The sequence below is a fragment of the Hypanus sabinus genome, chromosome 2 (assembly GCF_030144855.1).
Source record: "Hypanus sabinus isolate sHypSab1 chromosome 2, sHypSab1.hap1, whole genome shotgun sequence".
In the NCBI taxonomy this organism is placed as follows: Eukaryota; Metazoa; Chordata; class Chondrichthyes; order Myliobatiformes; family Dasyatidae; genus Hypanus; species Hypanus sabinus.
Window position 1 is genome coordinate 72,528,021 of NC_082707.1, and position 144,179 is coordinate 72,672,199.

Sequence of the window (144,179 nt, forward strand, 5' to 3'; positions counted from 1 at the left end):
TGTGCTGTAGGTTTTCTATGTTTCTATGTTCTATGTCTACAGAAGCTCATCAGAATCAAGTTTACTATTACAAGCATATGCTGTGATATTTCTTGTTTTGCAGCAGCAGTGCATGGCAATAGATAATAATAAACAATGTAAATTATAAGTACATACATATATATTGAATACATAGTGCAAAAAGAGAGGAAAATATGTGAGGTTGTGTTCACGGGCAAGATGTCCATTCAAAAATCAGATGGCAGAGGAGAAAGAGCTCTTCCTGAAACACTGAGTGTGTGTCTTCAGGCTCCTGTATCTCCTCCTTGATGGTAGCAATGACAGGAGGGCATGGCTCAGGTGATAGGGTCCATAATGGGGGATGCCACCTTTTTTGAGGCATTGCCTTTTGAATGTGCCTTCATTGCTGAGGAGGCTAGTGCCCATGTGGTAACTTCTACTTTACAAAAGAAGCACTTGTCAACTTTCTGGCCAAAATAACATCTTTTTCCGGGATGGCAAATGATATTTACAATACGGAGGCTTCCAGGTACCTCCTGTGGCATAGGTGGAGGAACTATATACAATGTACACCAGAAGTAAAACCCCGCTGATCCCGGAGCAAGCATCTTGTTACCAACAGCTTCCCGATTAGTACTAACTTACTTTTTATAATATTCACATTACAACACTTCTCCCCCTTTAAAATCCAACATTACCCAAATATAGAAGAACTGGGGAAAAAAAAAACAGTGGTATCATTAGCGACAGGTTACCAATACAAATCACCTAAAAATGTAGCAAATTTAACATTCAATCTAACAACAAAATAAAACTATCCAATCAAAGATTCAGTCTGTCAGGAGGTTTGCTAAGGCACTGCGATTTATGCACTACCCCCGCTGACCCAGTAGGCACCACTGGTGAGGATGTTTTGGGTGGATCTGGTGTTGGGGTCATGGGATGGATCTGAGTGTCCCTGTGAGAATGTCCATTCTTGACGCGTTGTACGGTATCATTACTAATGCCGCATACCAATCTGTCACAGAGCCTGTCATCCAACACGGCGCTGAAATCGCAATGCTCCAACAGCTGCCGAAGCTCGGCCACAAAGTTAGCCACAGACTGACCTGGCTTCCTGAAATGGCTGTGAAACTTGAACCGTGGGACTATCACCAAAGGTTTTGGATTGTGGTGGTTCTCCATGAGCTTGACCAGTTCGTCAAATGGAATTTCTCTGGTTTCTGCAGCGAAGCTAAGTTCCTTATCAGCTCGCAAGTCTTTGCCCCACACACACTCAGGAGAATAGAGCGCTTCTTAGCCTGCTCAGTGATTCCATTAGCACAGAAAAAGTGTCCCAACCTTTCCTCATACCCGGCCAGTCCTCAGTCCACTCCTCGAACTCAGATTGTCCCGAACACAGCCATTCGAACACGAGGCTCTTCGTCTGCTCACAGCTCCTGTTTGAAAGACACCGACTCATCCACAAAACCAGTTCACCTTGTCGCCAAAAATATGTGGTAACTTCTACTTTAAAAAAGGACCACTCGACAAGCTCATGGCCAAAAGAACATCTTTATCTAGGACAGCAAATGATATTTGCAATGCTGAGGCTTTCGGGTAACTCGTGCGGCATGGGTGGTGGAATTACATACAATACACCCCGGGAGTAAATCCCCGCCAACCCTGAAACCAGCCTCCTGTTACCAACAGCTTCCTGATTAGTATCAACTTACCTTTAATAATACTCACATTACAACACCCATGATGGAGCTGGCTGAGTTTACAGCTTTCTGCAGGTGTTTTTTGATCCTGTGCTGTGGCCCATCCATAGCAGATGGTGATGCAACAAATTAGTATACAGTCCACAATGCCTATGTAGAAATTTGCAAGTGTTTTTGGAGAGATTTCAATTCGCCTCAAATTTCTAATGAACTTTAGTCACTGTCCTGCTTTCCTTGTAATTGTATCAATAAGTTGGGCCCAAGTTCCATCCTCAGAGATGTCGACATCCAGGAACTTGAAACTGCTTACCCTTACTAATTCCAGTTAGAAATTGGAATTGATTTGTTACTGTCAAATACCAAGATACAGTGAAAAACTTGTCTTGCATACTGTTCATACTGATCAAATCATTACATAGTGAGGTAGAGCAAGGTTAAACAGTAACAGAATGCAAAATAACATGTGACATTGACAGAGAATGTGCAGTTCTACTTTGAATCTGTACTCTAGTTGCTCTTAGTCCTTCAGAGGAATTATTTTGTCCTATCTACGTCAAACTTACCTATTTGGATCTCAACAGCTAGATCTCTCCAATACTGACAGGTGTCCTTAATGCTAACACTCTTAGCAACATGTTGCCTGTATCTATTTCTTAACCTTGTGTCCTGTTACCAGCATGTTCCTATTCAATCCACAAAGTTGAATGCATATATTTCATAGCACTATGACCAGCTTACTTATCCACCCTGCAGTTTCTACTTTAACCCATGGTTGTTGCACCTGTGCAAAGTTCTGCCGAAAGGTCTCGGCCTGAAACGTCGACTATATTTTTTTCCCGTAGATGCTGCCTGCCCTGCTGTGTTCCTCCAGCGTTCTGTGTGTGCACTTGCAAATCTACCTCTGGATCCCTCGAGCTGCCCCATTGCCAGCTACAACTCCTTCTCTCTCCTGACTGACCAATACCAATATATTTTACCTAAGGGATGCATGTGGATGCTGGAACAAAGTGTTTGAGTAGATTTCTCTTCTTCCTGATGCATCTGAGTCTTGGACTCCAGTTCATCATTTCTCTGCCGAGGTTTCTTGATCTGTGATGCTCACTGCAGACGGAATCACTGTAGTGATTTCAGTCAGTTCTAATATACTGCAGTCTCATGCCCCACCATACCAGTCTAAGAATGTTTATTTAGTTTAATCATCTATATTCCATGGTATCGGTACAGACATGTCACTAATTTTAATTAACCAGTTCTAGCTGATTACCCAGTTACTAAGAAACTTTCCTAATTGTTAAAAAATTAACAGTGATTCAAAATTAAACCAAAACATTTTAACGACATGAAAAATTTAATCGGATTTTCACCTATATTTGTTAACAGTCTACACCACTGTCAGAACACACACTGCAAAAACATTGATCACATAAAGACTGACATAATACAAGTGTATTTATGGTTTGTCCAGCATCTGCAGATTTTCTCGGTTATGGTCTATATTTGACATCACCACTGGAAACTTAAAAAAAATCTTGTGTATTTAAAGTAACAACTTAATATTATTAAACAAGAAACTTCAGACTACCTGCTAATATTAAATCCTTAGCTGAGCTAACCTTAGCTGTGAGTATCTGGGGCCAGGTCATATTGATAGCTATTAGATATCAAAGTTTCTCTTGTCACTACTGCCATTAGAAAGGAGTTACAGTCCCACAACAACTGGCTCCGGAACAGTGATTGTCCTCCCCTCTTCAACCATCAGGCTGTCGAACCACAGCAGATAACTTCTCTGCCTCACTATTAAGGAGTCTATAATTTGTGTTCTCAATACTTATTGCTTATTTGTTTATTTATTTATTATTATTTTGTTGTATTTTTATACTTTCTCAGCTCAGGCTGGTAAAGTCTGAGGTACAGGCATAGACAAGCATGCTCATTTCTCAAGTGCTGGGAACTTTTGGATAATTCTAGAGGTGTTTAATAATGCCGCTTTCTGGAGATTTACATAAATATTGCCCTGAAGGCCTAATTGCTATTTTTATTTATTTTGTATTTGCACTGCTTGTTGTCTTTTGGATATAGGTTGTTTGCCCATCTCTGTTGTATGTGTTTTTTATGGATTCTATTGTGTTTCTGTTATTACCGTGAATGCCTGCAAGAAAATGGATCTTAGGGCGGGATATGGTGACATGTGTATTTTGATAATACATTTACTTTGAACTTTGAATTCTTGATTCTTTTTCGGGTGATTCTCTCCATTTACTTTTCACTGATCCCGACGTTCTGCTTCGTGAATTTATTTTGAAACAGACTTGTACTTATCACTTACAGGGTAACTGCCGGGATCAACAGACAGTGTTGCTGTTTTAGAGCTCCAGACACCCTCATTGGTGCCCTCTGTAGTAAATGACGAGTTTACCTATTCTCCCTCTGCAGCGTGGGTTTCTCCCGGTGCTCCGGTTTCGTACCACCCCCACCCCCGACCCACCCTCTGCCGTCCCAAAGACGCGAAGGTTGGAGGATTAACCGATTACTGGTAAATACTCCCTTTTTTGGAGCGAGAAAAATATATTGAAGATGAATTTGGTGAACTTTAGTGAAAGAATAAAGTGTAAAACTGCTGGGAAGGAGGGGAGAGTGCAGCTGGTGTGATTGTTGTTGGTCGATATGGAGCCAGAATTTGGACTGTGACATGAATAACTTAAAAAGATTAACAAGGATTTATACATATATGGGTTAGATACAACGGTGACAAGTTAGTTTAAATAAAAGTGGTAAAACCGGGCATTTGCTGCTGTAAAATAGTACAGCTATATTGCAGAGCAAACTAATGTGCGTGAGAGTTCCGCTGAATGCTGGTAGAGCCCAACGATGTCTCGTAGACGTCCATCTGGATTTTCAGGTCTGGGTTTTGCTTAGTTCGACGCAGTTCCTTGAAGGCATAGAAATAGTAAATCGCGTCCAGGCAACTATTGACATTGGCCAAGTACAAAGTATAATGCGCGGCGCCGCGCAGGAGTTCACAGTAACGTGCTGAGAGGAAACCATTCACAGTCAAGGTGTATAACAGTAGAACAGTGTGATGGGGTGTGAAACAGATCAGGAAAGTGAAGAGATTTGAAAGGAGGATTTTGATGCATTTATCAGTGCACTTGTCCTCGGTCTCACTGGTTCGATCCTTCAGGGTGTGGATAATGCGAAGGGCACAGAATAGCATTGTGAGCGCACAAATCAAAAACAATGCTTCCAGTGGAGCGACGAAAGAAAGGTCCCAAACTTCTGGAGATATATTGTAAAAACAGGACTCCGACTGACTTTTGTCGTAGACCTGAATGGTACATAAAGACACGACAATCCAGATGACGGCACAGATTCCAGCGATGACTCTGGGGGATGAGTTAGCTCTGGCATTGAAAGGATACACGACAGCGACGTACCGATCCACACAGATTAGAGTTATCACCAGGATACTAGAGTAAGTGTTCACGAAACTCAAAGACTCAAGAAATTGGCAGAAAGTTTTCTCCATTTTCCAGCCTCGCTTTCCCTTGACATGGAAGGCGTAGACTTTGAAAGGCAAAATGAAGAGCAGAAGGATGTCTGAGATGACGAGATTGACAACGTAGATTAAAGGTTTAGTCCGCCGTTTTATATGACAACATATCATGCACAAAGCTGCTCCATTCAACATTGACCCGATAAAGAAGGTCGGCACAGTAAACAGCAGCAAAATTAATCCATGAGCAGAGTCCGAGTAATTCCCCGAGTGATTTGTACAATTCATTGCTGGAAACTAAAATGGACAATACCACGTCAGAGCTTTGACAGCTTTTTTCCGATCAGAAATCATTTCAGCATATTGCCACTGCCTAGTAATTCGGTTCCATCCGATCCTCACCTTCCTACAAAAGGCTGATGTACACCCACTCTCACCTGTAGTCGGATCTGCCTTCTATATGCTTCAAAAGAAAACAGCAGAGTCTCGAGAAGCGCTTCAGTTGGCCCAGCTGTCTCACATGGTTTCCAGGACCCCGCTCTGAATATTTTAAGTACGAGAAAGGTTTATCTTAAGATCGTGATGTTGTTCCAATCAAAGGCGCTGCACGTACACCAAAGTCCGAGTCATCTCCGGTTCGATCTCTAAAGCTTGAAAGACACTTCATGTGAAAGCAGCTCGCGTGAACATTAGGAGTGCGAGTCGATCGCGTTGAGGTCAGCCCGCCAGAAAGCTGTCTCCACTTGGCAATTGATTGTTTAAATTTTGTCACGTTCAGATAATAATTGCTTTTCATTCCATCAAGGCTTAAAACAATTTTAATTGTCAATTTGTAATCCCGCGTCCTTTCTATTAAATAAAACAACAAATTAAATTCTATTGCCAATAAATCAATAAAATAATTATATCTTCAGAAAGTTGTGGGGACATCAGACCCAAAACTCTCAGAAAGACTATTAGAAAACCAATTTAGGTACAAGGGAATATATAGATGCTGGAAATCTTGAACACCACACACCAGATGCTGGAGGAACTCAGCAGGTCAGGCAGCATCTATGGAGGCAAAGGAACAGTCACGTTTCAGGTCCAGACCCTTTATCAGGTTTAGAAAGGAAGGGGACAGCAGCCAGAATAAAAAGGTGGAGGAAAGTGGAGGAATACAAGCTGGCAGGTGATGGGAGAGTTGAAGTGAGGGGATGAAAGGGAATGTGTGAGAAGCTAGTTGGTGATAGGTGTAAGGGGTAATGAGCAGATCATGAGAGCTGAGGAGAGGAAGGGAAGGGATGAGAAAATGACCAGTATGATGGAAAACAAATGAGGGGGAGATGGAGGGGATCGATTACGAGTGAAATGATGTTCAAGAAGTTAGGTTGGAGACTACGCAGGCGGAATATAAGGTGCCGTGGTTCTAACCTGCATTTGGCTACATCGTGGCCGTAAAGGAGGCTGTGGACAGACTTTCCGGTGTGGGAATGGGAAATGAGACTAAAATGGAAGCCCAGAGATCCTGGCTGCTGTGGCAGATGGAGTGAAGGTGCTTGATGGAGCAGCCCCACAGTCTGTGTCGGGTCTCAGTGATGTAGTGGAGGCTGTGCTGGGAGCAGCAGACGCATGTTTTGCTACAATAAGTGTATGGGACACTGGAAATATGTTGAATTTCCCCTTGGGGATGAATAAAGTATCTATCTATCTATCTATCTATCTGTCTATCTATCTATCTATCTATCTATCTAAGAAAGGACCCCGAAAGTCTGCAGGTGAAGTATTGCCTCGGCTGGAAGAACCATTTAGGGCCATGAGGGGGACGGAATGTTGGAGCAGGTCTAGCACTTGGCATGGTTACAGGTACAAGCGCCAGGAAGCAAATTGGTAGGGAGGGACAAGTGTAATCATGAACTGTGAGTAGTATGAACATGAAGCATGAGAAGCAGATATAGATTGATATATCTATATCATATATAGATATAGATTGTCAAGGATATTCATAACAACATTGAAAATACATTTGGATAGGTACCTGGAAAGGTTTAGAGCAGGGTTTCCCAACCTGGGGTCCATGGACCCCTTTGTTAATGGCACGGTTTAGAGGGATAGGTGTTAAATGCGAGAAAATAGGACTAGCTCAGAAAAGACAATTTAGGCAACACAGATGAGATGGGTCAAAGGGCCATGCTGTATGACTCTATGGCTTTACATGTTGGCCTCATTGCAAAAGGTTTTGAGTGTGGGAGCAAGAATTTTTATTACAAGTGTATAGGACTGATAAAATCACTCCTGGAGTATTGTTTACAGTTTTGATCACTGTATGGAAGAAAGAATACACACTGAAAGAATAAAGCAAGGAGTGATCAAAGAGATTCCTGTAAAGTTAGGACCATTATATGAGGAGAAATTGGATGGATTAGGCCTGTATTCATTACCGTTTAGAATAATTCCATTGAAGCTATGGAACCAAGTTGCTGATGATATTTAAGAATGAGACGGGTAGATTTCTGGACACAATAAATATTACAAAGAATAGAGAGAGGAGCAGCCATGATCATTACAAATGATGGAACATATTCAGAAAGCTAAATGGCCTAGCTTTATTTCTTCATTTCTAGGTGACAGTATCTCATTCCAAAGAGGTAGGTATAGATCAGAATAGATGGGCAGTGCTTCAAGAAAACTGGCATGTGGCTGCCCATTGTAATTGAAGAGGTGGTAATCCATGTAAAAGCACAGTGTTCCACTTACCAGAGACAAGTGGCCTCCATGGTAGTAACCTCTAGATTGCTACCTGTGCCATGTGACAGTGAGGGTAAGAATAGGATGAACAAGCAGGATAGACAGAGGAGAATTGGCTGATGTTGTGTAAATGGATTTCAGATGGCCTTTGACACTGTGCCACACATGACGCTACTTTAAGAGCCCATGGTATTTCAGGAAAGATACTGACATGGATAAAGCAGTGGCTGACTGGCAGGATGCAACAAGTGGGAATAAAGGGAGCCTTTTCTGTTTGGCTGACAGACTATTGGTGTATCACGTGTTTGTATCAGGACCGATTCTTTTTTATCCTATATGTTAATGACTTGGATGATGGGATTCAGATTCAGTTTACTGTAATTTAGAAACCACAAATGCAATGCAGTTAAAAAATGAGACAATGTTCCTCCAGAATGTTATCACAAAAACGCATGACAGAACAGACTACATCAGAAAATCTACATAACATTTGGCAATCCCCAATCCAGAGTCCGGAGAGGCTGCTGCGTATTAATATCACGCTACAATCTAGTGTGTTCCCCGGAAAGGAGCTCCAATCCCACCAAACAAGACCAAAAACTAAACTACAAGACCTGCACAAAACCACAGTTACAACACATAGTTACAACAGTGCAAATAACAGCATAATAGATTTAAAAAAAAGAGACCATGGGCACAATAAAAATAGTCCAAAGATGCCAAAAGATTATTTGTTCGAAAGAAACCACCACACAGTTTCCAGAAGTCCCCAGGTTCCCAACAGACTCGTCCTCTCACGCCACCGGCAGAAGGGAGTACCCCCACTATGGACCTCCACGGCGCTGCCCGACTCAACCTCGCAGACGCAGCACACAGTGAAAACAACCTGGTTGCAGTGGACCGTCGCAGAGTCCGTCGAGCCTCCGACCATCCCCTCCAGCACAGCTTCTCCGAGCACCATCCTCTGCCGAGCGTTTTAATATGGCCCCGCCAACGCCCATCGGCAATGCAACCCCGAGGACAGGGGACCTGTTCTTCCCAGCAGAGGCCCGGACCTCACAGCAGCAGCAGCAATGAAGAAAGTCTTCCTGAGATTTTCAGATGTTCCTCTGTGCTCCCATGTCCGTTTTTCAATTGATTACGATTGCGCACGGCACGTTGCTTCACAATAACAGATAATCAGCTCCGGAGTGGCCGCTGCAAGCTACCGTAGTGCCACCATCTTGGATATCATCTTGGAATTGAAGGGTTTGTCACAATGTTTGTGGATGGTACAAAAATAGGTGGAGTGGCAGGAAGTTTGAGTAAGTAGAGAGGCTACAGAAGGACTTACACAGATTAGGAGAATGAGCAAAGAAGTGCCAGTTAGAATACAGTGTCCGGAAGTGTATTGTCATGCGCTTTGACAATGAAGCCATCAATGTTCAGCAGAAAGTGGTTGCTCCATGCTCTCCTGAAGTCAACATTCAGAGACAGGTTGTTGGCTAGTCTGTTAGTCGCTGCACCTCCTCTCCATGCTGACTCGTCGTTCTTGCTGATGAGACCCACCATGGTTGTGTCATTGGCGAACTTGATGATGTGGTTCGAGCTGTGCGTTGCAGCACAGTCATGGGTCAGCAGAGTGGCCCATTTCTAAGTTACTGCAAGGGGCTCTTTCTTTTTTCAGTATTTTATTCAGAAGAAAAAACAAGATTTACAGAGTGCAACACATAGATACACCTCAACATTAAGTGTGTACATTCATATATAAAATTGATCAAAATGTTATAGCATATCACATAAAGGTATGCCACTCCATAATCAAAAATTTAAAGATAGGTCATACATCATAAAAGAAATTTTTTATATAAAAAAATTCAACCCCCTACTAACTACCAAAGTAAAAAGCTGATGGATGATTAGGAAAAAAACATATTCGCTAAAGAAGAGAAGATAGAAATATACATAAAAGTTTGTGCACTGTTAAGCTTTATAAATTCGAAAAGTAATTTAGGAAAGGTCCCCAGATATCATAAAAAGATTGTTTCGAATTTAAGACTGAGCAGCGGATCTTCTCTAAATTTAAATAAGACATAATATCACGTAGCCATTGAAGATGTGTAGGAGGGGTAGACTCCTTCCTCTGCTCTCCTTGCTAAAAGAGAGGTAAAAACTAAAACCTGTAGGTTAGGAGTATTTAAAGTTATATCTTCCTTTGCAATAATACCAAACAAGGCAGTAAGGGGATTTGGGTCAAATTGGACCCTAAAAAGTTGTGAGAATGTATGGAATACTTCCCGCCAAAACTTTTCAATTTTAGGACAAAACCAAAACATATGAATTAAAGAGGCATCAGCAGAGTTGCATTTATTACAAAGTGGAGAAACATTCGGATAAAAACTGGACAACTTCTGTTTAGAAATGTAAGCTCTATGAACCAGTTTAAATTGTAGAAGGGAACAACGAGCACAGAGAGATGATTTATTAACCTGTTTAAGAATTTTATTCCATCTGTCATCAGAAATCTGACAATTTAGGTCATCCTCCCAAGCTTTTTTTATTTTATCTAAAAAGTCTTGTCTAGAATCAATCAACAAGTTATAGATACCAGTAATAGAGCCATTAGCAAAAAGTTTTAAATTTAAAAATTTTGTCCAGTAAATTTTTATCAGGACCTATAGGAAAAGTAGTTAATTGGAAATGTAAGAAATCTCTAATTTGAAGGTATCTGTAAAAATATGTTTTTGGAAGTGCAAATTTAGTTGACAATTGGTCAAATGAAGCAAGAGACCCTGAGATAAACAGGTCCCAAAAACACTTAATACCTAGTTCATCCCAATCCTTAAAGACTTTGTCAGTCATGGAAGGGATAAAAAAAAAGGAAAATGGGAGATGATAATGAAAAATTTGCTAAACCAAAAAATTTTCTAAATTGAGACCAGATCCTTAAACTCTGCTTAACAATTATATTATCTGTTGTTTTATATGCTGAAAAAGAAGAGTATGATCCAAGAAATTCCTATAGAGGATTTTTTTACGGAATTAACTTCTAAGGAGACCCATGATGGGCAATCTTTACGATAAATATAATAGGACCAAAAAGTAATATTCCTTATATTGGCAGCCCAAAAGTGAAACTTAGAATTGGGCAAGGCTAATCCACCCATCTCTTTATTTCTTTGTAGGTAAACTTTACTTAAACGAGCTTGTTTATTATTCCAAATATAAGATGTTCAAATTGAATCTAAAGAATCAAAGTAGTTCTTAGGAATAAAAATAGGTAAAGCCCGAAAAAAATATAAAATTTAGGAAGAATCTTCATTTTAATCAAATTAATTTGGCTAATTAGCGATAAAGAAAGAGGAGACTATTTAGAAAGCGTCTTTTTCACAGAATTCAATAAAGGGTTTAAGTTTTCTTTAAATAAATCCTTGAAGTTTTTAGTAATTGTTACACCAAGATATGTAAATTGACTTGTAACGACTTGGAATGAAAATTTGGCATTTGATGACATTAGGTCATTTAAAGGAAATAGCTCACTTTTATGTAAGTTCAGCTTATATCCTGAAAAATAACTAAACTGGGAATTTAAAGAAAGAACCAAAGGTAAAGAAGTTTCAGTGTTAGAGATAAAAAGTAAAATATCATCAACGTATAACAGAATTTTATGAGTCATACCTTCGCTTAGTATACCAGAAACGTCCTTAGATTCTCAAAATACTATTGCTAAGGGTTATATAGCTAAAGCAAAAAGTAAAGGACTAAGAGGGCAACCTTGTCTAGTTCCCCGCTGTAATTTAAAGGGCTTAGGAATTTGAGAGTTAGTAATAACCTGAGCAGTCGGAGACAAGTAAATTAATTTAATCCAACGAATAAAATTAGGCCCAAAATTAAACTTTTCTAAGGTCTTAAAAAGATAATTCCACTCAATCCTATTGAAGGCTTTTTCTGCATCTAAGGATAATATACACTCTGATATTTTTTTGGATGGTGAATATATCACATTCAATAACCAATGTATATTAAAATATGAGTAATGATTTTTAATAAATCCTGTCTGGTCATTTGATATAATAGATGGTAAAATATTTTCAAGTCTAAGAGCTAAGATTTTTGATAAAATTTTTGCATCAACATTTAATAAAGAAATCAGTTTGTATGAAGAACTTTCAGCTGGATTTTTTTTAAGAATAAGAGAAATAAAAGCTTCATAAAAAGATTGAGGGAGTTTACCTGATTTAAAGGACTCTGATAAAACAGAGGATAAATAAGGTGTGAGTAATGTAGTGAAAGTTTTATAAAACTCCCCAGGAAAGTCATCAGGTCTGGGGGTCTTACCAGAATGTAAAGCACGTATAGCCTCAGCCACTTCTTCATTGGAAATAGGCTGAACTGTATTAGGCTATCAGCAGACAATGTAGGAATGTTGATATTACTGAAAGAAGCACTCATGTAAGTATCATCTGAAGAAGAGTCAGATTGATACAACTTAAAGTAAAAGTCTTTAAATACATTGTTGATTTCATAATGGTGGGATATCTTAGTATTATTATCTTTAAAAATTTCTGTTATTTGATGATTAACTGGAAAAGATTTTAAGCAATTGGCTAATAAACTACCTGTTCTATCCCCGTGAATGTAAAATTTGAGTTTTATCTCTCAACAGCTGTCGTTCAATTGGGTAAGTCAGCAGAAGATTATACTTGGATTGGATTTCAATCCGCTTATTATATATACTTGGATCTGGAGATAGAGCATACTTTCGATCAAGATCTTTTAATATTGCTGCTAGGTCAGACCTTTCTTTGTCAGCTTTTTTCTTTATATAGGTAGAGTAAGAGATAAGTTCTCCATGAATATAAGCTTTAAAAGTATCCCAGGCTATAGTACCAGCAGTATCTCCTTTAAAATTTTCTTTAAAGAAAAAAGTAATATGATTTTCCAAAAACTTTAGAAAATTTTTATCAGATAACAATGATAAGTTAAAACGCCAACTTCTATTTGATACAGAATAAACAGGTAATCTTAAAGCCAGAAGCACAGGTGCATGATCAGACAAAGAAATCTCCTTATAATCACAGGATCATACCAGTGGAAGCAAGTTTCTATCCATAAAAAAGTAGTCAATCTGAGAGTACATGTGATAAACCTGGGAGAAATATGAATATTCCGTTTCTTGGGGGTGCAAAAATCACCACACGTTGAGAATACCACATTGAAATAGAAAAGATTTAAAATGTAGGACTGATTTATTAGTGACAGGGGTTTTACTTGAAGAGCGATCTAATATAGGGTCAAGCCAAAAATTAAAATCTCCACCCATCACTAAGGAATACCGATTCAAATCAGGCAGAAAAGAGAAAAGACGTATAAAGAACTAGGAGTCATCTGTATTTGGAGCGTATACATTCGCAAATATGATTAGTTTATTCTCAAGACTACCCAAAACAATAACAAAATGGCCATTTGTATCAGAAATTACATTATGTTGAATAAAGGATACATTCTGATCAAACAGGATAGAGACGCCTCTCGATCTAGATTGGGAGGGTGAGTGAAAATGTATACCCTTCCATCCGTTGAAAGAATGTGAAATATCATCTTTACAAATATAGGTTTCTTGAAGAAAGATTATATGAGTTTTAAGTTTCTGGATATAAGAGAAAATCTTTTTTCGTTTAACAGGGTTATTTAGACCTTTCACATTAAAACTGAGTATATTAATAAAAGAATCCATCAAGTATCCTTTAGTAATGTATAAAAGGTTATCACAGACATGTAGATAGTGAATAAATAAAACAGTAAAAACATCCAATCAGCTTTCTGGAAGAACCCATTTCCCCCCCTCCCTCCCCCCAAAGAGAGAAATCAGCCAAGGGAGGCCGAAAACTAAATTTAACGTTCCCAACCCAAAACTCTGGTGACTCCAGAAAATATATATGTATAGCTGTGCTGAATAAACAATTGTAAATATATATATATATACAAAAACAAAATATTAAAGTAAATAAGTTCGTTATTTCCGAAAAAAAAATCCATGGGAAGATATAAGTATTAGTCTCGGTAAAAAGGGAAGACAATAAAATCAAATATTAGTAGAAGCCAATAAGGAAAACAACATATGCTTGCAGGTGCAAAAAATAAGAAATATAGAATACTGTATACTATTGAAAAACAGTAAAAGACCGAAAGGTGTATAAATAATCAAAAGATAGAAAAAATCAGAGTGAATTTAAAGTAAAGCAAAATACCCTATAGTTTCATTCATTCCTCAGGGGCTCTTAATAACAAAAGCTCTGGAAAAAAAACTAGTGTGCTGTAGTCACAAAGTGATTATAGCAGTGTGCCTCATGTTGTAGTGTGTGAAGGAAGAGAAGTGGGTGCAGTTACTGCTACAAGAGAGAAGGTGCTCAAAAAGCTGAAAGACATAAAGTATATAAGTCACCCGGACCGGAGGAACTGCACCCTAGGGTCAGGGCCGGATTAAAGTAGTGCAGGGCCTGTAGCATATGTTATAAAGGGGCCCTAAATTTTAAGTATTAAAACATAAATTATTTACTTACGTAGTAAAGTAATTCAATTTTTTCATTTGCTGTACAGCCAGATAGTATGACAACTGTCTGACACTTCAGTAATAGTATGTATTCAGTAATAAAATTACATGTAGTTATCAATTTCAAATGTCAAAAGTAACAAAACTACAATTTAAAAGTTACATTTTCTAGATGTAGCATGAGCAAATTTGTTGATGATACTGGAAATGTCTATTTCATGCAGAGGTTCATGTTCCATGCTCATTAGAGTGAGATTGTTCAATCTGATTTGACCTATGGTGCTCCTTGGTTCATTTTTAATCCTTTTCAGTTTTGAAAATGAGCGTTGTCCACTGCAGTTGGTAACCATGAGTGACAAATTGATGCGCAAGGTGCTTTCTACATTTGGAAAACATGACTCCAAAGAATTGTCAGTTATCAACGGTACAACTGTAACTCGACAAGGTCTTGTTTGGTGCCAATATGAGAAGCAAGATCAGTTTTCAACAGTTCAGTAAGCTGCACAAATTCTTCATCAAGACTTTCTTCCAGATCTTCTGGATATGATTTAATAAGAGTTGATGACCTCTTTACAATCTCTTCAGGTGTAAATGACTAACTGATGAAGGAATCCAAAAACACCACTCACCTTTAGATAAGCTTTCTGCCTTTTTGACAGGACAGAAAGCAAGCTGTCAGTAATGGCAAGAAATGTTTGACTTTTAAGCTTTTGAGAAGGCATTTGAGAATCAAGATGTGGTTCAAGAGTGCTGGAACCACTGAAATCTTCATACGTGTGATTTTGCTTGTGTTTTCTTCGAGTTTGTTGTTGATAATCTTCACACTTAGTCAGATCCTTGGCTTTTTGCTCAATGTGTTATGAATCATTATATTACAGAGTCAGTACACCCAGTGACAAGCTGGACTTGCAAACAATTTTTGTATAATGGCAGAGTAAGAATATAGTTGAGCATCATGTCACATTCAGCAATAATGCCTCAGTATTGGTTCTTTAAACATTAATTTAGATACAGCCCAATTAAAATGGAACCAGAGAGCATCATTATTATTCAGTTTGGTTACTGCACAGATGGAACTGAAGATTTCTGTAATTGTCCTTTCTCTTTCGCCTATAACTGGCTCAGAGCAGATAATTCAAGTTTGGTGATGATATGAATATAGGTGGAGGGACAAGTAGTTTTGAGGAAGTAGTGAGGCAGATTAGGAGAATGGGCAAAGAAATGGCAGGTGGAATACAGTTTCGCAAACCGTATGGTCATGCACTTTGGTAGAAGAAATGAAAGGGTTGACTATTTTCTAAAAGGAGAGAAAATACAAAAATGGAGGTGCAAAGGGACTTGGGAGTCCTTATGCAAGATTCTACAAAGGTTAACGTGCAGGACTGAGTCAAATCCAATGTTAGCATTCAGTTGTGAAGACCAGAATATAAAAGAAAGAATGTAATAGTCATAATGTAATAGACTTATAATAGTGCCGTTATAAAGCACCGGTGAGGCCTCACTGGAATATTTTGAGCAAATTTGGACCCCTTAACTAAGAAAGGATGAGTTGAAATTGGAGATCATTCAGAGAGGTTCACGAGAATGATTCAATAAAACCATAAGACATAGGAGCAGAATTAGGCCATTTGGCCCATTCAGTCTGCTCCTCCATTCAATCATTGCCGATAAAATTTTCCACTCTTCAGCTCTAGTCCTCGGTCCTCTCCCCATAACCTTTGATGCCATGTCCAATCAAAAACCTATCAAGCTCTGCCTTAAATACACCCAACAACCTGGCCTCCACAGCTGCCTGTGGTAATAAATTCCATGAATTCACCACCCTCTGGCTAAAGTAATTTCTCTGCATCTGTTTTAAATGGACGCCCCTCTATCCTGAGGCTGTGCCCTCTTTTCCTAGATTCTTCCACCATGGGAAGCATCCGTTCCACATCTACTCTGTATAGGCCTTTCAGCATTCAAAAGGTTTCGAGGAGATTCCCCCCTCATCCTTGTAAATTCTAGCAAGAATAGACCTAGAACTATCAAATGTTCCTTGTATGGTAACCCCTTTGTTCCAAGAATCATCTTTGTGAACCTCCTCTGAACCATTTCCAATGCCAGCACATCTTTTCTTGGATGAGGAGCCCCAAAATGTTCACAATACTCAAGTTGAGTCCTCACCAGTGCCTTATAAAGCCTGATTATTACATCCATTCTTATCACATTATCACATCCCTGCTCTTGTATTCAAGACCTCTTGAAATGAATGCTAACATTGCATTTGCCTTCCTTGCCAATGACTCTATCTGCAAGATAACCTTTAGGGTGTTCTGCAATGAAGAAGGGAGCAACCTCCCCATCCGAGATAAGCCCTTGCCTCAATGCAACCATCAGGGAGGAGATGCAGAAGCCTGAGCATGCACTCTTAATGTTCTAGGAACAGCTTCTGCCCCTCTGCCATCAGATTTCTGAAAGATCTATGAATTATAATTTGCTATTCCTTTTTGTGTACTATTTATTTATTGTTATTGAAACTTACCGTATTTTTTTTATATATTGTATTATACTGCTGCCCTGAATCAACAAATTTTATGACGTTTGTCAGTGATAATATACATGATTCTGATTTCTTGCATTCATAATTGGATACACTTCAATGTACTGTATTTTTAATAGCCAGAATTGTGCATCCAGCAGGAAAATTATTTCTGATTATGAAGAAAATTATCAAAAAAAGTCTAACCACCCTATGCTATGGTCTTCGATTCTTCTGACATTGCTTTTAGATGTAAGTTTAAAGGGTTCTCTGTGTTCCAGGAACATTAACATCTGAGCAAATAGAAACCTGAAGTAAAACAGAAAATTCAAAGGACTGATTTAAAGTGCATTTATTATCGAAGTATGTGTGCAGTATACAACCTGAGACTCGTCTTCTCCACAGACAGCCACAAAACAAAGAAAACCATGGAATCTGTTCAAAGAAAAAGCATCACCTCCTCCCTTCCAATGTGCAAAATAAACCAATCATGCAAATTGCAACAAGAACATCAATCCCTCCCCATGTGCAAAAAAAAATTGTGCAAAAAGCAATTGCTGGAATTATTTACCAGGACAAGCGGCATTCATGGAGAGGTAGACAGAATAATGTCTCAGCTTTATGCTGTTGCATCATAACTTTATACCCCCCCGACCTGTATATTTCCAGTATTTCCTGTTTTATGTCCAAGGAGTAATCCAGCAAGATGAGCCAATGATTAATTTAAAGAATTCTCACAGTTCACAAACAAGAAAGTATCAGGTAGTTGTGTTCTTCTGTCTTTTTTTGGTAAGAATATTGAGGCAAAATAAAGATTGTGGTATTCACATGGTGTTAAGAGAGAAACTGAATCATAATGAAATGTTTTAAAAGATTTTAAAAATCTATTATATTTTAAAATACTTACCTGAGAGATTACAATGATCATATAGAAAAAGACTCTGCTAAGTTGTAATGCAGCTTAGTTCAGTATTAAAGCTTGAACTGTTCCTTTAGTGTTATAGAGGAACATTTTGTAAGTATTTTACAGAAGAGATTTTGTTTAGATTTTAAGTTCATATCAATTGATAGCAGCAAAGACAATTAAATAGCACCCCCTGTGGGCAATCATTGGCAGCAACTACTGGATTTCTTGAACTCAAGTTCATGAACTCCAGTAGTTGCTGTCAGTACCACTGTCTTGCTAATAGCAATATCAAGTTCCATATTATACCATCATTGCAACAGGCACAGGGAGGCACTGCTACATCAAGACCATTGTAAAGTAATCATTAAAATATCTGTACTAGTGTCTGGAAATCAGCTCAAATTCTATCTGGACAGCTAGAGTATTTGAGTTACTTATTAACTCTAGAATGATAGGCCAACATCTGTACTACTGACTTCAAACAAGTCTCTGGATTCAGTAACATTCCTTAGAAAAGGTAATGTGGCATTCTTATTGAACAAATCTTTGTGTGACACACATGGTATGTTAAATCTTTCTTTCAGTTCCCAGGTGGTTTGGGATGGGCATCAGGTGCCTGGATGGCCAGCAACCTCCCCAGTCCATGAGTGCATAAATTAAAATGAGCACATATTTCAGTATCTACAATAGCAAATGGGAACTAAAGCGATCTGAACACAGTTTGCACTGGCACCAAATTGTTCTGTGATCAAAGTCTTTCCTGTCACATTTCTTCCCCATACGGATGTTTGGTCTGAACAACAACAAACCTCAGGAACATGTCTCTGTGCTTTTATGCATTGAGTTGCTACCACATAAATGGCTGTTTGGCATTGTCTTTCTATATATAAAAAGTCAGCACTGACTGAACTTTGGCAAAGTATCTAAATTCAAATTAAGAAATTTATTATATTTTCCTGAAGGTATGTACACTTAGAAGCCACTTTATTAGGTGGTCCATCTTTACACCTGCTTGTTAATGCAAATATCTATGCAGTTAATCATGTGTCAGCAACTCAACACATAAAGGCATGCAAACATGGTCAAGAGATTCAATTGTTGTTTAGACCAAACATCAGAATGGGGAAGAAATTTGACTTTGACTTATAGTTGTACCATGGAGAGCATTCCGACAGGCTGCATCACTGTCTGGTACGAAGGGGCTACTGCACAGGACTGAAAGAAACTGCAGAAGGTTGTAAATCTAGTCAATTCCATCTTGGGCACTAGCCTACAAAGTACCCAGGACATCTTTAGGGAGTGGTGTCTCAGAAAAGCAGCGTCCATTATTAAAGACCTACAGCACCCAGGGCATGCTCTTTTCTCACTGTTACCATCAGGTAGGAGGTACAGAAGCCTGAAGGCACACACTCTGATTCAGGAACAGCTTCTTCCCCTCTGCCATCCAATTCCTAAATGGATTTTGAAGCTTTGGACACAACCTCACTTTTTTAATATACAGTATTTCTGTTTTTGCACATTTTAAAATAATCTATTCAATATACGTACTTCATTTACTTGTTATTTATTAGTATTATTTTTTCTCTGCTAGATAATGTATTGCATTGAACTGCTGCTGCTAAGTTAACAAATTTCATGTCACATGCCGGTGATATTAAACCTGATTCTGGTTCTGAATGATAACTGGTGTCAATCAGGGTCATTTGACTATCTCAGAAACTGCTAATGTCATGGGATTTCCATGCAGAATAGTCTCTAGTGTTTACTGAGAATGGTAAAAAAAACAAATGGTGGGCAGCAGTTTTGTGGTGAAAAGTCAGAGCTCGGAGGAGATTACCCTGTCTGGTTCAAACTGACAGGAAGGTGACATTACACACATTACCGCAGTGGTGTGCAGAAGAGTATCTCTGAATGTACAACGTGTGGAAAATGGAAGAAAATGGTAATTGCAGCAGGAGACCACACTGGTTTCCACTCCTATGGCCAGAGTGTACGTAAAAAAAAAACTTTACTTTATGGGAAGTGATCTGCTTAGAACATAGAAATCTACAGCACATTACAGGCCCTTCGGCCCACAATGTTGTGCCAACCATACAATCTACTCTAGAAAATGCCTATAATTTTCCTATTGCATCGCCCTTTATTTCTCTCAGCTCCATGAACCTATCTAAGAGTCTCTTAAAGGATCTTATTGTATCCACCTCTACCACCATTGCTGGCAGTGCATTCCACATACCCACCACTGTGTGAAAAACTTACCTCTGACATCCCCTTGTATCTACTTCCAAGCACCTTAAAACTACACCTCTGGCTATCCACACGATCAATGCCTCACATTTTACTGGCATTGACTGCGAGGTTGCTGCACTGCTGTAATGCTGCATTGGAAATACTTAAGCTTTTTACCCCTTGGCGTTATTCAATAATGTATAGCTGCATGCAACTTTCATTTTGTAGCATTGCATGGAAGACTGAATTATACTGTCTCAGGAGCAGTCTCTCTATTCATCTTAGTATCCAGACCAGAATTTCCCCCGTGGAACAAGATCCCTACAGCCTGCATGTTTCTCCACCCATCCTAATCTTTAATCCTTTTACTCAGTCTCAGGACCCCAAAATTCCAACTCTCATCCTCCAGTTCCAGACTCCTGATTAATGCCCTGCTCTGAATCCAACTTATTTGCTTTGTTAATTCCAAATAATTCTACCTTCAACCCAGCTAGTGATATCCTCTAATTCTTCACTCTTCCTCTCTTCTCTAGCACCTACTTTTGACCCTTCTCCTTTTGCATGATTGGATCCGACTCCTAATTGTCCCTTTGCAACTCATCATTATCCTCCCACCATGATCCTTGATGGTTAAAACCACACCACGTTCCCTAAACTCCTAAAGGCCTGCAGCCCTGAGGATTGATCCCTTTCCACTTAGCTAAACAAATGCAAGGGGCCCGTCTATGCTCTTTCCCAATGGTCCTTCAGCACTAGTTGCGACCAGTCTGAGTGGATCCTGAAAAAAAAGGAAAGAGCGTTTGTTTAGTTAAGTGCTTATTTGTAGCATGCTTCGTTCTGCAGTTTTATAACTTGGGCAGATTTGATGAAGTACTCATTAAGTAAAAAGGATTAGTGAATACTTAGTATTGTAGTTCTGTGTTGTTTAGGGTAGCTTAGATAGGCATTTGTTTAGCTAAATGCCTGCTTTGGTGCTTTGCTATTCATTCAATGATAGTTAATGTGTGCACTTGCGATCTGTGTGTTCTGTTTCACTCACTGGATCCTCAAAATTGTTTCTACATTACAACAAATCACGATCATACAGTATATCCACTTCCATGCTCTAAATGGCACAAACCTCAATAATGTACAAGTCATCACATAAATGGAGACTAGGGTAGTGATCTCTGCAGAGCAGAGCACACAGAACTCATACCCACAGCTACACATACCAGCTACACATCACGAGTTAGACATGCACAAGGAGAGGCCAAAGCAATGCCATCCTAATGGCAGTACATTAATTTGCCTATGATTGGTGATTTGATGAAGGGCTTTCTTCTTGCTTGACAATAAATAAAAAACCCACATTGTAGGTTGCGCTTTTCTGCACCACATTCAATGGTAATGAAAAAATGCATGTTGAAAAAGGCAAAAGAGCGCCCCTTTCACCTCAGATGGTTGAGGAAGTTTGGTATCCTCAGAACTTTCTACAAGGGCACAATTGAGAGCATCCTGACTGGCTGTATCATTGTCTGGTATGGGAACTGTACTGGCCTCAATCACAGGTCTCTGCAGAGAGTGGTGCAGACAGCCCAGCACATCAGTAGTGTTGAGCTTCTCATGATTCAAGACATTTACAAGGACAGGTGTGTAAAAAGGGCCTGTAGGATCATTGGGAACCTAAGACATCCCAACCACAATCTACTCCAGTTGCTACCATCCGGGAAGTGGTACCACAGCATAAAAACCAGGACCAACAGGCTCCGGGACGACTTCTTCCACCAGGCTGTCAGAGTGATGAACTTGCGCTGACTTAAGTGTACTCTATATTACATTGACTGTTCTATTTATTATAAATTACTGCGATTGCACATTGCACATTTAGATGGAGATGTAAAGATTTTTACTCCTCATGCATGTGAAGGATATAAGAAATAAAGTCAATTCAATTCAATAACATCATCACACATGCTAATTATTCAGTATTTAATGGTTTTGTTAAGGTGAATTATGTTTGGAGATGTCAGTCTAATTTCCTGATGTGTGAGACTTCAACAAGAAATTGGGTGCAAAATGAAAATTCCCTCCCTCCCAAAATTTGCAAACACAGGATATCTGAAATAAAAATAGAAACTATCAGAAGAGCAGAGTGGACAGAGCCCTTGACATATCTCATTTATTTCCTGCTCTCACCCCTTCTCTTTCTAGACAGAACAAGACTAGAATTGAACTTCCATCCCACCGCCACAGCTGTTACCTGACCTGCCAAATTTTCTGCCTTTCTTTGAGATGTTAATTGAAACTTCTCTGCATTCTAAGCAATAAAATGCAAATACGTGCTCTAGGTACCTCTCTGTATAACTAAATTCATACACATAGTGATCTTATCCCTGTATATATGGCATAAGCATTAGGTGCTGTAATGCTGCTGTTAGTTGTTGCTGATGTATTTTAATGCTCTGAGCTTTTGCTGGCCTGAAGGTTTATTTATATTTTATTTTATAATAAAATATAATTATATATTATAATTATACATTATATATAATATAATTTTTAAATATAATTATTTTATAATTTAGAGACAGAGTGCTGAACTGGCTCTGTTGTGGCCCAACGAGACACATCACTAGCAACCCACCTCTAATCTAATCACAGGACAATTTACCCAATGTCCAACTAACCTACTAACTCGTATATCTTAGGACCATGGGAGGAATCCCGAGTACCCGGAGAAAACGTGTTCATGAGGAGGATGTACAAACTCCTTACGGAGGATGCCATGTTTGAATTCTGAACGTTGGTATCCCTGAGCTGTAATAGTATCATGTTACTTTCACCAGAACAATTGAAGGATTTATCCAGGATTATATTATAATTGGCAACAAGTGTCTTCTGTAAATAACCAGCAAGAAGAGCTGTTAGCAAAATCGTCATTGCAGCCCCAGATGATGACTTCCTTTGAAAGTCATGCTCTGATCCAAATTATAATCTAATGTTGTAAAGTGAACTGACAGAAATGGTCCTGCTGATTGGTCTCCTGACAGTGGAATGACTCATTTTATTTGCATGTTTGGTAAATGAGGCACCATCTGTAACTCTCAGAGATGTGAGGCAAGAGATAGGCTTTTATTAGCTGCAAGAAAGCACTGTCAGCAGCAAAAGACCATCACACAACATCCTGGAGACTGAGGGAGGAGCAGTGCCCCAATCGCCTTTATACAGGGGTCTGTGGGAGGAGCCACAGGAGCAGTCAGCAGGGGGCGTGTCCAGACAGGTATATGTAGTTCACCACAGTAACTGTACAAGGGAGAGAGAGAGCTGAAATACAGAGGGGAGCCATTTTTTCTTAAAATGGAAGCAATGGATTTTTAAGTGAAATTAAATAAAGTGCTTTCTGTTAGTCTGCAACATGGTTGGAAATGAAGATGGAAACACCAAACAGACAGGAGGATTGAATATACCATGAAACTTGGGTTTATGAGGCTGTGAGGAAGTAGCTCTACTTGCAAGGGCACCATGATGAGAACGTGCAGACACACATAATGCCACAGTAAAGGAATGAATAAAATACTTGTATTTACAGCTATCAGCTTCAAAGTGCTTTGCAACCTCACCGATTGTATTGTAGTAGTTGGAATTATCCTGTCTGAAAATATATTCCAACAATTGAAACAGTATTTTAAAGCACAGATCTGAGATAGCAGAGAATTGTAATTCTAGCACCACAGTCAGACAATGGACTGAACAGTGAGTGCTCTCTTCATTGTGCCGTAGGATATAGCGAGGCATCACAGCTTGTGGAGCTTCTCAATTCCAGACTGAAAGATAGCTTCACGGGGGACCGAAGTTTTAAATGGGTCCAGATTAAGACAATGAGATATTCACTTACTTTGGCAGTTCGGATCGCAACTTCACATTTCTGGTTCAGAATCCTGATTACATTATGAACAATTTCCAGCTTTCTCCATTTCCAACAGTGAGTGCCTCTCAAATGAAGCTGTGATTGAAAGTTCTACATCTATTTGTTGTAATTGTTAAACAAATGGTGTAATTTACAGTGCTCATGTATAGATATTAGACTATAGTATTAAAACAAGAAGACATCCTTACGTTAGATATGTCTTTTTCTTCTACCACACTGTGGATCCACTGGTCAGGGTGTCAGTTGATGCTCTTCAGCATTTCTGCTTTAGTGACAAATGTCCATGTGGAAATCAACATTATGTTCAGATGTTGAACAGCCTTTGTGCAACATGGCAAGATGCTCATACACAGTTATGGTCTCCATACACTTTGTGCCAACATAACAGAAATGCAGTTACTCTAATTATCATCCAGTCTTCTTGGCCGCTACCATAATCCAGAACATTAGCCGAACTGCAGGTTCAAGAGGTTTCTTTTTTTCTCTCTAATTTTAGATGTATAGGATAACACATCTCCTTCAGCCTACCTCTTCCAGCCTATTGCTCTGTCCATAGCCATCTGAACACATTGTAGCGGTGCGCTGCACACAGCGCTGAAATAACGACACGCAGTTGCTGAATTGCAGTTGCAAAAGAGGTTTATTCAAACTTCGCGGCTTCGCTTTTAAGCCTTCCTGTTCCCCGGGCGAGAATGCTATAGGGGCAGATATTCACAGTCCCGTCCCGTGTGCGGGCTTTTCCCCTTGCTGGTGAAGAAAGCCTGGCGCCCTTTTTGGGGCCGGCCTCAATGCCGGTGCGCGCCACTTTCTGCGCTGGGAAGCGGGTCGCCACATAACCCCCCCCCAGAACCGGCGATACGCCCCCCAATGTCCTCAGTCTGGGTCGGACTCTGTTTGGGAGGTCTGCCTCTGCGCCGCGGTGCCGGAATCTCGACCGGCTGCGCCACGTCCACATGGGCTGGTTTGAGTCGATCCACTGTGAAAACCTCCCCTTTCCCCCTAATGTCCAGCACGAGTGTGGACCTGTTGTTTCTGATTACCGTAAACGGCCCCTCGTAGGGCCGTTGTAGCGGTGTCCGGTGTCCGGTGTCCGCCCCATCATACAAAAACAAACTTCCAGTTCTGCAGGTCTTTGGGTAGCAGGTCGGGTTCTGCCCATGCTGTGAAGTGGGTATGGGGGCTAGGTTACGGAGTCTCTCGTGTAGTTTTTCCAGGACTGCTGCGGGTTCTTCCCCTTACCCCCTTGGGGCTGGTATGAATTCTCCTGAGACGACCAGGGGTGCGCCGTACACCAACTCGGCCAACGAGGTGTGCAGATCCTCTTTGGGCGCCCTGCGGATTCCGAACAGGACCCAGGGAAACTCATCCACCCAGTTAGGCCCTGTGAGGCGGGCCATGAGAGCCAACTTCAGCTGCCGGTGGAAACGCTCCACTACTCTGTTTGACTGTAGGTGGTATGCAGTTGTGTGGTGCAGCTGTGTCCCCAAAAGGCTGGCCATAGCTGACCACAGGCTGGAGGTGAACTGGGCGCCTCTGTTGGAGGTAATGTGGGCTGGTACACCAAAGTGAGATACCCAGGTTGCAATCAGTGCTCGGGCATAGGATTCGGAGGTGGTGTCGGTGAGCGGGACTGCCTCTGGCCATCTTGTGAACCGGTCCATGATAGTCAGGAGGTGCCGCGCTCCTCGCGACACTGGCAGGGGGCCCACGATATCCACATGAATGTGGTCGAAACGCCAGTGGTTGGGTGGAACTGCTGCGGCAGGGCTTTGGTGTGCCGCTGCACCTTGGCTGTTTGGCAGTGCATGCACGTTCTGGCCCATTCACTGACCTGCTTGCGGAGTCCGGACCTGTTGGCTACCATCTGGACGGTTGACCTGATGGAGGGGTGCGCTAAGTTGTGAATGGAGTCGAAAACACGTTGCTGCTGAAACGATGGGGCGAGGTTGGCTGGTGGTGACGTCACAGAGTAGGGTCCTCTCACCTACGGGGAGGTCCTGGAGCTGCAAACCGGAGACTGAAGTTCTGTAACTAGGGACCTCCTCATCTGCCTGCTGCTCCTCCGCCAGCGCTTCATAGTCTACCCCCGGGACAGGGCTTGGATGTTAGGTCTGGAGTGAACATCCACCACGACATTGTCCTTTTCTGACACATGCCGGATATCCGTCGTGTATTCAGAGATGTAGGACAGATATCGCTGCTGGCGGGACGACCAGGTGTCAGATGATTTCGTGAACACAAAGGTAAGCGGCTTGTGGTCCATGAACGTGGTGAAGGGCCTACCTTCTAAGAAATACCTGAAATGCCAAATTGCCAGGTACAGCACCAGCAGTTCCCGGTCGAAAGCACTGTATTTGAGCTTGGGTGGTCATAGGTATTTGCTGAAGAATGCCAGGGGTTGCCAGCAACCCTCGATGAGTTGTTCCAGCACTCCACCGACTGCTGTGTTGGATGCGTCCACTGTGAGGGCGGTAGGGATGTCTATTCTGGGGTGCACTAGCATCGCGGCGTTTGCCAAGGCTTCTTTGGTTTTAATGAAAGTGGCTGTGGACTCCTCATCCCAGGTAATGTCCTTGCCTGGACCCGACATCAGGGCGAACAGGGGGCGCATGATTCGGGCTGCTGAGAGGAGGAAGCGGTGGTAGAAATTCACCATACTCACGAATTCCTGCAGGCCTTTGATTGTGTTGGGTCGGGGGAAATGGCGGACTGCGTCTTCCTTAGCGGGCAGAGGGGTTGCCCCGTCTTTAGTAATCCTGTGGCCCAGGAAGTCGATGGTGTTGAGCCTGAATTGGCATTTGGCCGGGTTGATTGTCAGGCCGTATTCACTCAGTTGGGCGTAGAGTTGATGGAGGTGGGACAGATGCTCCTGACAACTACTGCTGGCTATGTGGATGTCGTCCAAATAGATGAAAGCGAAGTCTAGGTCATGTCCCACCGTGTCCATTAACCGCTGGAATGTCTGTGTGGCATTCTTTAGGCCGAACGGGGTGATGAGCGCTGTTTTGGGGATGTCGTCCGAATGCATCGGGATTTGATGGTATCTCCGGACGAGGTCTACCTTGGAGAAGATCCGTGCACCATGCAGGTTTGCTGCAAAGTCCTGAATGTGCAGCACAGGGTAGCGGTCTGGTGTTGTAGACTCGTTCAGCCTGCAGTAGTTGCCGCATGGTCTCCAGCCCCCTGTTGCCTTGGGCACCATGTGCAGGGGGGAGGCCCATGGGCTGTCGGACTAGTGCCGTATGATCCCCAATTCCTCCATCCTCTTGAACTCCTCCTTCGCCAGTCGGAGCTTGTCCGGGGGAAGCCTTCGAGCACGGGCGTGGAGGGGTGGTCCTTGTGTCGGGATGTGGTGCTTTAATCTGTGTCTGAGCAATGCTGCCGTGAACTGCGGTGCCAGAACCGATGGGAAATCCACCAGGACTCTGGTGTAGTCGTTGTCGGACAGTTTGATGAAGTCTAGGTGTGGGGCCGGCAACTGGGCTTCACCCAGGGAGAATGTTTGAAAGGTCTCGGCGTGTACCAGTCTCTTCCTGGGCAGGTCGATCAGTAGGCTGTGAGCCCGCAAAAAATCCGCTCCCAGGAGCGGTTGGGCTACGGCGGCCAGTGTGAAGTTCCACGTGAACCGGCTGGAGCTGACCTGTAGCCGCACCGTACGGGTGCTGTAGGTCCTTACTGTGCTACCGTTTGTGGCCCTCAGGGTGGGACCCGGTTCTCTGTTGGGGGTAACTCATCGGAGGTAAGACGCTGATCTCAGCTCTGGTGTCAACCAAACTGCGGCGTCCCGACTGCTTGTCACAGACATACAGGAGGCTATCCCGATGGCCAGCCGCCGTAGCCATCAGGGGCGGCTGGCCCTGGCGTTTCCCGGGTACTTGCAGGGCGGGCTACAGCGGTGGGCTTCTGCTCCCCACTGCTGGTGGTAGAAGCACCGTAGTTCATTGGTCTCCTCACACCTGCCTCCGGGGTTAGCGGGCTCTGCGGCCAGGCCTGGTCTGGTCTGTTGCTGGGAGCGTGGCCTGGTGATCTGTGCGACAGACGCCCCACTCACCTTCTTGGCATTCCACAGCACGTCTGCCCAGGCTGCCATCTTCCGAGGGTCACTGAAATCCGCGTTGGACAGCAGCAGGCGTATGTCCTCGGGCAGCTGCTCCAGGAACGCCTGCCCAAACATGAGACAGGGCTTGTGTCCGATAGCCAGGGACAGCATCTCGTTCATCAAAGCTGATGGCGGCCTGTCTCCCAAACCATCCAGGCGCAGTAAGCGGGCAGCTCGCTTGCGCCGTGAGAGTCCGAAAGTCCTTATGAGCAGGGATTTGAATTCTGTGTATTTGCCATCCACTGGAGGTGATTGTATGAACTCCTCAACCTGGGCGGCTGTCTCCTGGTCGAGGGAGCTCACCACATAGTAGTAACGTGTGGCATCTGAGGTTATCTGCCGAATGTGGAATTGGGCTTCTGCTTGCTGGAACCATAGGTGAGGTCGCAGCGTTCAGAAGCTTGGCAGTTTTAATGAAACTTCATGAACAGATGTGGCGTCGTTCATCTCGGGTCCAAATATCGTTTGGGCTGTCGGGGTCACCAGTTGTAGCGGTGTGCTACACACAGCGCTGAAATAACGACACGCAGTCAGTGAGTTGCAGTTGCAAAAGAGATTTTTTCAAACTTCGCGGCCTCGCTTTAAAGCATTCCTGTTCCCGCCCTCCCTGGGCGGGAATGCTGTAGGTGCGCATATTCACAGTCCCGTCTCATGCGCGGGCTTTTCCCCTTGCTGGTGAAGAAAGCCTGGCGCCCTTTTTGGGGCCAGCCTCAATGCCGGCGCGCGCCACTTTGTGAGCCGGTTTGAGTGCACTGGGAAGTGGGTCGCCACAACATTTTATTTAATCTGACAGCCAGACCTGATTTGTAGCATTCACTGTCCTCCTTTTCCCTTGAATTGTTTGTATTCATTCTCCAGAGTCATTTTAATGCAGTACCAATAGAACCTTTTCCTTTAATGTACAGTTTATTATTGATCTTTTCACATAAGGTGTGTCAAGCCTTCTAAAAAGATGCTTGTGTTGCTCACAAATCTGCAACAGTACGAGTACAGTCTTAGCTTGTTTTCTCTCTGTGAATCACTATTCCCATTGCTAGTGTGGGCCCAAGCTACTGATAACACCTTCGATCATCTGTGGCATCAGCTTACCTGTTTAAGCTGCTGGTGGACCACTTATCAAACCCTCGTGGTAAACACATATCAGAGTAGATCTGGCCCAGCTCCCATCAACAAGGTAAGTGGAGCAATGTTTTATTAAGGTATTTAAAGTATTTTGAATTTAAGTCTGTGTTTCTTAAAGTACTAAGATTATACATTTAAATTATCAGAGATAATTAAAGAACTTGTTAAATGATTAAACCATTAGACACAATTATCAGAGACATTCACAAAATAGTTTATGGACAGTTGGTGATGCTGAGGCACAGGATGTAAAACCGCCGAAGCTATATGTGGGTGTGGTTGCCTGGCTGTAGTGGAACAGTCTTCAATGTAGTGGGCTTCCAGAATGGCAGACTGCATCTGGGGCCATGCTGGAAGAGGTAGAATGGCCCAAGGGCAGGATGACCCAAGAGCAATAGGCCATATGCTGAAAATGACACAGAGATTGAGAACCTCAAAATCCTGAATTTGATTCTATGGATGGGAACCTTGCTGGCAGGACTGAAGAGGCTCCAAAAAGGTTTAGTGCAAAAAAAAGCTGGACCTTCATGCAGAGGAATGTACAGCAACACAATTAATAGTAACATAGACCAGCATGTCCTTCATTCTACTACTGTTTCCAAATTAGCAATGTAATGATGGCACAATGAGGAGAGCAGAAGTAGTACTTAGAGCCACATTGGATCCAGAAAGAAATGAGATATCAGCGTGGCAAAGCCACAGCATAGAACCACATGCTAACATCGCAAACATTATTTGTGGTTCTACAAATGTCACATGAGGTGCTGTGAATGCTGCTAGACAGTTAAACACCTTGTTTAGTGTGGCTCAGTACATAACTGCTAAAAATGGTGGAGACTCAAGAGACTGCAGGAACTGGAGCAACAGCCAGTCTGCTGGTGGAACTTAGCTGCTCGAGCAGCATCCATGGAAGGAAAGGAATCCTTGACGTTTTGGATTCTCATGTGGAACACTGTGGTGGCTTCAGAGACCATGAAATAAAACTAAGATTTACTGTCAGCATGATCAGCAACTAATTTACATTGTTAGCAGTTTTGGCCTGGGGCTAACAAAAGTGTTTTTTTTTGTAGATCTTCACACTTAAGGCTTGCTGGCTTCCACTTTGATTCTGTACGCTCTGCAGCCAAATCTGCAGCAAGAACCTACAATTCATGAAACAAAGTTTGATTAAGTGAAAATAAACAAGCTTGTTCTCCCAGCATGCTAGAGGCAATCAACGTGATTCTGAACATGCTGCTGAGTACCTCCAGCATATTGTGTGCATTGCTCTATGTGAGCTGAGGTTTGGGGGAGATACAAATTGCGGTAATCATGAAACAAGCAAGACAATGTCAGATTACAGGATGTGAGACAGATTGGTGAAATGAAAGGACATAAATATAACTACAACTTACAGGAAGTAGTTAAATAAATAGAGCAAAAGTGGAATAGCTGATGGTGGAGGGGAAGAAGCTGTTCCTAAACCACTAAGTATGTGTCCTGAGGCTCCTGTACTCACTCCCCAATGGTAGAAAAGAGAAGAGGGCACATCCTGGATGGTGAGTGTTCTTAATGATGGATGTTACCTTCTTGAGCAATGCCTTTGAAGATGTCCTCGATTATAGAGTTTGTGATTTGGCTGATGAGTCCATAATCCTCTGCAGCCTTTTTGGATCCAGTTGGAGCCTGCACACCAGGTGCTAATGCAACCAGTCAGAATGCTCTCCACCATATACATGTATAGATTTGAGAGTCTTGCAGACAGACCGAATCTGCTCAAACTCCAGATGAAATATAGCTGCTGACATGCTTTCTTCATGATTAGACCAATCTGCTAAGCCCAGGATAGGTCCTCTGAGATGCTGAAGTCCAGGAACTTGAAGCTGTTTGTACTCTTTACCCTCCAATAATGATTGGTGTGTGTTCTCCTGACTTTCCGTTCCTGAACTTCACAATCAATTTCTTGGTCTTGCTGATGTTAAGTGCAAGGTTGTCATTGAGGAACCACTTATCTGGTTGTTCTAGCTCATCCTGAATGCCTCCTCAATAGCATCTGAGGTTTAGCCGACAACAGTGGTATAATTGCCAAATTTACAGATGGCACTTGAGCTCTGCCTGGCCACAGAGTCAAAAGCACAGTGAGTGTCAAGCAATGGGCTTAGCACACATCCTTGAGGGACATCTGTGTTGATTATCAGCAAGGAGAAGATCTGTTGTTATTATTGATCCACACGGACTGTATGGTGTCTGTCAAGGATCCAATTGCAGAAGGAGGTACAGAGGCCCTGGTTTTGAAGCATATTGATTAGTACTAATGGGATGATGGTGTATTCAACACCGTTATAGCCACGCTATAATCAATAACCTGCAGCCTGGTGTAGGTATTGCTGTTGTTCAGGTGGTCCAAAGTTGAATGGAGAGCCAGTGTGATTGTGTCTGCTATGAACCTGTTCTGGTAGTTGGCACACTATGGAGATCCAAATCCTTGCTCAGGCCGAAGTCAATTCCGGCCATGGTTAACCTATCAAAACACTTTATCATGGTAGATATGAGTGCTACCGGGTGATAGTCATTAAGGAAGCTCACCCTACGTTTCTTGAGTAGAATCAAAATGATTCAGAATCAGGTTAAATATCATTGACATATGTTGTGAGATGTGTTGTTTTGTGGCAGCAGTACAGCACAAAACAAAACAACTATAAATTACAATTAGAAATATATAGTGCATTCCAGTTAATTGGGACATATTGGGACCAGTACATTTTGGCCCAATTAAATGGCTGCCCCATTTACCAAAGTTTCATGGAAAACAAAAAGGTACAAAAAAGACAAACAACCATTTAACTGAGGAATAAATTATGTATTTAAATGAAATACTAAACAAATTAAGACACTAACAATACTACTACAGTGCTATAAAAATGTATTAGTTCCTAATAGTTACTGATGGAGGAATTCATTTAGTGTACACTGACATGTTCTTTTGATTGATTGGAAATTGTCACAATCACGGATTTGACAGCGCAGTAGATACAGCACTTGCGCTTGTGAATGTACACGTGCCAGCTAATTATTATTTCATTGTGATAGTATTTAACTCCATGCATGTCACCATAGTGCATGTCACCATAGTGTTGAGACTTGGGCACAGCACAGCAATGCTTCGCTGCCTGTTTGCATTCAGTCTTGTCTGAGAAATTGGACTGTTGAGTCAGCTGACTCCGAAGACTAGCGGTATTCATTTAATATTTAGTTGTTCTTTTCAATTGCAGTGTAGGCTTCATTTTCTATTTGAGAGTTTTAGTTATTGACCCTGTTTGGCCTAGTGTTCATTGTTTTCTTTTACCTATAACACTGTTCGCATTAAAGTCTGTGAAATATCGACCCACTTCAGTGTCTCTCACAACGCGGTTGGGCCATATCTGAACCTGGTGACAGAAGTGAATAAAATTAGCACAGACACCAAGTGCAGATAATGGAATGCCGTCATACAATGCTATCGACAATTGTATCTTACAAATGGTCAGTTTCATTACAACATTCAAGATGATTATCAATACCTTCAAGTTCTTCATAATTCCTAACTTGTTGAAGTAGTGAAATTGTTTCATTCGTACTACTGGCCATTTCTGTCAGCTCCAAGTCTGAATGCTTGAAACTGCAGTGAACAAAATGGTTCTGAAATGTCCTACTACTTATTTCTCCCCAATTATCAGTGACAAAATCACTTCTTTTTGAACACAAACATACACAACTGATGCTACTTAAAAACTATTTGCTCTAACCACAATGTAGTGTTTAATTGCCACACAGGTGCATGCAACGTATGCTAGTCTGCTGTCCCAGGTAAGTGATCTAGTCTCCCAAATGAACAAAGGGAATTCTGGATATTTTCTTGATTTGCTTTTGTTCCTTAAGAGTTGTCCCAAATAAGTGGCTGCCCAGATGAACCGATGACCCAATTACTGTATTTATACTGTAAAATATACTGTATTTTTTTTAAAATTAAGTAAGTAGTTAAAAAGATAGCAAAATAGTGAGATAGAGTTTATGGGTTTATTTTTTGTTAAGAAATCAGATTGCAGATGGGAAGAAGCTGTTCATAAAATGTTGAATTTGTCTCTTCAGGCTCCAGTACCTACTCTCTGATAGAAGCATTGAGAAGAGGGTGTGACTTGAGTGGTGTTGGTCCTTAATGATCGAAGCCACCTTTGTGCGGCATTTGCTTTTGAGGATTGATGCCCCTTTTAAAGCAGGTGGGAACTTCCGACTGCCTACATTCTTGCATTTCTGTCACTACCAAGGACTCTGCTGCAGGCTGTGAGTGCTCTCGCAGGTGGGCTACAGAACAAGATTGGCAATTATGCTCATGAGTATGCACATTTCAGCCAATTAGTGTTTCATTGTGGTGATATTTAATTCTCTTCCTTCCATTTCACTCTTATTGAGTCTTGACAAAAAGCACAGCAACATCAACACTCTGCTTACCTTTGTCCTTTGCAAGAGATTTTAGCTAATGGCCCTGTTGGTCTTGCATTTCCTTAATTTTGCACAGTTCTTAAACGCTGGTGAACTGTTCATCCATTTCAGTGCCTCTGCTAAGACCTGACCACAAAAAAAAATGGACCTAGCAAAGAGAGAGTGCGAGAGCACCCGTCTATGCCCCTGACATTTGTTGGTCAGATAGGAGAGAAGTTACAATTAGTGGAGGCTGTTTTGGCAGAGGCGACCCATGCAGTGCAACAGTTACTCGCAGAATGACAAGCCCAGCCCAAGCTGAAGTTCATGGAGGAGAAGCTAAAATCTGTAGAGTCTGGGTTGGCAGAAGTGTTTCGCACAGTTTAACAAGTACTTTCAGAGTGGCAAGCCCAGTCCATGCAGGAAGAATAGGTGACAGCCCTCACAGTGACAGTTCAGCAACCTACCATAAACAGCTGGATTCTGGTGGAAGCAATTACTGCTCTCATGGCCGTGGTTCAGCAGTTGACTATTGACAGTCAGAATCAGGTGACACTCTTGCTGCCGCAGTTCAGCCTCCTTCAGCCAGCTCTGTTCCACTCCGCAGCATCTCCTATGTGCTCCCCTTCAACAGTCTCCCCTTCAACACTCAGCCACTAATGCCCCGACTCCCGTGACCAGACCAGAATCACGTATTCCTCCATCAGGAAGATACTGCGGTGACCCTGAAGACTGCAGGAATTTTATTCCCCAGTGTGAGTTGACTTTCCAAGCCCAACCAGGTTGGTTCAGTGATGATGTGTATAAACTGGTCTATCTGGTGAATCTCATAGATGGTCTTCATTCAGCTTGTTCAATGTCCTAAGAGAACCAGGTTCTCCTGCAGCCCAGTCATTCCCGAAATTTATAGCTGAGTTCAAGAGAGGTTTTGATCTTCCAGAATGGAGTCAGGTGGCTGCCCACAGACTATTGGACCTGTGCCAAGAGAAAGGGAAAGCAATAGAGTACACAGTAAAGTTTCACACACTTGTGGTTCAGAGATGGTGAAATGAGGAATCCCTTTTCACTGCCTTCCAGAGTGGGCTGAGCGCAGGGTCCAGCTTGAGACTGCAGTGAACAATGAGTAGAACAGCCTGGATGGTCGGATAAATCCGGTCATTCTAATTGAGAAACAGGCAATATAATTTTGCAGAGAAAGAATGGATCAAGCTTCCTTCTCTATAGATTACCGTCTGTCTTCATCCCTTTCCAGATTACATAGTACACAGTTCATGGAGGAGTCTATGCAGGTGGGGCACTTGCATCTGTCTGAGGAGGATGGTGATCAGTAAAGAACAGGCTTCTGTCTCTACACCTGCCCCTCCACCTATCTTTGCATTGTCTGAAACCTTTGCAACAAAACCATCAATTCCATCATCCAAATTATCGACATATAGCGTAAAAAGAAACAGTCCTAACACAGACCCCTGTTGAACATCACTAGTCACTGGCAGCCAAACAGAAAAGGCTTCCTTTATTCACACTCTTCGCTCCCTGCCAATCAGCCACTGCTTTATCCATGTTAGAATTTTTCCTGTAATACCATTGGCTCATAGCTTTTTAAGCAGCCTTCATGTGTGGCATCTTGTCAAAGGCGTTCTGAAAATGCAATATCAACCAATTCTCCTTTGTCTATTCTGCTTGTTCTTTCTTCAAAGAATTCCAACAGATTTGTCAGGGAAGATTTTCCCTTGAAGAAACCATGCCGACTACAGCCTATTTTGCCTCCAAGTTCCCTAAGACCTCTTCCTTAATAATCGACTTACATCTTCTCAACCACTCAGGTCAGACTAACTGACCTATTGTTTTCTTTCTTCTGCCTCTCTCCCTTCTTGAAGAGTGGAGTCACATTTGCAATTTTCCAGTCTTCTGGGACCATTCCAGAATCTGGTGATTCTTGGATGATCATTACCAATGCTTCCATGAGCTCTTTAGTCACCTCTTTCAGAACTTTGGGGTGTACACCATCTGGTTCTGTTGACTGATTTATCTTCAGACCTCTCAACTTCCCTAAAGCATTCTCTGTATATAACCATATAACAATCACAGCACGGAAACAGGCCATCTCGGCCCTCCTAGTCCGTGCTGAACTCTTAATCTCATCTAGTCCCACCTACCCGCACTCAGCCCATAACCTTCCACTCATTTCCTGTCCATATACCTATCCAATTTTACCTTAAGTGACACAACTGAACTGGCCTCTACTACTTCTACAGGAAGCTCATTCCACACAGCTATCACTCTCTGAGTAAAGAAATACCCCCTTGTGTATCCCTTAAACTTCTGCCCCCAACTCTCAAATCATGTCCTCTCGTTTGAATCTCCCCTGCTCTCAATGGAAACAGCCTATTCATGTCAACTCTATCTATCCCTCTCAAAATTTTAAATACCTCGATCAAATCCCCCCTCAATCTTCTACGCTGCAATGAATAGAGACCTAACTTGTTCAACCTTTCTCTGTAACTTAAGTGCTGAAACCCAGGTAACATCCTCGTAAATCGTCTCTGCACTCTCTCTAATTTATTGATATCTTTCCTATAATTCGGTGACCAGAACTGCACACAATATTCTAAATTTGGCCCTACCAATGCCTTGTACAATTTTAACATTACATTCCAACTTCTGTACTCAATGCTTTGATTTATAAAGGCCAGCGTTCCAAAAGCCTTCTTCACCACCCTATCTACATGAGACTCCACCTTCAGGGAACTATGCACTGTTATTCCTAGATTTCTCTGTTCCTCTGCATTCCTCAATGTCCTACCATTTACCCTGTATGTTCTATTTGGATTATTCCTGCCAAAATGTAGAACCTCATACTTCTCAGCATTAAACTCCATCTGCCAATGTTCAGCCCATTCTTCTAACCGGCATAAATCTCCCTGCAAGCTTTGAAAACCCACCTCGTTATCCACAACACCTCCTACCTTAGTATCATCAGCATACTTACTAATCCAATTTACCACCCCATCATCCAGATCATTTATGTATATTACAAACAACATTGGGCCCAAAACAGATCCCTGAGGCACCCCGCTAGTCACCGGCCTCCATCCCGATAAACAATTATCCATCACTACTCTCTGGCATCTCCCATCTAGCCACTGTTGAATCCATTTTATTACTCCAGCATTAATATCTAATGACTGAACCTTCTTAACTAACCTTCCATGTGGAACTTTGTCAAAGGCTTTGCTGAAGTCCATATAGACTACATCCACTGCCTTACCCTCGTCAACATTCCTCGCAACTTCTTCAAAAAATTCAATAAGGTTTGTCAAACATGACCTTCCACGCACAAATCCATGCTGGCTACTCCTAATCAGATCCTGTCTATCCAGATAATTATTAATACTATCCCTAAGAATACTTTCCATTAATTTACCCACTACTGATGTCAAACTGACAGGTCTATAATTGCTAGGCTTACTTCTAGAACCCTTTTTAAACAATGGAACCACATGAGCAATACGCCAATCTTCCGGCACAATCCCTGTTTCTAATGACATCTTAAAGATCTCCGTCAGAGCTCCTGCTATTTCTACACAAAACTTCCCTCAAGGTCCTGGGGAATATCCTGTCAGGACTCGGAGATTTATACACTTTTAAATTTCTTAAAAGCGCCAGTACTTCCACCTCTTTAATTGTCATAGGTTCCATAACTTCCTTACTTGTTTCCCACACCTTAGACAATTCAATATCCTTCTCCTTAGTGAATACCGAAGAGAAGAAGTCGTTCAAAATCTCTCCCATTTCCCTCGGCTCCACACATAGCTGACCACTCTGATTCTCTAAGGGGCCAATTTAGGATTACTTCACACACTGCATGACTTCTGACACTCAGAACTACAACCATACTGCTAGTATCTTACACAGTGAAGTCTGATGCAAAATACTTATTCAGTTTGTCGGCCATTTCATTGTCCCCCATTACAATCTGATATTCACTCGCCTCTTTTAAACTTTGTATACCTGAAGAAACTTTTGATACTTTGTTTAATATTATTAGATAGCTTACTTTCATATTCCTTCTTAATGACTTTTTAGTTGCCTTCTGCTGGTTTCTAAAAGCTTCCCAATCCTCTAACTTCCCACTAATTTTTGCTCTATTATGTGTCTTCTCTTTGGCTTTTATGTTGGCTTTGATTTCTCTTGTTAGCCACAGTTGTGCTGTCTCTCCTTTAGAATACTTTTTCTTCTTTGCAATGTATGTATCCTGTGACTTCCAAATAGCTTCCAGAAATTCCAGCCACTGCTGCTCTGCTGTCACCCCTGCCAGTGTTTTTTTCCCCCAATCAATTCTGGCAAACTCCTCTCTCATGCCTCTGTAATTCCTTTTACTCTCATCCCTGCCAGTGTTTTTTTTTCCCAATCAATTCTGGCCAACTCCTCTCTCATGTCTCTGTAATTCCCTTTACTCCACTGAAATGCTGATATATCCTGTGCAATGGAGTCAACTGAAAGTGAATTAAGAAAGGTACTGCACAACAGTGTTCAATGATGGTACAGGAAAACTCAATTATGGGCTCAGAGCATGATGCAAAAGATACCCTGCACTGTCTCAGGTCTAGGTAGCAACTCAAAATGTTTGCAATGTGCAGCAGAAATCCAGTTCCCCCATTTTTACCAGCACCTGGATGAATTTTACCTTGCAGGGGATTGCCTTATGTGGGGATTGAGAGTTGTAAAGTGTTGGAGGAACTATAGGCTGATCATCTAGGCCTGGACAAAATCAAAGCATTGGCTCAAAGCTTTTTTTCTGGTGGCCTGGGATAGATCACCAGAATGAGCAGTTTGCCATGTACTGTTCAACACATCAGAAGATGCCAAGAGAAGTGCCTCTCCATCCCTGGGAATGGCCTACATTGCCCTGGCAGGGGATATATATGGATTTTGCCAGTCCATTTATGGGTATGAGTTTCTTGGTTGTAGTGAATGCAGCTGCAAATTGGCCAGTAGTGTTCCCAATAGCCCTCACTACTGCCACGAGCACTGTTAATGTGTTGAGAAGACTCTTCTCGAGGACTGGTGTTCCAGAACTCTTAGTCAGAGCTAATGGACCACAGTTTGTTGTGGAACAGTTTCAGTCGTTCCCTGAAAATGAATGGAATAAGATATGTTACATCTGCACCATATCACCCAGCTATGAGTGGCTTGGCAGAAAGTTTCTCCCAGAGTCTAAAGAGCCTGCAATGTCAATGTCAGCAGAACACACTACACTGACTCTGAATCAGAAGCTCGCCAATTTTATCCTTACATACCGTATTACAGAACACTCTACAACCAACAACTCACCAGCTATGTTGTTCCTGGGTCACGTGTTATCCCTTGTGTTCACAGGATAAACAGATAAGACAAATTGAGGGCTCCTCAAACAAGAAGGTTCAATGTTTCACTCCTGGATATACTGGCAAGGGACTACAGAGGTGATCAAAAGTGGATATTTGGAAAGATTAAGGACAGAACTAGACCAGTCTACTACACAGTGGAAATTGCATTTGATATATTCTGGAGGCAACACAACAATCAGCTGAGGAGAGCAGAGTCAAATGTTGGAGAAGAAAGATGCCCAGAGCTGTCAAAACCACTTCCTTCAGTCCCAGAGTCAATTTCTACACCCCCACAGAGGAGGCCCTGGAAACTGGTATTGTTTCACAGCCACAAGTGTCAGCAGCAGTGCAGAGTGAGCCACCACCCCTCTTGTCAGGAGAGACGTTATCCCACAAGTGTACAAAATCTTCCACAGTGATTAAATCTTCGGGCCTGAATAGCACAGTTTAAAATTTATTATGCTGTGGATGTCTATATAGTAGTTGTATTATATAGTATGCTATATATACATATGTATATAGATGCTTGGAGAACATTATGTTACATATTTGAGTTGAGCTGCGTTGCATATTGAATTGTAGCTAAGCAGAGGGGACTGTTGTATATTGAATACTTCAGTAATATTTGAGTAATATTGTAAGTATCTTGTTTGATTAAGTATCACACCCAAAATGCTGGAGGAACTCAGTAGCCAGGTGGAAAAGAGTATAGTAATGTTTTGGGCTGAAACCCTTTGACAGGACTGGAGAAAAGAAGCTGAGGAGTAGATTTAAAAGGTGGGGTGAGGGGAGAGAGAAACACAAGGTGAAAGGGAAAGCCTGAAGGGGGAAGGATGAATTAGAGAGCTGGAAAGTTGATTGGTGAAAGACACAGAAGGCCATGGAAGAATGAAAAGGGTGGGAGGAGCACCAAAGGGAGGCAATGGGCAGGCAAGGAGATAAAGTGAGAGAGGAAAAGGGAATAGGGCATGGCGAAGGAGTGGGGGCAGGAGGCATTACCAGAAGTTCGAGAAATCGATGCTTATGCCATCAGGTTGGAGGCTACACAGATGGAATATAAGGTGTTGTTCTTCCAAACCAAGTGTGGCCTCATCACAAGGAGGAGGCCATGGATTGACATATTAGAATGGGAATTGGAAGTGGAATTAAAATGGGTGGCCACTGGGAGATCCCGCTTTTTCTGGTGGATGGAGTGTAGATGGAGTGTCGCCTCACCTGGAAGGACTGTTTAGGGCCCTGAATGGTGGTGAGGGAGGAGGTGTAGGGCAGCTGTAGCACTTGTTCTGTTTGCAAGGATAAGTACCAGGAGGGAGATCAGTGGTAAGGAATGAATGGACAAGGGAGTCGCGTATGGAGTGATCCCTGTGGAAAGCTGAAGGGCGGGGGGTGTGAGGGAAAGATGTGCTAGGTGGTGGGATCCCGTTGGAGATGGCAGAAGTTTTGGAGAATGATGTGCTGGACATGGCGGCTTTTGGGGTGGTGGGTGAGGAACTTTTGATTAATTTTGGAGTTAGAAAACCTAATAATCTCTGCCTATCCCACTTGTACCCAGAGCAAGACATCATATCATCACCCTACTGGGCCGCTCTGTCCAATGCCTGTGCATCACTATCCCTGGTCCCACCTCTTGGTGGATTTCTTCAGTGATTTTCCCCTCTTCAGATTGAAACACTACCAGTACGGTGGCTGTTGACTGTTTCTCCAAGGCTGCCCACTTCATTGCTCTCCCCAATGCCATAAGGGATTCCAGTCACCCCTCTTCCCTGACCAGGAGATTGATGTTGTTGAACAGTTGGTCCACTGCTATAAGCATACGTAGGGATGGGCCAGAGATTCTCTCGTGTGCTTGGAAACAATATGCCTGGCAGGCTCATCAGCTCCACCAGCAGGTGAAGTCTCTCAAGCCAGGGGAAAAAGTCTGGCTGGCATCTAGAGATCTTCTTCTGAAAGATGAGAGCTGTAAGTTTGTCCCATGCTATGCGGGACCATTCGCAGTGGAGAAAGCCATCAACAAAGTTTCATATAGATTGTGCCTGCCATCATCAGTGAAGATTCATTCAGGGTTCCATGTTTCCAAGCTTAAGCTGGAGTCTTCATCCTCCCTTGATCCTGTCAGCCCCTCTCCACCTCCTCCCTGCTTGGGTGTTTCCTGGTCTGTTCTATGCAGCACCCTCTTAAATCTTGTCGGGTGCAGGGTAGGATCTGGTATAAGACCATAAGACATAGGAGCAGAATTAGGCCATTCAGCCCATTGAATCTGCACCACCATTCTATCATGGTTGAACCTGGATCCCACTCAACACCATACACCTGCCTTCTCGCCATATCCTTTGATGCCCTGACCAATCAGGAAACAACTTACACCTTAAATATACCCATGGACTTGGCCTCCACCACAGCCTATGGCAGAGCATTCCACAGATTCACTGCTCTCTGGCTAAAAAAAATCCTCCTTACCTCTGTTCTAAAAGGTTGCCCCTCAATTTTGAGGCTGTGCCCTCTAGTTTTGGCTATCCCCACCATAGGAAACATCCTCTCCATATATACCTTATCTAGTCCTTTCAACATTCGGTAGGTTTCAATGAGATCCCCAGCATTCTTCAAAATTCTAGTGAGTACAGGTCCACTATCTCATGATAAAGAATCTCTTGGATAGGGAGTGTTACGGCCCTGAGGAACATCTTGGGTTCTGGCTCAAGATATCTTGGACAAATCCCACACCTGCAAGTGGACCATATCCTCCATTCCCTGTCTGTTCAGATATCTCCCTAAATCTTCTTAAATGATGCTTTAGTATCTGCTTCACCTGATCTGGAAGAACATTCCAGGCACCAACCTGTATGAAAAATATGCTTTGAAAAGATTAGATTTCTCAACTCTCACCTTAAACCTTTACCCTCTAGTATGCCTTGGAAAAGAAAGAACTCTATCTACCCTATCTATGCCTCTACTAACTTAATGTATTTTTAAATGTAGCATCTCAGAGTCTGCCACTCAAGAGAAGATAATCATTGTTTGTCTAAACTCTTCTAAAAGCCAATGCAACGATGATCTAGGCAACATCATGGTGAAGCTCATCTACCATCATTTCCCAGAGCTCCTATTCTTCCTATAATGTAAAAACCAGAAATGTATGCATTACTCAAAATGTGGCCTAATAAAACTTTACACAGCTGCAGCATAATTTCCCAAATTTAAAATCAATGCCACAACCAAAGTAACAATGCTGTTTGCCTTCCTTAAAATTATATCTATTTATGCTGCCGCTTTTAGAGATCTAGGGGCTTGCTCCCCAAGATACCTCTGTGCATCAGTGTTCCAAAGAGTCCTGCCATCTACTGTGTACTTTCCCCTTGAATCTGAGCTCTCAAAATGTATCACTTATTATCTGTGTGGATTAAACTCCATCTGTGTTTCCTCCACCAAAATTTCCAACTGTTCGTACCTACACAATGGAGTACTATATTCAGTATTGGTCAACTCATTACTGAAAGGATGTGAAAGCCTTGGAGAGGGTGCAAAGGATATTTAATAGGATGCTACCTAGATTAAAGAGCACACCCTATGTGGAAAGATTGAGTGAGCTTGTGTTTTTCTCTTCTCTTTGGAGTGAAGGAGGGTCAGAGATGACTTGATAGAGGTGTATATAAGATGAGAAGAGGCATAATCAGAGCGGACAGCCAGCGCTTTTCTTCCAGGGTGGAAATGGCTAATATGAAATTGAATAATTTTAAAGAGATTTGAGGAAAGTATGGAGGTGGGGTGGGAGGAAGAGTTTTTAGGGGGTGGTGGATGCATGGTATGGGCTGCCAGGGATGCTGGCAGAGGCAGATGCATTAGGGACATTTAAGGTACACTTAAACACCTGTATGAAAGAAATATGGAGGAATATATAGGAGGGAAGTGTTAGACTGGGTAGATTAAAAGGGTGGCACAACATCGTGGGATGAACCACCTGCACTGTTCTGTATTCTATGATCTATAACCTGAAATATCCTTTGCCAATTTCCTCCTATCCACCAGTTTTCATGTCAACTGCAAACATGCTAATCAGTCCACCAACAGTTTCCTCCAAATTATTAAATATCAAAAACAACAAAGCACTGGTCCTTGCAGACCACTAGTACTGGTCACAGACCTTTAGTTCAGAATAATGCATCCATCACTACCCCGTCTTCTGTAAATAATCCTAACGTCCATGATTTTCCAGTTGTAAATCCAATTGCTAAGAATCTTCATCAATAATTTCCCTACCACTTATTTAAGTGTACAGTTTCCTTGTTTGTCTCTGTTACTCTTCTTAGCTAAAAGAACAATATTGGCTATTCTCTAGTCTTCTGGCATCTTTCCATGGCTAAAGATGACATAAAGTTCTATGCCAAAGCCTCATAAATCTTTTCCTTGGCTTCACTTGGTATCCTGAGATAGATCTGATCAGTCCCTGAGGACTTACACAAATTAATATTTTTCAAGATACCTAACATCTTTTTCATATTATTGTCATGTACTGGAATCTTAACAAACCCCTCCCTAATCTCACTATCATACATGATTGTGACCTTGGTGAATATGATGCAAAGTATTCAAAAGATCTCAATCACTTCCTTTAGTTCTATGCATAAATTCCTTCCTTTGTCCCTGTCCCACCTAAATCCTTGGATTTAAGGGTGATGTACTAAAATACCCTGATTAATCTTGCAAGAAAATTATGCTGCTTATGTTGTGCTGTGCTCACAAAGGACTGGACCCAGGTGTGGATGAATGGCAGGATCCCCAGGAAGAGATGGAAACAAGAAGTTAAAACGTCAGAATCAGAGTCTTGGAGCAGTGACTGAGCGACACCACAAGGTAATTCATTCTCTCTGACACGATGAGCCCACTAAGGCACTGAATGAGTTTAAATAATCACAGGAAACACATACCAACCACAGTAAATTGAACTGAAAGCAGAAGAGCTTTACAGCTCTAGTTAAGATAATGCATAGTAAATACAGGTGCTCAGAAACCACAGAAGTCACAGGGCTCATGACAGCTTAAAGTTGGTAGATACAACACTCAGTCAATTTCAGTCTACATAGTTAACAATGACTTTCAATGTACTCCCTCACTCTGAGGTAGCCTATTACATTATCTTAGCATTATACTCCTGTTGTTTTCTTGAGAAAAGAGAAAAATAACAACAAACACAATTAAGCAATTTTCACACTGTTTTTAATACTTTGGTAATTTGCTTGTAGTGTGGTGGACTCAAGGTGAACAGCTGCATTCAGACAACACTTACGTTGTTTAGATTTCCAGCATCTGCAGATTTTCTTGTCTTTGACCGTGGAGAGGAGTCTCAGTCAGTTAGCTGAATTCACCTGCATGTGTGCATGGCAGTGTAATTCTCCTGAAACGTACAGCCTAAAACTTCACTCCTTAAACAGACATGTTAGAATGGTTAACCACCTTATAGTTAGCAGTAATCTTGACTATTCCAGTGCAGTCCTGACAGCCCTCTTTAATTCTAGCCCTTCTGTTAGAGATTTATCCAGTATATTGCTATCAAGTTCCAACTTTCAACATCCACTCCAACTATATCTCTCAGGCTCTTCCTCTCACATTAAACTCTTGAATTTAAAATTCCAACCTTAATTTTCAGGTCTTTAAAGGCCTCACCCCTCTCACCATCAGTGATCTCCTGCAGATCTACATGATTCCAAATTGTTAACACTCATCCATTTCTGGACCCATGTTGATTAACGTATTACTGGCATTGTTCAAAATTAGGAATGGCTATGAATTCTCCCCAGAAACCCTCTATTCAGTTGCCCTTTGAGATACTTCTTCAAATATTCCTCTTTGCTTAGCTTTTGGTCATCTGCTTGTAATGCCCTGGGAAAGTTTTCACTGTTAATGTAATGGCTTTTCTGTAGTAGCAGTGGCTGGGTTATGACTAGAGATAACGGGAGCTATGGAATGTGCGCCGTCCAATGAAGGGAGTATTTTATTTCTTCTCGTGTGCCTGAGAGTGAGGTGTTCTACCTCTGTTGTTTGGCGGGAGATGAAGAGAGAAGATACCTGAAAGGAGTGGACTTGGAGTGGGGTCGGGAGTCGACGAAACCCGGGGGAAATCAATGGAGGACCACCGGAAGGGAAACTGTGAGCTCCAATGTGCACATTAGACTATCTCATTAAAATGGGCCCTTTACTTTTTGTTTTTCTTTACTAATCCTCAACTGAAATTAAGAATTATAACGCTAAATCATTTAATTGCATATGCTGTACTGTCTGTTATTTTGTGGTACTGGAAACACATCACGCAGCATCCACACAAGCGAGGTTTTGCACCTCCAATTTCACACTTTTGTCCGGGCCAGAGACTGTCTTCCCTAGACTAATGCCACCGGCCAAACCTGGGGGTTACATCCTCTTCAAGCGATGCAACACTTCTTGAGCCATTTTGCTATATTAAAAATCAAATTAATGCAAATTAATATCATCTCCTGGTTCATATTATCTTTTTATTAGCTGTGCAGCAGACATGACAATTTCAGAAGGTTTTGAGGAGCTGTGCTGGAAAGGATTAGGCAATTCATATAACATGTTCCGTTTACGATGTAATTAGCTGCTGTACTACTGTCCTCTGGTTTGTGGACCTGTTTGGCTCACATGGCAGGGTTAAATCCTTCTTCTAAAGAGCATTTTTATGAATACCCCATGTAGAAAAGTTACTTAGCTGCAAGGATTTCATTTTTTCATCACTAACCAGCTCTCGGTCAAGACAGTGATTTTGTGTAATGGTGAGCTCTTTTAACAACCGATTAATTGGCTGTAAAACACTTTGGGAGTTCTCAGAATACAAAAGGCATAATACAGATGGTGGCACAGCTAGGTAATGATTAGCATAATACTATTACGGCACCAGTGACCCGAGGTTTGATGCTAGGGAAATGGTTTTGTTGAATGATCTGTAGAATTCCTATCAGTAGGTCATTTATGGTGGTTGAAAAAACTGAATGACAGGTAAGTGTTTGTCAACAGGTTACATACGAGGATAGAGGCTAGAGATGGACCTTTAAATGTGCCAGTTTGCATCATTTGGCAATGGACGGTTCTTGACACTAAAAGGCCAGCAAGTTTCAGATAGATCAAAATGCATCTTTCACTGAGCTGATAATCTTTCAGCTGTGATTGGTATGTATCTTGTAGTGTGTTCACAGGAACAATTTTCAGAACATAAGACACCTTCACTGAAGCATATTATTTAGAGACTTCCCTTGGCAACTTCCCACTGCTGGACTACACAACCACCACCTGGTTGAGGCAGTTCCCCTTTAATTTATGCCAATACAGCCATTCATTTATGTTGTGAAAGTTTGTATCTGTATGGGTAGCCAGTCAGTCCATTAGTCAACAGAAATGCTAGAAGTGATGTCCAATGTGCATTGCACATTATTGGATGTTATTGCTGATGTCTGGACTCCTCCACACATGATCTCATCAGACACATTTAGGACCCAGAAGCAAAATGATAGAATTTGTGTAACTTACCCTAAGTCCTTGATTTTAATTTTGTGAATGATTTCATATTCATGTTGAATGAAGCTGCAGCCAAATATTGTGGTGCTCGCATAATCTATATTCCAAGCAACCTTTCAAAAGTTCATTCAGAATTAGTGCAAATTCAGGACATTCACATGACCATTGCTTTTGCAGGTGATCGAGATATACTGTATTAACGAATAACAAGCAACATTGCATTTAGAAGGTCTTTGGATGTGTACATGAAAGGTTGGATCAGCAGGGAGCAGATGAAGTCACACTGAGTGGTTCTGCTTTGACTGGCATAATCATGATGAGCCAAGTCGCTTCTTAATATGTCAACTTTCTCAACTTCTGTTTAAAGAACTTCAGCAAAGTGTGGCAGTGAACTTCATGTGCTGTGCAAATTTCCTCATACATAGATCATTGGCAGCATATTTGTGTAGGGTTTTATGATCACAATGTATAGTTCAGATCATAAGAAAAGAATAGACCGTGATCTACAATCAGATCTTGAACATTACATAAAACCTTAAATGTCAAAAACTGAGGAACAACAAATCGATGATTATAACTTAATCTAAGGAAGATCAGAACTTATGTTATTTTCAAGCAGAATAAATTTAGAACAATAATCGATTGTTGAAGCAGTTTAAAAGTATGTAAAATGATTCAATCTAGAAGAATTTGATATACTTCAGAACTTTTTACTGCCATAGTTAAAAAATCAGCAACAAATTTGAAGGTGGTATGTTGATGCCTATGAGAATGGCATTGGGAATGTGGTGTACAAACATCTTGAATTTATTTTTCCTGTCTTTCCTGTGCTTCTTTCTAGAAAGCACTAAAAGGTTACTAAAAGAAAACTTTCATGCCCTCTTAAAAGTTTCTTCGCCCAGACAGGTAATGTGATCAACCATTCTAGTTAGCCTACCCCCAGACTGCTTATCTGTACTGCACTGTAAACACTTTAAACCACTTCTTATTATCCTGCTTACATTGTAAATATATACTGGTGTTTATGTATTTGTGTATATCTAATTCCATGTCTGTACTTCTAACTTTATTCTTATCTAATTCTTTATTCTGTATAATTGTTGACTGTTGTCTTTTTTTGTTGCAGGTCACACCAGCACATCACAGCAATACCCTAATACTTGTAATTATACAGTATACACCAAATAAAATTGATCCTTGATAGGTGGACATGAACTGTGTTGTTCAAGATTTAGTTAACAGCACCTTTAAACCAAATGCATCACCAGTCTCAGACCTGCTCAATGAGCAAACACTACCATTCAAGACTTTTACCTAATTTGACATGCTTGTCTGTTATGAGCATTTAACTCACGGTGGTACATATTACCTCATATTCAACCGTGATCAGTATTCACTCAAACACTTCCCCCTTTCCTTTGCAAGACATGGTACTGCATAATCAGAAGCTGCTGCAGCTGACTGGCTGAAGAGAAGTGCATTTCCTTTCTCACATAAACAGGATTTGGGAGAAGAATGAAAAGTGAAGATGGAAACATGCCATGATTCATTTTGGTACTGCTGGCCAGTTTAACTGTTGCTGCTGCTTGTAAATTAAAAGGCTGATTTTAAAGCAGGATGTCCACATGGGGAAAATGAGAGTTACGAGGGCTCAGGCTTGGGCCCATTTTGTGGCCTATATGACACTGAAATGTTCGATACATTAGCAGGCTGATCAGAAAATCTATGTCAAGGACCAATCTCGCATTCACTTCTGCAATTCTTTCACTCACATATCTTCAAATTACATTGAGGGAGACCTCTGGCTCATTATTTGCTTCATGCCAAAATGAAGCCCATCCCTTCCAACACAGCAGCGGAGAGTGACTCCATTAACACACTTCTGAGCTCAATCATAACGTAGCAGATTATGGTGCTACTTTGAGGGAGAAACAAGCAGAAGCCATTTAGACATCTGGACAAGCCTTGGAAGGTCAGGCTCCCTTTGTTCAAGCCCCAGCTGGTTCGGGTGACTGCCATCGTGGCTTTGAATGCCAGAGTTAATGGTGCTTGCAGGAAATCAGAGCACTATAGCAGTCTGCACTGTGTCACAGTCCTTCCATGTACGGCGTTGCTTGAGATTGTCTCCGCTGCAGCTTCCCATCAAGATAGGTAGCATTCTGTAGGAGCACTGGCCCTGACAAAGGCACAGGGAAACCAGACAATAGTGAATCTTGTACCAATTGCTTCTTAACATCACTGGTTATTTGCCTCTAAAACATGAGTCAGGCCACAAAATGCCCTGGTTGAGTTTAGGCAGAGTGAGTGACTGCCTGATAAACTGGTGATTTTGGCGGGTACTGCAAACCCCCCTGTGAAAATCTTGCTAACTAACAGATTTTCATTTTCAGATACTGTTGACTTCATTCAAAGCAAAGATCAATAGATTTCAGTAAGTTAAAGGTCTGGAGAGATAAGGAGACTATACTGGGAAAAAACACTGAGGCAGAAGATCTACCATGATATTGATGAAGGGTGGGACAGGACCAAAGAGCTCAAGGCCTCTCCTCCTATATTTAAATTTTTATTTTCCCTTTTCTGGTCTTAATGTGCAATCTGTATTCCACTTTGGTGTTCAAGGAAAACAGCCAGCCAGATTGTTTTTAACACATGCCATTATTAAAACAGTCCACTCTATAAAGGTACAGTAAATCCCACTGTGTTGTAATGCAACGTTTAATGTAGCTCCTGGTCAGGTGATGAATTTGGTATGAGCAGCAACTTGTTGATTCTCAATGACTGCTCAGTCCTTTGCAGTGTGTGCTAAATTTGACAATGTAGTCAAGTATATAACTACATTCGCTGTTTGATCAAAATGTAGCATCATTCACTGAGTTATCATGGATGGATGTTTGGATTGCCACAGTGAGCTATACTCCTTGACAGGAGTCAAACAGAGCTGCATCATCATGCCTACACTATTTACCATCTTTACTGCTGCCTTCCTTCATCTTATTGGCCAGGAGCTGTCCCAATCATGTACAGAATGGACAACATCTGTTTCAACCTCAACCGGTTGAAGGCCAAGAACATGGTCAGCATCAGCAGTATCATGGTGCTTATAAATCCTAATTACAATGCAGCTGGACTTGAGATATCTTTCTATATTATTGCAATGTATTCTAAAGTGATTAATTTGTCAAGCAAAGTCTCAATCCAGACTTCAGTCTTACACAGATTTTCATCAGATCATCTATTTGTTTAGTTAGCAACTTTACTGAGTGATCTGGTTTCCACTTATATCCTAAAACATGAGGGTTGGTAGGTTAATAGGCCTCAACTAACTGGGACATGCCCTCTTCTCATTGCTACCATCTGAGAGGAGGAACAGGAGCCTGAAGATGCAGACTCAACATTTTAGGAACAGCTGCTTCCCCTCTGCCATCAGATTTCTGAACAAATAATGAACCCATGAATGCTAACTCACTATTTTGCTCTCTGTTTCCACAACTTATTTATATTTCAATGTATTTCTTATTGTACTTTATAGCACATTTTATGTATTCTATTGCCCTGCTGCAACAAAACAACAAATTTCAGGACACACCTCTGTGATAATATACCTGACTCTGATTCTAACTGCTGGTAATAACAATGACATTGCATCAGTTTCCTTTGCCTCTCAATGAACTAAAATTATGGAAACAAATTTTGTGGAATCTATTTCATAGATCCTCAAATACAATATTTTGAGGCATCTCCAGATGACCACTGGGAGTTTAAGAATGAACTTACACTCAGTTAAACCAGTGGCACAAAATTGTCCTGTCGACTGGCATTCTGCAGAGTCAAGTGTATGGCAATGTAATCTAAATCCACATCCCTCACGACCAGCTGCAGACTATTGGTTTATCTTTATTTGATTTCTGAAACTCCCTGATAACAAGGTAGTAATTCATGGCATCCAAGACACAATTGACATTTGCTTAACACAGGCAGATGTTCCCCTGCGCAATGTTGGAGAACACGGTCCCTTTCAAGTATTAGGGGCTCCTGAGCTAAGAAGTACAGCAGTAGCGCCTCACGGCATGCAATGAAACAAATGAGGAAAGCTGAAATATTTGGAAGAACCACCTTCACAGATTTGTTGGTGTACTTGTTTTCATCTTTCAATGCACCACCTTTCCGGAGTTCTGATTATCCGAATAGAGCAGAAGACCATAGTGAGGGCTGAGTCAACAAATATGGTTTGGAGAAATGCAATGTTTGGTTTTTTCCAACTATTCAGATTATAATTGAAAAAAGCAAGTAGATCTGGGGGGTTGTCACAGGAAAAAAATGGTCTTTTTCCCACAGTTCCATTATCCTCTGATTTATAGTGTGAAGTTGGGGTGTAGATACCTACTCTGGGGGCTGTTAGTCCTACATGAATAAGCGTGTGAAGTGTGAAAGAAGTGAATTATTAATTTGCAGCTTGGACCATGGGGATCTTTCATTTTTGGTGCTTTATCTGATTCCACTTTCAGTTCAGTTTATCTACTCTTCAGTGATATTTTGGTGAGCTGGGAAATTGTGTTTTATTGATTTTTTTTTGTGTTTTGTGTTTCATTGTGTTTTAGACACATACTCCCAATTAGATTGCTGCCAGACTGGTCATCACTAACACTTTGATGTTTCAACAAGAAAGACTGGGATAAATAACACAATTTGCTTAACAGCAGTCCTTATTGAAAATTGGTTTGCACTTACCCCCTCAACAGCCATCTCAGAGGCCACAAACGAGAGTAGATTTAAGTCCCATATCAACCTGGGGGTCTGATATAGAGTCCTACATGTGACACGGGTGCTTTCTTTATGATTGGGAATCAGCTACTTTGGAAAATTATCAGGATCAGTCTACCTCCTTCTCTCTTCTCAAGGAAAAGAAAAAAGACCGAGCTCTTCATGAGGTGAGAGACTCTATGATCTCCTTAATTCAGCAGAAGTTTGCACATGGGCCATGTCTCTGGCACAAGCTTGCAAAGAGTCATACATTCGGAAATTCAGCTCACCATACATTGCCACAGGCAATGCGATCCAAAATCTAAGATGTGGCAGTGATTGTGGCCAAAGTTTGTGGACGATCTTAGGCCAAACTCTGCAGAAGCCTTGCTCCTCTGTCATTAATGTAGAAATGTTCCCTGGAACACCATTATGGCCAGGGCTTCCTGGATTACTTCTGCTTCTCCCAACCTCCTATCTAACACAATCTGCCTTTAATACCATCAATCCAAGTAAACTGATTCCTAAGCTCTGGAACCTGGGTCCTAGCACTCAGATCTGCTGCTGGATCTTCAACTTCCTCACAGACAGGACCCAGGCTGTAAAAATAGGGGACAAGCTCAACTCTACAATCACTCTGAGTACCGGTGCCCACAAGGTTGTGTACTCAGCCCTCTGCTGTACTCACTGTACACCCATGATTGTGTAGCCAAGTTTCCATCGAACTCAATATATAAGTTTGCTGATGACACCACAATTGTAGGCCATATCTCGGGTAATGATGAGTCTGAGTACAGAGACGAAATTAAGAACCTGGTGGCATGGTGCGAAGACAATAACCTATCCCTCAATGTCAGCAAAACAAAGGAATTGGTTGTTGACTTCAGAAGGAGTAGTGGACAGCACAACCCCATCTACATCGGTGGTGTGTAGGTGGAACAGGTCAAAAGCATTAAGTTCCTCGGGGTGATTATCACAAATGACCTGACTTGGTCTAACCAAGCAGTCCAGTGCCAAGAAGGCCCACCAGCGCCTTTACTTCCTGAGAAAGCTGAAGAAATTTGGCCTGTCCCCTAAAACCCTCACTAATTTTTATAGATGCACTGTAGAAAGCATTCTTCTAGGGTGCATCACAACCTGGTATGGAAGTTGTCCTGTCCAAGACCGGAAGAAGCTGCAGAAGATCGTGAACATAGCCCAGCACATCACACAAACCAATCTTCCATCCTTGGGCTCACTTTACACTGCATGCTGTCGGAACAGTGCTGCCAGGATAATCAAGGACACGACCCACCCAGCTAACACACTTTTTGTCCCGCTTCCCTCCGGGAGAATGTTCAGGAGCTTGAAGATTCGTATGGCCAGATTTGGGAACAGCTTCTTTCCAACTGTGATAAGGCTGCTGAATGGATCCTGACCCGGATCTGGGCCGTACCTTCCAAATATCTGGACCTGACTTGCACTACCTTACTTTCCCTTTTCTATTTTCTAATTATGATTTATAATTTAAATTTTTATTATATTTACTTTGATTTGTACTTCAGGGAGCGTGAAGTGCATAATCAAATATCTCTCTGATGATTGTATGCTCTAGTATCAATTGTTTGGTGACAATAAAGTAAAGTATGTTATGAGAATGCTTGTCCTCCTCATCTTCTGCTTCTTCTCCTCCTCTTTCAAAGTTCAAAATACAAAGTAAATTTATTATCAAAGTACAAATATGTCATCATATACAAACTTGAGATTTGTTTTCTTGTGGGCATACACAGTAAATCCAAGAAACTCAATAAAATTAGTGAAAGGCCACACCCAAGAGGATGGACAACCAGTCAAATCAAGCCAAAAATGGTTACATCCAAGAGAGACTGTGTTCTTGGTCCAAGGTGCAAAAACATACATGTGCATTCAAAATAATGAGAGAGTGAAGGACAGTCATGCAAGAAAACACAGTTTCAGTTCAAGACCCTGAATGACAAGTCCTGCAAATTGTTGGTTACCAGCAGAGCAGCCTGTAACTCCACTGATCCAACAATGGAAGGCAACAGTGAGAGGAGAGGCCATGCCAAACCAAGCATGGACACTATGCTACACCACCTCTGATGCCTCCTCCTCACCCAGACTGCAGCAGCATGCAAGACCACGGCTTTAGGCCTAGTCCTCACTACAACACAGATGCCTCTGCTACCTCACCCCCTGTCCAGCCACCAGACAAGGGAATCAGGCCTGTGGGGATTTGCAATTGCAAAAGAAGTGTTCAAGACAGTTACTCACGGCTTCTCTGCGTGCTACCTTTGCACACCCTCCCATTGTCAATAGCAACACATGAAATATTGTGTTACTCACTTTGACAAACAATGTGAGTTGTTTAGCAAAGTAACGCATTATTTCAAATAATGTGGAAGCAATCAGTGCCTCTGGTATCCAAGAGATGGCACCATAGAGCCCAACATTGCTTCCATTAACTTTCACAATCAGATAAGTGGTACTCTTTTTAGCCAAAATCTTTCAGGACAGCAGAAGTTATGTAACTCCACTTCAGCGTTTTTCTTCTTCAGACCTATCACTACAGATTTCCGGTTTACATGGAGAAATCATTGATGGGTGTATTGCATTTGAGAGGAAGAAATGGGAATGGGTTTCTGTTGTGTATTTACTATTTGAGTAATATTGCAAATATATTGTTTTATTGGGTATTTTTTGTTTAAATAATTAATTATGTGTTATATTTAAAAGTACGTGAATGGCACACATCATTAAACCACCACATTCTAAGTTTGCACCTCATCAAAAGCAAAGATAAAGTCTACCTGCATCTCCTGGGGCTCCAGTGCTTTTTCTTTCAATTCTTTCAAAAACAGCAATAATCTGCAAGCTGTTGCTGAAAAATTTGTTAATGATGACAGTAACACAGGATTGTGTCACTTTGAGATTTACAATGTGAAAATTGGCTTATGCCAGAAGTAAATGGCAAATTAATTAAAACAGAATTGGACACTGATTCAGCTGTTTCAGTCATTCCACAAAATAAGTCCGAATGGCATTTAAAAGATACTAAAATAAAGCCAGCAAAATATTCAACCAAGCAATTATACTGGAGAAGCGATAACTCCTGTGGGAATGACATTCATAACAAATATGACAACCAACAAGCCTCATTAGGCTTGTATGTGGTAAAAAGAAGGTCCAACATTGGGGAGACTAATTGCCTGATACAATTCCTACTTGATTGGAGATTCATCCACCATTTGCATGCCACATCCTCTGCAAGAGAATGAACTGAAAGCGAATTAAGAATGGTACTGGATGATACCACAGTAGTGTTCCAGGATGGCATTGTTAATGCAAACATATCAAGGCTAAAATAGTGTTGAATGAAAATACCACACTCACGTTTTACAAAGCCTGCTCGGTTCCTTACACAGTCTATGATAAAGAAGGCAGTGACCTTGAGCACATGGAGGCTGAAGGAATTGTTTCCAAGGTTAGGTGGAGCCCATGGGCAATGTCAATGGTCCCAGTAGCCAAGGAGGATGGGTCCTATCAGGATCTGTGCTGCTTTAATATCACTATCAACCCAGCACTGAAAGTGAATCAATACCTCTGTCCAGAATAGAGGATATCTTCACAAGCCTTTCTGGAGGTCCACTCAGCAAAGCGGACTTAGTTGAGGCCTACCTACAGAAGGAGATGGATGAAGAGTCCAAAGTGTTTCTCACCATAAACATTCACAAACATGCTTATTCTTGGAGTAGAATCTGCATCTCATCACTGGCAGAAAACTATGCACTAGGTGCTGCAAGGTTGCCCAGGCATTCAGTGTTACCTGGATGGCATCATTATTACTGGTTCAGGGTGTAAATTGTTTTACCCGGTTCTTGTACAGGAGAGAGTTTATCTTCATTACTGATCATCAACCACTAGAGTCCATTTTCAATCCACAAATGCCGCACAAATGCCGAGATAGGCTCTGTTTCTTGGAGGATACGATTACAAGTTCAAATTCAAGAGGACAACTAATAAATGAAATGCCAATGGATTGTACAAATTATCCTTGGAAAAGAAGATACCCGAAAAATTTAAAAAAGGGACACTCCACTTGACGTTACCTCCCTAATTCAGATCAGAAGTCTCTACTTTACAGCATAAATGATGCAAAGGGTAACCAGAAAAGACTCTGCAATGTCTCAGTTCTACATGGCCAACCAAAATTACTGGAATGTGCAGCAGAAATCCTAGTTCCACCATTTTTTACCAGCTCTTGATAGGGGCTGCTTTATGTGAGCACTGAGAGTCGCTGTACCATCCAAACATGCTCCTGGTCATGTAGCCATGGTGAAAATGAAAGCATTGGCTCGAAGCTTTGTTTGGTGGCTTGGGATAGATCAACAGATTGAGCAACTTGCCATGCACTATTTGGGACACCAGCACATCCAGAAGAAAGGTGTCCAGAGCTGTCAGATTGACTTCCTGCAGTCCCAGAGTCAACTACTACAATCACCAGGGAGGAGGCTCCAGAACCTGAGATTGGTTCACAATCACAAGTCTCACCTGTCAAGCAGGGTGACCCTTCCCTGACCCTCCACCACATCAAAAGAGGTGTTATCCCTCAAGAGTAAGAACTCCTCCACAGCGATTAGATCTTTAAGCCTGAATGAGACAAATTAAAATTTACTAAGCAGGGAGCAGTGTTGTGTATTAAATATTGAAGTAAGATTGTAAATATACTGTTTGATTAAGCATTCTTTGTTTAAATAATTCATTATTAGTTACGTGTAAAAGTACGTGAGTAGCATATATTATTACACCACCACATCAGAATCAAAACCAGAACACATTTAAATAAGAGAAAATCTGCAGATGCTGGAAATCCTTCAGGATTCTGTATCTCCTTCCTGGCATTAACAACGAGAAGAGGGCATGTTCTGGGCAATGGGGGTCCTTAATAATGGACACAAACTTTCTGAGACACCACTTCTTGAAGATTTTGTTTTGTTGCTGCAGTGGTAGAGTCTACCCTAAGCCACGAGGGGCCGCCAAACACAAAATGTATTTGTTTGTAAAATGTGTAAGGGCGGTATCCACAATTGGTCCCAAGAATGTGGAGGTAAACTTCAACTACTGCAGTCCTTCTAATGAAGGCATTTCCACGGTGCTGTTAAGCAGGGAAACTCAGGGTTCAGACACAGCCATGATGGAGGAACACTGGCATATTTCAGTCAGGACCTATATGACCTGCAGGTGGCGTAATCCCCATGCCTGTGAAAGTAGAGTTTCTTTACACTTGCCACAAGATAACACAATTCAGCAAAGACGGGCAAAGACCAATTAGGAGGGGGATTTTGAAAGTAAATGTGCAGCGACCACAAAATTAACTATAAATGAGTGAACAGAAGATTTATGGAAACAAATGTAGGTTCCATGCTGCCCAAAACAGGCAAAATAAAATTAGAATCAAAATCAGAATTCAGGTTTAATATCACTGGCACATGTTGTGAAAATTGATTTTTTGCACCAGCAGTACATTGCAATACAAATTAATAAAAAGTATAAATGACAATATATATAAAATACATTTAATAATTTGTGCAAAAAGAGAGGGAAAATACTGAGGCTCATGGGCTCATCGTCCATTAAGAAATGTGATGGCAGAGGGGAAGAAGCAGTTCCTGAAACTTTGACTGTGTTTTTGGGCTCCTGTACTTCCTCTATGATGGTAGCAATGACAGGAGGCATGTCCTGGGTGATGAGGGTCCTTATTGATGGATGCTACCTTTTTTGGGCATCGCCTTTTGGAGCTGGCTGAGTTTACAACTTCCTGCATCTTTTTCTGACCATTTGCATTGGCCCCTCCATACCAGACGGTGCTGAAACCAGCTGGAATGCGCTCCATGGTACATCTGTAGAAATGTGTGAGTCTCTTAGGTGACACTCCAATTCTCTGATTCCTAATGAAATATATCCTCTGTTGAGCTTTCTTTGTAAATGGGATAAAAATAATACCCCAGTGTATTACAGAACCAAGGATTTATAAAGATCATGTAATGAAATAAATTATTATTGGCAAGGATAGTGATTGTGAAATTACTGGAGTGGAAGGCTATTAAATCTCTCAGATGGATAATTTAAATCTCAAGGTACAACAGGAAGTGACCCTAGAAATCATGAATGTTTTGATGGTCATCCTTTAGAATTCTTTCAATTTAGTAAGCTTGGACGATGTCAGATGTAAATACCATTATTTAAAAAAGGAGGAAGAGAAACACTGGGAATTGGTGGTGTGGAAAATGCTGGAAAATGTCATGAAAGATGTGATAGCAGAATGGTTGGAAAGCATTAATGGAACTGGACAAATTCAACATGGGTGAAAATAACAGAGTCCGTATGAAGGGTCTTGGCTTGGAACATTGACTGCTTATTCCTTTCCATAGACGCTGCTTGACCTTCTGAGTTCCTCTAGCATTTTGTATGTGTTGCTCGGAGAAATTCAGCCATCGGCTACAGATTTCCAGTTCCTGCGGAGGAGGAGGAGGGTGCCAGAGTGACACCAGTTTTAGTAGAGTCACTGCCTCAGAGTTGTAGGCATGCACATTCATACCTGACCTCCAGTGCTTTCTTATGTACATTCTCCTTGTAACCGCATAGGCTCCATGCCCCTCCCCCACACCTCCAGCGCTCAGGTTTCCTCTCATATCCTAATGATGTGCCAGTCATTGGGCTAATTCACCACTGTAAATTGCCCTGAGTCTGGAGTTGAGTACTGGATACTCCAAGTGAGTGCAGCTGTGAAAAGAATAGATGACAGGGGAAAGTTACGAGTTGTTGAGTGAACTGGTATAGTCAAAAGTCTGGACTGGCTTCTGTCTATTTAAAATGAATGATGAAATTTGCAAATATACTGGAGGCTTTTAGAAATGTAATCAGCAGAACAAGTAAGAAAGAATCAGTGGGTATATATTTGGACTTCAAGGAGTCTGTAGAAGAAGTTCCATAGAAGATATTAAAGTACATAGGATTGGCACTGATTGAGAATTGGTTGACATAGAAGAGAAAATAGGAATAAATGGGTCTTTCTCCGGGTGGCAGGAAGTGACCAAAATACAATTTCAGGAATTGGTGCATGGAGCTCCAGGTCAACAACATACATTCAGTGGCCACCTGTAGATTCACTCATTAATGCAAATATTTCACCAGCCAATCACATGGTAGCAATCTAATTCATAAAAGCAGACAGTTATGTTCAAGAGTTTCAATTGTTGTTCAGGCCGTATGACAGAATGGAATGCAAATGTGATCCAGGTGATTTTGTTCTGAAATGATTGTTGGTGCCAGATGGGGTGGTTTGAGTATCTCAGAATCGGCTGATTTCCTGGGATTTTCGTGCACAAGCCTCTTGGTGTACAACTCTTATTTAACCTTAGGAACAAAACATATAGACTGTTTTTGCTTAATATGTGCAATAAATTGAAGCAAAATTCCAATTAAAAAAACAATTTCGAATGGAACCTGTGTGGTACTGAGCAGTGTCCTACGTTGGCTCTCCGAGCAACACAGTCCCTGATCTAAATTCCAGCGTTAAGCTGTTGGCATATTTTCAAACGAAACTGAAATTACCTCTTGACCGATGTGTGTCGCTCATTTCGCTCTTGAGTCGGGAGCATTTATAATCGGATAACATTTTGTTCAGCAGTCAGAGAAACCTGGAATTGAGCAACGCACCATGTTTAAAAAGTAAGCAATCTTAACTTCTGACACGAGTATGAGAAGCTAAGAAGCACCAGATTAACGCATTTTGTTTCATTTCAGATCAGGAAAAAAATCTACAAAGCAAAAAACAACGAAGGAAACATCGGACCCAAACAAGAAATGCTCTGAAGGTGAACGATAGAACCGACACATTATGAACTTACTACGGAACGATTTGGTGTTCATTGGGGCGAATTTTATTGCATCCCCACCTGCTTTTAAAATAGTGAATGATAGTAGGGAATTAATGAAAACGCACCCTGTACTGTTAACTTTTACACTTTCCTGTCCTTAAGATGGTTCCCTGAACAGGGCTGTCATGCACGGTTGGTGGGTGTGGCAAGACGAAGTGACGTTGTTTTGCTTTCCTTCAAACTTCCGCAATTCTCTCAACATTAATTTTTGAACTCCCGGTAAAGGAGACGGGCAAAGCTGTGGCCAGCAACCTACTGTCAAACCACTGCTCAAACCGCTGAGTTCCCCAGCAGGTTATTTGTTGGCAAACAAGCGAAAATCTGCTGACGCTGGAAATCCGAGCAACTCAGCAGAGCAGGTAGCACCTAGAAACAGTTTTGTCGACAACCTTCTTGTTTTAGTTTCCAGTATCTGCGGTTTATTTACCTCCATCCTGCAGTCACAAGAGCTACCGAAATTAATGACATTTTTAACGCATTTGATTATTTAATGGTTTATATCTTTAGAAAACTCCTTTTACATAATACAAGTGATTTTTGGCAGAAGCTGCCAGAATCACTTAACTGCGATTTGCTTTTCAAAGGCCAAAACACCTATCCCGATTGAGGTCAGCTCTGCTGGGATTGCCCGCCCCTTGCCTTCGGGTCATACAGAGAACTTGAGCGAGAATAGCATTTCATCTAAATATTATCTACACACGCAATTTTCTGGGGAAAAAAAACACCCAAGAAAAGAAACCAGAGACTGCTGTTGCTTCTGGGGACGTGGCTACAAGCTTATGTAAAAAAAATCAGAGGAGACTCATCTGAAAGGTGGGCTCTCCACCCCACTTTAAATCCTCCTTTAATTTGTCTCACCCCTGAGGAAGGGCTGGTGGATCTGCCAGGCCCCTGACTCCTCTTGGTTTCCCAGCTCCCGAGAGGCCTATGTAACCAGGAAGAGGCAACTCATGCCTTAAGGATCCTTGTTGACAAGGGTGAGGCTTCTCACATTCAACAAGGTTGTTTTGGCTGCCAGTGTATGCACTGTGTGGTGTCATCCAGGTACAGTAATAGAGACAAATGTTACTGAGAAGGCCAGGCAGCATCTGTGGAAAGAGAAACAGAAATAACAGGTCCAAATCAATTAACTGTTTCTCTTTCTATAGATACTGCTTGACCTGCTGAAAGTTTACAGCATCTGCAGATTTACTTAGCATTTTTGTGTCACAACCACAGATTCGGCAGCTGTAGTAGATACGGCAGTCGCGCTTGTGAATTTGTACATATCAGGTAATTATTATTTAATCATGATAGCATTTAACTACATTCTTGTCGTCGTAGTGCTTGTCAAGACTTGGACAGAGCATAACAAAGCTTCGCTGCTGTTTTACATTCCCTGAACCAATGGAATTTCAAAATCAATTGACTCTGAAGAGTAGTGGTATTCGTTTAATGTTTAGATGTTCTTGTTGGCCACCGTGTAGGCTTTGTTTCCCTTTTGAGAGTTTAAGTTAGTGGCCCTGCTTTGGCCTAGCCTTTATTGTTTTATGTTCGCTTTATTCAATTAAAGTCTGTGAACTATCGACTTGCTTCGGTGTCTCGCACTCTGCAATTGGGACATACCCGAACCTAGATGACATTTTGCTCTTCTTGACTGAACACCAGAATGAAAAATGTTAGCTTAATTTAGATTCAGATTTATTTTGAATATGCACATCAAAACATACAGTGCAATGCATTGTTTGTGTAAACAGCCAACACGTCCAAGGATGTGCTGAGGGCAGCACCCAAGTGTCACCACACAATCCAGCACCAACATAGCGTGCCCACAACGTTTAACACAACAACACATGACACAGAACAAGACAGCAATCACAAAACCCATCATCAACAGTGAAATAAGCCCCTTTGCCCTCCTCCCATCCCTTCACACACTCGCCTCCAACCTCCAAGACAGGCAGCCTTTGAATGCCTCGGGTTCTTCTCCCTGGATTCTCAAACCTGCTGACGTCAAGTCTCGACTCTCCAATCTCTGGCCCGGCTTTGAGCTTGCTTTCTTTCTTTTAATTTGTTATTGCTTTACCGTGTACTCCTTCAAAGCACAATTTGTATGGACAGTAGGTAAGGCAAGTTTTTCCCTGTACCTTAGAATAATGTGACAAAAAGAAACAATTTACCAGTGGCCAATTTTTAACATTAGCATTGTTGGTGTCCAAGCCTTTAGCTTCTGGAAGCGTGATTGGTTGGTCATTTAGCTGGGGTGGGGGTTAGAGTGTGTCAGTGGTATTACAGCAACTCCTGCATGCCAGTAGTGGGTGCCCCCCCCACCAGGCAGATGAGTGTGGGAGGAACTGTTGATGCAGTTGTGGGAATGCCAGTTCAATTTGATGCAAGAGTAATGAAGACATGGGATTATAAGCAGTAAATATGTAAACTGTAAATATTTAAACATTACAAACTTTGAATATGTAAAGCGTGTAGCCGAATGTAAACATTAATTTTAGCAACAAGTCAACTTTCAGTACCATTCAAATTAAACCAAGCTTGTGATTTATACCTAAATGCTTTAGACTGGGGGGAAGAACTTAGAAATTGTAAGGGCCCTAAGTAGTTGTATTCAAAACATTTGTAGCCATGGGTGAGGTGCCAGAGGATTGGATGATAGCTAATGTTGTATCATTGTTTACGAAAGGCTCTAAGGATAAGCAGGGGAATTACAGGCCAGTGAGACTGACACCAGTAGTTGGTAAGTTTTTGGAAGGTATTCTAAGGGACTGGATATATATTGTAAGAATGTGGAAAGACTGGGACTGATCAGGGATTGTCAACATGGTTTTGTGCATGATAGTTCACCTCTAACCAATCAGAGTTTTTCCAATAAGTTACCAGAAAAGTTGATGAAGGAAAGGCAGTGGTTGTTGTTTATGTGGACTTTAGCAAGGTAGTTGACAAGGTCCCACATGGGAGGCTGGTCGAGTTGGTTTAGTCGTTTGACATTCAAGATGAGGCAGTTAATTGGATTTAACATTGTCTTCATAGGAGAAACCATAAGAGTGGTAGAACATGGTTTCCTCTCTGACTGGATGCCTGTGAATTCCGGTGTGCTGCAGGGATTGGTGCCAGGTCCGTTGTTGTTTGCCATCTATCTCGATGACATGTATGATAATGTGATTAACTGGATCAGCAATTCTGCAGATGACATCAAGACTGGGGGTGTAGTGGAGAGCAAGTAAAGTTATAAAAGCTTGCAGAGGGATCTGGACCAGTTGAAAAGTGGCAGAACAAATATAATACAGACAAATGAGATATTGCACTTTGGGCAGACAAACCAAGACAGGACTTACACAGTGAATGACAAGGCACTGAGGAGTGGAGTAGAACAGAGACTTGGGATATAGATCCATAATTCCCTGAAAGTATCATCACTGGTAGATAGAGTCATAAAGAGAGCTTTTGGCCCATTGGCCTTAATAAATCATAGTATTGAGTAAAGGAGGTTCATTATGTTGAAATTGCATTAGGCGTTGGTGATGCCTAATTTGGAGTATTATGTGCAGTTCTGATGATCTACCCATAGCAAAGATATCAGTAATGTTGAAGGAGTACACAGAAAATTTACAAGGATGTTACCAAGACCTGAGGATTTCAGTTACAGGGAAAGGTTGAATACAGTAGGACTTTATACCCTGGAATGACTTGATACAAAATTTTGAGGGGTATAGATAGAGTAAATGCAAGCAGGCTGTTTCCACTGAGGGATGGGAGTCATATGAAGGGCTATTGTCCAGGAGTGGATTGAAGGGTCTTGGTGGAATAATGGTTCAGGCTGGACTAGGTGAGCAGTAGTGTTCTATGACTCTTAAGTAGTCACCCAGTCATTTTACTTACCATACATCTGGTGGAGGGGAGGAGGGATAAGGGAATCTGAATTGAGCAGTCTGAAGACTCATTGTTGATGGATTCTGATACAGTCAATACACCGGCTTTTTGCTGCCTGCTCACTTCCATGTGGTGTGTGCAGTCTTTATAAGCTGCACCAGTCATTGCAATCATGAGGAAATCTGCAGATGCTGGAAATTCAAACAACAACACACACAAAATACTGGTGGAACACAGCAGGACAGGCAGCATCTATAGGGAGAAGCACTGTCGACGTTTCGGGTCGAGACCCTTCGTCAGGACAATCGAAAATGTTTGGTTTGTCTAGTACTTGGCATGTAACCTTGTGTTACTTTATATGTAGGACATCCCGTACTCCACTCACTGTTTGTAACATCTTTCACATCTAAAAGAAAGATAACAAAATGATTCAGCATGCAATGTTTCTGTAGGTAGAGTAATTAATATAATGGAAGCAAAGAACTGTTCTTCAAAATTATAACACAAATTATCTGTGGATCTTGTTAGAAATCAAGGACTAAAGCAGAAAAGAAGGCTAAAACAAAATACATGTTTAACTTAATTAGCAAACACGAGGAAATCTGCAGATGCTGGAAATTCAAACAACAACACACACAAAATGCTGGTGGAACACAGCAGGCCAGGCAGCATCTATAGGGAGAAGCGTTGTCGACGTTTCCGGCCGAGACCCTGGGATGCTGTGGGGTGCCTGGCCTGCTGTGTTCTACCAGCATTTTGTGTGTCCAGTCATTGCAATGATGTCTTTATAGGCGGTCTTAAAGCCAGCCTATATGACTTAAAATATAGGCTCCATTCTTAAAGCAGAGGGAATAATATCCCTTTATTACTGCTTCAGGTCAAGAGTTGATATGCAGTTGTGATGTGCATACACTCACTGTTTCAAATGGCTGCCTCTGCAATTTGTTAAAGTTATTACTGTGGACTTTCTCTGACTTGGATTTCCAGCATCTGTAGATTTTCTCTTCTTTGTGCACGTTATTACCTCCTTATTTCATAGTGGAAATATTCCAGGCTGGAACAGTCCAGACAAAAGGTTTCGGGGTCAACACTTTCTGGCAGTGCCCTTACATCTAAGGTTGCAGCTGTGGCAGGAACTGATGGCAATTTTAGTGAAGATAGCCTGTAGGAGGGGTCTTTCACTGACTCAATTATGGCTATTGTATTTATTGAGTATGCCTGGAATAAAGTGAATCTCAGGGTTTTACATGGTGATATATATGTAGTTTGATAATAAACTTACTTTGAGCTGCTGTCTCACTTCTCCATCTCACCTCTTTATATTGGCTATCTTCCCTTGACATTTTCAGTACCTATGGAGGGTCTCTGTGGTTGTTGACCATTCCTTTGCCTCCAAAGATGCTGCTTGACCCACTGAGCTCCTCCAGTTGTTTGTTTTGCTCATTCTCATGTAGATGTAGGTAGAAAGTATGATCCCATAACTGATCTATGTAAATCATAGGGAAAATGTTTAAATTGCACCAACATAGGAAAAAGCATTTATTTATTTATTTATTTATTTATTTATCTATCTATCTATCTATCTATCCCTGTTGAAGTCACTCGATATACAGACCTTCCTGCACCTAGTGTTACTGTGGACATACAATCAATATATGTATATCAGCTCCCTTTTGTACTTGTTTCTATTTTTTTAATTATTATGTTCTTTATATTATATGTATTCTTTTTTCTGCTGCATCCAATCCAGAGTAACAAGTATTTTGTTGTTCTTTACACTTGTGTCCTGGAAATGATATAAAACAATCTTTCATCTTGAATCTTGGTAGAATATTGCTGTTCACTGGATTTGATAATCATTGCTATCACTGTGCCCACCTGTGTTCACTGGTTGTTTAGAAGTCTCTGAACATGGCAATTAACCATAAACTCAATCTGCAACACTTGCATCCTATTTGCTGATATAAACCAAGTTGTAAAATTGAGTAGTGGAAAGTAGTACGAGAACAAATCTCCAATGGAACAGCAACCAAAGAAGCAGAGTTGGGACAAAGGTTGATCTACATCTCTTCTGATACAGTGATCCGAAAGAAATTGCATCCAAAAACCAGCACTAACAGGGCACTTATAGACAGGAAAGATTTAACTTCACATTCTCTTTTACTCAGTAGCTAACATTGGAGATGGTTGCCTAGGGTGATCAGTTGTAGGAGAAAAATATTTGGATAGAAAAATGGAATGTAAAATTTTAATAGATTTCAAAGAAATATCTGCGTTCTTTTGGTATTTAAATTTTTTTTTACTGTTTCCATTTTGGGAGGTTAAGCATTTTTATAGTTTTCATCTTAACATTTTGTCTGACTGGTTTTTAGAGCAGAATCTAGGATAATCTTTTTTTTTATATGGTTTTGTATCACACTAGTTGGTGCGTTGGACTATTTTGGGAGCTCTCATTTTAACGCTGTTAAATGATATCTCATTGTTGATCTAATTTCCAGGCTGTAAACAGTAGGAAATTTTAGAGGGAAAGAGTCGATAATAATATGATCGATGTTTAATTAGAATTGATCAAATCTGTATTTGTTTTTAAAAGGATTGTTGTACTTGGCAAGATTTACACAGAAGCAAGGTCTTATACTGAACCTTGTAGAATATTTACACAGCACCATTATCTATCCTCCAAATCTTTCCCCTCCCTTAATTCGAAATGCAATATTGAATCTATTCCTAAAAGGCTTGAAAAAAAATTAAAGCTTTGTAAACAAATCCATTTCTATTTCAGTAAAGCCCCTCTGGACATTGTTGTAATTGCAGCAATGGGTTTCTGAAATTTATTTTTGGGTTAAACATAATTCAGACCAATTTCATTTTTCTGTGATTTGTCCTAACTGGGAAAAATTCACACTATAAAATTTGTCACTTAATTGTAAAAGATATACTTACGGGGAAAAATTTAAAGAAGAGATATCGGGAGTGAGAGACTGTTCATCTGAGAATGGATAAAACTATTTTATCAGTGGAATGCAGTCAAAACATTTGCTTCAAATTTTAATATGCATAATTGCAGATTGAAGTCTTTATCGGGGCTGTGTGAAAAAAGAGCAAAAATATTGTACTCTATGGGCAAGGATTGTGGAGTATTTAATTTTGTACCTCTAAGTAGCAAATATCCAATTTATATTTATTTAATATTTTCAAATTAAAACAGATAGGAAATGTGAAACTTGTCTTTAGTTTCAAAGTAAATCTAAAAATGAGTTCAGCTACAAGGAGTATATGGGTTAATTGCATGCTTGTGAACACACATGCACATATGCACACACATATTCATGTGCACATGCAAACTGTTTAATTTTTGACATGATCATTGTTAACAAAGCTCTCATTGATGATTAGAGTTTACTGGGATACAGAATAAGGGAGCCACCTGTTACCTGAATGCACTGCTTCAAACTCTCTACATGTCTAATGAAGTGAAGGATGCTGTCATCAGGTTTGTACATGTAATAATAAATAATCAATATTCCAGCGATAAATTAGTTAATTATTGTGATGTCTTTAATATGTATGATTTAATTGGAATTTAAACACTAATGTAAAATCCTCCTTTAAGCTGAAAAGGCTTGAAATTATTTATCGTGTGTGCTTCCTCTTAGATTAAAAAACAGAACTAAGGCAAATAAAAAGGCCAAACAGATGAGCATTGCTTACCAACTTGCAGTATTATTTGAAGAACTAGAAAATAAAAGAACAGGAAATACAAATAAGATTACAGAGGTCTTGGGCATAAATGGTGAGTAAGAATGGACAAATCAGGAAAATTCAGAATGTATATAGTGTATAAGTTATATAAGATAACCTATTGGAATAAAAGTGTAAGTAGTAAAAGCTGAAATAGGCCTTGGTCCTTAGCCCTGCACATCTGCTCTGCCACTCAGTAGTATCAGGACTGATCTTTTACTTTGTAGAGGCCTTTTTATGTTAACTCCATATCCTTTGATTCCCTTAATATCCTAAAAATTCTTCAATCAGCAACTTGGCTTCAACAGCCCTTTACAACAGGGAATTTCAAAGACTTGCTTCCCCCTGGCTGAAGAAATTTTATTTTCACAACCTCGTCTGGATTGGTAGACCTGCTTATATTTTGATGGTGGCTGCTGGCTTTTGGATACCCCGACTAGGAAAAAATCATCAGCTCCAGATCTAGCCTGAGCGCACCTCTAGATTTTTATACACATCAATAAAGTTGCTTCTTAATCTAAAACAAAATACAAATGCAATTACTCCTGGTCGCTTCATTGTGTACCTCCTGTACCTAATAAACTGGCCACTGAGTGTTTGCTCATGGTCTTCTGCTGCTGTAGTCCATCCACTTGAAGGTTCAATGTCTGGTGCATTCAGAGATGTTTTTCTGCACATTATAGTTGTAATGCATGGTTATTTGAGTTACTGTCACCTTTCTGTCAGCTTGAACAACTCTGGCCATTCTCCTCTAACATCTCTCATTAACAATGCATTTTCGCCCACTGAACTGCCACTCACTGGAGGCTTTTTGTTTTTCTCCACATTCTCTGTAAACTCTAGAGTCTGTTATTGATAGAAGTCCCAGGAGATCTGCAGTTTCTGAGATGTTTGAGGTATTCCAAATGGCAGCAACAATCATTCCATGCTCAAAGTCACTTGGATTATATTTCTTCCCCATTTTGATATTTGGTCGGAAGTACAAATGAACCTTTTGAGTTGCTGCTACATGATTGGCTGAGTGGATAGTTGCCTTAACGAGCAGGTGTACCGAATCAAAGTGGTTACTGAATGTAGTGCAGGCATTGGAAATCTGAAATCAAACAGAAAATGTTGGAAATACTTAGCAGTTCAGCAGCTTGTATGGAAAGACTGATTGACTTGTCTTTGGCTTGAAGTGTTCAATCTGAAACAGTTTTCTCTCTCTGTAGAGGCTGCATAATTTGAGTACTTCCAGCAATTCCTAATTTATTTATTCAGGTTTAAAACTTTTTAAATGTACTATATATGAATTAATCATAGAGTCATTAAGCAGAACAGAAACAGGCCTTTCAGCCCATTTTGGCCATAGCCCTCCATAACCCTACCATCCATGTACCTATCCACTGCCTCTTGAGTATGTATTAGGGCAAATTAGTATATGAAACTCTTTTATTTTGATTAAGATTTACTTTTATGCTGTTTTGGATTTGCCATTGTTTAAACTAAGTAAAGCATTATGCATATTTCAGTGGAGTAAAGGAAACTACAGTGGTATGAGTGAGGAGTTGGCCGAAGTAAATTGGAAGGAGATGTTGACAGGGATGTCAGCAGAGCTGCAGTGGCGTGAGTTTCTAGGGAAAATGAGGAAGGTGCAGGATAGATGTATTCCAAAAACAAGGAGTTCCTCAAATGGCAAAATGGTACAATCATGGCTGACAAGGACAGTCCAAAGCTAAAATAAAAGAGAGGACATACAACAAAGCAAAAGATAGTGGGAAGACAAACGACTGGGAAGATTTTAAAAACCTACAGAGCAACTAAAAGAATCATTAGGAGGGAAAGGATGAAATTTAAAAGCAGGCTGGTAAAAATATCTAAGTGGATAGTAAAAACTTCTTGTATGTTTAAAAAATTTTTGAGTGGAAATAGGACCGCTAGAACATGAGGCCAGAGAAACAATAACAGGGAACAAAGGCATGGTAGATGAACTAAATGAGTTTTGCAACAGTTTTCACTGTGGAAGAGACTAGCAGTGTGCCAGATGTTTAGGGGTGTTAAGGGAGAGAAGTGAGTGTAGTTACTGTTTTTCAAGGGAGAAGCTGCTCAAGAAGCTGAAAGACCTAAGGGTAAATAAGTCACCCGGACCAGATGAACTGCAGACTGCTGTCCTGAAAGGGGTAGCTGTAGAGACTGTGGAGGCTTTATAAATGATCTTTCAAAAATCATTTGTCTCTGGCATGGTGCCAGGGGACTGGAAAATTACAAATGTCACTCCACTCTTTAAGAAAGGAGGAAGGCAGCAGAAAGGAAATTATAGATCAGTGGTTTGGGAAGATGGTGGAGTCAATTGTTAAGGATGAAGTTATGGAGTATGTGATGACACAGGACAAGATAGGACATAGCATGGTTTCCTTTAAGGGAAAAGTTTGCCTGACAAATCCGTTGGAATTCTTTGAGGATATCACGTGTAGGATAGATGAAGTGGATACAATGGATTTTGTATATTTGGACTTTCAGAAGACCTTTATCAAGGTTCCACACATGAGGCTGCTTACCAATTTAAGAGCATTACAGGAAAGTTACTGGCATGGTTATAGCATTGGCTAATTGGGAGGAAGCAGCGAGTGGGAATAAAAGGATCCTTTTCTGGGTGGCCACCAGTGACATTTGGTGTTCCGCAGGGGCCAGTGTTGGGACTGTTTCTTTTTATGCTGTTTTCAATGATTTGATGATGGAAAAGAGGGCTTTGTTGCCAAGTTTGCAGATGATCCAAAAATTGGTAGAGGGGCAGGTAGTGTTGAGGAAACAGGTAGACTGTAGAAGGACTGAGTCAGATTAGGAGAATGGAAAGAAAGTGGCAAATGAAAAAAAATGTTGGAAAATTCGTGGTCATGCACTTTGGTAGAAGAAATAAATATGCAGACTATTTTCTAAACAGGGAGAAAATCCAAAAATCTGAGATTCAGAGGAATTTGGGAGCCCTTGTGCAGAACACCCTAAAGGTTAACTTGCAGATTGAGTAGGTGGTGAGGAAGGCAAATGCTATGCCATTCATTTGAAGAGGATTAGAATACAAGAGCAGGGATGTGATGCTGAGGCTTTATCAGGCACTGGTGAGGGCTCAACTTGAGTATTGTGAGCAGTTTTGGGCTCCTCATCTAAGAAAAGATGTGCTGGCATTGGAAATGGTTCAGAGGAGGCTCACAAAGATGATTCCTGGAATGAAAGGGTTATCATACAAGAAATATTTGATGGCTCTGGGTCTATACTTGCTGGAATTTAGAAAGATGAGGGGGAATCTCATTGAGACCTTTTGAATGCTGTAAGGACTATACAGAGTAGATGTGGAATGGATGCTTTCCATTGTGGGGGAATCTAGGACAAGAGGGCACAGCCTCAGGATAGAGGCGCATCCATTCAAAACTGATGTAGAGAAACTTCTTTAGCTAGAGGGTGGTGTATTTGTGGAATTTGTTACCACAGGCAGCTATGGAGGCCAGGTTGTTGGGTGTATTTAAGGCAGAGCTTGACAGTTTCTTGATTGGAGATGGCATCAAAAGTTATGGGGAGAAGGCAGGGGAATGGGGCTGAGGGGGGGTGGGTCAAAGGATCAGCCATGAGTGAATGCTGGAGCAGACTCGATGGACGAAATAGCCTAATTTTGTTCCTATGTCTTATGATCTTGTATCAAACCAGTGTTCCATAAGATAATTTGAAGGCCATGGTAGACAAATTTAAAGTTTGTTCATCATAATAGGCGTCCTGTAGCTCATTACCAGAAAATAATATTTCCAGTAGCTGAATTAAAACTTTTAAGCATTGAGAGCAAAGCCCATTATATGCCAAGTTTCTAGTCTTCTAGCTGCTTATGGTTATTGATTGAGCACCTTTTGCTTAAAAAGTTCTTCAGCGTTGATTGTGGTATTTTCTTTTTTTATTGTTTATTTCACTACCACATTGGGTGTTCATTCACTGCATTCTGATAGGCTCCTAGTGCCATTGGTTAATATTCTGATTGCCTCTCATTAATGCCACTACAGTTTCCAATACTATTGTTACTTCCTGTATTTAAAAATGCAATGCTATTATTCAAAACCAAACAACAATAGATAATTTGGTTTATCTTCAAGTTACCAAACAACAAGATGTAGCGGAACATTTCCAACAGATACTGAACAAGCTTGCTGAAGATAGAAACAGTCATAATATTTTACAGGTAAGTTATAACAGATTTCAAAAACTCATAGTCACATCTCAATAAAATACGTCTAAGTACGATGTTATACTGTCTTTTCTTTGGTTTCTACGCAAATAATTTAGGCTGTCTGAATTAACATGAGGAAAGCTAATAGTGTTTAAATGTGAATATATCTTTTACAGTGTGACATTTTGTATGTTACATTGATTTTATCATTAATTATATTAGCTAGAGTAACAATGCGGTACTAAATAATTTAATAAGTGTAACTCAGCCCTTGCTTACTGTCCATTCCCGTTATCTTGTGAGGATAACCATTTGTGAATGTTGATTCAGAGCCTAAACGCAATGACTTGCAATACTGCCGATTCCTATCATTGCTAGCAGTTAGTTCATAACACAACGTATCATAAGACAAATTCAACAAACTGTGCAGCCTGGGAGGAGCTGCATTTAAAGGGACATTGGTGCTACACTGCTATCCCAGATATAACAGTGACAGTTCCAAGATCCTCTTGGCAGGAGATAGAAATGCCACTGTTGTTGTAAACTTGATGAGCAATAGGATAATTAATTCAATCAAAAGATCCCAGTTTTGTCTGGTAGATAAGGCATCAGTGTGGAGCTTACATGAGAAAACACTAGGAGGACTTTTGCTGCCCATTTTGTTCTAGATCTCTGAACACATTAAGATTACAAGTTCACTTTACTAAAGGTTGATGGTTGGTATTGAGTACCACCTATGGCATTTTTTTTTAAAAAAAGAGAAACTGAAGGCAAGTAAGAATAATTTTTACTTCATTTTGTCATTTTGGGGATGTACATTAAATATGGGAGAAGGGTAGTGAGGCTGGTGGTAGGAGGGGAGTGGTAATGAAGTTAGAAATAATGAAAAAGCGAATATTATAACTTTTTCCCCCAGATCTACCAAAGCAAATTGATTAATTTCCTGACATGTTCTGAGTGCAAGACTGAGTTCCTGGAAAAATGCCAGCTTCTAGTTATTCCTTTGCCTGTTCACTTAAACGATTGTGGCAACAGCATCCAAAGTGTGGTAAGCAGCTCAGGAATATTCTTATTTACAGATCTGACAAAGCCTGGCAACAATAGATAGGACTGCAACAAGAAACCAAACTGAACCTACAAATGTGAATACTACACCTTAATTGGCTACAAATACTCAAGGAGTCCTCTTGATGTCAAATAAAGGCTTCAGTCACTGATGGTCTTCAGTGACGCTTCTTTTCGATGGTATTCAATGTGAAGAGCCACTGATCCATTAGCTGAGGTTTAGTGGTTTCCTTGTGCACATGTAATCTGAAACCAAGTCAAAATTGGCTAGAGAGAGAACACAATAAATTCATGATCGCTCCATCCCAATCAGAAGTGGCTTATATTTGTTGGTTACTCAAGTAGAAATATTAATGATATTACATTGCTGCAAGTTGCTAAATTCCCAGATGATTTGAAGACAAGTGAACCAGTTTTAAATAAAGTCACATTTAAAATAAACCTTTTAATCTTTGATTTCAGAATGCAGCCCTTCAAGACTTTTTCAAAACTGTCATTCTGGATGGAGACAATTTGTGCTATTGTGACACCTGTCAAAAGAAAACCAAGGCAACGATGGTGAGTAAATCTTCGTTTCTTTGCATCAGTACATCCAATTCCTTGTTTTGGTGGGCAGTTTTTCAGGTTGATCAGAAGACAGGGCCAAGATCATTACCAGCAGCTTCCTGGATTTAAGCGTAAATACTGATGGGCAGAGCTGTCAAGTCATCCAATGTTTGTTTAATGTTATATGAGCAAACTTTACTGGATATCAACTTTGGCAATCTCATGGGAGTGAGGATGACTTGCTTCTACTCTGGCTTTGTGGTTTTTGAAGTAGTGAATGAGCCAATGTGGGATCTGCATACTTTTCCATAGATGCTGCCTGATAGGATGGGCTGGCAGGAAGTTAGTGAGGTGTACTAAACTTCAAAACCTCCCTCTGCAACAGGATCCTTGACTTCCACATCAGGAAACCACATTCATAGTGAATCAGCGACAGGGTTCAGGTTCTGTTTCATTCATTATCATACAGACATGGAAACTTACAGTGAAATGTGACGTTTGCATTATCAGTGAGAACAGCCTAAGGATGTGCTGGGAGCAGCCCACAAGTGCTGTCACACATTCTAGCACCAACATTTGATGCTCACTGTGATTGCAGAAAAATGCAAGCAACAGCAGCTACAACAACAGAACAACAGCAACACTAGTTCCAGTCCTCCCACCCACTCATAAGAACATAGGAAATAGGAGCAGGTGTAGGCCATCCGGCCTGTCGAGTCTGCTCTGCCATTCATTAAGATCATGGCTGATTTGACCATGGACTCAGTCTCCACCTACCTGCCTTTTCCCCATAACCCTGAATTCCCCTACTATGGAAAAATCTATCCAACCTTGTCTTAATAAATATATTTACTGAGGTAGGCTCCACTGCTTCATTAGGCAGAGAATTCCACAGATTCACCACTCTTTTAGAAAAGCAGTTCCTTCTCATCTCCATCCTAAATTTACTCTCCCAAATCTTCACGCTATCTTTTCATTCTAGTCTCACCTACCAGTGGAAACAAAGCCAGTATATCCTTCCACAAATATGGAGACCAGAACTGCACGCAGTACTCCAGATGCGTCCTCACCTGTACCCTGTACAGTTGCAATGTAATCTCCCTGCTCATAAATTCAATCCCTCTAGCAATGAAGACCAACATTACATTTGCCTTCTTGATAGCCAGCTGCACTTTTTGCAATTCATGCACAAGCATTCCCAAGTCCTTCTGAACAGCTGCATGCTGCAATCTCTTATCACTTAAATAATAATCTGATCTTCTATTTTTCCTTCCAAAGTGGATGACCTCACATTTACCAACGTTGTACTCTATCTGCCAGACCCTTGCTCACTTTATCTATATCGCTCTACAGACTCTCAGTATCCTCTACACCATTTGCTTTTCTACTCAATTTACTGTCATTAGCAACCATAGATACACTACACTCAGTCCCCCTTGTCTTAACGTACGTGTGAACAGATGCAAGCCCAGCACCGACCCCTGCAGCACACTGCTCATCACAGATTGTCAAACAGCAAAACACCCATGTATTCCAACTTTGTTTTCTATAGGTTAACTAATCCGCTATTCATGCTAATACATCAACCCCAGCTCAATGCATCTTTATCTTATGGATGTCTTTTATGTGGCACCTTATCAAAAGCCTGCTGGAAATTCAAGTAAATAACATCCATCTGTTCCCCTCCATCCACTGCGCTTGTTATATCCTCAAAGAACTCCAGTAAGTTTGTTAAACAAGTCCTACCTTTGCTGAATCCATGTTGCATCTGTTTGATGGATCCATTTCTTTCCAGATGCCTCACATTTTAATGATAGCTTCAAGTTTTTTCCCAACTACCGATGTTAAACCAGCTGGCCTATAGACGTCCCATTTGCCTACATCCTATTTTGAACAGTGGCGTGACATTCGGCTTCTTCCAATCTGTCAGGAACTGCCCAGAGTCCAGAGAATTTTGGTAAATTATCACCAAAGCCTCAATTATAACCTCGGCCATTTCCTCATTACCCAATATCAATTCCCCCTTCTTGTCCTCCAAGAGACCTATGTTTACCTTGGCCACCCTTTTTTGGTTTGTGTCCTTATAAACTTTTACATATCTGCCGACAGTCTTCTAAACCCAGGGCAGACTGTTACTTGGACTCCAGCCTCCAGTAAGCTCACAGACTTGCAGGCATTGGGGTTTTGACTTCCCTAGTGGATTCGCAGACTTGCCAACCCAAGGCCTTAGCCCAGGATTTTGGGACTTCTGATTGCCCTTCTGGCTTTGCCCCTAGGTATTGACATCAGGAGTCAGCAACGATGAATGAGGTCCATAAACTCTTGGCTTCTAACTCTGGACTCTCTGATGACTGGGATGGTGATTACTAGGCCCTGAACTCTGGTCCTGCCAACTAGGAGGGTCATCGACCCTTGTACCTCCTGCCCACATGGAATATCAATCACAAATCCTGCTGAAAACTTGCAGACAAGGATTGGGGGTTGGGGGGGGGGAACATCCAGCCATGTCCTCAAGGTCTGGACTCTGGCCAGACCTCTAATCAGATCCCCATTCTTAAATCTTAACATGACCCCTAACCGCCTTCTGTATCCCCCAAAATCACCACTATGATTCTAAAAAACTTAAGTATAAGCCACAACTTCGATGAAGACCACAGCTCGGAGCCATCTTGTTTGGAGGATTATCTCTGCATCGCTGACAATCAACACAGGCACATCTTAAGGTGAACTCACTCTCCGCTCTCTCTACGCTTGTGACTGTGACTAGACACAGTTCTGACACCATCTATAAACTCACCAATGACACTACTGTTTGCAGAATCTCCTATGGCAAAGAGGAGATGTCTAAGAGTGAGCTAGATCAGTTAGCTGGGAGATTTTGAAACAACAACTTTGCACTGAATGTCAGCAATACATTGATAGTGCACTTCAGGAAAGGGAAGTTGGGAGAACACACACCAGTCCACTTTGACAGGTCAGCAGTGGAAAGGGTATCCTGGGTGTCAACAACTCAGAGCATCTATCCTGGGCCCAATGTATTGTTGCAATTGCAAAGCAGATCATACTTCATAAGGACTTAGAGGAGATTTGTTATGTCACCATGGATTGGAACACATTTCTACAGATGTATGGTGGAGAGTGTCCTAAATGATTACAGCACCATCTGGTATGGAGGCTTGAATGTATAGGATTGCAAGATGCTGTAGATGGTTCTAGATTGAGCCAGCTTCATTACAAGCACAAGCCTCCTCACCATCTTTGAAAGCTGTTGCCTCAAGAAGGTGGCATCCGTCATCTGGGACATGCCCTCTTCTCATTTCTCCCATCAGGGAGAAGGTACGGGAGCCTGAAGACCCACACTCAACAGTTCACAAACAGTTTCTTTCCCTCTGCCATCATATTTTGAATTGTCCATGACTTCATGAACACTTTCTCACTATTCCTCTATTGCACTATTTACTTTTTTTAAAATTGTAACTTATTTTTATGTCTTGCATTGTACTGCTGCCACAAAATTACACATTTTGTGATATATGTCAGGAATAATAAACTTGATTCTGATTCTGGTGTCTTCTGCTCCTTCTGCTGTTTATGAAGGCTTTCTGTAGTTCCTCTTGCATGTCCTTTAAGTTTTCATTACCATTCTGAATGTCCCTTCTCCAAATCAATGGAGATGTTCAACTTCTTCCATAAAGTTTTGAGCACACCCTTTAACCATTTACTCTGTCTACTTCTGCTTATCCCTCCAGTGAATTTGGACAGTTTTGTGCTGGTGGCATTTTTCCAAATGGCATTTTTCCTGCTGGTCTTAAAAGTGTATAGGAGGGCAGGAATCATTGCTGCTGGAATTATGTTTAATTGAGGCCTTTGGTACTGCTTCAGCATTTGTTAAAGGGTCCACTGTTGCTGAAGATTCTGAAGCACCTTCTAATCAAGTGGTTTGCTTGACTTTCCATCATTACCAGTTGCTCCCAATACTATTGCACCTATTATCAATCCTGGAATGCCCACCCCTAACTTTCCGCACTACCGTTCCCACGACACATCCATTTCCAAACCCGACCATTTGTTAGACCCCAATTTTAGCTCTGCCTGCACATGACATTTTCCCAAAGTGGTGCCAACAGCACTTTGGCTTTTATGCTCAATTAGAAATTATTGATTAATGCATTCTGCCATACAGTATCAAACAACACACAGATCTATGACATTTATGCTTAAGAAAAGTCTCCAGTATAATGGACGGCCAGATCTTCACATCTACTTGTGCCATTGCCCCATTAAAACCCACATTAAGAACCAGAATATTTATGTGCATTGGTTACTTATGACAATCCTTTACTAAAGTACTGAGAACACTTATTATTAGTTTCTTCAATCCTTCGTTCATTTATATTTAAGAGTCACAGATATTTGTGAATTTGCTTAGGTGAGCAAAGAACTGAATGCAGATAACACACAGATACCTTGTTTTTCTTGATATACTTACAAGGTTTCTACTTTCTAACGCATCCTCATGATATATCAGAAAGCAATAGAGATTGAGCTAAAATGTTTGCGGGACATTACAGACAGAAGGAAGTTCTGGACTGAATCTGAGTTGACATCTGCATTGACGATTGCTTGCCATCCTTTTATTTACAGAGATACCGCTGTGAAATTTTGCCACAGATATTGGTTCTTCAGCTGAAAAGATTTGAGTTTGATTACTCCATGAAGTCTTTCAAAAAGTTGCACAACAAAGTGGAGATTCCACAGCGCTTAAAATTTCAGAAGGTAAATAATTACAATTTTTTAAAATTCACCTTCAAATTTTGCCTTTCCAGGGATTGTTTTATGAGGGGGGTCAGTGAATAGATTTCCTCCCGTTGTACTACCAAAAAATAAGTTTGCTTCCTTGACTGTAGTGTAGAAGTGAAACCTGCAAATTCACGATCCCTTTGTTAGCTGCAATTCCCAACCCACAGAGCGCGTTAGTTATACACTGTTCACATAATGGATGCTTGTTGGTGAAAGGAAAGGAATTAGACATCTGAACATTTATGTGATGCAGCTTGTCAAATATTCCAAGTTAGGAAACATTTACTTATACAGAGGCCGGTGAATCCTTTGAATTCAGCCCAGAGGAATATGAACTGGATCTGACCAACTCCTCCTATCTCTAATTTTCTCATGTAAAGTTGCACTGATACATGCTTATACATTTATATATAGATATATCAATGGCTATAAACAGCAATGCAATATGCCTGTCTACTCTTTGCAACAACATCATTCTATAAAGAATGGCTCTGTTTTGCACTTCCACTGTCTTTTTATTTAAGATTATTGCAAACAAATATTCTCCTTGGCTTATATTTCATTATAAAACCAGAACAATCTAATCATGAGTTGTGAGCTCTAAATCTTGCTGGTGAATTATAGCCTCTGCCATTTGATCTAATAAGTTGCTGCTACTCCTTACCCGGAACATTTTATTAGTGCTTCATACTTTGGACTTTAATTACCCAATGCACTGGTTGAGAAAGTTTCATACAATAATGAAGAGTTAAAGGATCTCCTTAACCACAGTTAATTGAATGGCAATTAATCTGCATAGTACTCTTGCTATAAAATGCTGTTCTTCCAGCCAGTGACTAAATAAACAATTTAAAATACTATTTCTTTCTTTTCATGTCTCCTTTCCCTCTACCCCTATATCTCTCAGCATCCATACCTTCTTCCTTTGCCTCATCTCCCTATGCCACCCTTTCAGTAGCTAGTTTGTCTGTGATACACAATATCTTTGTTATTGCCATTTCCTTCTCAGTCTCTTTCTGTCATTAATTGTGTTCTTGCTGGTTGCCACCATCTTAGTTATCCCATTACCCTATTCTATTAATTCAATAAGTCACAGCATAAAAAGAAGCTTATTAGCTGAAAGATTTAGGGAAATCTTACCACTAGTGTTGACCACAAGATGTCTGGATTCAGCAAGATTGTGTCTATGATGTGTCCAAGAAGGCCTATGGAAAAATCTGTGAATTGAAAGAAATGCACTAAAAAAAACCCTTAATTTATTGAAGTTCCTACAAGGCAAACAACATGTTCAAAATTCAAGCTTTGTATTTTATTCACAGAATGAAAAAGTCGGGGAACCAGAATGGATCCCTTATTCCACGGTAAGATACTTGTCTAATTATGTTATCGTGCAACAAATGTGACAAAATTTATCTTGCTCTTGTATTAAGGGACTGTTTTGTCACATGCAGAAAGATCTTACAACTAACTGTAGGTAAATTAAACCAATAATAAGGATTGTAAAGTAATATACACTGAATGACCACTTTATTAGTTCAAAGTATATTTATTATTGAAGTACGTATACATTATACAACCCTGAGATTCATTTCCTTACAGTATTTTTCAATTAGGTACACCTGCTCCTTATCAGCCAATCAGCCAATCATGGCAGCAACTCACTGCATGAAAGCATGCAAACGTGGTAAAAAGGTTCAATTGTTGTTCAGACCAAACATCAGAATGAATAAGAAATGTGAACTAAGTGACTTTGACTGTGGAATGGTTGTTAGCGCTGGACACAATGGTTTGAGTAACTCGGAAACTGCTGATCTCCTGGGATTTTCATGCACAACAGTGTCTGTTTACAGAAAGGTGTGGATTTAAAAAAAAAATCCAGTGAGTGGCAGTTCTGTGGACAAAAATACCTTTGTTAATGAGAAGACAGAGGAGAGTGGCCAGAGTAGCTCAAGCTGACATAAAAGTGACAGTAACTCAAATAACCATGCGTTACAATAGTGGTGTGTAGATGTGCACCTGTGAGTCCAACACACATCAGACCTTGAAGTGGATGGGCTACAGCAGCAGAAGACCACGAATATATAGGAATACACTCAATGGCTACATTATTAGGGATCTCCTGGACCTAATAATGTGTATGATAGTTTGGTTCAACACAGAGCATGAGTAATTGGTATTTTGCAGTGAAGGGATAGACTTGAATGTATCTATTGCTACTGAGTAGTTGGTCTCACAGGTAGGGTTAATTCTGTGGAGAGTGCTATAATATGTGGACAATGCTAATAATAAGCTTATCATGCATGCACCTATAAGTTGGAGTTAGTAGTGAATGTGGAGAGTGCAATAAATTGCAACTGTATTTAAGTATTTCAAACAAATTGAACTCTTGTACAATCTGGTAGCTTTTCATTGATATTTTCAGTGATTTGTTTTACATCCTTTGAAGTAATGAGAAAGAACTTAGCAATGGTGTCATGAAAATTGGGTAGCATGGGATTCATCCACAGTGTTAATATAATTATATTTTATGTCCCTAAATGTTGACTGTACTTGAGACAAATTGTGGATGGATTACTTCACTTTATCAATTGAAATAATTTTCTCTAAAAATTAAAAAGCTAGTGTGACTAATTGCATTGTCTGCTTTTTATTAAGTAGACGTCAGACTGCAGAAACAAACAGGTTACTGTCTTTTTAAAATGCCTTTTTTAACAATTGCCATACACTGATGGTGCTGTAAGTACTGCAAGTCTATCCCACCAGTGGAGGAACCAGAGAACTTGGACTTAGAGTGGACCAGCTGCCTGCAACTGAAGGGAGTTGGAGTCGGTGGTGAAGGTGGAGTGCAGTCTAACAGCGAGTGATTGTCTTGGATGTTTTTCTAGTGATTGCAAGACCCTGTTGGATACCGGTAATTAAGAATATGGCAAGTTTGGTTGACTAGTTTATCAGCGAGACCAATGGCGGGGAGCTGTGTAGCCTTGGCTAAGCCTCATTCTGCAGCGTTGTTTTTTTGCAGCCACCCAGGAGAGGAAATGCTGGAGGCAGTGTGGCACGGTGTCTATGCTGGGCTGGGAGGGCTGGCTCCTCCTGTTAGGTGCTGCTCTCACTGGAAAGCAAACTGGATTGCAATTGTCTGAGAATTTGTTCTTCCTGACGACATCCATGCACCATCGTTCTACAGGACATGATACTCAGGGACTTAGGATATATGATGTTCTTTTTGTTTGACTATGTTGACTGCCGTCTTATATGTGCTACATGTGCCTTGTGCTGTGTATGACTATTGGTACTGTTTTGCTCCTTGACGATGGAGGATACTGTATTGTTTTCTGTATTCATGGGTATTCATGTATGGTTAAATGGCAATTGAACTTGAAATTTAGACAAGCATATATACATAATAAAGCATAAAGGTGTTGCTGTCCAACATATGCCTATTATGGCTATCCAAAAACAACAATACCGAACAGTGTTACGTTTGTGTACTGTGTGGCTGAACACTAAACTCACACAAAAGTAGGCTAATCCACTTTCATCAAAATACTTTGTAAATGATTTGCTAAGTCATATCATTGCCGAACTACCTCACTGACTTGAAATTTAACTTTTACATATGTATTATTTTATTACTTTCAGTTCTTCATAGAATTTCAGTGGTTTATTGTCATAGCTGTTTTGATTTTCTCTTAGTCCATTTTCTTTTCCTGTAGTTGTATTCACCACTCTAGTTAATACTTCCAGATTCAGATTTTGTGATGTCTGAAGAAGTTACTGTGGATATGTATTCTGGATTAGTAATGCCAAAGACTGCACTATTGACTCCAACATGAAGGATTTGGAATTTCAGTTTATTCAATTGAATTAATCTAGTTCACTGATAACTTTTGAAGAATGAAATCCACTAACGTTACATAGACTGGCTTGCGTATGACTCCTGACTTAGAGCCATTTAAATGCAGTCTATACACAGCTGTCATGTGAAATGGTCAAGTATGTGACTTAATAGCATTTTTAGGATGATAAATAATATTTAAGCCATATTTCATAACGATCCATTCAATTGTGCTGTTTGCAGTACTCCCTAACGTGAAGGCGTGCTGCAGAGACAGTGAATATTCTTCCTAGGTATGTCTGTCTTGCAGTTCTCCAACACTCCTGAGTCATTTTCTGTCCTCCCATTGATCTTCTATTAATTCTAGTCCATCAATTATTCCTGTTTCTTTTCCAAAAATGTTTGGATTTTGATTCTGATAAAATATCATCATGAAACACTAGCGTTTCATCTGCCTCCACAGATGCTGCGTGACCTGCTTTTAATGTTTTTCTCTCTTTAACGCACTTAGTCCTCTCTGAGGTCACTCATCATTTTCAACAGTCCTCTCCCCAATCCACTTGCAAGCTTAGAATTGATCATGCAATTTGCTTGAAAGCATTTGTTCATTACATACCACATCTGTAACCCTTGGAGACAATCCAACTTGCAAGAAACTCCCTGTGTAGCCCACTGCTTTCCATGAAAAGCATTTCTAGCCCCAGAGAAATTAAAGAGCAAGGCAGATAAGTAACAATCACAAAGAGGTTTTCAACCCAAAGGTCACAATTTGTTAGATGAGACATTTCGGCACTTGGGTCAAAGCAAATTGGCCAGCAAACTTGATGAGATTGCCATATTCTTTCTTCTTTTTCAATCTCAAACAATTTTCAGAATATTTGGTTCCTAGGCAGAACAATCATGAAGTACTGGACAGCTTGATGGAACATTCTTTCAATACGTGGACAATTTAAAATGTTGTTATTTGTTAAACAAGGTTTGGTTAATTTTTTCATAGGAATCCCAAGAAACATCAAAGCCATATAAAATTCAAAGATCTCACTCCGGTACTCGCACTGTGATGTTAGAAGCTGGCAGTCCGTCATGCAGTTTACTTACAAACACATGTTCGCCAACACATGTACTGAGCAGAAGAGTGGTGAACTTTGAGCCAAGAAGAAGCGCTGTGTTTTGGGAGCCTGTTGCTAGCGTTTGTGGATGGTGTAGCCAGGTCCTTATTGCTGCCAGAGTGTGAGAGATACTAGGGAACTTAGGAGAGTTGCTAATATCATTTTATTTGTCCTGCTAATTAATTTGGTGTGTTTGGGGAGATATCAAAGCACTGCATTAAAATGGACATTGTGGCATTTTTAATCTCAAAGAAATTAAAAGAATGCTTAATGATTGCTAAACTGTAGCACATTAATTGTCTGTCAGATCAAAATTTGAGCCCACAATTTACTGGGAAAACACCTGTTTATTTACTTCTCAAACTTTTAATAGCAACTCTCGGACTAAACCAGATTTGCTGTTGAAGTTGATGAGACTGCAGTGTGCTTAATTACTTTTCAATCTTGGTAATGTCCAACAAGTTTGGTGCTTTGTCCTTTGTCCTGTTGCCAGGCCATTGTGAATAATGTAGTGCATAACAGTCTTCCAAGAAGGCATCATAAGATGTTGCTCTTATTCACTAAACAGACTTTGCTTCCAACTTTTCCTAGAAGTCCGAAGAATCATCAAAGGCACTTAGGAAGCAACAATCTTCATCAGGAGCTGAATCTGGCAAAAGATCCAAAAGTAAGGAAGTTGAAGAAAAGCAGAATTTGCAGCTGGATGGGAGCCAGAGGGTAAGCAGCGATGAGAATGGCTCATGAAGTGAGGCTTGCAGATCAGTCTAGTAGATGAGGATTTATAATACTCTTGTATTTTCATCCCTTCTTAGGCCTGTGCTGAATTCATAGGCTTTTCCAGTTTTAGGGCAGGACCATAATATTTAATGCATAAGCATAGGTTTTAAAGGTGTTGTCCTCTATTCACTGTTTTTCCTTGGCTTCGTTATATTTTCAATGAAGGTTCTCAGTGATTTCAATCCATTTGTTTCTCCTCCATTTTGAGTGGCCATGGGATTTCATCTGTCAATGAGACTTTAAAGACCTCTCTGAAGGGTTTCCTAATTTCTCAGGCTAATTTGCTAATTCAGGGCTCCAGTTTTTGAGTTTGTTGGGCATGGGGATGGTCTAGCCAGCTGCTTGGAGATGGCCAGTTCTGAGTAACACCTGAATGCAGGTGAATCTGTCGTTTTGCTCATCCCGCAAATTGATTTGGTGGTTTTGGGGACACTGTTGTTGCTTTGCTTTGAAATGCCGATGAAGTAGTTCAGCCCTCTGAAGCATGTAGAAGATTGGAGTAGACAGCCATTCTGAATATTTGCAAAACTCAATGCTTGTGTACTTACAGAAAGACAGAAATATTGACATTATTACTTAGCAAGATTGTGGCAGATGAGTGGTTAGGTTGTGAATATCTGCAAATAAAAAGTAGGTGCTACAGCAGACAAATGTAAAAGTACTGAGACAGTACAATGTGGATGCAGTACTTCTTAGTGCTGTGATGTGAGGTTCAGCAGGGCACAGCCTGAGGTAAGAAGCTCTTCCTGTGCCTGCTGGTGCGGGTGCGGAGTCGCCTGTAGCACCTACAGGATGGGAGGAGAGTAAAAAGTCCATGGTTAGGGTGTGATGTGTCCTTGATAATGCTTTTTGCCCTGCCCAAGCAGCGTTTTTATCGAAGCACTGACCGCACGTAATACTTGGACTGAGCCCATGTTCCTGGATCCATGAGACAACAGCAATAATGGCTCCACTGTCAAGCCACTCTCTCCAGTAATGTTTTATTTATTATATAAAACAGTCAAAAATATTAATAGGGCCTACATTGGTTGTGGATGTAATATAGCCTAACACCATCATTATGTTGGTGATTAAGAACTTAAATGTGTGACATATTTTCCTTTCTTTTCTTGTCAATCTCTCTTCAGATTTTCACAACGTACAAACTGTTTGCAACCTGTGATCATAAAGGAGAATTTGGCTTTGGCCATTATGTTGCTCACATTAGACCAGATACTTCCAATAAATGGTACAATTTTAATGATACTTATGTCTCTGAGGTAAGTGTCATTGTTTTTTGCTGAGAATATCTATGTGAATTTTAGAATATATTTTACACATTATCAATCCGTTTAATAATCCAAATCTCTGGGGAAATTTATGGCCAGTTAGCTGACAACAATTTTGTACAACAATGTTAAGGGTGAAATTATAGAAGATAGAATTCATTTTGATTTTATTTGACCAAGGTTTCTAAGAAGCACCATTGCAGATTTTAAAGTAAAATTTTACCTGTCGTTCTGCATCGCTCTAAAATAAATTGTACTTTGAACATCGGTATGTTGGAATGTCTATCTGCTAGTTGTCACTTAGCGGATTCCAGATGATGAATGGAGGAGGCTGTCATTGCATTTCCATCCAGCAGATGCTTTGTAATTCTATTATCACTCTCCTATAAGAGGCAGTGAGTGGGGCCAAAGATCAATGATTGCATTTTTCTGAGAAATCTGCTTTAAAATTTAGTCCCACTTTCAATAACTTTTGATTGGGATCAAAAACAACAGTTTTAATATTTCAGCCTCTACTCGGAGCCTCTGCCAGCTCCCTCAGATGGAGGTATTTTCAGATTAGCCAGAATCATGCTTAGCATATTTCCTGGATTCAATTTCTGGGCAATTTTCAATATGCAGAAAATCACACAGAACCAAGGCCAGGGGTTGAAATTTGAGGTAGAATTTTAAAAAAATCCAAAACCTATTGATGTAGTCAGAAGTTCAGTAAGTTCTCTCCTGTCCTTAATCCTTTTCATGTAAACCATTTTTTGCTATTTCTGTATAGCTTTATGAACATCGTTGATCATTCCAACAATATTTTGCTTTTCATTGTTTAAACTAAATTCATTTATCTGACATTAATTGAGAAACTAATGAGCCTATTTATTTTATAGGTGGAAAATTTCTTTCCTGAAGTACGCCAAAACAATACAGAGAGCATGCCTTGTAGAAGGTAGCAATGCAGTGTTTCTGGTTCAATTTTCATAATGTCTTAGCTTTGCTGTTGCATTGATCACAGATGTCAATAGAACAAAATGTACAATGAAGGCTAACCTAAACATATTTATGCATTTCTACCACAGATCATCAGAAGCATATTTGCTAATGTACAGAAAGGAGAACATGAACAGCAATCAAGGTATAAGGTCTTCCATTCTGATATGACATTCATTAGTTCGTATTCAGGAATAATGAAGCCACTTACATTCAGATTCAGCAAACTGGATCAGGCTATCAGGGTCAGGCTGATAAGTGGCAAGTAACATTTGCAGCACAAAATGCTAAGCAATCTAATGTGAGAGAATCCACATACAATTCCCTGATTTTTCACTGATGAACCCACCAAAACTCAATATCCTGAGGGATATACCACTGACCAGAAACTATACTGGATTACACATATACACAGCTTATCTACACGACCACTGTGTTGCAGGGGCGAAGAATCTTGCGACAGGTCACACACCTTTCAACTCTCCAAAGCCTGTCTACCAAGACTACGATGGAATAGCCTCCACTTACCCGGGTGAATGCAGCTTCATAAACATTTGAAGTTCGACAGTATAGGGATTATAACAACTCTCTTGATAGGCACCCGCCCCCCAACATTAATTCACCTACTCCTCCACTAGTGCACAATAAAAGCAGTTTGTATCGTCTCCAGGATGCATTGCAGCAACTCACCAAAACACCTTCTAAACCCATAACCTCCAGCTGAAAAGACAAGGGCAGCAAAAGCATAGGAAAACAGCAACACACCATCCTGACTTAACACTTCATGGTCACTGAATCAAAATCCTGCAGCTCTCTGGCTAACTTCATTAAAAGGACTGCAAAGGTTTAAGGCAGATCACCTTCTCAGAGGTTAGGGATAGACAATTAAATGCTGGCTTAATCTGTAAAGCCCATATCCAAGATCAAAGATCCAAAATTTAAGTTTATTTATCAAGCATACATCAAAACATGCATGGAAATGCATCATTTACATTGACAACCAACACACCCAAGGGTATGCTGGGGGGGGGGGGGGGGGGGGCTCAGGGGCTCAGCCCATAAGTGTCACCACACATTCCAGTGACAGTATGCCTGCATTGCTTGGCAGAATGTATTAGAAAATAAATTTTAACAAATGCACCTATCTTTCTTTCAAATATGAAAAACGCACCAATCAAGTTCAGTGCTAAGAATACAGAAGGGTGGAAATACTCAGCAATTAGGAGGCATCTGTGGGAAGAGAATTAAAGTTAATGTTTCGGTTGAGGATCTATGACCACAGCCGAGATAAGTTAGAAAGGGCCGTGTTACCTAAGTTTTTCTTAAAAGGCCTCTTCACCCTTCCTGGCATGTGAAAGTTTTAAAAAAAAAACACAAGTGCTGGAAATCAAAGACAAAGTATTCAAGAAAACTTGACATATAGAGAGGTAATTCCACCCAAGGGCAGGACCTCCAGGGTTGTGACAGTCAGGAAGGGAAAAGGGGTTAAGGAGCCAGTGCAGAGTACCCCTCAATAACAGGTATATCACCTTGGATACTATCAGTGGGGATGACCTAACAGAGGAAAGTCACAGTGGTCGTGTCTCTGGCACTGCCTGTCTCTGTGACTCAGAAGGTTGGGCGGGAAGAGGGAAAGAAGAGGCACACTGTGCTGATAGGGGAATGGACAGGAGGTACTGTGGGTGAGAATGAGATTTCCAGACGGTATGTTGCCACCTGGGTGCCAGGATCTGGGATATCTTGGATAAAGTCCTCAGCATTCTTAAGTGGGAAGGTAAACAGCCAGAAGTCATGATCCATGTGGGTACCAATGATGTGGGTAGGACGAGTGACGAGCTTCTGCAGAGGGAGTTAGGTGCTAAGATAAAGGGCAGGGCCTCCAGGGTTGTGATCTCAGGATTGCTACCTGTGCTATGTGATAGTGAGGCCAGAACTAGGAAGATTATACAGTTTAATACGTGGCTAAGGAGTTGGTGTAGGAGGGAGGGCATAACATTTTTGGATCATTGGTCTGTTTTACAGGGAAGGTGGGACTTGTACAGAAGGGATGGTTTGCATCTGAACTGGAAGGGGACTAATATCCTAGTGGGAAGGTTAGTTAATGCTGCACAGTGGGGTTTAAACTAGAGTTTCAGTGGGATGGGATCCAGGGTGCCAGGACAGTTAGTGGAGAGGTTGTGGAGAGAGATGTTGGTAAGACCTCCAAAAAAGTTAAGAATCAAAACATTGAGCAGGGTGTGAGTAGTGTTCTCAGCTATGTATATTAACAATGTAAGAAGTATAGTAGGAAAGGTGAATAATAATGCTGAAGCTGAGGCAGCTGGATTTCAAACAGAGGCTATGTATCATGAGGAGAGGCTGTTGAGAGGGCAAGATTGCAGTCAATAGTATGAGTTGCAATGTAAAAGGGTGAATGCAGAACTGAAGGTCATGGGGGACTTCAATATGCAAGATGTTGGAGTCAATTATTAAGGATGTGGTCTCAGGGTACTTGGAGGCATATGATAAAATAGAATATAGTCATCTCGGTTTCCTCAAGGGAAGATCTTGCCTGACAAATCTGTTGGAATTATTTGAAGAAATAACAAGCAGGATAGACAAAGGAGAATTGGTTGATGTGTACATGGATTTTCAGAAGGCCTTTTTACAAGGTGCCTCACTTGAGGCTGCTTAACAAGCTATGAGCCCATGGTATTACAGTGAAGATTCTAGCATGGGTAAAACAGTGGCTGATTGGTAGGAGGCAAAGAAAGGGAATAAAAGGAGCTTTTTCTGGCTGGTTGCTGGTGACTAGTGATGTTCCACAGGGGTGTGTGTTGGGACAGATACTTTTTATATTATATGTCAATGATTTGGATGATGGAATTGATGGCTTTGTTTGTAGTCAATATGAAGACAGGTGGAGTGGCAGGTAGAGAAGCAGAAGTAGAGAGGCTACAGAGGGACCCAGACAGATTAGGAGAATGGGCAAAGAAATGGCAGATGGAATACAGTGTCTGGAAGTATATCATCATGCACTTTGATAGAAAAAAGTGAAAAGGTTGACTATTTTCTAAATGGAGAGAAAATACAAAAACCTGAGGTGCAAAAGGACTTGAGTCCTTGTGAAGGATTCCCTAAAGGTTAATATGCAGGTTGAGTCTGTGGTGAGGAAAGCAAATGTGATGTTAACATTCATTTCAAGAGGACTATAGTATAAAAGCAAGGATGTAATGTTGAGATTTATAAGGCACTGGTGATGCCTCACTTGGAGTATTGTGAGCAGTTCTAGACTGCTTACCTTAGAAAGGATGTGCTGAAACTGGAGAGAGTTCAGTTCACAAAAATTATCCCAGGATTGAATGGCTTGTCATATGAAGAGTGTTTGATGGCTCTGGGCCTCTATTCACTAGAATTCAGAAGAATGAGTGGTGACCTCATTGAAACCCATCAAATGGTGAATGGCCTTGATAGAGTGTATGTGGAGAGCATGTTTCCTATGGCAAAAGAGTCTAAGACCAGAGGATGCAGCCTCAGAATAGAGGGGTATCCTTTCAGAACGGAGATGAGGAATTCCTTTAGCCAGAGGGTGGTGAATCTGAAGAATTCTTTGCCACAGGTAGCAGTGGGGCCAAGTCTTTATGTGTATTTAAGGCAGATGTTGATTAGTCAGGGCATAAATAGATATGGGGAGAATGCAGGAGACTGGGGTCAAGAGGAAGATTGGATTAGCATGATGAAATAGTGCGGCAGACTCAGTGGGCCAAATGGCCTAATTCTGCTCCTATATTTCATGGTCTTGTGGTCTTTAAACCTATCAGATCAGCCAGTATTTGCAGAAGGCAAAACTTGCTGTTTCAGGCAAGTACCATTTATCTAATTTTTAGTTTTTAATTTCGATACAAAATCTTGATAGCAGTTGTTCCTGGCAGTTAAATGCAGCCAAATTTCTGTTGATCCATATTCAAATATTTTCATGAAGTTCTTGTCTGCTTTAAGCAGACATCTGCAGCATCCTGCAGATTATAATTACAAAATTGAGAAAAAGAAGTTTTCAGCTGGTAGCTAACCCAACACAGTTTAACTGGTCAGGTGGTGTTAAAATTAGCCTCATTCACCTTACAAGGCACATGTTTCACGATTAATGAGTTTGACCATATTGAACTTAATTCAGCACTTTCATATATTTGTTTATACCTTTCACCATGTCATATTTCTAGACGTCACTAATGCAGAAGAGGGAGCTGAAAGAATAAAGGCACAAAGACTACATGATGGAAAAAGCAACTATCAAACAGAAACAAACGACAGAAGGAAAATGGCAGAGTGTGAAAAAACAGAAGAAAATCAAATGGAAGATCTGCCTAGAAAACGACATAAAAACAGCATCTTCAGTTGTTTTTCGGGGTTGAATGATGAAAGTGAAATTAATTAATTGAGCAATATAAGACCGCATCATCCAGTTTCTTCAAAATAATTTTGTATTCATATGGAAATTCACAAGCAAATTGTTTGAGTGATTTACTTAAGCCAGATCTGCACAAGCTTTTTCCTGGTTCATTCATAATTCATTGATGGATACTATCGGTGGGGATGACCTAACAGAGGAAAGTCACAGTGGTCGTGTCTCTGGCACTGCCTGCCTCTGTGACTCAGAAGGTTTGGCGGGAAGAGGGAAAGAAGAAGCACACTGTGCTGATATTCCTTATCTCTCACTTACGAGTGCCTGATTTGGCAGAATATATAAAACTTTTAGCCCTTTTTAAAGTGCAGGTTTAATTTATTGTTGACCAACCTTCTGGTCATTTGCCCACATGTATCCTATCGCTCAATGTTAATATTTTATCTAAATCTCGATAATATTCTGTGAAATGCTATAATTTCCAGCTCTATGAGAGGTGCGATATGAACTGGAATTCTGGTAGTGTGTTCGTTAGTTTCAAAGACTTGATTATTTTCTTCTTTTTGAAAATATAACAACTAAATTACTTGACAATGAACAGTTGACACTGACAATAGATGGGCTGATGGTAGGTCGAGAAAAGAGAAAAACAGAGGGCTAATTTAAAGGAGCAACTTTTTCACCATACACATTTACTCGTTTTAAGAATTTGCTGTGTTCTGTTGGTGTAACGTGTAACAAAAACAACATTTAACAATTATAAAGAATAATGAATTATATATATATCACCCTTGTTAAGATTTGTACTCCTATGATGTATCACTCTGTTCTGCTCTCAGCCTATTTGGATTTGAGTAAAGGGCTTTGTTGTTCAACTTGGGAATCTTGTGTCAGCCAATCAGGATGGTGGAACTGGGTAAAGGTTCTAGAGAACATTGGGTCTGGAGAGGTCTTTATGATGGACGCTGGTGTGGGTCGAAGTTTTTTTGGCGGGAGCTGGGAGAAGCCAGGAGGGTAGATGTCTCTATTCACAAGGTGCTTTGTGCAGATGAAAGGCTTCACGGAGGAAGGATGAATGTGCGTGAAGGGGAGCCCATATGTTCGAGATGGATTTCGAGCGACACTTGGAATGTGGTGCTTGCTTTCATGCAGACTGAGGGTCCAGCATATGTTAAAGACAGCTTCACGATGCGCTCTGACTGGGCACATTTCACTGTTTAATTAAGATGGTTCCTTATGTTCTGTTTTCTTTTTTTAATAACTGGTACTCACAGAAATTGGGGTTCAGGTGGGCATAAAAACATAGGATCAGGGGTAGGCCATCTGACCCATCAAGTCTGCTCCACCATACAACAAGATCATGACTAATCTGACCATGGACTCATCTCCACTCCCTGCCTTTACCCTATAACCCCTAATTCCCCTACTATGCGAAAATCTATCCAACCTTGTCTTAAATATATTTACTGAGGTAGACACAGCTGCTTCATGGGGCAGAGAATTCCACAGATTCACCAGTCTTTAGGAAAAGCAGTTCCTTGTCATCTTATTTCTTTCCTAAATTTACCCCCCCACCCCCGAACCTAGAGGAAATGTCCCCTAGTTCTAGTTTCATATACTAGTGGAAACAACTTTCCTCCCTCTATTATTTCATAATTTTATATGTTTCTGTGAGGTCTCCGCTTGTCCTTCTGAGTTCCAGTGAGTACAGACCCAGGTGACTCGATCTCTTCTCACAGTCCTGATTCCAGGATTCAACCTGGTGAACCTCCTCTGCACCGCCTCCAAAGCAAGTATATCCTTCCTCCTGAAAGGAGACCAGAACTGTACGCAGTACTTCAGATGCGGCCACACCAGTACCCTGTGCAGTTGCAGCATAACCTCCCTGCTCTTAAATTCAATCCCTCCAGCAATGAAGGCCAACATTCCATTTTCCTTCTTGATAGCCTGCTGCACCTGCAAACCAACCTTTTGCGATTCATGCACAGGCACTCCCAAGTCCTTCTGCACAGCAGCAAGCTGCAATCTTTTACCATTCAAATAAAAATCTGATATTCTATTTTTCCTTCCAAAATGGATGACTTCTTTACCAACATTGTACTCTATCTGCCGGACCCTTGTCCACTCACTTAACCTATCTACATCTCTCTGCAGACTCTCCGTATGCCCTGCACAATTTGCTTTTACACTCAATTTAATGTGATCAACAAACTTATATACACTACACTCAGTCTCCTCATCTTAACGTATATGGTGAACAGTTGTGGGCCAGCACCATTCCCTGCAGCAATCCACTCACCACTGATTGCCAGAGTAACACCCATGTATCTAAACTTTCTCCTTTCTATTGGTTAACTAATCCCCTATCTATCCTAATACATCACCCCCATCTCCATGCATCCTTACCTTACAGTTAAAGTCTTTATGAGGCACTTTATCGAAAGCCTTCTGGAAATCCAAGTAAATAACATTCATCTGTTCCCCTCTATTCACTGCACTTATTATATCCTCGAGGAATTCCAGTAAGTTTGTCAAGCAGGACTCACCTATGCTGACCCATGCTCCATCTGCCTGATGGATCCATTTCTTTCCAGATGATTTGCTATTTCTTCTTTAATAATACCTTCAAGCATTTTCCTAACTACAGATGTTAAAACAACTGCCCTATAGTTACCTGACTTTTGCCTACATCCTTTTTTTGAACAGTGCCATGAATTTCGCTGTCTTCCAATTCATCAGGAGCTGTCCAGAGAATTTTGGTAAGTTATCACCAAAGCCTCGACTATAACCTCTGCCATTTCTTTCAGTACTCTGGGATGGATTCCATCAGAATCAAGGGACTTGTCTATCTTTAGGCCCACAAATTTGCTCAGCACTAGCTCTTTAGTGACAGCTATTGTATCAAGGTCCTAACCTCTCATTGCATCCATGTCATCTCTCTGGAGACAAATACAAAATAGTCATCCAAAGCTTCAGCCATATCCTCATTACCCAATAGCAATTCCCTTTTCTCATCCTCCAAGGGACCTATGTTCACTTTGGCCACCCTTTTCTGCTTTATATAATTATAAAAAACTTGTACTATCTTTTTTTATATTTTGTGCTAGTTTATTTTCATAATCTATCTTCCCTTTCTTTATTGCTCTTCATTGCTATTTAAATTTTCCTCAATTTTACAGTTTACCAAAACTCTCGGCAACTTTGTACGCATGAGCTTTTAGTTTGCTGCCTTCTTTTAATTCCTTAGTTAGCCATGTCTGGCTCTTCCCACCCTTACTGTCCTTGCTTTTATCTGGAATATACTTTTGTTGAGCACATCGAAAAATCTCTTTGCAAGTCTTTCACTGTTTCTCAATATAGCACACCAGATAGCCAGAGTTCCGAGTCTACCCTATCCAACTCCTCCCTCATCTCTCTGTAGTCTCCCTTGTTTAAGCATAATACACTGGTTTTCAATTGAACTATTGCACCCTCCATTTCTATGAAAAATTCAATCATATTGTGATCACTCTTTCCAAGTTAGAAACTACAAGATTGCTAACTTTACCTGTTTCATAGCACAGGACCAGATCCAAGATAACATGTTCCCTTGTAGGTTCAGTAACATGCTGTTCAAGAAAGCCATCACATATGCATTCTATGAAGTCCTCCTCAAGACTGCCTTGACCAACTTGAATCACCCAATCTATGTGCAAGTTAAAGTCACCAGAACTGCTGTTCCATTCTTACATGCCTCAGATATTTCTGTTTTTTGCCTGTGCTACTGTAAAGTTATTATTCAGTGGCCAATAGTCAACTCCCACCAGTGATGTTTTTCCCTTTATTATTCCTAATCTTGACCCAGATTGATTTAATATTCAGCTCCTTAGATCTTGTATCATCTCTCACTATTGCCCTGAAGTTACCCTTTATTAAGAATGCTGCCCCACCCCATTACCTTCCTGCCTATCCTTCCATATTACCTGATATCCTTGGATATTTAATTCCAATCCTCTCAAGCCTACAACCACATTTCTGTATTGGCTACTAAATCATACCCCTTTATATAGATTTATGCCACACTTTTCTCTTTTACATTATCCATACTTCTCCAATCTGTTGAACCTACCAGCCAGCTATTTAGTTTAAATCCCGATTCACTACCCTAGTTGTGCAAATTGCAATTCCAACCTCATGGGTTTGGCGGAAACCCAGTCACATCTACCTTAGACATACGGAGTCTGAAACATAGAAAACCTACAGCACAATACAGGCCCTTCAGCCCACAAAACTGTGCCAATCATGTCCTTACCTTAGAAATTACCTGGGGTTACCCATAGCCCTCTATTTTCCTAAACTCCATGCACTTATCCAGGAGTCTCTTAAAAGACCCTATCATTTCCGCCTCCACCACCATCAGCGGCAGCCCATTCCACACACTCACCACTCCCTGCATTTAAAAAAAAACTTACCCCTGACATCTCCTCTGTTCCTACTTCCAAGCAGCTTAAAACTATGCCCTCTTGTGCTAGCCATCTCAGCCCTGGGAAAAACCCTCCAACTATCCACATGATCAATGCCTTTCATCATTTTGTACACCTCTATCAGGTCACCTCATCCTCCGTCGCTCCAAGGAAAAAAGACCGAGTTCATTCAACCTAGTTCGCTCAACCTATTCTCATAAGGCATGTTCCCCAAGCCAGGCAACATCCTTGTAAATCTCCTCTGCACCCTTTCTATGGCTTCTACATCCTTCCTGTACTGAGGCAACCAGAATTGTACTACATCCTTCCTGTACTGAGGCAACCAGAATTGTACTACAAGTAGGGTCTGACCAGGGTCCTACAGTACATAGCTGCAACATCACCTCTCGGCTCTTAAACTCACTCCCACGATTGATGAAGCCAATGCACCATTTGCCTTCTTAATCACAGAGTCAACCTGCATGGCTTTGAGAGTCTTGTGGATTTGGACCCCAAGATCCCTCTGATCCTCCACACTGCCAAGAGTCTCAGCATTAATACTATATTCTGCCATCATATTTGACCTACCAAAATGAACCACCTCACAGTTATCTGGGCTGAACATCTGCCACTTCTCAGCCCAGTTTTGTATACTATTAATGTCCCACTGTAACCTCTGATAGCACTCCACACTATCTACAACACCCCAACCTTTGTGTCATCAGCAAATTTACTAACCCATTACTCCACTTCCTCATCCAGGTCATTCATAAAAATCATGAAGGGTCCCAGAACAGATCCCTGAGGCACACCATTAGTCAGCGACCTCCATGCAGAATATGACCCGTATACAACCAGTTGTTGCCTTCTCTGGACAAGCCAGTTCTGGATCCACAAAGCAATGTCCCCTTGGATCCCATGCCTCATTACTTTCTCAATAAGCCTTTCATGGGGTAATTTATCAAATGCCTTGCTGAAATCCATATACACTACATCTACAGCTCTACCTTCAATTATAATTAGGCTCATAAGGCACAACCTGCCTTTGACAAATACATGCTGACTATTCCTAATCACATTATGCCTCTCCAAATGTTCATAAATCCTACCTCTCAGGATCTTCTTCATCAACTTACCAACCACCGAAGTAAGATTCACTGGTCTATAATTTCCTGGGCTATCTCTACACCCCTTCTGGATTAAGGGAACAACATCTGAAACCCTCCAATCCTCCATAACCTCTCTTGTCCCCATTGATGATGCAAAGATCATCGCCAGAGGATTAGCAATCTCTTGCCTCACTTCCCACAGTAGCCTGGGGTAGATCCTGTCTGGTCCTGGTGACTTATCCAACTTGATGCTTTCCAAAAGCTCCAGCACATCCTCTTCCTTAATGTCTACATGCTCAAGCTTTTCAGTCTGCTGTAAGTCATCCCTACAATCGCTAAGATCCTTTTCTGTAGTGAATACTGCAGCAAAGTATTCATTAAGTACCTCTACTATCTCCTCCAGTTCCAAACACACTTTTCTACTGTCATACTTGATTGGTCCTATTCTCTCACATTTTATCCTCTTGCTCTTTATATACTTGTAAAACGCCTTGGAGTATTCCTTAATCCTGTCTGCCAAGGCCTTCCCATGGCCCCTTCTGGCTCTCCTAATTTCATTCTTAAGCTCTTTCCTGCTAGTCATCATCTTCTAGATCTCTATCATTACCTAGTCCTTTGAATCTTTCGTAAGCTTTTCTTCTTGACTAGATTTACAAAAGCCTTTGTACATCATGGTTTCTGTATTTTTACTCCTATTAAATATTTCCCTGGGGGTTAGACAGATGATTCTGTGGATGCAGGAAAGAAACGCAGATGGTAGTTTGCCTCCCAGGTACCAGGGATATGTTTAACATATGTTTAATATTAAACATATGTTTAATAGACAATAGACAATAGGTGCAGAAGTAGACCATTCGGCCCCTCGAGTCTGCACCGCCATTCTGAGATCATGGCTGATCATTCACTATCAATACCCAGTCCCTGCCTTGTCCCCATATCCCTTGATTCCCCTATCCATCAGATATCTATCTAGCTCCTTCTTGAAAGCATCCAGAGAATTGGCCTCCACCGTCTTCCGAGGCAGTGCATTCCACACCTCCACAACTCTCTGGGAGAAGAAGCTCTTCCTCAACTCTGTTTTAAATAACTGACCTCTTATTCTCAATCCATGCCCTCTGGTACTGGACTCTCCCAACATCTGGAACATATTTCCTGCCTCAATCCTATCAAATCCTTTAATTATCTTAATCAGATCCCCTCTCAATCTCCTCAATTCCAGTGTGTACAAGCCCAATCTCTCCAACCTCTCTGTGTAAGACAGCCCTGTCATCCCAGGAATCAACCTAGTGAATCTACGCTGCACTTCCTCAATTGCCAGAATGTCCTTCCTTAAACCTGGAGACCAAAACTGTACACAATATTCCAGGTGTGGTCTCACCAGGGCCCTGTACAAATGCAAAAGGACATCCTTGCTCTTGTACTCAATTCCCCTTGTAATAAAGGCCAACATTCCATTTGCCCTCTTCACTGCCTGTTGCACTTGCTCATTCACCTTCATTGACTGATGAACTAGGACTCCTAGGTCTCTTTGCATTTCTCCCTTACCTAACTCTACACCGTTCAGACAATACTCTGCCCTCTTGTTCCTGCTTCCAAAGTGGATAACTTCACATTTATTCACATTGAATGACATCTGCCAAGTATCTGCCCACTCACCCAGCCTATCCAAGTCTCCCTGTATTCTCCTAACGTCCTCTTTGCATGTCACACTGCCACCCAGTTTAGTATCGTCAGCAAACTTGCTGATATAGTTTTCAATGCCCTCATCTAAATCATTGACATAAATCGTAAAGAGCTGTGGTCACAATACAGAGCCCTGTGGTACCCCACTAGTCACCTCCAGCCAGTCTGAGAAACACCCATTCACTGCTACCCTTTGCTTTCTATCTGCCAACCAGTTTTCTATCCATGTTGAAACCCTGCCCCCAATGCCATGAGCTCTGATTTTACTCACCAATCTCCTATGTGGCACCTTATCGAATGCCTTCTGAAAATCTAGGTACACAACATCCACTGGCTTACCCTCGTCTAACATCCTTGTTACACCCTCAAAAAACTCCAACAGATTAGTCAAGCATGATTTGCCCTTGGTAAATCCATGCTGGCTCGGCCTAATCCTATTACTGCCATCAAGATGTGCCACTATTTCGTCCTTAATAATGGACTCAAGCATTTTCCCCACTATTGACGTTAGGCTAACAGGGCAATAGTTCTCCGTTTTCTCCTTCCCTCCCTTCTTGAAAAGTGGGATAACATTAGCCACTCTCCAATCTTCAGGAACTGATCCTGAATCTAAGGAACATTGGAAAATGATACCAATGCATCCACAATTTCCTGAGCCACCTCTTTTAGAACCCTCGGATGCAGACCATCTGGACCCAGGGATTTATTAGCCTTCAGTCCTACCAGTCTACTCATCACAGTTTCTTTCCTAATGTCAATCTGTCTCAATTCCTCTGATATCTTATGACCCTGGCCCATCCATACATCTGGGAGATTGCTTGTGTCCTCCCTGGTGGAGACAGATCTAAAGTACGCATTAAATTCTGTTGCCATTTCCCTGTTTCCCGTAACAATTTCTCCCAATTCATTCTTCAAGGGGCCAACATTGTTCTTAACTATCTTCTTTCTCTTCACATAGCTAAAAAAGCTTTTGCTATCCCCTTTTATATTCCTAGCTAGACTGAGTTCATACCTGATTTTTTCTCTCCGTATTGCTTTTTTAGTTAAGATCTGCTGTTCCTTAAAACTTTCCCAATCATCTGTATTCCCACTCATCTTAGCCCTGTCATACTTCTTTTTCTTTAATGCTATACAATCTCTGACTTTCTTTGTCAACCACTGTGGCCCCTTCCCCCTCTTTGAATCCTTCCTTCTCATTGGGATGAACTGCTTTTGCATCTTTTGTATTATCCCCAAGAATATCTGCCACTGCTGATCCACTGTCTTTCCTGACAGGACATCCGCCCATTTAACTTTGACCAGCTCTTCCCTCATGGCTCCATAGTCTCCTTTATTTAACTGCAACACTGACACCTCTGATCTGCCCTTATCCCTCTCAAATTGTAGATAAAAACTTATCATGTTATGATCACTACTTCCTAATGGCTCCTTTACTTCAAGATCACATCAATTCCTGTTCATTACACATCACCAAGTCCAAAATAGCCTCATTCCTGGTTGGCTCAAGCACAAGCTGTTCCAAAAATACATCCCTTAGACACTCCACAAACTCCCTATCCTGGGATCCAGCACCTACCTGATTCTCCCAGTTCACCTGCATGTTGAAATCTCCCATAACGACTGCATTACCTTTAGCACATGCCAATGTTAACTCCCTAATCAACTTGTACCCAATATCCACGCTACTGTTTGGGGGCCTGTACACAACACCCATTAGGGTCTTTTTACCCTTACTGTTCCTCAGCTCAATCCACACAGACTCTACTTCCCCTGTTCCCAAGTCACCTCTTGCTAAGGACTGAATCTCATTCCTCACCAACAGGGCCACCCCACCCCCTCTTCCCATATTTCTGTCTCTACGATAGCACGTATACCCTGGTACACTCAATTCCCAGGCCTGATCCCCTTGCAGCTGTGTCTCCGTTATCCCAATAATATCGTAGTTCCCCATTTTCATCTGAGCTTCAAGCTCATCTGTCTTATTTCTGACACTATGCGCATTCAAGTATAGCATTCTTAGCCCATTCCTCCTCTCTTTGCTTAAAACTCTGCCTATTGTACCTAACCCAGCTCCTTGAACTTCCATCGGGCTAATTGCACCTTGAATTTTGATGACCTTCTCAAGATTACCCAAACCTTCTACACATTTAACCCCATGCTCCTTCTGACCAACCCGCTGTACATGTAATTTTTCCAACACATGTTCTGAATCACCTTTCTCCTTTACACAATTAATATTTGGGAAACGTGTATTCCCCACCTGTCCCTTAACCTTCATCATATCATCTTCTCTCGTAATCTGGATCCCTGCCCCCTGCACATCTAGTTTAAACTCCCCCCCCCCCCCCCGAGCAACACTGGCAAACATTCCTGCAAGAATGTTAGTACCCCTCCAGTTCAGATGCAGACCGTCCCTTCGAAACAGATCCCAATGTCCCTGGAACAAAGACCAATTATCCAAAAACCTGAACCCTTCCTTCCTGCACCATGCTCTCAGCCTCATATTAATGTGCATAATCATTCTATTCTTCGCCTCACTCGCACATGGCACAGGTAGCAATCCCGAGATTGTCACCCTGGAGGTCCTGCCTTTCAGCTTCACTCCTAACTCCCTGAACTCTCTAAGCAGGACCCCCTCACTCACCTTACCTACATCGTTGGTCCCTACATGGACCACTACATCTGGGTTTATGCCCTCGTTCTCAAGAATAGCCTGCACCCGATCTGAGATGTCCCGGACCCTGGCACCAGGGAGGCAACATACCATCCGAGGCTCCCGATCTGCCCCACAAAATCTCCTGTTTGCCCCCCTGACTATAGAATCCCCTAAAACTATCGCTCTCTTCTCTTCCCTCCTCCCCTTTCTAGTTGAGGGTTCAACCTCTGTGCCAGGGGCAGGACTACTACAACTCATTCCTGGTAGGTCATCCCCATCAACAGTATCCAGTACGGTATACTTATTGTTAATGGGAATGGCCGCAGGGGTGCTCTGCTCTCTCTGCCTGCTCCCCCTGCCTCTCTGGACCGTCACCCATCTGCCTACTTCTTGGTTCTTTGGTGTGACTACCTCCTGATAACTCCTATCTATCTCTGCCTCTGCCTCCCCAATGATCCGTAGTTCATCCAGCTCCAACTCCCTAACTCGGGCTGATAGGAGCTGCAGCTGGACGCACCTTTTGCAGGTGTGGTCATCAGACCTCCCACATACTGCATACAGAGCACACCACTGCTCTGACTGTCTCCCCCATACCTGAACTGGATTGATAGAATAAGTCTAAAAAGCATCTAGCGACCTTACCTTCTTCCCCTCAGCGAGCAATCACACAGCCTTACCGAAGTCCCCTTACGCCGAAGCCCACTTGGCCAAAGCCCAGGACTCTGCTTCCACGGACTCTTAGCCAAATCCCAGGACTCTGCTTCCACGGACTCCGCTGCCCGCTCTGAAGAGAAGTCCTGCCTTTTAAAGTGCGCGCTCGACGCTGACGTCACTCGCGCCTGCGCAGTTCCCCCTCCTCCACAGGTATTGACCAGGTAGGCTTAAATCCTACCTACACGGTCGAATTCTCTGAGCTCCCAGCTGAATCACAAGCTGTAACTTGCTCCCGATTCAAATGTTTCTGATCATATCCACAATATCCCGAAATGGGAAGGAGAACAGCCAGAAGTTGTGGTAACATATTAATACCAACGACATAGGTAGGAAAAGGGAGGAGGTCCTGAAAACAGACCACAGAGAGTTAGGAAGGAATTTGAGAAACAGGACCTCAAAGGCAGTAATTTTTGGATTACTGCATGTGCCATGTGACAGTGAATGTAGGAATAGAATAAGGTGGAGAATAAATGTGTGGCTGAGGGATTGGAGCAGGGATTCAGATTTCTGGATCATTGGATCTCTTTTGGGGCAGGTGGGATTTGTACAAAAAGGATGGGTTGCACTTGAAACCCAAGGGGACCAATATCCTGGCAGGGAGGTTTGCAAAGGTTATTGAGGAGAGTTGATACTAGAATTGTTGGGAGGGGGGGGGGTGAACTGAACTGAAGTGATGGAGGAAGGGGCAGTTGGGTCACAAATAGAGAAGGCTTGGAGACAGTGCAAGAGGGAGGATAGGCAGGTGATAAAGAAGGAATGCACTCAGACAAATGTTTTAAGATGTCTCTATTTTAACGCGAGGAGTATTATGAACAAAGCGGATGAGCTTAGAGAGTGGATCAGTGCTTGGAGCTATGATGTTGTGGCCATTACAGAGACTTGGATGGTGCAGGGCAGGAATGGCTACTTCAGATGCCAGGCTTTAGATGCTTCAGAAAGGATAGGGAGGGAGGCAAAAGAGGTGGGGGTGTGGCTCTGTTGATCAGAGATAGTGTCAAGGCTGCAGAAAAGGAGGAAGTTATGGAGGGATTGTCTATGGAGTCTCTGTGGGTGGAAGTTAGAAACAGGAAGGGGTCAATAACTCTACTGGGTGTTATTTTAAATAGACCACCCAATAGTAACAGGGATGTTGAGGAGCAGATAGGGAGACAGATTCTGGAAAGGGGTAATAATAACAGGGTTGTCATGGTGGGAGATTTTACTTTCCCAAATATCGATTGGCATTTCCCTAGAGTGAGGAGTTAAGATAGAGTGGAGTTTGTTAGGTGAGTTCAGGAAGGTTTCCTGACACAATATGTAGATAAGCCTACAAGAGCAGAGGGTGTATGTGATCTGGTATTGGGAAATGAACCTGGTCAGGTGTCAGGTCTCTCAGTGGGAGAGCATTTTGGAGATAGTGATCACAATTCTATCTCCTTTACCATAGTAATGGAGAGAGATATGAACAGACTGAAAACGTGATTTTCTCACTGTTGAGTCCAGAGGCTTTTAACGAGGGGCTAATTAGCTGCACCTCTAGAGACGCCCGGGAAAAAGGTGTTTCATATAAAAATGTTAGAGGCTAAAGTACCGACATGGAATAAAACGTGCATAAATAGCAGCATGTAGTTACAAGATAAATGACATTATAAACTGTGGTTTAAAGTATCTACAGTATAGGCATTTTCTTCTGGCCAGGCGCCAGCTCCTTCACCACCACAGCTGCGGCTCTGAACAATGAACAGATCACTGACACGGTAAACCTGCTGAACCCGTTGTTCTTTGAGTGCAGTGTAGTCTTGCATTCATTAAAAAAAAAACACATTTTAAAAAGAACAGTGCATCTTTGGTTGGCCCCAGGTGGCCATTCCGTTTGAACATGATGCCACCTTACCGGAAGTCACTTTGACTGCACCTTTTCCAGTCTGTCTACTGCAGTCGGTGCTTCTCATGTCACTTGCTCTACTTTGGAGAAACCAGGCATAGACTAGGAGATGCAAGAGCCATCTTCAGCTTCTATTTGGTTATCATTTTAATTCTCCTTTCCACTCTCACACTATTCTGTCTGTCCTCAGCCTCCTCCATCGTCATAGAGAGGAAGAATGTCAAATTGGATGAACATCATCTCATACTCTGCTTAGGTGATGAGCAGATTATGGAATCTAAAATATTGATATGAGTGTTAAAGTTTCATACTTCAGGTAACCAGACTCCAATGCTCTTCCCTCACACACACTCACTTCTCCACCTAGTTTTCTTCTTACATTGATCCCATTCTAGATCCCTCCTCCCTCCCCTTCCCATTCTCAGTTGAAACTGCTCTTTATCCCTTCCTATCTGTTTCCACCTCTTACCTATCAGCCTCTGACCCTCCCTTTTACTACCATATACCAGCAATCTTCCTCTTCCCTCTCAGTCTTGACACATGATCTTGAGCCAAAATATTGACTTTTACCATTTGCCTCCACATATGTGGTTTGAGTCACCGTTTTCTGCCAGAATTCTATTAGGATGTTCCAGATTCCAGTACTTGCAGTCTCTTTTGTCTTTTTTAAAAAAAGAGATGATGAGAACATACCGGAAGCTCATTTTGAAGTGAACGAAGACCCTTGTGATGTATAATCATCTGGTTCATTTTTAGACAGATTCTATGAAGAGGAGTGTTCAGGAAACTGGAGGATTATGGAGTCTGAAGACAGTGGCTTCGGTCTTCCCAATATATACTCAGGGCAGCACGGTAGCGCAGTAGTTTGCACAACACTTTACCATACAGGCGAGCCGGGTTCAATTCCTGCTGCTGCCTGACAGGGAGTTTGTACATTCTCCCCGTGGCCTGTGGGTTTCCTCTGGATTCTTCCACAGTCCAAAGGTCTACCGGTGGTAGGCTAATCGGAGAATGTAAACTGTCCTTTGATTACGCTAGGGTTAAATCAGGGGCTGCTCGTCAGCGGGCCTCAAAAGGCCGGAAGGGCCCATACTACACTGCATCTCAATATAGCAGTCTGTTATTATAGAGACAGTGAAGATGTGGACAACAGAACGGCGTGGCCAGTCGAGCTGCTGCTGCTGCTTCACAACTCCAGAGACCAGGGCTCCACCTTAACCCTGGTTGCTGTTTGTATGGAGGATGCACTTCCTCCCTTTGACCTCATGGGCTTCCTTTGCCTGTTCTGGTATCCTCCTACTTCCCCAAGAAGTGTGAGTTTATCTGTGAATTTGTAGAATCTCTGATTCTATAACTTGCCAGTTGGTGGAGAGGCATGGTAAATCTACAAATAAAAACTGATTTTACAAGTGCTTGTATTTGAATAAGAAATACAAGGGCATCATCCTGAAAAGAACATAATTCTCATGACTTCTCAACTGAAGATCTACACTAAACTGGGACAGATTATTTCAATTCTTCACTAGTGTGAAAGAGAAAGAACGGTTGTAGATTACACATTTTTTGCACAAATTTCAATTGTTAATAAAGAGATGAGCATTGTGCACGTTAATGCTATCACCATTTATGTAAATGCTATCTGGGAGATATCACACTGTGGTGAATTGCACTCAGAAGTGCCCAGTCCAATGTTTGACATCTGGACCATAAGAGACTAGATCACTGATTAAATTGTCCAAACATTGGGTTGTTCCTCGCTCTCCGATAGCTCTGGGGCCTGTACCCGAATCTTCCAATTTGGCTTGGCACGTAAATCAATCAGAGATCGGGAATTCACTGGCTCTCAACTCCGTCATGCCTTGCCTTCTGCTCTTCCTCCTCCCGCCTTCGCTTGCCTCCACCATGCCCTTCATTTGCATTCGCCTCCTCTCGCCTCCGCTTGCCTCCAGCATACGCATCTTCCTGCCTCTGCTCACGGAGCCTCGCCTCTGCAAGATGGAGCAGCAGGTCAGAATATCTGCCAACTGAAGCTGTCAGCACACAGACACTGTGACTGGTCATCAGTGGATTAATTGCCGTGATTTTTTGTCCATTGACATTGAAGTCTGGAAATCACAGATTATACTGTTTCAAACACTGCTTGCTCTGTCAATTCAATTACAGTCTATAAATGTTCAGAAACATGTTAACTATTATTATTATAGATTCATAAAGACTAAGCACTGTATGTCAGCTGAGTGTGGACTTCAGGAAGGGTAAGTTGGGAGAAGATACACCTGTCTTCATTGATGGGACAGCAGTAGAAAGCAATGAACAGCTTCAAATTTCTGGGTGTCAACATCTCATAGGATCTACATATCCCAGGCCTAACACATTGATGTAATCATGAAGCAGGGATGCCAGCAATTCTACTTCATTAGGAGATTGAGGAGAATGGGCACATCACAAAGACTCTTGCAATTTCTGTGATGTATGTCGGAGAGCATTCTGACTGGTTTCATAATCATCGGGTATGGAGTCTCCAATGTGCAGGATTTGAAAATGCCACAGGGGTTGAAGACTCAGCCAGCCTCCTCACAACATAACCTCCCCATAATCGAGGAAATCTTCAAAAGGCAGTGCCTTAAAGAAGGCAGAATACAGCTTTAAAGACCCTCAGAATCCAGAACATGCATTCTTCTCAATACTACAACAGGAACCTGAAATATTTTAGGAACAGCTTCTTCTCCTCTGCCAAAAGATTTATGAATTGTCTGTGAACCCATGAGCAGTATATTTTTTTTTAGCAATGTTTGCCTTGCACCATACTGCTGCCGCAAAACAACAGATTTTCTATGTAAGTGGTAATTAAGCTGATTCTGAGAGACACAGCACAGTAACAGGCCGTTCAGCCTGATGGGTACCAGAACTGACACAATATTCCAAATATCATGTAACTAGTGTTCTATAGACTGCTCTGTATCATGTCAATGTCCTACCTTCTACACTACCCACCAGTCACACTGTTTAACATTATACAAGCAGGTGCTGATGATAACATTAGGTCAAATAGTGACAGCTTCCTTAAACAGTACTGGCAGAAAATTTTACTTATAATCATTCACTCATGATCCACTGGTAGGCATTCCTGGTGGTGGCTCAACTTTTCTGCATGCTGGCATCTTGCATAAAATGTATATTAAGGCCACACTGGTGTTTAAACCAGCCCAGAGAGTGGTTAATATCAAAGTAATTCAGGAAAATCAGCACCTCAGTGCCTGAAAATATCATAATGCCCAAAATTTTTTGAATATTCTATATTAAGCATCACTAGTAGTGTGAACTAAGATAATTCTATTATCTACATCTTGATATTTGACAACACTAAAATCCATTTATCACCAGCATCACAAATATGATGCATCAATAAAATGGGAAGTAGCATTACTGTACAAAATAAGAATAATATTACCTTATTATGTGTCCACATAAGTATGAAAAGAGAATGAGGGAAGCAAACATTGTCCAATTAACACAGGAGATGCTGCAGATGCTGGAAACCCAGAGCAACACACAAAATGATGGTGGAACTCAGGTCAGGCAGCATCTATGGAGGGGAATAAACAGTCTTGGCCTGAATTGTTGACTGTTTATTCCCCTCCACGGATGCTGCCTGACCTCCTGAATTCCTCCAGCATTTTGTATGTTGTTCTGTGCAATCAATTAATAAAAAAGTTAGAAATTCTTTAGGTTTATCCTGAGGTGGACAACTCATGGTTTATCAAAATGCATGAAAAAGCAAGAAAACAAAATGATGTTACAATACTATAATCAACAGAATTTATAAACCCATTGCATGGTAGTATGCAAGTCAATGATAAATGTATTACCAGGGAATTCTACAGATCATCGTACCTGCTTTGGGCTTTGTATCAGTCAGTCTGTACATTAGCATGTAAGCAGTTTTGGAACTGGAAAATATTAAATAATTTAGATTTTAAAAAAGAGAGCATACAATATGTGTTCTACCAATATGGATCAATTTGTACATTGTTCCTACCAGCTTTTATAATTTCCCAGTTTTTGGCCCTTCTATCTGGTTTGTAGGTCAATTTAAATACATTTAAAAATTTCTACTTCACTAAACAAGTTATCACATTATGAATATATCTAATAGACAATATGGAACTGCAAGCTCTTTGATTGTTTTTAAGTGTAGTGTCTTTTCAGAAAAAATGTAACAATACTTGTTAACTCTAAAATTTCTTGCACAATAGATTATGCATTAGGTAAATTTGGTCATTACCTTAGATTGATATAATTTTCCTTAATGAAATGTCATGACGAATAAATATTCATGGACAACATGCAAAAAAAAAATCAAAATGTTACTGTCTGAAGTTATATGACACAAATTCAAATCTAAAAGCACTAACTCAATAAATGTAATGATCATCAACAATAAATTCAGTGAAATAATGGCTTGTCTCAGTTCTGAGGAAGTTTATCTGAGAGCTTTTCTCAATCCTACACATTCTTTATTAGAGGGAAAGACATAAAAATGACCTTTTTTTAATATTTTTCCTCCAAGTTGCACACTCAGTTGAGAGATATAATGATTTTTACATTATTTCTCGGTCTAATTCTGTGAACCCTCCACCTCACAGCATTGCAAGAACAGGTACACTCAGAGTGCAGAGACGAAGCAGGTGACTCAGCACTCTCTCAGGGGCAATGACAATGCCATTCTACAAATGAATGAAGAAAAAGCCACTGTCTGGTAGCTCACATGATCAGTCTGAACGTGTTTAATGTTAATCCTATAATACTATAAATGTTTACATTTGATCTCCAAAACAAGCTGGCATGGAATTATCGAGAGCTAAGTAAATAAATTTCCAACAGCTCCTACAGTAATCTTGTACCGTATGACTGGGATGATTAACCTCCAACAATATACTCATGTCTCTTTGTGTGAGGTATAATGCTGCTTTTGAAGTAACTTAATTTCATTCCAGAACACAAACTGAGAAAGTACTATAGAATAGAAACACATCCAGACCATGTGCTAACTTTTCCTTGAACTCTCAACTAGTGGATTAGAAAACTTTTCATTTTGTTCTTAAGATATTTACCTTTTCAACAACTTCATCATTAAAATTGTACCAGTTACCAGACTTTGATTTGATTTCAGCATAATAATGGCCGCTTCCATAGATTCCACTGTGGTGCCATATTGCAAACAGTTCATATTTTTTCTCCTAAAGCAGAGAAATGCAAAAAAAATGTATCATTAATATCACTTTTCTGACCAGTCATTTGTATTTACACCCCAGACCAATTGAACAAACTGAGTTAATTTTGATGCCATCAAGCAGACTAGACATATTCAACATTTTCTGGTTGACCAAGTAACTTCTTTACCACAATATAGTGATGGCCAATAGCTGTAAATATTTTGGAAAATGGCTACTTTTCTGAGAAGCACTGGACACAATTCAGCTGAAAGATGAAACTGAATACAGAAAATGCTGTGAATACCCAGCAGGTCAGGCAGCATCTGAAGAAAGAGAAACAGAGTCTGTTTCTCTTCTCTTAGCTATGGCCTAACCAGTTGAATATTTACAGATTTTTTCAATATGTATGTCAGATTTGTGGTACTTTGTTGAAGGATTTTTGCTGAAGGATACTGATGAAAATTTCTCATTACAGATGATGTCATTTACACAGATTTCCACATCTTTTGATTCACTGTTCAGCATTAATTTTTATGTATCTTTGACTTTATCTCTGTATAAGACTATGTAATTGTCTTAGCCTGAAAATATATTTACTTAAGTTAAAAAAATAAGGATATTATACTTAGAGCATAGCAAAAAAATTGCTTGTATGAGGAGACCAATCTTTCCACCTTCCTCAAATATTAGATCCTGAAACCAAAATAAAACTTGTTGAATACAAAGAAAACATCATTGAAAACCTAATAAGCTAATCACCTAGTCTTCGATTGACAGAGCTTTCTGAGAAAAAACTCAAAAATGTTTCAGAAGCTGGGAGGGGAGAGGGTAATATTTCTCTGAGCTTTTGAGTGAATGAGAAAGAATACATCATTTCACATGGTTGTTAAAGATGAAAGAGTGCATGGCCAATATAAAGAGTAACAAGCACAAAACTTGTTGAATTGATCCAGCCTGGATGGATTTCAGTGACTTGGTGTCTGTGGGAGAAAAGATCAATTATAGCAGGAATTGTGAGTGCTTTATTAAAGAAAAGTTAGAAGAGCACATGTCCATGTTCAGTATTTGCTGTTCCTTTGTTTATATTCTTTACTCTGACCAACACATGGTTCTAGACACAAGGCAATAATTGCCCAATGTTCTACTATACATTTTGTTTGTTGCTTTGCCCATTTCTCATGTTATCTCAAAAATATGTTGTGGCCTTTGAGGTAGTTACATGCTCAAAAGCTATACTGTTTATATCAGTGAGGAATGCATCACTGATATATTTACGTCACAGAGATCAAACAGTTCTCTGAGCCGTCAGGAGAAACCTCTTCATAGGCATCAAATGGCCAAAGGTGCCTTTGCAAAAAAAAATCAGGAACACCTGTCTGGTATTGAACTCTGGCGTATGTTGCTGTGCACAATGGCCATTACTGACAACACAACTGCCAAAAACTCGGAGTGTGCACACCAGCTCACTGACACCTTCATGGGCATCTTCAACTCTTCACTCATCCAGTCTGCTGCCCCCACGTTTTAAATCAGCCAAGATCATCCCTGAACAAAAGAAATCTACACTTTCAGAACAAGATGGTGGCACAGTCGCCAATAATCATGAAGCGCTTTGAATGGATGGTATTGGCACATCTCCAAAACTCCATTCCTGCCTCATTAGACATTCACAGAACTGCTCTATGACTGATACACCTGGATCTGTCCCGGATACGCCTGGAAAACAAGGACACTTATGTCAGAGTACTGTTTCTGGATTTCAGTTCAGCATTCAACATTATTGTTCCACAGAACTTGTTGAACAAACTCCTACTCCTCAGTCTAAATGTACCACCGTGCAACTGAGTGTTGGACTTGCTAACCAACAGACCTCAGATAGTCAGGATGCACAACTGCTCCTCCACCCCAACATCAGGTTCCCCCCACCTGTGGCCATTAGCCCCTATACCATGCCTAGTGCAAATAGTTTTTAAATAGTGTCCGTTACATGCACTTCTGTTGAAAAAGCATCAATTTTTGTCACTGACAGCTGGCAGAAGGTAAGGAGCAAGTCAATTATGAATTGTTTTACTGACTGATGTTCAAAGTTTTCAGGCTTGGAGCTGCCAGAAACTGCTGGAAGTGAAAATGAAATAATTTGACTACTTCAGAAAGTTAAGAACTACGCAGAATTTGAAGGTATTGACAATCAATCTGAATATTGTAATGACAATGAAGATTTGGAGCATTGTGTGAAGACAATACACTGTGTATAGTAGGAATCTGCACTGATTTTTATCACTTACATTAAAAAAACACGTACACCGGATAAATTTTCTGTCAATTACATTTAGGGACTAATATGGCTTTGTAACACTGCGGTAGTATTGATGGCTGTTTTGTGTTTCATTAAAATACATTATTTGTTGCTCTTTTAAGTAGTAATTTGTCTTTTTGATTCCTTTTTAATAATTCTCATGAAATGTCCGCTAGTTGGGACAGCTGCTCAAATGGGCAAATATACATTGTTCCTGAGCTGCCCCAATTACCAGAAGTCACAGCTCCAGTGACACTGATCACTGATTAAGATCTCTCGTGCTATTGCATGGAATCTGCATACACTCCGCACGGGAATCACTGGGCACTCTGGTTTACTCCCACAGTCCAAGGATATGCTGGCAGTCAGCTTAATTGGCTTCTGTAAATTACCCATGTGTAAGTGACATAAAATTACTCTGCTTTGCTGAATTGATCCAGTCTGGGTGGATTTCAGTGACTTCGTAACTGGGAGAAAGGATCTATTGTAACAGGAACTTTGAGCAGTTTATTGAAAAAAATGTAAACGAGCTCTTGTTCATTTTCAACATTTTCTGCTTCCTTACCTCTTGTCCTGTTGAAACTTGCTGTGAGTGATCTAAAGGAGAGAAAGAATTCAACACATCAGAGGAGTTTATGAATATTCTCACGTGGTCAGTCATGTTTCTTGCAGCAGGTGCTCGAGCCCACCAGTCATGCTGATGCTTTGTGCTCGCAGCTTCCAACGTACCTTGAGGGGTCTCAGGATTTCTTCCTGTAATGTCCACAGAATCTTCCTGATCCACTTCTTGTGTTTGAACAGGTGTTTTTTCATCTTTCACAACAGCCACATGCCAATGATTCTCTGCATTATTCACCTGTGTGAGAGCATGAAAGAAAGAAAGCAGGATATTAATTTTTCAATAATGGGACAGAGTCCCTTAACAGAGATGTCCTGATCACTCAGTTTATCTTGGGAAAATTCCAGGATTCTGATATATTCCATGTTCCAATGCACGCAGTACATTGTTTACTATGACCAATACTTGGTTCCAGACACAAAGCAACAATTGCCCAATGTTCTGCTATATTAGTCAGTTCTTGTTTTGTGCAGTCTTTAAGTTGATGGAAATTTTGTCATGTTATCTCAAAAGTAAATAGTTGGCTTTGATGTAGTTACGTCATCATAATCTATGGTGTTTATGTTCAGTGTGGAATGCATCACTGATTTATTTCCTGCATGGAGATTGAACAGTTCTCAGAGAAGCCAGGAGAAACCTCATCTTAGGCAGCAAGTGGGCAATGACTGGATTCACATAAGGAATTCAGGAACACCTGACCAATAACATGCCCCAGCATATGTGCTAGGCATCAAGCAACCAGCCACCATCATCCCTACAGCTGAACACACGAGGAATCACATTAAATTCACCATGATAAGACCATGGTGGGACTCATTACCAACAATGAGACGACCTATGGAGAGGAGGTAGAGGAACTCAAGGCCTGGTGCCAAGCAAACAAACTCTTCCTGACTGTCAACAAGACAAAGGAGATGGTCATCAACTTAGAGAGAACTCACACACCTCTTCACATTGGCAGCACTGTAGTGAAAACTGAGAGCAGTTTTAAATTCATGGGAGAACACGTCTCGCACAATCTCTCATGGTCCCAGAACACATGCTACACAATCATGAAAGCTGGCCAATGCCTCTACTTTCTGAGGAGGTTGACGAGAGATGGACTGTGCAGATCTGTACTCACATCATTCTACAGATGCACAGTAGAGAGCATCCTAACATGCTGCAACAGTGCATGGTGTGGAAATCACACTGCATCAGACAGGAAGGCTCCACAGCGGGAAGCCAAAACTCCCCACCGCATCAACGGCTTTATAGACTACACAAAGAAAAACTGTGTTGACCGCACCAGTGATGCATCCCTCCCTGACACTCTAAACATCTTTTATCCACACTTTGTGGAGTGCAATCCAATGCCAGGCACTAAAACTGCCCACATTCCAGGAAAGCAGCCAGTGTCTGTAACAGCAATAGGCAGGAGTAGGAGTCTGTAGAGACAAACCACGTAAGATGCTAGGGCCAGGTGACATTCCAGGCCGAGTACTCAGAGGGTGTGCACATCACCTCACTGACACCTTCATGGATACCTTCAACAATTCACTCATATAGGCTGCTGACCCCACGCGCTTCAAATCCGCCACCATCATCCGTACCAAAGTACTCTCCAACTCAGAACTAACCAACTACTGACCGGTGGCACTGATCCCAGTAGCCAAGAAGTGCTTTGAACAGCTGGTATTGGCACATACCAAAACTCCACTCCTGCTCTATTAGACATTCACCATGATGCTCATTAACAGAATCGCTCCACAACCGATGCCAGAGCATCTGCATTGGCCCCGGTCCAGATACACTGAGAAAACAGAATGTCAGAATGTGGTTTCCGGATTCCAGTTCAGCATTCAACATTATGGGCTCAATGATGTTGGTGAACAAACTCCTACTCTTTGGTCTATAAAGATCACTGGGAAGCAGGGTGTGGACTTCCTAACCAACAGATGCACAACGCTCTGCTCCTCCCTTCCCATTAACCTCAATATGAGTGCCTCCCAGGGCAATGCACTGAGCGATTGCTGTACACTCCATCAAAACAACTCACATTTTGGATGAATTTCTCTGTTGATAACTATTAGGAATGAATTGTTTTATAATACTGTAGAAGAATTGATATTTGTTCTGTGTTTCATTGAAGTACAGAAATCGTTACGCTTTTAAATAGTAGTTTGTCTTCTTGAGTTCCCGAGGTTGTCACAGCCAGGGGTGGTAGTGGGGATAAGCTCCCACTACCTATAAAGTGTTACAAATGGCGTGCGTCACTAACAGACTCTGACAACCAAGTCCAAATCTTGGCCTTCACATTAAATCACCTCAACTGCTGCAAGATATTGTGCAAACTCCACAAGTTTGTCAAAACCACTTTGCACCATTGCCAAAATGGTAGCGCGAGTGCATTTCAGAATTACTTTTGTTGCCAACTGATTTTTTCTGGGAAATAACCAGTCAAGGTATAGAATATGCAAAAAAGTGGACAGGCAATTTAAACAGAATATTTATGACAAACTCTATTCAAATGTTAATTGCACATTAAGTATAAATCTAATTGGAGAATAAAACATATCACATACTCAGGTTTTTAAGTATGTAGAACCTACAATGACTCAAGTACCATCACATCAAGTGCAAAATATAGAGGAAATTGATAGCTGATTGAAGGTGAAATGGTTCCCTTCCGCCACCCAACCCATGAACAAGACTGACACATCCAAGCTTACCGAAAATCCCCCTAAAAGAAAATTTTAGCAGGAATTACAATCCAATCACAAAACTGCAAAAAATCTCAAGATTTCTAATGGGAAAAAAAAATCTTGGTCAATTACTCTTTGGAGCTTCTATGCCCACAATTGTCTTAAGCACCACAGCATGCAGTGTTGTGTTAGAAAACAACACTCTCAGTTCCCCATTGACACAGTTAATGTACTTGAGCACAACTATGAAGAAACTGAAGATTAGTTTAGAAAAGCCACTGAATGACCCCAAATCAGTTTCAGACAGGTTTTAAAGATGTAAAATCGCACCTAATGGAATTTAGCTTAAAATATCTTGCAGCAGTTGTGTAAGTTAACTTCTTGGGGAAAAAAAGGTAACTTACATAAATAATTGAAAGACATTCAGCCTGGCTTCTTGAATTTCTAATGTCAATTCAATGCCTTAATCCTGTTACTCTTATATTAATGGTTTAGTCAGAATTGAAATATGTCAAAAGCATTTATTTAGCTGACAAATCACATTGCCCAATTCGGAGGACTGTTTATCTGAAGGAAATCGTGGATTAGGTTGTTGCTGTATGTCAGATATACGGTCTGGCAGAGGCAAGTGAGGAGCTGGAATCAGAGAAGTGGTGGAATTTAGTAGGAGGCAGAAGCAGATCAGCAAATTGTCAGGGACTGGGGTTGATGGAACTCCCTCTCCACTTTGGTGATTGGTAGATGTTGGCCAGGAAGGTTCTTTTTGTTTGGTATCTGCAAGCATTTCTTGACAGCATCACTTCTAGGATACAAATCCACAAGGTTTATTGAATCATTTCAGCATGGGTAGATTTCATTGTACTGTTACTGTACAGTGGGAGAAAGAACTACAAGTGTTTGTTAAAGAAAAGATAGACAGGACATTAGCCTACTTTCAATATTTTCTGCTACCTTACCTCCTTGTCTTTAGAAACTTTTTCTGACTGATCTAAAGGAGAGAGTAAAAAACATCTTAAAAAGCTTTTGACGGTCTCATAATCATGAGATCAATCAAGTTTCTTCCAATACCAGCTTCGGAGCAGGTGATTTGTTCCTGATTGTTCCAACAAACCTTTGACTGCCTCAGGATTTTTTCCTTCATAATCCATAGAAGTTCCTTTCTGGACTCCCAGGAATGAAAGGGAACTTTGTCTTTCTTCCAAAGCCCTTGAACAGTGGTTAATTGGGGCATTACTCCCCCATAAAAGGGCAGAATATTAGATGTCCAACTGCGACACCAAGTTTCTGAACAGGATCTGCAGCTCATTTTGGGTAATCTGATCTGTCTCTGTCTGCATTCTAATGCATTCCAAGTTCCAACACATCCAGTACTTCAAATCAATGTTCTGCAGATTCCAAAGTACAAAAACCACACCATAATTACCCACGGACACTGTTTCATTTCCTGTTGGCTTGTTGCAATCAAAAAGTGAGGGCATGCTTAAAATTTCCTGCAAGTCTTTCTGTGCTTTGTATGGTTAATGATCAACTATACCTTAATAACCCTATTGAGTAAAACTCTTTTATTTCACTGATGAGTGATCTCAGCCTGATGTCTCAGCCTGAAATGTCGACAGTGCTTCTTCCTATAGATGCTGCCTGGCCTGCTGTGTTCCACCAGCATTTTGTGTGTGTTGCAATTCTAAAAGGGTCCCTGTTTGCCGAGTCCTATACAAACACTGGTTCACATTGCAGCTTGTTGTGATCAAACACTTGAAGCATAGCTGCCCCCAGAATGCTACAACTGAGTCTACATTTCGAAATATTGAACAATAGATGTTTTTGTATGGAAAAGATTACCCAATCCTTTCTCCTCCCATTCTTGCACAGGGATTTATGCCATCTTGTGGCACTTTGCAAATAAAAATGTGCATGCAACCCCCATCTAAATGAGAAAATACTCTCCAAGTGAGCCACAAATTCCTACAACATGAATATATTTATATGCATATCTTACCCTGTTCACTGTAAATTTTAGACACCATTAAATATGAACATCCTGTAAATAAAACTAAACTTCAATTAAGGTATAACATTAATGTGATTGTAAATATCAGAGGATAGTTTCAACTTTGTCACTGAAGGTACCCTCAGATGAGGGCATCATAAGCCAGATGTATTGTTTCTGTTAACTTCAGTGGTTAGACAGGTGCAACCAATGATCTCACATGGCAAATGTTGTGAAATCACAGTTAAATGTGTTTTGTAAGAGTTTTGACAACACAAGACAGATTGATGAGATCAAACATTGAAACCACACAATCTATCAGTGACACAGGTCTGTTCTTTCTCACCTCCTATAGAGATCACATGGTTTCAGATAGAATGAAGAGTATGAACATTGTGTTGCCCATGTATCATAAATATGGAAGCCAGGCAAGATAGACCTGAGTAGCTACAATATCTAGCACTGGATGTATCAGAGCCCTACATACTGCATTAGCCCAGTTCTATTTCCAACCTCAAACGCAGTGAATATTCAGAGAAAAATCAAAACGCTCCAAACTCCGAGATAAAACTGAATATTAATTCTTATTAATATTTGATACATCAAATATTAAAATTCCAAATAAAACAAAACTAACAAGGAGTGGAAGAAACAACAGTAACTGGCTAAGAGTTACTGTTAACAATGAAGAAGTGTGGTAAACTAAAAAATTGTACTACAAGGAACTACCGATAGTTACTGCCAAACATAATCCGGAGCCCCGACAGAACAATGCTTTTTAATCCCCCGGGGTTGCTGAGTTAATCATACTGAAAATGCATGATGCATATTACAACATTCTGAAATGCGCCTCGATTTAAAATTCAATATTATTTTAAACTGCAGTATTGTTTCGAATGACAAAAATGTTACCTGAGATCTTGTAAATTCCAAACCAGGGGGAACAGTTTCTGAAATGCCATGTAGTTATTATCGAATTCAAAGCGTTTCAGTTGAAATGTAAGGATTTGTGGCAAGTGCTTAAAATAGTATCTCTGAAAAATGTAAGGTAGAGATGAGTTTTACTTTTCCTGTTTCATCAATGCAAAGCTGAAGATTAGCAGATCTCTTTGCTATACATTTCAAATGTTGCAGCCATTCACTCTCCGTGTTGTAAATCCTCATGTGAATACATTTCACATGGAATTCCACATTGTATGTACTTGACACGTCTCACCAGTGAAGACATTGCACTGACATCTGGCAGTACTAAAGGGCTCAAGGAGATGATTTGTCCAGGAAAAAATATTATTTTTACCATTCAGCTGCTTCTATTGCTCCTCTGATTTGCAGCATGAAGAATTACAGAAATACCAGGATGACTGATTGGAATACTTACTGATGATGTTTCAGTCTTCATCTCACAGTTGTTACAATAACATTTGTTGTCACCTTCCATTCTTTCCTCCTTCAAAAACTGTTCAAGACCCTTTTCCTTTAAGAAGAAAGGAACAGGATAGAGAGAAGGTTCCAGATCATGTTCATTTTGTTTAGAGATACAGCTCGAAACAGGCCCCTCCGGCCCAATGAGCTGCACCACCAGGCAACCCACCTGTTTAACCCTCGCCTGACCAGAGGATCATTTACCATGACCAGTTAACCTACTACCCAGAATGTCTTTGGGATGTGAAGGAAACCAGAGCTCCCGGAGGAATCCCACAGGCTCACAGAAAGGATGTACAAATATCTTACGGATGTAATCAGAACTGAAATCCAAATTCTGACGCGCGAGCTGTAGTAGGGTTACACTAACCGTTACACCACCATTGTGTCCCAATTCTGAAACAATTAGTCATCTGTTGTATTGGCTTCAATGCATGCTGTAACTGGTAGGTACTGAACAAATAGACCCTCTACTCATTGCTAAAACCTAGTATATTAATAATAGGCAAATTTTCAATGGCAATACCACTGGATATTAAGACAAGATGGTTGGCCTCCCTTGTTGGAGGTGACCAATACAAGGCCCAGATGTGGCATAATTCTTATCTGTAAACTTAACATACCAGGCTGCTAAATGTGTGAAAATACTTTGATTTTCATGGTCAGTTACAGTTAAAAACTATTAGTAAACAAAAAATCCTATTACAAGAAGTAATTATTTTAGAAATTAATTCTAAATGCTTAAAATAGTTAAAATGTTCCAAATCATTGAAGTTGACAATTAATATTGCTTATAGTAACTCTCAGCACTGTCCCCTTTCATTAAAATGTAAATTGATATATTTAGACTTGTCCCAAGTCTAAGCTGTTGCAGGTCAGTGATCAGATTTTCCATCATAACTACTGGGAAACTCCAATTCAACCACTACTCTCCAGGAGATGTTCTATGCGGAATGCATCAACTTGCCAAATTGTTTACAAAACTAGCCAATTGATTTCTCAACACTTTGTGAAAAGTTTATTTAAAAAAAGAATAAATATGCAAGATCATATGAGGTCAAAAGAGATTAGGTGTTCTTAAATTTTTTTCATAATTTACTCTCTTCCTTTAGGATTAAGTACTTTATGTTTTGAGTTAAGAAACAATACAGGTGGTCAGTCAGTTAGTTAATCAGCAATACAGTGTGGAGTCGGCCTCTCTGGCCCTTCGAGCCATGCTGACCCAGCAAACCCACAACCCCAATTAACCCCAACCTCATCACAGGACAATTTACAATGAGCAAGTAACCTACTAACCCATACGATAGAGACTGGGGGAATCAAAGGAGAAAACCCATGCAATCCATGGGGAGGACGTATAAACTCTTACAGAACGGCGCTGGAAATGAACTCCAAACACGAGAATGTCCTGGGTTGTAAGAGCATCGCTCTAACCGCTACACTATCGTGGCTCTCAAAGTTCCTCATGTTAACAATCCCATCCTTCTTGAATTTACAAAAATAGAAGTCTAAAGATTTGATGCTGTTTTAAACATCAATTATTGTGAAACTGTTAATTTGTAAATTGTCCAGACTCAACTTCATGGAATCAAGAAAAAAAATGTGATGTTAAACTCACTGCAGGAAAGTAATCAATCACTCTAATTTTTTAAGAAAAGTTTACCTTATTTTCCTTGTATTTTTTTAACTTACCATGGAATCAAAATTTTCTGCAGCATTAGCCGAGCAAACAGATAGCGGTATATCCAGGAAAACTGTGTCTTCATTCATGGATTGTGTGCATTTTAAACACTTCAATGTGTTAACCATGGTGACCTGATAAATCTACAAGACATAACCCAATGAGGACTCAGCCTGTGATCCATCAGTTGGCATTTAATACAAGAAAACTGATACTTTATAAATTGCTCTCAAAAATTCTGATTCCTCATTTGTTTGATTAAGGTGTACAATAAATATCCTTAAGGGATGAACACCACGTGAATATGATACCTTGGCAACAACACTAATCGGCTGCTCTTGTTCAGCTTCACAGGAGTGTTGCACAAGGAGCAAGTGACCGGCCATCGTTCTCCCCCTGACACTGGAATCATTGCTCTCATGAATCAGAATCAAGTTAATTATCACTGATACTTGTTGTGAAATTTGCTGTTTTACAGCAGCAGTAATGATATAATGATAAATAAACACTGAAAACAAACTGAATTACTGTACATATATATGTATATGTCTATTAAATAGGTAAATTAAAATATATAGAGCTAAATACCGGAAATAAAGTAGGGACGTTGTGTTCACTGGTTCTATGTCCACTCAGAAATCAGATGGTAGAGGGGAAGAAGCCATTCCTGAATCACTGAGTGTGTGTCATTTAGCTTCTGTACCTCCTTCCTCAGAGGTATGCTTCAGAGTATTGAAATGTTACATTTATCCAGATATGTTATAAGGTTCAGAATCTAGAAATATAAGGAAACGAACTGAGGCAGCAGAGATGTGGTTTTTGAGGAGGATGCAAAGAATATCATGGATGAAACGAATATCTAATGAGGATGTCATAAACAGAGCAAACAAAAAGAGAATTAATGTATGAGATCATGATAACTTCATTGTACATGTGATTAGGAAAGAGGAGTTAGAATGCACGGTAATTATGGGAAAGATTGAAGGGAAGAAAGCAAGAGGAAGACAAAGACCAATGGTGATGGACACAGCAGCCAGAGAACTGGAAATGAATACCAATAATTTCATCCACTTGACCTGAAAGAGGAGTGTGTGGGCCATGGCAGACAAAGCTCAAACTGGGCACAGCACCTGATGACGATGACCTTCCAGGTCATAACAGTGTGAAGAGGGCATGTCCTGGCTGGTGGGGAATGTTAATGATGGACTGCCTTCCTAAGGCACCACTCCTTGAAGATGTCTTGGATACTACAGAGACTGGTACCCTTGATGGAGCTGACTGATTTTCCATGCTTCTGCAATATATTTTGATCTTGTGCAGCAGTGCCCCCCTCCTGCATATCAAGCGGTGATGCAGCCAGTCAGAAAGATCTCCATGGTACATTTCTCGTTTTTGAGTGTTTTAGTTGACAAACCAAATCTCATCAATCCTAAGGAAATATAGCCACTGGATTGCCTCATATCTGCATCAATATGTTATGTCCTGGTTAGGTCCTCGGAGATAATGACAGCCAGGAACTTGAAACTGCTCACTTTCTCTACTTCTGATCCTTCTATGAGGATTGTCTAAAAATTCTGTGTGTGGTCTTCAGGCTCTTGTACCTGCTTCCTGTTGGAAGCAATGAGAAGAGGGTATGTCCTAGATGGTGAGGGTCCCGAATGATGGTTCTACCTTCATGAAGCACCACCTTTTGAAGATGTCCACAATGGAAGGAGGCTTGTGCCTGTAATGGAGCTGGCTGAGTTTACAACCCTCTGCAGCCCCTTTCCATCCTGCACCTTGAAGCCTCCACACCAGTTGACAATGCAACCAGTAAGAATGCTTTCCCCAGTACATACGTAGAAATTTGCTAGAGGCTTTGGTGACATAACAAATCTCCTCAAACTCTGCAGCCTTCTTCATGATTGTATCAACGTGATGGGCCCAGTATAGATGCTCTGAGACATTGATATTCAAGAACTAGAAGCCATTCACCCTTTTCTCTTCTGACGCTGAAGACTGATGTGTTCTCTTAACTCCCCCTTCCTGATGTCCACAATAAATTTCCTGGTCTTGTTGACATTAAGTCCAAGATTGTTGTTGGTACATCACTCAACCAGCCTATACCAGGCTCTATCTTACTCCCGTTATCTTCTTATTGCCGTCTGAGATTCTGCCAACAATAGTTGTGTCATTAGTGAATTTATAGATGGTGATTAAGCTGTGACTAGTGCACTCTGTTACCTGGAGAATTCATGGCCTATCAATACTTGAAGACTTGAATCACTGACTGATGTTGTGAGAATTGTATAACTGCCTTACAAAAATGACTGATGGGATAAATTTCACTTTTTTCCAGGAGTACAGCATAAGACAGACATTCAATAAATATGTTGAACAGGAGATTAACTTTTCATCAGGGAGATAACAAAAGTGATCAAAGGTGATAAAGGTATAGCGATATAAAATTATCAATCCATTGCCTGTGTTTCCTTCCTCCATGATTCTCAGCACTTTTTAGTGACAGAACATTTCACTGTGCAAAGGTGGTGTGGTTAACCTTGAGGACTGTCAGACTCTCTGTGTCCATTGTGTGTACTTGACATGGAAACTTGAGCTGACTGAAGGAGAGGAGGCCATAAGGTGGGTCACTCTCTGGAAAGTCAGCACATGAATAGTCAAGAGGCTCTGGCAGAGTAAGACCAGATCAGTGACTGAATTGTAACTATGGTAGAAATACATCAATAAAATCAGTTTTTGAGTGCAATACAAATCGTTCATTGGACACAGAGTCATACAGCACTGAGACAGGCCCTTTGGCCCAATCGATCCATGCTGACCAATAAGTCCATTCAAGCTAAACTAGTTTGCAAGTATTTGGCCAATATACTTCTAAACCTTTCCATCTACTTGTCCCACCATCTTTTCAAGGCTGTTATTGTAGATGACTCAACCACTTGGCTTCACATCTTACCTGGGATTTTAAAAACATTTAAAAATTATGTACATTATGTTCTAGACCATGGGAGAATGCGTGAGCAAACAGTTGAAAGAACATTTAAGTAAATAGGTTGTAAAGAATGACAGATATTTGTATAGAAATAATGCTAAACAAGGAAATAAAAAAATTAAACTGAAAAGTAGAGATCGAATTACAGGTAAACCAAGACCAAAACAAATCGATTATCAGTATCACAACAGATCAATTTTACCTTCAGAATATTATGCTCCTGATCCACTTTGCTATTCAGTTTGTTCACCAGATTGCGAAAACATTCCTCTATATCTCTCTGTTCGTGAACTTCACAAAATGGTTTTAAAAATGTGTTAAAGTAGGCATACAAATTCAAAGAATACAGTTGCTTATATTAGCATCAACTTCCCAGTTACTGTTTCTGTAATTATTAATTTTATGATATAGACTGCATATGTATGAATTTGAAGTAATAAATTGAAAATGATAGAGGCATTCAGCAGGTCAAACAGCCTCCCTGGAGGGAGAAAAGTAGAGCCAATGTTTCAGGTTGACGACCTTCCATCAGATTTTGATGATAAATCATCAACTTGAAATATTTGCTATGTATTTGCAGAAATCCTTTCAATACATCAAGTCTGCACCAACCACCCATTTACACAAATCCCATTTTATTTATTTATTTGTTCAGTGACTCCCTCACTGAGTGTCTGGACACCAATTATTGCATTATGTACCACTGGTAAATTTCTGGTTTACGGGCATCCTGGCCAGGCTCCTTGTGCACATCCTCCCTTCTTCCCTTCCACCACTTTCTGTCTGGTCTTGCTGAAGCCCAGCAGGAAACTTCTGGGACTAATGGTAATTCCGTCACTCAGACTGGGGATGTTGTACTGATCTCACCTTTTGCTTAATACCCAAATCCGCCAGCTAACAGTTGCAAATCTTGATAACTACCATAAGAATTTCTGCAGTTTAAATTCAAAGATGAATATTGCAATGGGATTTGAACTCAGCTGTCTGGATTGTGAGACCAGATCTCTGGTAACTTGACCTCTGTGCCACCCTATTATTTCAACTCTGATGAGTAACTGGAACGCCAAGCTAATTTACACATATACTCACTGAGCATATGGAGTTTGAAACAATTTTTAGTTCATCGAATTGCCTTTCTTTTGTGAGTCCACAAAACTGACCCCAACTACAGAAGATTTCAATCATAAATATATCAAGCAGCAGAATGCTATGGATTTGAGAAACTTTCTTTAAATCAGTAAACTGGCATACTGCTAACTGATGAAAGTATGGATGTGTCTATTGCTTACCATTCAACTTCAATTGGGAGGTCAACTGTTCTGTGCTCAAAGACCGTTCTTTCCCATTTGATAATCGTTTAAACAGGGAACGCAACTCGCAAATTAATGAATCTTGTCCGTTGTAACTGCAAAAAATATGAAACAGTGAAATTTTACATCGCTTAAAACCTCTGAGAGGGTCAGCAACTTTAAACTCTGCAATGCTCTCATTTCCGAGGACCTGTCCTGGGCCCAGCATTTCAGTGCAATTATGAAGAGAGCATGGCAGCACCTCTATGAAGATTGAGAATGACATCTAAAACTCTAGCCAACCTCTGTAGCTGTGTAGTGGAGAGTCTATTGACTGGCTGCATCATGGCCTGGTATGGAAACACCAATGTCATTGCACTGAAAATCCAATAAAAATATAGAGGATTCAACCCAGTCCATCACAGGTAAAGCCCTCCTTGCCAGAGAGCACATCTACATGGAGTTCTGTCACAGGGAAGCTGCATCCATGATCAGGAACCCCACACCCAGGACATGCTCTCTGATCCTGTTGCCAGCAGGAAGATACAGGAATGCAAAGACTCACACAGCCAGGTTCAGGAAAAGTTATTACCCTTCAACCATCAGCTCTTGAACCAGAGGATAACTTCACTCATCTTCACTTGCCCATCACTGAACTGTACCCACAACCTCTTGAACCACTTTCAAGGACTCTGCATCTCATGTTCTCCACATTATCAATTTTTTTTCTCTTTTGTATTTACAAGGTGTGTGCCTTTTGCACACTGGTTGTCTGCCCTGTTGGGTGCAGTCTTTGTATTATGGTTGTTGAATTTATTGAGTATATCTGCAAGAAAATGAATCTCATGCTTGTATTTGGTGATATATCTATGTACATTAGTAATAAATATACTTTGACCCACATTGTGTTACCTCTTTAATAAAAATAACTAATTATTTTAAAGATTTCCCTTTACAAATACACAATGATGATTTTACCAGTGTCTTCCAAAAAATCATTGAACTCAGAACTTCTTCCTAATGATGTGGCCACCACATATATTAATATGGTACAGTTTTTAATCTTGAAATGGCCTTGTAACTACAGAATAAATGGTACTTTCCTAAGACCCCCATTATTTTTAGAGTTGAGTTAATCAATCATGACTGTATAATCAATAAGCAATAGAAACTACTGCTGCTGTAAACCATGGACCCCCATTCTCCCCCAATCGGACCACCCTGAGCTGCTGACTATTTCCGACATGTTCTGTACTTGTCTTATTCTTGAATAAAAGTACTGAACTTACAGGTATCACCATTATATTCCTTCCTCCAGTAATTCCTGACTTGTGTTTATCTGGGTTGCATTCCCCATTCCAACTAAACATTCATCACCAACTGTTAAGTTCTAAACTTTTTATCAATCTGGATAGTTATTTTTCCTAAAACACTGTGTCCTCCCCTGTAGAAATGGCATCTTTGGTATAACTGGTCTGTGTTGACCAGGATTCACATCTAAGCTAGTTCCATTTGCCTTTGTTCGGTTAATATCCCTCCAAGTGTTTCTTACTGAGGTACCTTTATACACACTATTTCTATATAAGAAATGCTACAAATATAGTAGTCATAACATAATCCTCAATCCTACCTGGTAATGCATTCTTTAACTTCCTGGGTCATGAACCATGTTTGAAGTAATGTGTTCAAGTAACACGTGGCTCCCTGATTTTTCAATCCAACAAAATGTTTACCTGTAATAAAACCAGGAAGAAAATGGAAAAGTTGTTTGATATCTCAATAACATCAGTTCTGTTTCAGGTGGTTCCTTATAACAATCCTCACAATGTAGGAATGTATACCAAGAAGCTTTATGCTAAACAGGGAAATTTCAAAACCGCACACACAGAATGCTGGAGGAACTCAGCAGGACAGGCAGTACCTAAGGAAGAGTTCTGCTGAAGCGTCTCAGCCTGAAATCATCACTCAGATTTCCAACATCTGCAGATTTCTCTTGTTTGTGAAAGGACAAAGTATAATTGGGTAAAAAAAGATGATATATATTTGTATTGCAGATTGCTTGAGATAAAGCCCAGAGTAGGCCCCACCGACCCTTCGAACTGCGCAGCCTAGCAACACCCAAATTAACCCTAACCCAATCAGATGACAATTTACCATCAGCAATTAACTTACCAACTGCTGTGTGAGAGTATTAGAGATGTTCTGCCAGCAACTGAAGCAGACCCGAAGAGCAGAGATATTAGACAGTGTGGAAACAGAAAGATGCCACATTTTTGAGAATTATTCAGAGAATGTCAAGCTCCAAGAATGCAAAGGTTGAATAAATGACTGCCAGGTTAAAACAGTGAAATGAGCAGTTTGAAGTTCAGTGTTACAGTAATACAGAAACTCTTGCGGAGCATGGAAGACTAGGGCAGAGGAAGATCATTTGAGAACTTTCAAAATGACGCCCTACACCTACAACATGAATGTGGTTTAACTACTGATCGTGTTCTTTTAACTTCTTCGTCCTGCACTGAATGCTGATCCTTGAGTTGTGACATGCCATTCCACTTCGAATTGACTCCTCACCCTCGCCCGTCGCCCCCCCCCCCCCCAACTCCACACGGGGCTGCTGCTTTCATCACCTTACTGAGTTACTGTCCATCGTTTTCTTGCAGTCTGCAAAACATTTCCAATAAAATTAAGTTACAAAGTCACTACGTACTACAGAGAGAGAGTGAGAGAGAGAGAGAGAGAACTGTTCTGCAACGCATCATGCTTAAATTCAACCAGAGAATACATTTTATCAAGTGCTCAAAAGCGGAAGATTTGTCTTTACAGTAATACATGAATGGTTAAGGGTAATTTACGCTTCATACTTTGAGATCCGATAGACTTTTGGAGCCAGTTAAACAAATAGAGCGTGACAAGCACTATCGGCATGTAAACGCAACGCCGGAGCCGCCTCAAAATTCTGCAAATAGACATAATCTCGAATTACTGGTTGAAAGCTGCAACATTCATTCAGGATATTGGCGCCGAATATACTTTTCTACTAATGCCTTTCTGTCACTTGTTAACACTTTCTGTTTCACTTTCTCTGAACCAGGGGCGGTCTCTACAGAGCGGAAAAAACAGGGAAGTTATAGGTTTAATATACTATGGCGCCCACTTGTGCTCGTCTTTACAATCATGTTGTACAGAGAAATACTGTTTTATAGGCAGTTGTCGCCGCCGGAATTAGCAGGTGGGATTTAAGACCAATTTCTTTTGATTCAGATTTCGGGAGCGGGGACCCCATCGATTATGTCCTGGACCCAGTAGTATTGGCCATCCAATTCCGTGTGTGAGAGCGGAGGATGACTTTAATCCACCTCACCAGCCTTTGAGTGCATCTATTCACACAAATCTTAATGCGGTTACACGAGTCTTTTTATTCCTGGGCCTCTTGCAAGTGCTAGCAGCCGAGTTGTAACGAGAAGGAAGTTAAGCGATTCGGACAAGAAACTCATTGGCCGATAGGACATTGCTGACAACTGGCAGGGGTGAGACAACCTCCCCAGAGAGCTGAAAACTTGGCAGACCGCAAATGGCGCACGTACGGTCAGGCGACCAAGGTTGATTATGCGCAAAAACACCGGGCTGGTGGGCTGAAGTCCTGGGTCAATTCTGACAACTCATTAAGTTTGTTCAGAAGTTTGCAGATCCTCAGTAAATTTCACTCTGGATCAAATCAGGAGAATAACAAACATGGAATGGGATTTTGAGAAGGTCCAGCTGAATGGTGGAGTCAGGGGCAGTTTCCCACCCTATGAATCTAAGGTGGTGCTGAAAATAAGAGATGATATCACAACATCAGCTGAAAACAAGACTTTTTTTGTGCTAAGAGTTGTATTTGTTATTCTGGGTGGTATAACATTTGTCATTTAAAAAAAATTGGATAGGTATATGGACATGAAAGGAATGGAGAGTTATGGGCTGAGTGCAGGTAGGTGGGACTAGGTGAGAGTAAGCATTCGAAACGGACTAGAAGGGCCCAGATGGCCTGTTTCTGTGCTGTAATTGTTGTATGGTTATATAACTCGTTGGCTCAGAAGGTGCTGTTGAAGTAACTTAATGAGAAGCCCAGATACATGAGATTTCTTGAAATCATATCACTCAGATACAGGCCTCTTGCCCATGTCATCCATGTTAATCATGATGCCTATCTGTACCAATTCTATTTGTCCATGTTAGGTCTGTGTTCCTCAATACCTGTTCTGTCCAAGCAGCTTGTCCAAATCATTTTTTTAAGCTTTGTAATTGAATCTGCCTGTATTTCTCCCTCCAGAATCAGAGTCAGTTTTATTTTCACTGACATATGTTATGGCACTTGTTGTTTTGTTTCAGCAGTATAGTGCAAGATGTGAACAGTCACTACAGTCACAATAACTGAAGATATCCTGCACAGTGAGTGTAGGAAGTTCGAGAAGAGGCTGAAGAGCAGGACCTCCAAAGTAGTCATCTCTGGATTACTCCCGGTGTCACGTGTTAGTCAGGGCAGGAATAAGATTATGAGTGGAACAGATTAATAAGTGGCCGAGGAACTAGTTCAAGGGGCAAGGTTTCAGCTTCTTGAATAACTGGAACCTTTTCTGGGGCAAGGGTAACCTGTAAAAGAGGGATAGGTTGCAACTAAACTGGAAGGGAACTGATATCCAATCTGGGAGGTTCACTAGAGCTCCTTGGGAAGTTTGAAACTACTTTAGCCGGGTGTGGGAAGCAGAGCACCAGGTCAGAAAGTGGAGGGATGGAGAGGAAGGCAAGTAAAAATGGACAGGAGCATAGTAATAGATAAGATGGAATGGTTAGTGTGAAATGTGTGTATTTTAATGCTAGGATTAAAATTTATGGATAAAGGGAATGAATTTTTAGCATGGATCAGTACATGGAACTGTGGTGTTGTAGCTATTACAGACACTCAGTTGAGAGAATGGGTGCTTAATATCCCAAGGTTTCAATGGTTTAGGAAAGATAGAGAAGAATATAAAAGAGGAGGGGGAGTTGAATGACGACTTGGGGAGAGTATCAAAGCTGCACCAGGAGGGGACATAATGGAGGGCTCATAAAAATGGGTAGAATTAAAAAAATAGAGTCACTCTGATGGGATTGTACTCCAGACTCACAATAGTCACTGGGATATTGAGGAACAGATATGCAGGCAGGTTTATATGCAGGAAGAATGTCAAGGCTTTGGAGAGAGTGCGGAATTGGTTTACCAGGATGTTGCCTGGATTCGAAGGCATGTGCTACCACAAGAGGTTGGACAAACTTGGGCTGTTTTCTCGGGCATGACAGAGGATGAGCTGAGATCTGATAGAGATTTACAAGATTGAGGGAGGCATGGATGGAGTAGACAGACAGTAACTTTTTCCCAGGGTTGAAATGTCTAATACCACAGGTTATGCATTTAAGGTGAGAGGGGGTAATTTCAAAGTAGATATGAGGGGCAATTTTTTTCACACAGAGAATGGTGGGTGTCTGGGATGTTCTGCCTGTGTGGTAGAGGCAGAAACATTAGAGATTACTGAGAGACATTTAGAAAGGCACATGAATGTGAGGAACATGGAAGGATATGGACAATGTGCAGGCAGGAGACAATAGTTTAGTTAGCCAATTGTCTAATTAACTTAGTTGGTTCCGCTTTGAATTGTGGGCCAAATGGTTTGCTCCAGGGCTGTTCCATTCTGTGTACTTTGTTCTATAAAGATAAATAGGTAGATGGATAGTGAAAAAAGGAAATCATAAAGTACAGTTCATAGATTCATGGACCATCCATAAATCAATGGTGGAGGGGAAGAAGCTGTTCCTAAAACATTGACTATGAGTCTTCAGGCTCTTGTACCTCCATGATGTTAGTAATGAGAAGATGGAATGTCGGAGATGTTGAGGGTCATTATTGATGGATGCCTCTTTCTTCCGGCATTTCCTTTTGAAGATATCCTCGATGGTGGGAGGGCTGAGCCTGTGATGGATCTGGTTGAGTTTACAACACTCTGCACCTTTTTCCAATCATGTGCATTGGAACCTCCATACCAGCAGGTGATAAGACAATAAGACATAGGAGCAGAATTAAGCATTTGGCCCATCAAGTCTGCTTGGCCATTCAATCATGACTGTTCCATTTTCCCCACCCCAGTCCAATCAAGAACCTGTCAATCTCTGCCTTAAATACAATCAACAAACTGGTCTCCACAGCTGCCTGTGGTAACAAATTCCACAAATTCATTAAGCAGAATCAAATATCACTGTGATGATTGTATGCTCTAGTATCAATTGTTTGGTGACAAAAAGTAAAGTAAAGGCATTTTAGAGCATTGTGTCTACGCCAGTCTCCACAGCAGCGAACAGTGCATCTGCCTCTGGTCTCCAAGTGACCAGACTTTGAAACCTTTCAAGCTGCTACATTGTGATGTAACCCACTGGTGTCACAGTAGCCTTGTGATGTCAGGGTTTGACTTCTACCTGAGCGGGCACTCCTCAGTATCTCCATATTTAGTAAAGGCCCTGTTCATTGGCTGGGTTACAATGATGTGATGAGAGTGAAAGGCACAACTGGTTTCCATGGTGACACTGGGTCTGTGAACTCAGGAATGGTAGAGATGGGATTGTTCATTTATCTTGCCCCCTTGTTCAATAAAGTGAAATATTGCAAGGAGAAACACATATGAATCATGAAAATGACATTCCCTGCATTCCACTAGAAAACACAGTGATGTTACTGTTGAACTCCTGTGAACACCACCCCTCTCCCTGCTGACTCCTACAATGTATTCTCACATTTCTGAGAGCATCCTTTTCCCACTCCTACCATCTTGCCTTGAACACGCCCACTGTTCCACTAACCTTGCAAGAGTCATACTGGTGATCACTTGTTAACTTTGACTTTTCCATTGGCACTGCCTTGAAACAGTGTCCCAGGCCATGGCCATACATACCACCCTATCCAACCTTCTCTTAAATGCTACAATAGAAGCCACATCAGTCATTACGACTGGCAGTGGTTGCAACCAATGCTAACAATGCGTGCCCTCAATGTTCAGCAGAACAACTCCAGTAATAACACAACAGCAACAAAACAAAACAACATCAGAACAAGCACCTTTCTCCTTCCCACCCCCAAAACGCTCACACACAGACAGGACTCGAACACAAGACAGGCCATCTCTCGGTCTCCATCCTCCAGGCCCCAGTCAGGACTCACACACACAGACAGGACTCTAACACAAGACAGGCCATCTCTCGGTCTCCATCCTCCAGTCCCCGGTCAGGACTCACACACACAGACAGGACTCTAACACAAGATAGGCCATCTCTCAGTCTCCATCCTCCAGTCCCCAGTCAGGACTCACAGATATTCAGGCCTCTGACTTCCAGACCTATAGAACCAGGTACCTCAACGGTGGGAGTCACCAACTTCTGTTTTCAACCTTCAGGACTCATCCTTCAGTATTGACCCCAGGACTGGACAATCATGAGACTAGAACTCTGGACTTGCAGGGCTACTGACTCCAGAACCTGCTGTCCTGGGGACGGAGGTGTCATCTGATCTGGGACTCACTGACATAAGTGGACATATCGAACTTGATCATGACCCATGAGGATTGCATGTCTTCATCCTCAGAGCCTGCCAACTCAAAGTCTGGCCTTGGAGATCACTGGCCTTCAGCCATGGACACTCTGACCTGGACTCCTGTCCCAAATACTTCATTAACTGCCCCGACCTCTAATACACCATCCCTGTCCCTAAACTCTAACCTGTCCCCTAACTCCATGTGCTGTCCCCAAACCATTCCTTCTAACCTAAACAAGTAAGTCTAAGCCTAAATCTCGATGGTTCACATGTGCTCTCACAACATTGTGGCACAGTAAACACATTACTGCATTCTCATTGGCTGAGCCGCCGTATCATTAATCATGTGTCATCTTACTTACTGCATTCTCATAGGCTCAGCCCTTCCACCAGCATTCTCATTCACCAGGCCACAAGAACAACCTCTCACTCACTGTCAACAAGAGTAAGAAGCTGATTATTGACTCCCGGAGGAGGAAAGCAGAAGTCCATGAACCAGTTCTCATTGGGTGGAGAGGTGGAGAGGGTCAGCAGCTTTAACATACTCAGTTTTTTTTTCATTTTCAATACTTTTTATTAATTTAAAAATAAAATATAAGAATAAATACAAATCAGAGGAGAAGTTATATCAAATACATATTTCAATAAAAGTACAAAGAAAGGAATATACACTGTCAAAATCATGTATAGTATAGTATTGAGCTAATACCACAACATCTCTTAACAATTCATAAAAAAAAAGACTTCTCCCTTGTTCTACCGCAAAGCACTGTACAATGATTTGATCAAGATTGAAGACCAGCTATTGACTGTATCTTGGTACATGTAACAATAATAAACCTTGGGGAAAATAGCCAGGGGGCAAACACCATATTTAGTAAAAGCCCTGTTCATTGGCTGTGTTACAATGACGTGATGAGAGTGAAAGGCTCAACTGGTTTCCATTGTGACACTGGGTTTGGAAACTCAGGAATGGTAGAGGTGGGATTGTTCAATTGTCTTGCACCCTTGTCCAATGAAGTGAAATATTGCAGGGAGAAACACATATGAATCTTGAAAATGACACTCCCTGCATTCCGCTCGAAAACACAGTGATGTTACTGTTGAACTCCTGCGAACACCACCCCTCTCCCTGCTGACTCCTACAATGTATTCTCACATTTCTGAGAGCATCCTTTGAACACTGTCGCACTCCTGTCATAAATGATGTTTGCAATATCTAATCTGGCAGAGCAGCTGGGAATGAGCTGGGCGAGGCTGCAGGAGTTAGGTAAGTGGGTGACTGTCAGGGAAGGGATGGGAAGAGCTCAGATAGTAGAGAGCAACCCTGTGGCCATCCCCCTTGGTAATCGTTATCTTGTTTTGGATGCTGTTGAGGGGGTGACCTGACAGAGGATGACCACAGTGATCGGATCTCTGGCACTGAGCCTGGGTCCGTGGTGCAGAAGGGAGAGAAGAGGATGAGGAATGTGGTAGTTATAGGGGATTCCATAGTGAGAGGAACAGACAGGAGGTTCTGTCAGCCTGATAGAGATAACCGCATGGTGTGTTCCCTCCTAGGTGCCAGGGTACAAGATGTCTCGGATCGGGTGCAGGGTATTTTGAAGCCAGAACTCATGGAACATTTTGCTACCAATGACATAGGTAGAAAAAGGGAGGAGGTCCTGAAGAGCCAATTCAGGGAGTTGGGTAGGAGGCTGAAAAGCAGGACCTCCAGGGTAGTAATCTCAGGATTGCTGTCTGTGCCATGTGCTAACAAGTGCAAGAATAACATGATCAGGTGTATTAATGTGTAGCTGAGAGACTGGTGTTAGGGGCAGGGCTTCTGGTTCCTGGATCTTTGGGGCATCTTCTGGGGGAGGTATGACCTGTACAAAAAGGACGGGTTACATCTGAACCCATGGGGTGGAATATCCTAGCAAGCGGGTTTAATAGATCTGTTAGGGAGATTTCAAACTAATTTGGCAGTGGGATGGGAATTGGAGTGATAGGGCCAAGGAAGGGGAAAACAGAAATAAATCAAAGATAGCGTGCAACAGAGATGATAGAAAGGTCAGTCAGGAGATGAGGCACAATCACAGACAGTGGGATGAATTACAGGGCAATAGAGGCATAGTGCAGTTAAAACAAAGTAACTAATACTGTACTGAAGATGTTGTATTTGAATGCATACAGTGTAAGAAATAAAATGGACGATCTAGAAATTCAGCTACAGATTGGCAAGAATAACGTTGTGGCCATCTCTGAATTAAAGGATGGCTGCCATTGGGAGTTGAGCGTTCAAAGACATATGGTGTATCGGAAAGATAGGTTAGTAGGCAGAGGGGTGGTGTGGCCCTGTGTATAAGAAATAATATTAAATCATTAGAAGGTGATGACATAGGATCAGAAGGTGTAAAGTCTCTATGGGTTGAGTTAAGAAATGGCAAGAGTAAAAGGACCCTAATGGCAGTTGTACACGTACAGGCCTTCAAACAGCAACTGGGATGAGATTACAAATTAATGCAGGAGATAGAAAAGGTGTGTCAGAAGGGCAATGTCATGATAATCATTGGAAATTTTATCATGAAAGTGGATTGGGAAAACCATGCCAGTACTGGACGTCAGGAGAGCGAATTTGCAGAATGTATAAGGGATTGTTTTATAGAACAGCATGTTGTTGAGTCCACTAGGGGATCAGCTGTGCTGGATTGTGTGTTGTGCAATGATCCGGAGGTAATAAGAGAGCTTAAAGTTAAGGGACCCTTAGGGAACACTGATCACAATATGATCCGGTTCTCTTTGAAATTTGAGAAGAAGGAACTAAATTCCAATATGTTGGTATTCCGGTGGAATAAAGGAAATTACAATGACATGAGAGCGGAACTGGCCAAATTTGACTGGAAAGGGACACTGGCAGGAGGGACAACAGAGCAGCAATGGCTGGAGTTTCTGCGAAAAATGAGGGAAGTCAAGACAGATATATTCCAAATAAGAGGAAATTTTCAAAGGGAAGGGCACTACAGTGGCTGAGAAGTGAAGTCAGAGCCAAAGTAAAAGCAAAAGAGAGGGCATGCAAGGAACCTAAAGTTAGTGTGAAGATAGAGGATTGGGAAGCTTTTAAAAACTTGCAGAAGGAAACTAAGAAGGTCATTCAGAAGGAAAAGATGAATTATGAGAGTAAGCTGGTGACTAATATCAAAGAAGATGCTAAAACCTTTTTAAGTATATAAAGGGGAAAACAGAGTTGAGGGTAGATACAGGACCAATACCAAATGATGCTGGAGGTATTGCAATTAGAGATGTAGAGATGGCAGAGGAACTGAATGTGTATTTTGCATCAGTCTTCATAGTGGAGCACATCTGCACTATACCAGACAATCATGAATGTCAAGGAAATGAAGTATGCGCAGTGAAAATTACAACTGAGAAGGTGCTCAGGAAGCTTAATGGTCTGAGGGTGGATAAGTCTCCTGGACCTGATGGAATGCGTCCTTGGGCTCTGAAGGAAGTAGCTGGAGAGATTGCGGAGGCAATAACAATGATCTTTCAAGAATCAATAGATTCTGGCATTGTACCAGATGACTGGAAAATTGCAAATGTTACTCCACTATCTAAGAAAAGTGGGAGGTAACAGAACGGGAAATATATACCTGTTAGCCTGACATTAATGGTTGGGAAGTTGTTGGAATCCATTGTTAGGGATGAGATTATGGAACACCTGGAGGCACATGACAGGATAGACCAAAAGCAATATGGTTTCCTGAAAGGAAAATCCTGCCTGAATAACCTAATGCAATTTTTTGAGGAAACTACAAGTGGGGTAGACAAAGGTGATGTAGTAGATGTGGGTTACTTGGATTTTCAAAAGGCCTTTGTCAAGGTGCCACACATGAGACTGCTTCGCAAGATAAGAGCCCATGGAATTACAGGGGTGTTACCAGCGTGGGTGGATCATTGGCTGATCGGCAAAAAACAGAGTGGGAAAAAAGGGATCCTATTCTGGCTGGCTGCCGGTTACCAGTGCTGGTTATCAACAGGGGTAGGTTTTGATACTGCTGCTTTTTAGAAAGTATTTCAATTATTTGGACTATGGGATCAATGGATTTGTGGCTAAATTTGTCGACAATATAATGATAGTTGGAAGAGTGGATAGTGTTGAGGAAACGGAGAGCCTGCAGAGAGACTTAGGTAGTTTGTGGGAATGGACAAAGAAGTGGCAAATTAAATACAATGTTGGAAAATGTGTGGTCATGCACTTTGGTGGAAGAAATAAACAGGCAGACTATTATTTAGATGGGGAGAGGATTCAGAATGTAGAGATGCAAAGGGATTTGGGAGTCTTTGTGCACGATACCCTAAAGGTTAACTGCCAGTCTGAGTCAGTGGTGAAGGAGGCAAATGCAATGTAGGCACTCATTTCTGGAGGTATAGAATATTAGAGCTGAGGCTCTTTAAGACACACATAAGACCAAACTTGGAGTATTGTTCTAATGAAGGGTCTCGGCCTGAAACATTGACAGTGCTTCTCTTTATAGATGCTGCCTGGCCTGCTGTGTTCCAACAGCATTTTGTTTGTGTTGCTTGGAGTATTGTGTGCAGTTTTAGGTTCCTTATTTTAGAAAGGATATACTGACATTGGTGAGGGTTCAGAGAAGATCCACGAGAATGATCCCAGGCATGAAAGGTTTACTGTATGAGGAATGTCTGGCATCTCTTGGGCTGTATTCTCTGGAGATCAGGAGAATGAGGGGAGATCTCATTGAAACATTCTGAATGTCAAAAGGCCTGAACAGATTAGATATGGCAACGTTATTTCCCATGGTAGGGGAGTATAGAACAAGAAGTCACAACTTCAGGATTGAAGGACATCCATTTAGAACAGAGATGTGGAGGAATTACTTTAGTCAGAGGGTGGTAAATCTGTGGAATTTGAAGGCCATGTGCTGCTGCAGAGGCCAAGTCATTGGGTGCATTTAAGGCAGAGATAGCTAGGTTCTTGATCAGCCAGGGCATCAAAGGGTGTGAAGAGAAAGCAGGGGAGTGGGGATGACTGGCAGAACTGGATCAGCACATGACTGAATAGTGGAGAAGACTCGATGGGCCGAATGGCCTACTTCTGCTCCCAGATCTTAATGTCTAATAGTCTTTTGGCATAGTTTAGAAAGCAGCTGAAGAAAAAGATATTGCTGCCAAATTCTTGTTGTCATTCCTTTCTACACATTGTGGTGCATTGGATGGTATTTTTGCTGTTTCTGTAGCATCTGACATTTTTTTTATGAGGCCAAGTTGCTAGCTGAACACTCAACCCAGCTCAGGTGGAAAGTGTTGAAAGTGCTGGCTGGAATTGAACTCGGGACCATTTACCTTGAAGGCCAGTGCTGATGCAACTACACCATTGGCCCAGCGATGCAACAGTTAAGTTTGTTGTCTCACAACTGAAGGGACCTGGCTTTGATCCTGACGTCAGGTTACTGTGTGGGTGGATGCTCATCCTGTGAACACATTGCACCATCTGATTGCTCCAATTTGTCCTCACATTCCAATGGATAATTTCACATTCTGATAGGTTAATTGGAAAATAGAACATAGAATGGTGCAGAAGAACAGGCCCTTCGGCCCACAATGCTGTGCTAAACTAATTACATTAGTAATAAAATGTCCAACAAAACTAGTGTTTTCTGCTGACATAATGTCCATGATCTTCCATTTCCTGCACATTCATGTGTCTCTCTAACAGGCTGTTGAACACACCTATTGTGTTTGCCTCCACCACCACCGTCGACAGAGCATTCCAGGCATCCACCAATCTTGTACTGCACATGCGCTTTGAAATCCCCCCCACTCACCTTAAATACATGCCCTCTGCTGTTAAACATTTCAACCCTGGGGAAAGTTACTGACTGTCTATTCTGCCTACGTCCCTCATAATATTATGAGCATCTGTCAGGTTTCCCCTCGGCATCCATCGCTCCAGAGAAAAGAGTCCAAGTTTGTCCAACCTCTCCTGAGAGCACATGCTCTCTAATCCAGGCAGCATCCTGATAAATCTCCTCTGCACCCTTTTCAAGATATTGACTTCCTTCCTATGATGGGGCACTTGGAACTGAAATATGTCATTCAGATGTGTTCTATAAAACTGCAGCATAACTTCTTGCTTCTTGAACTCAGTTCCTGAACTAATAAAGGCAAGCTGCCATAGTCCTTCTTTACCACCCTATCAACATGCATCCCCATTTTCAGGGATTTACGGACTTGAACTGAGATCCATCTGCAAATCAACACTGTGAAGCATCTTGCAATTAACAGTCTTCTGTCCCTTTACATTCAATCTGCCAAAGTGCAACCCTCCACATTTGGCTGGGTTAGACTCTATCTGCCATTTCCCTGCCCATATCTACAATTGATTTATATGATGCTGTATCTTTAGGTAGTCTTCTACATTGTTTACAACAAAAACATTCATATCATCTTACTAACCCACCCATCTAATATCTCAATGCAGGTAGTTTATTGATATGATGTCACAAACAGCAGAGGTCCAAGTACAGATCACTGTGGAACTCAACTAGTCACAGACATCCATCCAGAATTAGACCCTTCAATCAACACGCTCTGTCCTCTACAGGCAAGAAAATTCTGCATTCAAACAGCCAAATAACCATGGATGTCTTGGGAATTGGGAGCACTCGTGCAGGATTCCCTAAAGGTTAATTTGCAGATTGAGTCAAATGAAGGAGTCAAATGCAATGTTAGTATCCATTTTGAGAGTATAGAATATAAAAGCAAGGATGTAATATTAAGGCCTTATAAAGCACTGGTGAGGCCTCACTTGGAGTATTGTGAGCAATTTTGGATTCCGTATCTAAGAAAGGATGTGCGGACATTGGAAAGATTTCAAGGAATTTCACGCAAATGATTCTGGAATTAAAAGGCTTGTCAAATGAGGAGTGTTTGATGGCACTGGGCTTCGGCTCACTGGAATTCAGACCAATGAAGGGTGTCCTCGCTGAAACCTCTCACATGTTTAAGGGTCTCGATACATTGGATTTGGAGAGGATGTTTCCAATGGTGAGAGAGTCTAAAACCAGAGGACACGGCCTCAGGATAGAGAGGAGTCCTTTTACAATGGAGATGAGAAAGAATTTCTTTAATCAGAGAGAGGTGGATCTGTGAAATTAATTGCCACAGGTGTGAAGGTCAAGTCGCTGAATATACTTAAGACAAATTCTTGATTACTCAGGGCGTGACGGGATGCAGGGAGAAGGAAAGTGGATAATCCATGCTAAAATGGTGGAGCAGGCTTACTGGGCCAAGTAGCAAAGGCATACTGGGTAGGTTAATTGGACCTTGTAAAAAATTGTCCCAATTAGGGTTTAATTGGGGTGGTTGGTGGTTGATGGGCACCGCAGCTCGATGGACCGGAAGTGTCTATTCCACACTTTATCTCTAAATACATCAGTAAGTGTGGTCTAGGGTCCACTGTATCATAATAAACAAGGCCAAAAGATGAAGAAATGGCTCAATGTACTCTGATTAAATTAGCCAGAACCTGTGTAATGTACATTATAAATGGTCATCTGCCTACGGAAATCACAAGTTTTGCGAACAGACTAGCATCTGCTGAATTTTATTGTAAAGGTAGAGGTTCTAATTTTGAAAGCCTTTTGTCAATTTTTAATCTGGCTTTCTCAATATAGAGATTGCAGAAAGTCCAATTTGACAAATCTTGGCAACCAATAATGTTGTTACTGACGGTTAATAAGGGCATACAGTGGATGTGGAAAGAATGCTTCCATTTGTGAGGGAGTCTAAGACCAGAGAACACAGCCTCAGAATTGAGAGGTTGACAGATTTTTGATTGGTCTGGGCATGGATTTGTCTTGATCATCCATAATGAAATGGTGGAGCAGACTTAATGGGTCAAGTGTCAAATTCTGCTCCCTAGATTTTATGGTCTTATGATCTTCCATCTGAGTCCAATGATGCATATTGCAAAAGTGAATAAAAAGGGTCTATTCCACACTTCATCTCTAAGTAAATTAGTAAGTGTGGTCTAGGGACCACTGTGTCATAATGCACAAGACCAAAAGATCATGAAATGGCTCAATATATTCTGATTAAATTCACCAGAGCCTGTGTACTGTACATTATAAATGATCATCTGCCAATGGAAATCACAAGTTTTGTGAACAGACTAGCATCTGCTGAATTTTTTTGTAAAGGTAGAAATTCGAATTTTGAAAGCCTTTTGACAATTTTTAATCTGGTTTTCTCAATATAGAGATTGCAGAAGGTCCAATTTGACAAATATTGGCAAGCAATAATGCAGTTACATGACGGTTAATTGGGTGATAGGTTCATACAGCACAGACACACATCCTTCAGCCCACAAAGTCAATGTCAACAAGAACTGAATTACACTGTAACACAGTGAAAATGCTGGAGGAACACAGCAGATCAGGGAGCATCCATGGAAATGAATAAAAAGTCAATGTTTCAGGCCGAGACCGTTCATCAGGACTGGAAAGGGAGGGAGAAGAAGCCAGAGTAAGAAGGCATGAGGGGTGGGGCAGTGGAAGGGGTACAAACTAGAAAGTGATGGGCGAGGCCAGTTGGGTGGAGAAGGGGGTGAAGTAAGAAGCTGTCAGGTGATAGGTGAGAAAGGTAAAGTGTTGGAGAAAATGGAATTTGTTAGGAGAGGATAAGTGTCAGGCTGGAGATTTGTAGGGAGGGACAAATCCAAGGGAATCACAGAGAGTGGGTGGAGGTAGAGGCAAAGTTGTGTTTGGTGTATGGTCCTGTGTTTGTGTCTGGTGTATGGTCCTGTGTTTGTGTCTGGTGTATGGAAGCTGTGGAGAATGATGTGCTGGAGGAGGAGTCTCATAGGGTGGTAGGAGAGGGCAAGAGGGCCTCTGCCCCTGTTAAGGTGACGGGAAGGTGGGGTGAGGGCAGATGCTCAGGAAATGAAGGAGATGTGGATGATTCCTCCCGCACTGGTAATTTTACCACTCCCCCTTCCCTCTTCTTCAATTCACGACTCCAGCCTCCCTCTTCCTTCTTCTCCTCACATTCTCCTAGTGCCTCTACTCCTGATTTTCCAATGGTTTCCGCTCCTCTCCTATTACATTCCTTCTTCTCCAGTCCTTTATTTTTCATGCTTATCACCTCCCGGCTTCTTATTTCATCCATCTCCCCCCTTCACCCACCTGGCTTCACCTATCACACTCTCGCTTGTTCTCCTTCCCTTCTCCCTACCTTCTTATTCTGGTTTCTTCACCCACACTTCCCCATCCTGATGAAGGGCCTCAGCCCAAAACATCAACTGTTTATTCATTCCCATTGATGCTGCCTGACCTGAGTTTCTCCAGCATTGACTGTGTGTTTCTCTGGATGTTCAACATCTGCAGAATCTCATGTGTTCCCTACTATACTAATCCCTTTTATCAGCGTTTGGTTCACAAACTTCAGTAATCCCAGTGCTTGTCTATTTCTTAACATTCAAACAATCTGATCTCCAGCAGTCAGACTTCGATTTATTTTTGTTTGGGGAAGAGTAGAATGTACTTCCTCCCCTCTCACTGTGGCAAAGAGATTGGCAAAGATACTTGACTCTCAAACCAAGAACAAGGAAGTGTTTGCATAGATTAGCACTGGAGGGCCCCGGGACAACAAGAGTGAGTTCATTATGCAAAGCACAGAATGAAACTAAGGTCGACAAACAAAGATTGGTAAGCAAAATTGATCGAGTATGGGAAAACAAATTGAGCTGAGACAGAACTGAGGCAGAGCTGAGTAGTCACTGGGGTGGATTCACTAAGTTAAATTGCTAAGGGATTTCCAGGAGGCTTAATATTGAGGCAGTTTTAAGTAAACAACTTGAATGGGTGGGGAGACCAGATTTCCTCTTTCTGAGTGTACTTACAGCAATTCAAAATTTAACCTTTACCATACTTAGAAAAACATAATCGGACCATTTCCTATCTGATGGCATTGGTCAAACATCCATATTTCATTGCATTTGTTTGGCACAGCCTACTCTTGAATGTTGTGAAGGATCTGCTGAAATCTTTTGACATATTAGTTGAGACTCAGGAACTAGAAATGGAACCAGCCAAAACCCATCATGACCTCAATGACAGTACACTGAAATTTGTAGAGAGAAATAGAGTCATAGAGTCACAGAAAACGACAGCACTGAAACAGGCCCTTTGGCCCATCTAGTCTGTACCAAGCCATTTAAGATGCCTTGCCCCATTGACCTGCATTGAAAACACAGCCCTCCAGACCCAGATCATCTATGTACCGATCCAAACTTGTTTGAAATGTTAAAATGAAGCTCACACACACCGCAGTCGGTTCGTTTCACCCTCTCAAGACCCTCTGAGTGAAGTTTCCCCTCATGTTCCCCTGAAACTTTTCACCTTTCACCATTAACACATGACCTCTAGTTGAAGTCCCAGCCAACCTCATTGAAAGAAGCCTGGTGACATTTACCCTATCTACACTGCACATAATTTTGTATAACTCTATCAAATCTCCCCTCTGTCTTTTACATTCCAAAGAGCAAAGTCCTGACCTATTCAATTTTCCTTATTACTCAAGTCCTCCAGAACCGGAAACATCCTTATAAATTTCCTCTGTACGATTTTAACATTATACACATCTTTCCTGTACAAAGGTGACCAAAACTGCACACAATACTCCAATCACAAACAAGAGAAAATCTGCAGATGCTGGAATAGGTTAGACCTAACCAGTTCCCCTCCATCACAACTCTTGTCTGCCTAGCAGAACGTGTTCTCACTCTAAATAATTTCTCCTTTGGCTCCTCCCACTTCCTTCAAACAAAAGGGATAGCCGTGGGCACTAGCATGGGTCCCAGTTATGCCTGCCTGTTTACCAGCTATGCGGAACAGTCTATGTTTGAAGCCTACACTGGTGACTGTCCCACACTTCCCTTATGCTACATTGACAGCTGCATTGGTGCTGCTTCCTGCACCCATGCTGAACTTGTCAACTTCATCCACTTTGCCCTCAAATCCACCAGGTCCATCTCCAACAGTCCCCTTTCCTTTCTCGATCTTACTGTCTCTATCCCCAGAGACAGCTTATCCACTGATGTCTGTTACAAAGCCATGGACTCTCACAACTACCTAGAGGACACCTCATCCCACTCTGCTACTTGTAAAAATGCAATTCCCTTTCTCAAGTTGTCCGTCTATGCCGCATCTGCGCTCAGAATGAGGCTTTTCATTATAGAACAAAGATGTCCTTTTTCAAAGGAAGGGGCTTCCTTTCTCCACCATCAACGCTGTCTTCAACCGCTTCTCTTCCGTTTCATGCACTTCTACTCTTACCCCATCCTCCCCCCACTTTACCAGAGATAGGGTTGCTCTTGTCGGCACCCACCAACCCACCAGCGTCAACATCTAGCAAATAATTCTCTGAACCTTCTTTCACTTCCACTGCGATCCCACCACACATCACATCTTTTCCTCCCCCCCTCACATTCTGCTTTCCACAGGGATCGCTTTCTACTCAACTCACTTGTCCATTTGTCCCTCCCCACTGATCTCCCTCCTGGCACTTACCCTTGCAGGCGGAACAAGTGCTACACCTGCCCCTACACCTCCTCCCTTACTACTGTTTAGGGCCCCAAGCAGTCCTTCCACATGAGGCAACACTTCATCTGTGAGTCTGTTGGGGTCTTATATAGGTGTGGCCTCCTGAATATCAGTGAGACCCGATGTAGATTGGGAGATCGCTTCACCGAACATCTACGCTCTGTCTGCCAGAATAGGAGGGTTCTACCAGTGGCCACCCATTTTAATTCCACTTCCCATTCTCATTCCTATTTGCCCATCCATGGTCTCCTCCACTGTTGGGATAAGGCCACACTTAGGATAAAGGAACAACATCTTATATTCTGTTTGGGTAGCCTCCAACCTGATGGCATGAGCATCAATTTCTGAAAATTCTGGTAATGACCCCAAACCCCCCTTCTCCATTTCCCATCCCCTTTTTCCCTCTCTCACCTTATTTCTTTTCCACCCATTGTCTCTCTCTGTTGCTTGTCCCCCATTTTTCTTTCTTCCATGATCTTCTGTCTCTTTTGCCAATCAGCTTCCCAGCTCTTTACTTCATCCCTCCCCCTCCAGGTCTCACCTATCACCAGGTGTTTCTCTCTCCCCTCCCCTCACCTTTTAAATCTACACCTCATCTGTTTTTTCTCCAGTCCTGTTGAAGGGTTTCGGCCCAAAATGTCGACTGTACTCTTTTCCTAGATGCTACCTGGCCTTCTGCGTTCCTCCAGCATTTTGTGTGTGTTGCGTACAATAATCCAAATTAGGCATCCTCAACATCTTATATGATTTTAACAAAACATCCCATCTCCTGTACTCAATAATGTACACAAAACACCGAAGGAAGTAGGAGGCATCTCCTTTACTCCTCCTTTACTCAATACTTTGAATGTGCCAAAAGCTTTCTTTATGACCCAGTCGATCTGTGACACCACTTTTAATGAATTATTGACCCCTATTCCCAAATGCCTTTGTTCTACTGCACTCCTCAGTGCCCTATTGTTCACTGTGTTAGACCTTCCCTGGTTGATCCCACCAAAGTGCACTTGTCTGCATTAAATTCCATCTGCAGTTTTCAATCCAATTTTCCAGCTGGTCCAGATCCAGCTGCAAGCTCTGATCATCTTCCTCACTACCCACTACACCCACAATCTTGGTGTCATCTGCATATTTGCTGATCCAGTTTACCACATCATCATCCAGGCCATTGCCATTGATGACAATGGACCCAGCACTGATTCCTGCAGATTACAAGTCACAGGCCTCAAGTTAGAGAGGCAGTCATCTACGACTACTCTCTGGCTCTCCCGCAAAACCAGTGTCTAATCCAGTTTACTATCTCATCTTGAATTCTGAGCTGGTTGAGTAATGTCATAACAACGATCAGCAAGACAACAACAAGCATTAAGACATTCAAAAAAGCTGGATTAATTCATATGTCTTGATTTGATCACAGCATCTACAGTGTACTTTGTGTTCACAACAAGCATTAAATCTGGACTTCAGGAAAAAGTTGGAGAATACTCATCAGTGCTCATTCAGGGCTCAGCAGTGGAAAAGGAAAGCAGTTTCAAAGGTATCAACATCTCAAAGGATCTATTCTGGAATCAACATATTGATGTAATCACGATGAAGGCATGGCAGTGTCTACACACACAAAATGATGCAGAAATTCACCATGAAATGCTGCAGGGCTGATGAAGGGTCTTGGCCTGAAACATCAACTCTTTACTCTTTTCAATAGATGCTGCCTGGCCTGCTGAATTCCTCCAGAATTTTGTATATTGCTTTGGATGTCTAGCATCTTATTCTTTATAAAAGGTTTACAGATGAGTATTTGCTTTTTAATTACCCTTAGTTAATGAGGAAACTAAAGTAAATTCCTATTTTTAAGTATTATGGTTAACCTCAATTTCAGGACAAATAAGTGGTAAAACAGCAGACGACTGTGTCCAAACATGATTTCCCCACTTCAAGAACCTGCTGCGAAGCCCTCCAATGATCACGGAGGAAGAAGAGGACATACCCATGATACTAAACAAGACAACGTCGATGATGGCCCACTCACCATTGAGGAACTGAAGAAGGCCAAATATGCACTCAAACAGGGCAGGAGCGCTGGACCAGATGGGATACCACCAGATGGACCAGATGCGACCTGGATGACATCTTGCTGGACGTATGTAATATGGCACTGATGAAAGGCGAAAAACCAAAACTGTGGTCACTCTCAAACATTATTCCTGTCCCTAAGTCTGAATCCCTCATGAAGACAGATAACTACCGCAGTATCAGCTTGACCTGTATCTTAGCAAAGCTATAGAATCGGATGATCTTGAACAGGATTCGCACCACCATTAACCCTAAGCTAGGATTCAGTCAGTATGGTTTTTGGCAGAAGCACACAACAGTAATGCAAATACTTGCTCTCCGCAGAATCACTGAGGAAGTCAAGAAGAGCAACCTACCAGCCATGCTTACTTTCATCGGTTTTTGCAAAGCTTTTGACCCCATTCACCGGGGTAAAATGCTGAAGATCCAGAAAGCTTATGGAGTGCAGGACTGTCTGCTGAGAGCAATAG

At 41.3% G+C, this 144,179-nt stretch overlaps 3 protein-coding genes and 2 long non-coding RNA genes across 12 annotated transcripts; 2 read left to right on the forward strand and 3 right to left on the reverse strand.

Moving 5' to 3' along the window:
• Positions 1 to 3,060: 3,060 nt before the first annotated feature.
• Positions 3,061 to 50,264, forward strand: LOC132379871 (uncharacterized). Its single transcript, XR_009507552.1, has 5 exons — positions 3,061 to 4,236; positions 33,345 to 33,472; positions 43,783 to 43,891; positions 47,406 to 47,470; positions 47,691 to 50,264. It is a non-coding gene; the product is annotated as an uncharacterized LOC132379871 (long non-coding RNA).
• Positions 50,265 to 55,859: 5,595 nt separating this feature from the next.
• Positions 55,860 to 59,383, reverse strand: LOC132379875 (uncharacterized). 3 transcript variants are annotated; one of them, XR_009507557.1, is made up of 3 exons: positions 59,307 to 59,383; positions 58,916 to 59,001; positions 55,860 to 55,951 (listed from the first exon to the last, which is right to left on the reverse strand). It is a non-coding gene; the product is annotated as an uncharacterized LOC132379875 (long non-coding RNA). The 3 variants fall into 3 exon arrangements; XR_009507556.1 differs by lacking the exon at positions 55,860 to 55,951 and adding an exon at positions 56,790 to 58,084; XR_009507555.1 differs by lacking the exon at positions 55,860 to 55,951 and adding an exon at positions 56,790 to 58,084 and having other exon boundaries at positions 59,212 to 59,343.
• On the forward strand, positions 58,917 to 90,663 carry LOC132379839 (ubiquitin carboxyl-terminal hydrolase 47-like). Of its 6 annotated transcripts, none has more exons than XM_059948116.1 (14): positions 58,917 to 59,032; positions 59,108 to 59,178; positions 66,499 to 66,595; positions 66,759 to 66,895; positions 70,956 to 71,041; positions 71,946 to 72,077; positions 72,557 to 72,652; positions 77,285 to 77,416; positions 78,760 to 78,801; positions 82,976 to 83,101; positions 84,289 to 84,420; positions 85,308 to 85,366; positions 85,497 to 85,552; positions 89,607 to 90,663. In XM_059948116.1, the coding sequence occupies exons 1-14, from the start codon at positions 59,022 to 59,024 to the stop codon at positions 89,819 to 89,821; spliced, it is 1,392 nt and encodes a 463-aa protein (XP_059804099.1). In that variant the 5' UTR covers positions 58,917 to 59,021; the 3' UTR covers positions 89,822 to 90,663. The 6 variants fall into 6 exon arrangements, with proteins under 6 accessions (XP_059804099.1, XP_059804101.1, XP_059804109.1 ...); XM_059948118.1 differs by having other exon boundaries at positions 82,979 to 83,101; XM_059948145.1 differs by lacking the exons at positions 58,917 to 59,032; positions 59,108 to 59,178 and adding exons at positions 59,452 to 59,600; positions 60,460 to 60,513.
• A 12,993-nt stretch (positions 90,664 to 103,656) lies between these two features.
• On the reverse strand, positions 103,657 to 115,016 carry LOC132379884 (ubiquitin carboxyl-terminal hydrolase 47-like). The gene is made up of 7 exons (XM_059948184.1): positions 114,183 to 115,016; positions 110,498 to 110,624; positions 110,334 to 110,365; positions 107,371 to 107,496; positions 106,542 to 106,561; positions 106,151 to 106,206; positions 103,657 to 104,244 (listed from the first exon to the last, which is right to left on the reverse strand). The coding sequence occupies exons 1-7, from the start codon at positions 114,375 to 114,377 to the stop codon at positions 104,090 to 104,092; spliced, it is 711 nt and encodes a 236-aa protein (XP_059804167.1). The 5' UTR covers positions 114,378 to 115,016; the 3' UTR covers positions 103,657 to 104,089.
• A 950-nt stretch (positions 115,017 to 115,966) lies between these two features.
• LOC132403582 (ubiquitin carboxyl-terminal hydrolase 47-like) lies at positions 115,967 to 121,438 on the reverse strand. The gene is made up of 4 exons (XM_059987008.1): positions 121,353 to 121,438; positions 118,173 to 118,304; positions 116,437 to 116,532; positions 115,967 to 116,092 (listed from the first exon to the last, which is right to left on the reverse strand). Exons 2-4 carry the CDS (start codon positions 118,287 to 118,289, stop codon positions 115,967 to 115,969), a joined length of 339 nt encoding a protein of 112 aa, XP_059842991.1. The 5' UTR covers positions 118,290 to 118,304; positions 121,353 to 121,438.
• Between the last annotated feature and the right edge of the window lie 22,741 nt (positions 121,439 to 144,179).

Coding starts and splice junctions, on each gene's coding strand:
- LOC132379884 (XM_059948184.1), bottom strand. CDS start 114,377: ATGAGCTGCAGATCCTGTTCAGAAACTTGGTGTCGCAGTTGGACATCT. Junction 110,625..114,182: donor AAATCCTGAGGCAGTCAAAG/GTTTGTTGGAAC, acceptor GCTCTCACACAG/GTGAATAATGCAGAGAATCA. Junction 104,245..106,150: donor TGATACAAAGCCCAAAGCAG/GTACGATGATCT, acceptor TCCATCTTGCAG/AGGCGAGGCTCCGTGAGCAG.
- LOC132379839 (XM_059948116.1), top strand. Junction 59,179..66,498: donor AAACAAGAAATGCTCTGAAG/GTGAACGATAGA, acceptor ATTGATGATTAG/AGTTTACTGGGATACAGAAT. Junction 72,653..77,284: donor AGAAAACCAAGGCAACGATG/GTGAGTAAATCT, acceptor TTTTATTTACAG/AGATACCGCTGTGAAATTTT.
- LOC132403582 (XM_059987008.1), bottom strand. CDS start 118,289: ATGGTTAACACATTGAAGTGTTTAAAATGCACACAATCCATGAATGAA. Junction 116,533..118,172: donor CAGAAAATTTTGATTCCATG/GTAAGTTAAAAA, acceptor TTCTTCTTAAAG/GAAAAGGGTCTTGAACAGTT. Junction 116,093..116,436: donor TGAAGACTGAAACATCATCA/GTAAGTATTCCA, acceptor TACATTTTTCAG/AGATACTATTTTAAGCACTT.